The sequence below is a fragment of the Camelina sativa genome, chromosome 2, assembly GCF_030686135.1.
Source record: "Camelina sativa cultivar CO46 ecotype springtype chromosome 2, ASM3068613v1".
NCBI lineage: Eukaryota > Viridiplantae > Streptophyta > Magnoliopsida > Brassicales > Brassicaceae > Camelina > Camelina sativa.
Window position 1 is genome coordinate 13,289,658 of NC_141881.1, and position 108,276 is coordinate 13,397,933.

The following is a 108,276-nucleotide window of genomic DNA, read 5'->3' on the forward strand; positions in this document are numbered from 1 at the left end:
TGTTATATTATGCAGTATTGTTTCTGATTGGTTGAACTTGTTAAAAGTATAGACTTCTTAATCTGCGTGCTTTTCTTAAAACATCCTATATTTTGAAACGGAGGAGTATATAAAAAAAGACCTGATAACAAGTTAACAACATATGAAAGATACCAACAAGTGAACCATATTGGTATATGATATGGTTAATCTATTTGACTTTAACCGGATCTACCAATGAATTGAACCAGCCTTAAAAAATCATTATGTTTAGAGTTATTAGGTTTTATTAAATATATTTTGTACAAAAATGATATTTACAAAGTCTTTGAATATACATTATAAATAACATTATAATTATACTTTATATAAAATATTTATTTATTAATACAAAACAAATTAAAATATATAATTATATTAGTTATTAATAAAATATATGAAATCCGCACTATACATAGTTTTTCACCGATCAAACATTATTTTGTACAAACCGCACTTGTCCTGCAAATATATTTCTCCCGCACGTACCGCAGTTGAACCGTACCGCACTGTAATACCGCTTTCCCCGCACAACCAAAACCGCGGTTACCATTCGGAGGCATAATCTCAACCTTTTTTATAAAGCTTTTACTGTATTGTATTCTTATCCAATAAGAATTTCGATATACCGTAATTGTTATTGTGTTACTCGCATTGCATTTGTGTTACTCCTTTCTATTTTTACTAATAAATACTTTCGTATGTTACTTAAAAATATATATAATTATGAATGTTATTATGGATTCAGTTTCCCCATCGGCTGGAACACCCAAGACTTCCCCATCTGCAGCCAAGTCACCATCTGCAGCCAAGTCACCGGCAACTTCGCCATCTTCGGATGAGACACCGTCAATGACTGCACCGTCACTCACTTCTGGCACAAGCATCGTCTCAGTTCCTGCACTCACCATCGTTGCCGTATTAGTTTCTTCTATTGCTTACATTTCGGCTTTTTCCAATTAATCACAGCTTTTCTTTTATTTTTCTTTGTATTTTCTTCTATGAATTGAACATTGTTATGGTCGTCATTTGAATACATGATTCTTTGATGTTTTTGGATATTCAGGTTAGTTTTCGTCAATCATGCAACCGTCGTTATTTATGTTTATTTTGTTTTCCTTAAAACAAAGTGAAAACATGTGTTGGGCTGCTCAATTATATTCGATTAGGATTAGATCTTATAAAATAAGTCTACTCAGAGCCATATCTAAACCTTGAGGCCCAAGACGAATCTAAGAAATGGAATAAAATATGAGGAATGCAATAATAACTATAATTTAAATTAAAATATGAATCTAAATCTTCGTTAAACAACATTAAACACAAAAGGTTTCGTATAACATGACATCTATGCAATTGCAAGTTTGACCTAATTGTATAGCCAGTGCAGGAAAGGCTAATGGAAAGTTCGAAGACCATCGTCCATATATAAACCATCTTAGCTTGAGTAACCAATAAAATTTGTTACTTTTTTAATAGGCTACGTATTTCATTTTCTTTAAAAATGGAGAGGGTCGTAAATAGATTACAAAACTTATTTAAACTAGGTTTTTTTTTTGTTAACCTATATATATTATTACTTGTATTTTGATATTATTGGTTTAGTAGATCATTGCTTTAGTTGACGTTTAATTTGGTTAATCTTATATATGTCAATCTTATGCCATGGAACAATGATGGATGTATATACCCTCCTAACCGGCTTGATGAACAGTATCTAGCTGTCAGCTAGTCACACAAATATCCCAATCTATTTAAAAAAATGCCAATTAGGAATAAATTAAGAATATGATTTAGGTCGAGACTGATGCAGATCATATCCGATAGATTGAGATGTGATGGTTATATAAACTCTTTAAATTAGTATATTTTAGAATATTCGGACACAAAGATTCGAACTCATAGATCAAATCAAGAAACAAACTAAAATTCAATTAAATACTAAGTTGAATGTTTTATAAGCTAATAAAAATTGCAGAAATTGATGAAAAAATCAAATGAATATTCTGACAAATAAACACTTCCGACAATTTGGGTTACATAACACAATTGTTAACATAGTAAGTTGGAAGTACAATTTATTCAACATCTCATATAAAACACAAATCACGAGAGAAATAACATTCGAAAGATTGAACATAAAATAAATAAATAAAAGCCACTTTTTCCCCATTTCACCTTTGTTTGATTCAAACAAAAACTCAACAACCATGCATATATTACACATATTATCATACCATCTCAAGAAAAGAAAACAAAAGAAAAAAACCATAGTTCTTAAATCAGTTTCTCTCATATATATGCACACATACGTATATGGATGTATATATATATATGTATGAATAGACGATATTAAGCTTGCTGCTCAGCCAATTTCGGAGAACAAGCCGCGACCGCATCGCCAACACTAAGGAAGATATTTTCCTCTCCAATCTCCTCGGCGAACTTGGAAGCAAAAAGTTTCTCAGTTACCACTGGTCCCGGATTTGCTAGAATTAACTGTTCAATTTCAAGTCAATTAATCAATCAGATCGTATTAACGACTGCTAATAGTAATACCACTAATTTAGGTACATACACAACTAATTTTTTGTACTTCGGTTACTGTATATTAAGAAACCTTTTACTTTAGTAAAATCAAAATTAGTATACCGTAAAAAGAATGATATCTCAATTGGTATTCTTACAAAAACATTTATTAAATACATCTAAGGTTTTATTGCTATGACCGAGCGTTATTTAATTTAATTTTAATATAAAACTCTAAAATAAATATACAAAATATTTTTTGCTTATGTAACTAGAAACAATTTAAAATAATCGTTTTTTCAACCAATAGATTGTTACATTGATCGAAAAAAGATTAAATACCTGAATATGTTGCTTCTCGAGGCTCTTGTGAAGTTCTTCGATGGAGTGGATACCACTGGTATCGATATCAGTAACCGCTGCTCAAATATATATGTATGTATACCATCAATAAATTTGTAACTGTACCATTACTTTATGTTGTTTTAATAGTTTCACTATATTATAAGATCGTCAAGTTAGTTGAATTATTATTATTATTATTATTATTATTATTATTATTATTATTATTATTATTATTATTATTATTATTATTATTATTATTATTATTATTATTATTATTATTATTATTATTATTATTATATATTGTTATTGTTATTGTTGTTGTTGTTGTTGTTGTTGTTGTTGTTGTTAGAAAGATGATCAGTATAACTATAGAAATATTATTCTTACGTGACATCTCGATAATCACAAATTTGATTGGGGGCATGCCCTCTGCTTTAGCGTTTTCTTGCTCTTCTCGCAACCATCTTGATGCCCTGTCACCAAATTTCAATTATTAATTAGTCCATCTAATTAACTCTTACATAGATACATCAAAGTGAATTAGTCCATCTAATCCCCCACGACTAATTAAATTTTGTATACTTTAATATGAAAGGAAACGCAAATCATTTACATCCAGTTTTGGTTTTTTTATCATATTTTTTGGTCAATAATGTTTTTTATTGAGTTGGAAAAAATAAGATATTAGCATAATGAAGGATGTGTAGATATATATATATATATATATATATATATATATATATATATATACCTTTCTCGGACGTAGTTGGAGTTGGAAAAGTAGATGGCGGAGTCAACACGGATGATCAAGATTCCGGGAATCTTGGCAGCGTCCGGGTACTGTAGAGTGTTCCGATACACATTTGTATTTGGAAGCTTCCCTAGAATCGCAGTTCTTGGTCTTGTCACTTGCAGCAGTATCTTGGCAAAAGATATCGCCACCTATGTAAATAGTTTCACCAACAAACCAAAAATAAGTAAGCTTTAAATATAACAATATATTATATAAGTGAGATGCCTTACGGAGATCAAGAGGCCAATCTCAACGGAGATGAAGACGACACCAAAGAAAGCTCCCATGCAAGCCATGAAGTCGAGTTTATCAATCTTCCATATGAGAACAGCTGAGTCAATATCGATAAGACCGAGGACAGCCGATATAATGATGGCTGCGAGGATAGCATTTGGAGTGTACTTGAAGAGTGGTGTGATGAATTCTAAGGTCAGAGCTACCACTATGGCCATCACTATGTTTGAAACCGCTGTGTGGACTCCAGCCATGTAGTTCACGGCAGATCGCGAAAACGAACCTATAATTTTGTTATATGTGAGTTACTCATCGTGACCGTCTTTTATCAAAGAAGAAACGTATACAAACATCGCATGTAAAACCATCTTCAGATTTTTTCGCGGATAAGTACAAATCTTTATATATTTGTGTAGTGGAAAAAGTAAGAACACTATTAAAATACTCAAAAATGCGATTGTAAATAATAAGTAGGAAATCTGTGAAGTGGGATTTAAGTTTGAAACCTATAAACCTTAACAATTAATACTCTTAACATTTAACGTTTTCGCAACTTACCGGTGGCAATGTAACAAGAAGTAAGTGAACCGACGACGTTCATAGTCCCCAAAGCGATCATCTCTTTGTTCCCATCGATTTGATAGTCTTTCATTGCCGCAAATGTTCTTGCAATCGCTACAGCTTCCTAGAAAATATTATTTTCCGACATAATTAACTTGGCGAATTAGAATACAAAACATTAATGATCTCTTACTTATATGCATATATATGTGCATGACTTACCGTTAAGGCGACCATACCGGCAATGGCTCCAATTCGGATTCCTTCCGTAAAATATTTTCCGGAGAAGAAAATCTTATTAGCAGAAATGGGATTGATTCCTTGATCTATATGTCTCACCTTCATAGTTTAAATGATAAAATATTGTTGGTTAAACTAGGGAATGTATCAAATATTACTCATTAATGACGATTTAAAAAAAAAAAAAAACATATAGACATGCATGCATGCATGTGTAAGCTTACAATTTGGACTCCTTGTTTGTCAGCACGAGTTATGAAGACAAAGAAGGTAGAGATAATGACGGAAATAAGAGGAGCAATTGCTGGAACCCAAAAGAGTTTCTTGTTTCTCTTCCCCTGTAATCAAATTTTCATATTAGAAGTGGAGATAACAAAGATGCACACATATATATTGGAGATGAAAAGTAAAAGTGTTACGATGAATTTGGCGACGAGAAGAAATGTCAAGAAACTGGCGCCAATGACTATAGTTTGCCAATTCCACTGGAAGGATCATAAATAAATGAAAGCGAATGAGATATTATTTGAAGTATTGAGCCTAGGCTCGCATCTCGAAGCTTCTTGATTACCAAAAAAGAAAAAGACAAACAAAAAAATGTAGTGTGGAAGAGGATGAAAGAAAGTTGAGTAATCAAAAAGGTACCCCATGACGAGCAGCGGCGAATACGGATTGCATAACAGAAACAATATCAGTTTTCTTGGTAAATGTCTTGATGCCAAGAAAGCCCTTAAGCTGTTGGAGAGCGATGGTAATGGCTGCTCCTCCCATGAACCCAACCACCGCGGCATGCGACAAAAAGTCAATCAAGAATCCCAACCGCAGAAAACCAAGGCCGGCTTCGAAAATACCAGCAAAGAAAGTGGCAGTGAAGGCAAGGCGGAGATAATCAGCAGGGTTATCATTTGGGTCGATCACGGCCTGGCACAACGTTCCTAAAAGAAGAGATACCACAGCCACTGGCCCTATCGCAATATCTCTAGAACTCCCCATGCCCGCATACACAAGTGGTGGCACGAAGCTCGAGTCTGCAAAAAAAAAAAAAAACATGCATTCACATATTTGCACACAAGAGTGTACTAGAAATGATTTTTTTTTTGGTTCAAATGCCACATATATTATCAACACTCGTAATTTTTCTGATAAACAAAAAAAAAAACTTTAGTTTAAATGTAGTAAGGCTCACAAAGTCCATATTTCGGATCCAAATTCGCGAGCTTTGCATATCCGATATCCTGTCATCGATGAATCATATAAATGAGATATAGATATGGTTTGGATATGAAAGGAAGAAATGCACCAAAAAGTAGTACGTGGAGTTGAGAAAAATGGAGTCATAAATAGTAAACCTGAGGGATGCAAAGACTAGCAATGGTGAGACCGGCAATGACATCGCCTCTAAGTTTGCGAAGATTGTAATCTCTTGCCCACCCAATGATCGGGAAGACAGCCTGGATCCCGAGCAACACCTGCTTAGATTTGGTCTGGCCCTTGAAATCCCTAAGCGGTGCATCATGGAAGAAAGTTTCTTGAACCACTGACTTGAAGTCCTTGAGCAAACCCACTTTCGGAGGAGCTAGCACTCTCTGGCGAACGTGTGTTGTCTCATCATCTGATGTCTTTCTTGAACCGGACCCTCCTCCGTCCGGTGGATTAGTCCTCGCCATGATTGTTGAAAACTTAGTTGCCTGCAGAAATTGTTACCAATAAACGTTATTAAGAAATGAAGTAATGACTAGCTTTGTAATGTGTTAATGAGGACTAGTTTTAAAACCTTAGACGGGAGATATTATTATTTGGGGTACTGTAGATTTTTATTGAGGGATTGGAATGTTGCTTCGTAGTTTATATAAGTTGCGAAACATCTGAAAGTCAACTCTGGAGATCACAATTTGGATTTCATATTTCTTGTAAGAAAAAACATGTTACACTTTGATAAATTCAGCGAAAGCCAACAATACTGTAATTTATTAATAAATCAAAATATGATAATAACATTGAACAATATCTGAGGTGTTAATTGATTTGATATCGGTGGAGTGAAAGACCAAAAGGTTGACTTTGGCAATTTATGCGGTGTAGATCAGAGATACCCCAAAAAAATATTATACATTAAAATCAAGAAAATGCTAGTTCAATTTAAATTTAAAATAATTCTTTCCTTCATTGAAACAGAACATAATTAAAATGTGACATTTGATTTAAAAATATATATAATAATTACACCAACATAAGGTTTCACGGATTAATGAAAGGTTTCTCTCTCTTATCTCTCTAAAAATCTTTTAGAGAAAGAGACCACTTCCCGTCCGACATCCTCCGGCTAAGATAGCGGTAGTTGGTCGGCTTGCTTCTGGCAACGTATGGTTCCTTACCAACGTCAGCTAGCTTTGTCTCCGGCATAGGTGGCTTCCATAGCATCTGTGGTCGGCTTTGTCTCCAGCATGGGTGGTTCCTTTAACATCCTTGGTCGGCTTAGCTTCCGGCATAGGTTGGCTTCCACAGTGACTATGGCTGGCTTTGTTTTAGCTCTTTCGCCGTCCATCTCTCTGGTGTAGGTTTTTTTTCGCTTCCGGATTTTTCTCCGGCTTTGTTTTTTTTCCTTTCATCTCCGCCTTTTGGGGTTTTGGTTTCAGATCTGACGAAAATAAATCAATCGTTTGATTTTCCTGAGTTCTAACATCGTGTCGACTGACATGATTTTATCTCAGCTTTCGTTTAGTTTCTTAGATTTGAAACTGTTTGAAGAAAGCAAGCAGCCTATATTTGGTGAATTAAAAAATTCCTTGAAGGTTGAAAAGCTGCTAATTGAAGATGAAGTTAAAGAAGATTTTCAGTTTTGCATTAGTGGAATCTTAATCTCATTAAGCTAAAATTGGAATTTTGCCTTATTCTTTGGGCAAAGATTGAGATCGATCGACATAAGAATATTTCCGGCGATTTCGGCCGGACTGGAAGCTTTCCGGTGACTTAACTGCCGGTGATCGAAGATTCTAACCTCTTCCACTTCCCACGTGTCTTCCAATTTGTTTTGCAATAGCCATGTGTCTTTTGTGCTGTATCCAAGGTTTCCTTCCATCTAGGTTTCCTTACTGGGCTTTTGCTTTGTTTTATTTTATTTGGGCTTATGTTCTTAACTGTTTGTAAAATATTGGCTAGCCTTTTTGGCTTTGTAATATTGTCTGGTGAAATAAAACACAGTTGAGTAACAAAAAAAAAGGTTTCACGGATTTAAGGCGCTAGTTATTGTTGCGATCGTAGGAATTTGCAGAAGTGAGTGATTACGATTTCAAATGTTATTCTACTGGTTGAAAATAAGTGTTTTTGCAGGATATTTATAACTGATAGATCAGCAGGTACGACATCGGTTAAATGAAAAAATTATCAAAATAAATATAATATAAAGTATAAAAATATTAAAAATAAAGTTATATTTATGAAAAATAAAATAAAAATAAAGATATTTAATAATGAAAAATTATATATGAAGTACTAAATAGTTCTTCAAAAATGAAACAGAAAAAACTTAATAGTAAAACACATAAGTACATAACTATTTATGTTAGAAGATTAAAGTTATAAAATAATTAGTTTTTAACAATTAACAATATATATATATATATAACTTGATAATATATTTTTATTTTTTGTTTATGTGGTTTTTTCTTTTGTTTTTTTTATTTTAAATCATCCAATATAGCTCGTAACCGTAGACGTTTGTAGATTTTTGTCTAAAAAAATTGTAATTTTGATCAGTTTCAAAAATAAAAATGTAAGATTTATGAATAATTACGTAAAGAACCAATCAAACTTTAAAATATTTTATATCACGTTTAGAGGAGTACTCATTTGCAATGAACCTAACTCACACATTTGGCACATACGGAAAACTGCTTAAATGGACGGTAAAATACTCCACATCGCTCGGTAATTTTATATCTCACTAGAAATTTCATAAAAATGTATACTGAAACGTCTACTAAGAAACATTGGTTTTGAACCAACATTTTGAGGAAAACAATTCGTAACCCAAACACTCGAATACTAGACGTATACCTTTTAACCAGAAATTGTGACACATCGGTGACATTGGTACAAATTATTATAAGAAATAAATTGGTAAAAAAAGTTGATTGGACAAAAATTTTATCGGAGATCCATTTTCAAATTTTTTATGTCACAAATAAACCAAAATATATAACTAGATATGATAATATTATACAAATAACTGTTGTAAGGCTGAAAGTAAATGGAATAAAATAGTGTGGCATGTGATGATGTGATAATATAACACTTGATCAGTAAATAATAAATACTCCCTCTGTTCCAATATTTAAGATCTATTAGGCTTGTTTATTTGTTCTATATTATAAGATTTTTTCAAGTTTCTATGCACTTTTTAAAATTAATTTAATAATTTTTGATTATTTAAATTCTGCAAAAAAAAATTATTAGTTTTTATTTTTTTAATACATACATTTTCATTCAATTCAACAAGGGAAACCATTACAATAAGTGCCTCCTATGATGAGTAATACCTATAAAAAAACAAGGTTACAAGACTAACGAAAAACTCTAAACCAAGTAACCAAAAATATGTTAGCCGGGAGAATATTCCTTTGCTTGAGCGTTAAAATTCTGAGATGTGATCTGAGCATGTTCTTAATTTCTGAGATAAGACTCGAGGCTGATCTAGAGGTGGAAGTTTGAAGCCTCGAATTACGCTCCTTCCAAATTGTGTAGACTGAGGCTTGATACGCTAACTGGAGAACCATGAATTATTTTTATCTCTACAAGGATTCTTCAACCATTTGACCCCATCATCAAAGTTAAGTGGAGGAGAAATCTGAGCTTTGTTAGTGAAGGCATGCCACACTTCAGCAGCATAGGAACAATCAAAGAAGAGGTGCTGTCGGGACTCATCATGATTATTGCAGAGAAGACAATTAGACAGAATATATAGTCCTCAAGTTACCAAACGATCACGGGTGAGAAGCTTGTGACGAGAGTTGAACCAAGCAATGAAAGTGTGTTTGGGGATCCAACCCTTGAACCAACTGCTTCAAACCAATCCACTTTGCTTCCTAGAGGATGAAGGTGAGTCCAAGTTGCAGCCGTTGAGAATTTATTTGAAGTTGGCGCATCCCCAATCTTCCAGAGATAACAATCATCTTGAGCAATTTCCTGTAGGTTAATAACTGATGCAGAAGGGAGGCAAGCCTTAAGTAATTGAACGATGGTATTTGGAGTCCGACTATGTGCAATCCACCACTGGCCATCCCTTATAGCATCCACAACCACTGAGTTAAGTGTCAATCCTGATACTATAGGCCTTGCATCCCCTGTAATGTCTAACAAAGGCCCTAATAATGTCCAATTGTCGGTCCAAAACCTACAGGTAACTCTGGAACTCAAATCAAATACAATGTAAGGCCTTTCGAGAGATCTTAGCTTACATAGCCCTCTCTAAATCTAGCTACCTGAAGCTGAGGCGTCTAAATCCCAAAAGCACTAACTGCCAATAAGATTTCTCCATACACATGATACCCAAAGAGATCCTCCGGCAGCAAAGATTTCCCAAATGGGCTTCAAAACAAAGACTTTATTCCAATGGACTACTCTTTTTAAACCCAAGCCTCCATTCTCCTTAGGTGTGCAAACTGACTCCCAGCTGGCTGTAGCTCCTCTGGCAGAATTTGGGGCGCCCTTGCAGAGAAAGGCACTACACAAACTCTCAATCTCCTCCAAACAACTTTTAGGAAGGATGCAAATGGAGGCCCAAAATGCAATGGTATAGTAAATTACAGACTGAATCAACTGAAGCCTTCTCGCAAATGAGAGATGAATGACACTCCAAGAGCTAAACTTGGCGTGAATCTTATCCAAAAGAGGCTGGTAGACCTGCTTGCGCATTTTCTTTGTGGAAAGAGGCACCCCCAAGTATTTGACTAGAAAAGATCCCTAAATTAACCCTGCATTGTTTGCAATTACCTCATTTGCCAATTGATTACCTCAATCCAAAAACAGGGCAGTCTTATCTCTGTTAATCCCCATTTCTGATTCTTCTTTAAACTCCTCCAAAATTGCTAATATACCGTCTAAAGAAGTTTGTTGTCCATCAAAGAAAATGAGAATGTCGTCCGCAAAACTCAGATGGGTAACCAGTGGAGCCAAGCAGAGCGGATGCGACCCAAAATTATGATTGATGACCCTCTCATCTAGTTTCCTCGATCAAACATCCATGGCAAGAACAAATAGCAGCGAAAAAATAGGATCTCCCTGTCGAATGCCTTTCTTACCCAGAAAAAAATCCAATGAGTTCTCCGTTGAAGGTTATGGTAAAAGAGGCAGTAGTAAAGCACTCTTTTATCCAACAAATAAACTTAGCCGAGAGGTCCAAAGCATTAAGAACATTGAGCAGAAGCTGCCAGTTCAGGTTGTCATAAGCTTTCGCAAGGTCTACCTTAAGGCATCCTCTAGTGATGGGACATGAGGAGTGGAAATTATTGACCAATTCCGAGGCAAACAGCACATTCTCGCATAATTGTCTGCCTTAAACAAATCCTACCTGATTTCCTTGGACTGCATCAGAAATGAAAAATTTTAACTTCTGTTTGAGTAGTCTCGCAATGACCTTATAAATCGTGGAACAGTAGGATATAGACCTAAATTGGAAAATGGTATATACTTCGGGTATTTTTGGAATGAGATTTATTGTTGTAGCGTTAAAACTCCGAGGTAAATGACCCGATATAAAAAACTCTTGGACAAAATCAACAATATCCTTGCCCACTATGTCCCAGGCTTCCCTAAGAAATTCCATGGAGAAACTATCAGGTCCTGGGGCCTTAGACTTTGGCATGGTGACAATTATTCGTCTTATCTCTGCTTCCCAGGGAATTGGAGTAAGCTGTGCTGCCAAATCCGGCAAACATCAGAAGGACACGAGTTCCTTAATGTCCTGCACTAACATGGGCCTCGCTCCTTGATTCTTCGTGCCAAGTAGATTCTGGTAATAGGCAACAATTGAGTCTTTCATCTGTCTTACATTGTAAATCCTTTCCTCATCAGTACCTCTTAGGTATTTGATACTATTAATACCCTGATGAGCCAGCACAAATCTGAAAAGAAAGTTGTATAGGAATCACCCTCTGCCATCCATCTTACTCTAGATTTCTGTCTATAAAAAGATTCCAGGGCATCAGCAAAGAACCTTCACTTTCTTCGGCCAACAAACTCTTCCCTAAACAAAGAGTCTGAAGGCATGCTCAAAAGAGAAGTTTGAGTCAACTCCAAATGAGATAAAAAAATCTTTAGTTCTTTGTTGTAGGTTACCAAAGCCCTCCCTGTTCAATTGCTTGCAGGCTGACTTAACTCTCTTCAACCTTTGAGCCATCGTAAGTAACTTATATCCCACAGGAACCTCTGATCTCCAAGCTGCGTCTATAACTTCCTTATACCAAGGATGAGTAAACAAGAAGGAGAAGTACTTGAATGACATTTTACTCCTTTCAATGAGGGAAGATGTGCAAACTAGGGCCGAAGAGTGATCTGAATCTCCAAGATGATCAAAGACTGCGTGAGAATCCGGAAAAGCTTCACTCCAATTCTCATTTATCAACACCCTATCAAGCTTTCTCAAAACCAGATCCTCAGGTTGTCTATTAGTTCAAGTAAACAACGCGCATCGGCTGGCCATATCTGAAAGCTCATTATCAGTCTTACAATGCAAGATTCTGACATACCAGCCAAAGGCAGAGTATGGGGAATTACTGAGAGGTGCTCCTCGGCTAAGATGATCTGATTAAAGTCATCCATAACCATCAAAGGAGTGTCTCGAGAAGGAGAAGTTTAAGCAATGGATATGATTTCCTCCCAAAGTGCCCTTCTTTGGATCTGAGTGTTGTAACCATAGACAAAAGCTATTGCGAAGCTCTCCCTTGTAGCTGGAATGAAGACTCTGCATAGCATAAGTTGAGCAGCTTTATGTAAACAAATAACAGAGATGGAAGGATCCCAAACAACCCATGACCTACCATTCTCCGTAAACTGATAATTATACTCGGCCCTCCAGCCTGGAAAGGAAGCCTGTAATACTTGATCTGCATTCTCCTCCAAGACATGCGTCTCCAAAATACTGCCTACAACAGGCTTATTATTACCGATCCAACTTCTTAAAACCTCTGTCTAGAGAAGCTGTTTAAACTCCAAATATTCCAACAAAAAACCTTTGTCATCAATAACCCAAAAGTGAAGATAGAGCTAAGCTCTGGGGGAGAATTAACACCCCTTGACCGAGGAACTACATCGGTTAGGCTGAGAACTTACATGAGAGGCGGAGACCCTATATTTCTTCGGACACGGCTTCATAGTTTGGCGTTGGTCCTTCTCTCTCTGTATACCAAAAAGCTTCTTCAATTCTATCTTAACAAGTTTCCTAGCACTCATTACACCTACAAATGAAGGCTTCACAGTTGAAGATGAGTGAGTCTTAATATCCCTCGTACCATTACTGAGAGCTCTTTTTCCTTGAGATTTAGATCCCACCACTATTTATGGATTCTCCACATCACTATCTGCAACAGTATCAGAAGATTTAGGGGCCTTTTGTGCCTCACTATTAGTGATCCAACCCTTAACTATCTCCTGAGTATGAATAAACATGGACTCATCACTTAGGTGTATAACTACCTTCTCCCCTAGAGGAAGACTACGACTCCTCTCCTTAGTCCTTCTCCTAGACTCAGCTCTTTCAGATAAACCTTGATGGATGTTCAAAATTTTGTCACTCGACTCAGGGTTCTCGGAGACTGCTTTGGAGGTGACTGTAACAGCTTGCTCCTCCTCTACAACCTGATTAGCCTCTACTTCGGTTCCCAGAGGAGTTTTAGTAGTCACAGTGGCTACACCACCCGCAACAAAGCCTTCAATGTTAGCTAGATTTTCTTTCTTCCTCATTAGAGGTTTAGGACATCGGTTGAGAAGGTGCCCAAACCTCCCACAATTGCAACACATTGGAGACAGCATGGGGTATGAGACTTTCACCTTCACTAAGTTTAGCATTTCATCTCTAACAATGATAGTAGACAGAGGGGATTTCTCTAACGAGATTTCAACCTTCACCTTAATCTTACCCATATAATAAGGGTCGAGCTTAAAATTTTCTGTATGCAGAGGCTCACCAATCGCACTAGTGATGACATTTGTCAAGAGAATGAATACATTTACGGAGGCATATATTGACCATGTCGGTACCGTTTTGAGATCCTGCACTCCAGAGTCGCATATATTGACCAAAGAAATACATTAAAAGCACAATTTCCTGCTTGAAATACCCAGTCACGGGTTTTAACACACAGGATGAAGATGAGGCAAGACGTATCTGAGACTTGTCGAATTATAATGTTCCCATACTTCCCCCAAACCGGATTCAGATCTGAGAAAATCTTTGACGAAGGAGGAATTAAACCATGGAACTGAGCAACGATATAACCCTTCCCACTGGTCAGCTGATTTTAGTAACACTGAGGCAGGAGCTTGAACTACCGGGATTTCATCTTCCATAACCACCGGCGAGTCAACTTTGGTGAGATTCCTTTAGGAGGCCTTGAACGGCTATGCATACGAAGCGCTGCGGCAAAAGGTACTAGATGAGGAATCGAGGGCGGGATTGGAGACGATTGAGAACTCGGAGATCCGGAGGACAATTGGGGATCTAAGGATTGAGACGCCTCTTGAACAGGGGGAAATAGGGGATCGGGAGGATCAGACATCTTGCAAGCTAAAGGACCACCAGGGAGAGAAAGGAAAAGGAGGGAGAAATAAGAAGATTTTCGGTGACCGGCGTGAGGCCAACCTACAATGAATTTAACCAGAAAGATGCCAAATCACCCAAAACGCTCTCTGGCCCGCTTTCTAAGATAGACTTTCAATACCTAGAATCCTATTAGTTAAATTTGATTAAATGATACAATAATTATTATTTTTTAATGTTTGTATTTTTAGTCAAAAACTTTTATATAATGGAACAGATGGAGTATTATATCTAGTAGTATTATATAAAATACAACATGCAGTCCTGGCTCTGATCCAGTGCAAGAGGTGCATTTGCACCATGTCTAACCCAAATTTATTTTTGTTCTTTTATTTTTATCCTAGTTATTTAATAAAATCTGAACTGAACCAATAAAACTATTTAATCTTTAACCTAAATTTAAACATATTATTGCTTTTTTCTTATTTTTTTGGCAACCCATAGTTACTTTCCTATTTTTCCTCAAAATTTTGTAAGTAATTCAAATATCTAGTGGGTAAAATTTGTATTTTCCTTCTAACAATGTCTTATTTTTCTTTGTGTTTTTTTTTCTACAAAATCGGTTATATAACAATCGATGAGTTAGAATGGAAGGATTGGCTACGAAAAATTTTGATGATGCAAAAAGGTTACATTGTTTTTTGACGATGATGCAAAACATTGGCTACAAACATTGATGTAGCCATTATTGCTTGGTGTTCAAATCTTGTCGCACCGGGTGTAGCCAATGTTTAAGCCAACCCTGACAACATGCAATCATGTAAATTAATATTACATCATCATTATAAAAACAGATTACTTGTTTTAAAACCTTAACTATTTAAAGGGGCCACAGAAATTTTGTAAATGTTAAAACGTGTTAAATAACCATACTTTGTGAATTTAAGATAAATCTACCCCCACCCACATTACGTGTTAATAATCTGAATCATTTAGATGAACTTTGGACATGAAAAATAGAAAGTCAAAGGAGTCGTACTCTTTTTTTTGGACAAACAGGAGTAGTACAATTACAACTGTTTTGTCTTCTACTGGTGTCATCCCATTAAATGTACAAAACACAAGTGGTGCTCTGCTCATAGATTTGTTTCTCTCTCACTCCGTCCAGGTTCATTGTGTGTCGATTCTAGGAACATAAAACTAATTCAACGAAGTATATTAGTATTAAGTTATTAACAAACAGCTATATAAACTATACTGTATTTAAGAGCTAGATGATCTTCATTTTAAATTAGTATTTCGACGAAAATAAAAGATTGAACTTTTTTCTGTTTTACCAATTCGTAGCATTCGCGGTGACAAGTCCTGAAGTATATCTAAAAAGTAAAAAATGACTAGCATCATGTCACTATTAATTAGAAAATGAAAGAAACAAAGATATAGTTTTGATAATTCACTACAAGAAAAAGAGTTAGATTGTAATTGTATCACTTAGATAGGATCAGAAAAACTATTGATTTTAGTTTAAATTACTTTTAATACATATTATCTGGTTTCTAAAATATAATTTACAATATAAGAGGAGTTCTAAATAAGTAGACTATATTTCAGTTTTAAGAAACAACTAGCAATAGGCACTCCAAACAAAATAAATGGAAACCCATAATGATTTACAAATTTTTTATATTTTTTTAACATCAAATCAGATACAATTTATATATATATATATATATATATATATATATATACAGACTTTTTTTAGCTCTAAACTAAAATAAAATTATTATAGGGTAATATTAGTAACTACCATCAAATCCAAAAGAAATTAAGAAAATACCATTGTGTCAAAAAATTTAGGTAGCTACCATTTTTAAGAGAAGAGAAAATTCAAAATTGCCTTTAAACAAACGACAAAAGTACAACAACGTTTTGCTATTTGTGGAAAAAAAATATCAATTAATAAAAATATTAGTATATACTAAAAGAAAAAGCGTATCATTTATAAAAACAATGTGTTTTTATATTAAAAATCGTGTTTTCAAAAAAAATCACACGTGATCTTAATAAATAACATGTAACTTAAGAAAATAAATTATTAATGAGAGAGATATTATGTTATCACCTGTAATTTGATAAAGTATCGTGTTACAAAACAAAATGTCATGAATTAAATATAAAAAAAACACGACGACGGAGATTCTAACATAAATTGAAATCCAAAGAGATAAAGTGAGATATCTTCTGCAATTTGGAAAGAGAGAAACAGAAAAGAAGAAAGAAGCAGGAAAAATAAGAATTGATGTTGTTTGATGTGTTTATAACCGAAGAAATAATGATATCTCATGGTGAGAAGAGAACACCAATGAAGATGTAGGAGGAGAAGAAAGAGGGAGAGGGAGAATAAGTCAAATCTTGGTAATTTTATTACCCTTATGACAAAAACACTATAGACAAATGGTAGTTTCTTAATTATCTTTTATTCTTGTGCTATTTACTGCATATTCTCATTATTATATATGCTATGTCCAGACATAATCTAGTTATTTAATATTTTGATCATATTCTTTTAGTCAAGTTTGTCATTTTGCAGTTGTACTGTGTACAATCATGTATCTCTCATTGATATGATTTTCGCTAAATCATGTAATTATTTATTTTTATTGTTTCTTTAATAATTGAAGAAATTGTATGCATTTTTCACATCACATATATATCCTTATATGTTTCTGCAGTAAAACTTTTACAAATTAATACCTCAAAAATTAATAGTTTCTATAAATTAATTTAAAAAATTGGTCTCAAGTTGAGCCAGTGTAATTTTGAACTCAATTCGATAATATAATAAGATAGTATTATTTTTTGAAAATTCTGTGTAAATAAATATTTTGTCTCATCAAAACTATAAACAATAATTATATATAATTATCTATATATACATATACATGTAAAATAATTTAGTGAAATATGATTCTTGTGTTATTATGGTAACAAAACTTCTTGATATTCTATTCAAAACATGATAATTATTGTTTGCGTTGTAACTAATTCTAAAAATATTGTTCATAAAGATTATATCTTATTTTGAAATATATTTATTTTTAGAAAAATATCAAATTAGGTATGTTTTATAAATTAATAAATTAATAAATTAATAAATTTTTTGGTCCCAACATCATTAATTTATGGTGATTTACTGTATCTATGGGATAAATTTTATAAAATAAATTGAAATAACAGAAATGTCTAACAAAAGGATACTCCAAAATAACTTGTGTATAAAAAAGAGATTGAAGTAACAATTATCATAGTACATCCTACTATATTAATTGGGAAGTACAAATATGAAACTAACCTTAAATGTGTAAAAAATTACATTCAATTGCCATTAGAAAAACTTAATCAAAATTAATAAATTAATTAAATAAATATAACTACTTAAAAAACGAAAATCAGGGGACATATTAAATAAAATAAATTGTAGAAAAGTAAAAAAAATAATCTATTAGAATCAAAACTAATCTGTACTCAAAAAAATTTAACAGCTAAGATTTTAAAAATCTAATCAAATAAAATCTAAAACTACAAATTTTATCCTACTATATTAATTGGGAAGTACAAATATGAAACTAACCTTAAAATGTGTAAAAATGACATTCAATTGCCATTAAAAACTTAATTAAGATTAATTAATTAATGAAATAAATAAAATTAAGTAAAAATGAAAATCTGGGACACATCAAATAAAATAAATTGTAGAAAAGTAAAAAAAAATCTATTAGAATCAAAAATAATTCGTACTTAAAAAAACTAATAGGTAACATTTTAAAAACCAAATCGAATAAAATATACAGCTACAAATTTTATCAAAAAAAAATTTCACCACAGGTTAAAATTATTACAGACAAGAAAAAAAAGCTACAGAAAAAACAATGAATTTTGTTTTCAAAGAAGCTTTTTATAACTTTTACTAGCTATATTTAGTTGTTATTTTTTACATGTTAGTAAGGATTGTGTTTAGTTGACAAAGGTTTAAACAATTTTATTCACAACATTTTTCAATAAACATTTTTAAAATACAAAAATTAGAATATAAGCAAACCAAATTTTTAATCACAAACTATTATAAATAACATAATAATAAAATAAATTATTACAAATTTTTATTTTAAAAAAGTTCAGCCCGCGGTTTTCCGCGGGTTAGTACCTAGTATGTTATTATAGGCGATTCATTAGACAATATGTGAATGTATATGCAATTTTCACGTCATTCCAATTTTTTTGTTTTCTCAAGTTCCTTCCATTAAACATTCCTATTTCATGGACAAAGTTTAAAAATTATAGAAGTTTTACCAACTATATATACTTTTTTTTAAAAGAGCTTGCATACACTTGAAAAAAACTTATGTGCATTGGCAACATAAAATAGAGTTTGACTTAACTATTTGTTATATAGTATACTTACTTCCGCTATTACCATAAGATTCTGAACCAGTGAGGTTGTGAAACGTGGGTCCTAGAATCTCTGAAAAGATGGCGCCATGTCGGATAAAATGTATTTAGCCTTACTCATGTCTAGGTTCGAGTTCAATCCTTAAGGCTTTGTCCCCTTCATGGTTTCTTCAAAGGTAGTATTTAGTATACTCCTTATTTTGATGTTTAATCTGACCTTTAGCCTTATGCTTTAGCCAAGTTTTACAGAATCCAACTTCAAGATAATATATATCATACAGTTATGCGAGTAAACTTTCATTTAACTTTTTAATATATCAACTGTTACAACTACATAACTTAACAACGATATACAGTTATACATAATAAAAAATAAAATATATTATTTTATATTTTAATTCGATAGTTTTAACAAAGATAGATATCAATCACACAAAAAACATTTTTTTGAAAGGTTCATAGTACTTTACATACAGAAGATATATTCTTTACAAACAAGTTTTTTGAGTTGCAATTGCAAGAACCTGATTTTGTGCCGTTTGATATGCTTATAGCAACATTCTTCACTTGATTTCAAGAAAAGAAAGTTGTAGAGAGTTCGTTGGTACTTAATTAAGATTCTTGTAATTCAGAAAAAGCTGTAAACATGATCAAGGAATCATATGTATAGGTAGCCATATTGTGAATATAAATCATGTTAATTTGGGTAAGAGTTGAGATCGGTAAAAGTATAGGGACCCTAAAAGTATATCATCTATAGTTAAATTACGGTTTTTTTCCTTCTGATTTTGTTTTTCAAGGTTTAACTGTTACAGGCAGCCGTCCACCCGAATATCATATTTTATACGTTAACGATCGCAGCCAAGTGTGATCATTTCGAGAATTAGCGAAGAACTTGATTGAAGACATCCTCGTTGTGAATTTTAATATGTGCCAACGAATATGACTTCCTACACACTTATTTAGCCTATATAATATAAACCAAGATTTTTTTTTTTCTAATGAACCAAATACTATTTTATCGTCGTAAAGGGATATGTTCATATAGTATCTTCTTCCTAATAGCTGCAACGTGTTGGCATGACACCTTATTTTTTATGCCCACAGCCTACCAATACATAGGAATCGGACTTACATAAAAAGAAATTGATATTTTTGTTAAACTATATAGATAATTTTACCTAAAGAAATCAAGCTTGCTGGTAAAGATATATCGAGCTGCATGTTCCTCTCGCAAGATATCAAAAGAAAATTGTGAGCACATGGTCTAAGTTAATATTTCGACTGTTATCGTGGATTTCAAAGCATCTACGTTTTCTTATCGCTCGAAGAGTATAATACAAATCATAATATCCCATTCAAGCTATAAAAAAATGTGCAATAAGATTCATAATACAAATCATGTCATACCCAATTTTATATGCAAACAAAATATGGAAAAATATGCAAATTCCAAAAAAAAAAAGTTATCTTTCAAGTTTCAACTAATTATTCTCATAACATTTCATAATTCTACAAAATAAAGCTTTGAAGCAATAACTATAAAAACAAAATAGCAAGGTACTGTTAAATTTGTAGTAGTAAAACGTCTTCATCGTAAAAAAACATCGCTGCTTATAATATTTGAAAATCTTCTAGAAAAACATATATATTGTAAAGAAAAAAATTTAGAGGAAAAAAGGTTAATACAAATCCATAAAAATCAGTGATAATCTACAAAAATATCTGAAAATAATCATTGACAAATTTAGTAAATCATGGAACTTCTTAAAACCAATCAATAAGCTCTACTCATATTTAACACTAAAAAAAAAAAAAAAAAAAAATCCATCTCCCAATATATATTGTAAAGAGAAAAAATCCATCTAACTAAAGTGTTGGAAAAAATGTTGAAACATATCCATTTGTAGCACGATCAAGATCCAGGCCCAACTAAAGGCCCAAGAGTAACTGGTACTACTCATTTCGGTCTATTCAAAATTTTAGTGTCCACAAATGCTTTCACACTCTTTAAGGCAGTTCTTTGATATATCTCTTAATTCATAGGAAAAGAACTCCATCACCGAAAAATCTAAGCTTTGTCTCCTTCCTCATTGTGGGGTTGTTTTAACCTTTTGCAAACTCGATGGAGCAATTCTTGTGAATGTTCCTTGAATGGTTTGTCTTCCCTCTTTGAAAACTTTGCAGCTTAAATATTCAACGGCTTCTATGTGTTAAAACTTAAAATGTTTTTAATATCAACGCATGTATGTTTTGAATAACATATTTAGCTATCTAGAAGATCTCTTATTTCGGATTAAGTAGTTAACAGAAATTTCGATTTTTTTCACGTTAGTACATGAAAACTCAAACCCCACACAACGAGTCGTCTTACCAAAATTCAATAATAGTATAATAATATAATCTATTAGACTTACTTAACTTACAAAAAGCACACTCTTCCGATCTACATGATAAAGCAAGAATTAGGGTTCTCGTCGCTAAAGATAATGGTGTAAGAGTCATCGACGGTGGTCTCGTTGACGGAAGCCGTGTCGGGGACTTTCCGAACCATGTTTGGTGGTGCCTTCTTGTCATATGCCTGAGATATGTGAGGATTCGCCACCATTGTGTATGGAACGTATGGCCATAGCTCAACTTTCTTCTTCGTCGACTTGGCCGCTTCCAAAACCTTCTTCGGGTCCACGTATCCCATCACCGTTACCTTCTGCAGCTTCATGTCCACGTCCACTGACTTCACCCCTGCCCACACAAGTCCAATGAAATTAAATCCAATTTTCATATTATTTCTTTTTAAAAGTCACATTTTCTAACAATCAACGAGTACATATACCTTTAACGCCAGAGAGGATATGTTTGATCTTACGTTCACAACCTTCGCAGTCGATACGAGCGACTCGGAGAGCTACTGTTTGCATTTGTTTCTTCTTTTTCCTCTTCCTCTGCTTTAAGAAGTCCGATATATACTCCATCGTTCCTTCCACACCCATCTTCACTCGCACCAATCCTTTTGGAGTGTTTTCTTTTTGTTTTGTTGATGAAGAACTAATCAAGAGGAGACCAGAAATATATTTAAAGAGAATGGGGAAGTGCGGACGAAAGGCTCTTTCTTTGTACCACCATATAAAGTGGTGCATGGGTACTCTCACCTTTAGCTACATATATCTATAGTGAATGCACTGCATTTTCATATAATAAAATGGATGTGACTCATGTGACAAATGGCAGATTATTTGTTATTTGTTGAGTTATTTTTCTTTTGTTTGATTAGTAAAATAAAATAGGAGTACATTATTTGAAGGGAAAGAACAAAGACCATTTATTGCTTTTGGGCTCTCGTGGAGAGTGCAAGAAACTTCCACTGATGTCAAATGAAATCTTTGGCTTTTATACCATTATAACCATTGCAAGCTCTGGTGGTGATTTTTTTTTGTTGATATCGTACGATTTTTAAATTTGTTTTCGTGCTTAATTTGTTTATTTCTCTAAAAAAAAGACTATCTACTAATTTTTATCATATGAAAGATGATGGATTGATTTATTAAATCAAGAAAAATATTTGAAATCTTAACCAGTTTGGCATTCGTAACTAGTTTTTTTCCTAAGCACATACTTTTCTTTAACTATTTCTATATTTACGTCAAAGTTTGGTATTTCCGTCCGTTTAAATTGCATACTAACAAAAACGAGTTCTTTTAGAAGCCGGTTTTAGATTAAGTTGTTCTTAATATTATGCACTTATAAATCCCATTCCCAGGATTTCGTGTGTGGTAAGGAGTTTGTGAAGCTTTACGTGTAAGAAAAACTAAGAATCCTTTAACAAAAAAAAAAAAGAAAAACTAAGAATCCAATGAATTATACAAAGTGATATAACTCTATAAGTTTTTTTTTGCGGATAGAGAAAATGGTTAGCGATATACCAAAATATCAAAAGCTTTTTATTCAAAAGTTTCATACTATTTTTGTTAACACTTTAATTTCACTTGTTTGATTGGTAATTCTTACAGCGCTATATATATTCCATACCATATCGTTTCATGGTATGATCAATTAAAATGTAAAATATTTTTTAACAGTACGTCTGAAAACGTTTTGACATAATTCTAAAGCAACATGTAAATAATTGAGGAGGGATTTATTGACAAAAGAGAAAAATTGGAGGGCACATGGCAGTGAGTAATTGTGTCATGTTTCAATGGTACGTACTGATTCAAGTTTATGATTGGGGTCAGTTGCATTATAAAAAACTGAATAAATTGACAATATGCAAAGATAGCCAATCAAAATACAATGAAAATGACATTGAGACATCTGGCCCGAAGTTAGAAGTAGAACTGTTGATGCGATGGGGAGTTTTGGTTTTAAAATATATAAATTTAAGCACCACCTGTTACTATGTAAAACCATTGAGACTATAAAACACTAAAATATTAGCCTATGAGTATGACTATACATATCAAGATTATATTATATACGAATTAGGAGTATATATATGTCTCTGTATACTCTTTGTACATATTAATTTATAATAATGTATGTTTTTTCCTTTTTTGTTCTTTAGGAGATTATCACATTTGCAACTTGTATAATTAAAATTTAGGTGATATGAATAAAATAATTATTAAAAAATTCAGTATGTGTTATAAGTTTCTTGACAATTTTACAACCACATGTTCTATTTGGACGATCGATAAAATAAAGCAAATATTTAGAAGGAGGAGGGTTGCTTTCAAACTGTTTGCAATTAAGAGGCAACAACTCTACCACTCAAGTTTTGATATGTCTCATTCCATTACATTATGAATCACTTAATCTCGTTGCTTGAAAACGTGTCACCTTTATTTCCGTTAAATAGTATATACTGTATATAGTCATTATCGAAGAGCAATATCTATATATATATTTCAAACAATAAATGAGAGAACCCCGCTCGTCCGTAATAGCATTTTAAGGAACAAAGCCAAAGATCATTCGAGACTCTACCAATTTTAGATATTACATGTAATATCAGTGTAATCACACGATATGTAGATAAGATCTTAGACATTAGTATATTTACATATATACATATGATGGATAAACATTAACCAACTTGTGCAAAATTGGTATTTTATTTGCATATATATAAATGTTTCGAAAACACATGCATGAAAAACTTGGTATTTTACGTTGAAATCGCCATGTCACCTTTGTATTCCTACTCATAATTGATACTGACTTCGAATATGTGAAAAAAACTATTTACTATCTGTTTAATACATTCTTGCGTACATATATATATACTAGATAAGGTCCGCGTTATTACGCGGGTAAATATTAAAAAATTTATTGAAAATAGTTAAGTAGTAACATACATGTTATTAGATTTTATCTTGTAACATTTTAATATTGAATACGAACCTCTTATATTTCATTTAATACTCTCTCAATTTCATTATATAAGAGTTTTATAATATTTTCTCAAATTTCTATGTATAATTTTAATTAATATAACAATTTATGACTATTTGAATTATGCAGCATATTTCCTATTTGTAGAAGTTTTATAAATGACATTATATTTATTGTTTATTAATTTTTTTGCTTTTACCCAAAAACTCTTATAGGACAGGAAATACCATTTAAATATATATACCATCATAATAGACCATATTTTAAGTTTAATTACACATTTCATCTTAATGCATAGAACTAAATATTTTATATCAAACATAATTAATACATCATATCAAATCTATATCTTAGTAAGAACTGAAAATATAAATAAAAATTAACAAAATATAATTTGCAAAAAAAAACTCAATCAATATTATTTAAGATATATTTGTTATGTTGTTATCTCATAAGTACTAATTTTACCTCATGTCATAATCAATTTTAAAAATGAGTAAAATTTATAAAATAAAAACATATATAAAGATACAGAGAAATTCTCAATAACTAAAGATTTATTCCTATAATATATAATTTTTTCAAATTATCTTATGTTTTGACATATGCATTACATAAATACATGTGTTAAAATTATAAAATTAAACATTAAAAATTACTAATATTCTTGAATGGAATTTTTTTAAATGATACATATTAATATTTGAAAACTTTTTAATCTATTTAATCTAAAATAAATTTCATCGGTAGACATTTACTTTAGTAATCACATTTAACTATCTATTTCATCGTAAAACCATAATTCACTTCTTCATGGATTAGTTATAAAATTAATTACAAAAATAATATGAGCACATATGAGATAATATGTATATTGGTTAGTATTTTAAATTTAACAATAAAAATAATCAGTAAAAAAATCAGTTAACATCCACAAAATTTTTGAAACGAAAATATCCTAAATATTATTCTTCTATATGTCATAGTTTCATAAGTAATATTGTTTGTCAATTTTAATCAATTAACCAAAAATTCATTCATACAAACCCATTTTTCTATTTTTTCATGTTTCTCATATTACTACATGCATTAAAACTTTAAAATAAAACATGTAAAACTATACTTATACAAATCATGTATTGAATTTTTTTAATTTATTTATTCTTTTAAGGTTTTGTGTACTTAATTACAATAAAGAATTATATTACAACGATAAATACAATTTATATCCGACTAAAATTATGTTAAATAACTTATGTTATTCTTTTTAACTTTATTATTCATTATTTATTGATTAGTATACATGCTTAATAAATTAAGTTTTTGCTTACACTTGTCAAATTTATTGAGAAACCACGTATAATATAATTAGCATACAATAGAAAATATATTTATTTTGTTAGTTTTCCTTTTTGATTTAGGAAAATAAACATGTAAAATTCTGTAAATATAATTAGCTGTCCTATTACGTTTATTAAAAAAAAAATTGACATGTGTCAACATCTAATCAATATATTTGACACATGTCACAATCTTGTTAATGAGTAAATTTGACATGAAACTTTATATAATAAGTTTTGTTAGTTTTCCTTTTTGATTTAGGGAAATAAATGTTTTAAAATATAAACATGTAAAATTATGTAAATATAATTAGCTGTCTTAGACCATTTACAATGAGGGTGTTGAAAATAAAATTCAACAGTTTAACTAATGCAATGGAGGTGTTAAAAGTTGGAAAAAGATGATGTGGATTCACAAGTGTTGAATTATTTCAACGGGTTGAAAACAAAAGAGAGGGACCAATCTTTACATGTGTCATGTGTTAATTGGACCAAAAAAATCTACCAAACAAGATATAGGATAGATACATCCGAAAATAATAGAGTGTATTTATTGAGTTTTTTTTTACATCTACATTATTGAAAGATAATTATTGATATGATCTTACTTTTTTAAAAAATAAAAAATTATATCAAAATTCATCATTTTTCATACTCTATAAATAGAGTCTTGTTTCATTAGATTTGGACACAGAAAAAAAAATCATATTTTCACAATAATTTTCCATTTACCTCTCATAAATTCTTGGTTTTATTTTTTTCACTCTTCTCTGAAAAAATGGATCCAAACAACAACCCTTCTAACACCCAAAATTCTTCTAATTACCCTTTTAATTACCCAAATCCCAACAATTACCCATATCAAAATCAATACTCCAACCAACCCCCAAATATGCCAAATTATGGTTTGAGACCAGGTTTCTTCATGCCGTCAGCTGTTCCAAACTATCATCCATACTATGGTTCGGGGATGTCATATCAATCTCAACCACCCCCTTATTCTGCTACTCCGGCGGGTAATGAAATTGTTTCAGGCTCTGGAGCAACTGAATTTCCCGAATTTTCAACGCAAATGGCTCTTGGTGATACAAGTGGTGTTAATGAAGCTATTCCAAGCGTCGATCATTCAACATCTGGCCCCCGGAAAAGCCCCAAATGGACCACTGAGCAAAACTTGGTGCTACTGAGTGGGTGGATCAAATATGGAACCGACAGCATTGTTGGCAGAAACCAAAAGAGCGAATCATTTTGGGGTAAAATTGCTGAGTATTGTAATGAGTTTTGCTCATTTGATCCTCCACGTAGTGCAAGTACATGTAGAAATCGCTACAACTACGTGAATACAAAACAGGGAAAATGGATTGGCGCTTACGATAACGCTAAGCGTATGCAACAAAGCGGGTGGTCGGAGCAAGATGTAGTGGCGAAAGCGCATGAAATATATACAGATGGTGGTAACGGTAATTTCAGTTTAATGAAAGAATGGATCGTTGTTCGTGATCAACCACGCAACTGTAGTCAGGTAGGAGGAAATACTGGCTCTGGAAGCAGTGGATCTAAGAGAGCTCACGACAATGATGCTAGTGACTCCAACTCTGTAGGATCCAGTGCTCGTCCAATGGGGAGGGATGCAGCTAAGAAAACAAAAAAGAAAGGTAAAGGCGCAGTCTTGGAAGTGGTCAACGAAGAGTTTAATGTATACAAAAAACTCAAGGAGCAAGAGTTGAAACGCTTGGACAATATAGCCATGATGCAAGAGGAGGCAATTCGAAAGCAAGAGGAGTCAAACATAGTGATGAAAGAAAAGACTAGGGCTATGAATACAAAAATGTGGATGAAGCTAAGTGAAAAGAACTGTCTCAGTGACAAGGAGAAAAAGCTGATGCAGAAGTTGAGCTACGAATTATTTGGAGAATAATTGTAGCAATAAGTGGCTATCTGTATAATGTCACTCCATGCTTGTCTCTATCATGTCACTCCATGCTTTAATAATGTTTGTTTGTCGCTTTCTCCTTTAATAATGTTTGTTGTAAGTTCCTGCTTTCATAATTTCATCAATGTAATTCGTGAATTTTGGCTTTTAATGTCTGAATCTTATCCTCTATCCACTCAACTTGATTCAATAATGCTGTCGAGTGCCCATGAATTTTTCGTCAATGTAATCCGTGAATTTTGGCTTTTAATGTCTGAATCTTATCCTCCATCCACTCAACTTGATTCAATAATGCTGTCGAGTGCCCATGACTTTTTCGTCAATGTAATCCGTGATTTTTGGCTTTTAATGTCTGAATCTTATCCTCCATCCACTCAACTTGATTCAATAATGCTGTCGAGGGCCCATGACTTTTTCGTCAATGTAATCCGTGAATTTTAATGTCTGAATCTTATCCTCCATCCACTCAACTTGATTCAATAATGCTGTAGAGTGCCCGTGACTTTTTCGTCTTTTAATGCCAAAATCTTAACCTGCAGCCACTCAACTTGATTCAATAATGCTGTCGAGTGCCCGTGACTTTTTTGTCTTTTAATGCCAAAATCTTATCCTGCAGCCACTCAACTTGATTCAATAATGCTGTCGAGTGCGCGTGACTTTTTCGTCTTTTATTGCCAAAATCTTATCCTCCAGCCACTCAATCCGTTGGTTCTTTTTTCTTATAAATGGAGACTCATTCTTCCATTTATGTACCAATACCACAAATCTCATCTCACTAATTAAATCTCAATGGATCCATCAAAATTTCCTTTTGATATCGAAGCTTATAAAAGGCAATCTGAAATTGAAGATACGTATATCCTCAATTATTTTAGTGAGCGCCGAAAGAAAATAGAGGAAGACTTTCCACCTCGCACGAAGAGAAAATACTTCAAGAGAGATCATATAGCGGCAAATCAAAGACTAGTTGACGACTACTTTTCCAATCAACCTACATACGACGATGCAATGTTTCGTCGACGATTCCGAATGCGAAAACATGTTTTCCTTCGAATCGTTGGGGACCTATCAAGTACTGACGACTACTTCACCCAGCGATTTGACGCAGCCAATAAAGAAGGTATATCTCCATTAGCAAAATGTACCACGGCCATGCGAATGCTAGCATATGGTGTGGCGGCCGATGCGGTGGATGAGTACATCAAAATTGGAGGTACTACAGCTCTGGAGTGTTTGCGTAGATTCTGTAAGAGAATCATACAATTGTACGAGAAAGAGTATCTTAGAGCCCCAATTCAAGAGGACCTGCAGAGAATTTTGCATGTTAGTGAAATGCGAGGGTTCCCGGGGATGATTGGGAGTATTGATTGCATGCACTGGGAATGGAAAAATTGTCCTACAGCATGGAAAGGACAATTTACTCGGGGTGATAAGGGAACAACCACTGTTATTCTTGAAGCAGTAGCATCACATGATCTATGGATCTGGCATGCCTTGTTTGGATGTCCAGGCACATTGAACGATATAAACGTTCTAGATCGTTCACCAGTGTTTGATGATGTTGAACAGGGAAATACTCCAAGAGTTAACTTCTTGGTGAACCAACGTCCGTATAATATGGCATACTATCTAGCTGACAGTATATATCCTTCTTATCCTACTTTTGTCAAATCGATTAGGCTTCCTCAAAGTGAGCCGGACAAGTTATTTGCAGAAGTTCAAGAGGGATGCCGGAAGGACATCGAACATGCATTTGGAGTGTTGCAGGCTCGATTTAAAATAATTCGCGAACCAGCTCGCATGTGGGACATAGACGACTTGGCTATCATTATGAGGTCATGTATCATATTGCATAATATGATTGTTGAGGATGAACGTGATACATATATTCAACGATGGAACGATTATGATCACTCTGAGGCAAGTGGGTCTAGTACACCGCAGCCATTCTCGACCGAGGTGCTACCTGCATTTGCAAATCATGTACGTGCTAGATCCAAATTGCGTGATTCAAGTGTGCATCGCGAATTGCAAGCAGATCTAGTCAAACACATATGGGCAAAGTTCGGAATGTTAAATGATTTTTAAGTTTTTGAGTTGAGTCTATTGTACTAGTTATGTGTGTTTTATTGGTTGTATTGGGTGCTTCTTATTGTATTGTATTGTGTTTTTCTTATTGTATTGTATTGTGTTCTTCTTATTGTACTGTAGTGCATTTTAAAGTTTTTCGTAATTTTATTTGTTTTAATAATGACTCTCTCTATTTTCATTTTTACTATTTACATTTTCTTAATTAAGAACATAAAATTTAAATAAAATAAAATAAAAATTATTTAACTCTTAATTACGTTAATTAAAATTTAAACGATAGTCGTTATTAATACGTAATCGGAAAAACTAAAACATAACCAAGAAATTAAAATTATGAAACAAAAGTAAGTGGGGTAGGGTGTTGAATTTTATTAAACAAACCATTGTAGGATGTAAAATTTTAATGGATGTTGAATAATTAGGTGGAAGAGAGAGAAGATGATGTGGAAGAAGAATATATGATGTGGAGGGTGTTGAATCTAAAAACCATTGTTGATAGTCTTATGTTTTTAAAAAAAATTTGACATATGGCAACATCTAATCAATATATTTGACACATGTCACAATCTTGTTAATTAGTAATTTTGACATCAAACTTTATATAATAAGATATATATATCAACGTAAATGTTTTTTTTTGCGTGTTTTATATACAGTCTTTTTCCAAACTAATTATTCACTAAAAACTATATAAGAAAAATTGTATTATTATACTGACTAAACTTTAAATTTCTTAATTTAGAGTAATTTTTTTTTTGGTTATTAATTTATAGAAATTTTACTAGACATATATATAGGATATAGACCATCTTTAAACGTTTTTTATAATGTCATGAAGTTAGGTTTTAAAAAGTCCATTATATTGTCCTTTCATTGATTGAATCAAATCTTTACATACGACAAGGTTTTTTTGGCAACTTTCGCTAAGCTTTTCATTTTATTTTGACAGAAGCTGCTTTTGTCAACCTAAAACAAATTAGTAGGTGAAGAAGAACTGTAATTTTTATGCATGTGCTCCACTGATGTTCTTTTTATAAGAATGTAAATATCATTTCAGGAAATGAAAGTTTAGGATGTGAATTCTAAAATACATGGTCCCATACCAAAAAAAAAAAAAAAAAGTAAAAAACATGGAAGTATAAACATTCGAGATTCAAATCATCACTAAAACCATAAGCGGTGAAGTTTATAGCAAGACTCGATAAAGAGACTACCCTAAGAAAAAACATGGCAAGAAGCAAGAGCAATATGACAATGAGATAAATGATGATGAGAAAGCGAGGCGGAAGTCTCTTCAATGTAAGCCCGATCGAATTAAAGAAGAAGTGGAGCTACACGAGCTTAAGTCGGCATGTAATACTGTCCTCTACCAAGATCCTCTCCTACTGTCAGTAGCATGCGCTCCACTGACGTTGTATTGCTTTAAGCAATATTTGATTTCTTTATTGCACTTTCTATGCTCCTAGTCCTACGAAATGGTCGTTGTACTTACCCATATGCTTGCACTCTTTTCTAATTCTATATGGAAAAGCAAGAAAATATATATACAAGATGATCAAGATTAGCCTCTTCTTTAATTAAAAGGGACGAAGACATTCACTCCCATTCTTAAAACCTATTTTGGAGTCAGCAAGCTCACATTAGCACACTAAGAAAAAATGGAGGTTGCGGTAGGGGAGTCGAAGAGACCATGGATTCAGTATGTTATAGGGATTCTATTTCCGAAGAATGTCGCTCTCGTGAGCTTAAGGACGGTCTTCATCCTCTAATCTTTAGTATCGATTCATTTATTCAATTTTGATATGATCTTACCTGAAACTTTGATCTCCTTGAATCGAAGATTTGGTTTCGTTGGTTGAAACTCCCTTCCCTTCCGAGCAGCAGCGTAGCTTGGGTAGCGGTTCCGATGTGGCGAGACCAGGAAGCTGCGGCGAGGAAACTAAAGAATCTATGTCAAGGAAGCTAAGAAATATTAACAGAGGTGATACTTTCTCTAGTTTCTCCGGTGATGTGTGGTTTATTTCAGTTTAGGCCGGTTTGTAGTCCTAACCGGACCAGTTGAATTGATTTGGTTATGTCTTTTTTTTTCAACTATTGGGCCACAACTGGCTGGCCCATTAGTCAAATTCCTACATTCGTAGGAACCGGGACTCGATCCCGGGTGTAATGGTGCCTTCTACAATTGGACTTACCTCATGCCACTGCATTAAGGTCACTTCACGATTTGGTTTATGTTTATGTTTAAAAGAATAATAATTTGAAATAAATTGATTTTAGATTTACTTGTTCTGTAAATAAATTGATTTTATATATATTATATATTATTCAGATTAATCATTAATGATTATTTTATTTTAATTCAATTTCGGATTTAAAATTAATATTATTATTGAAAAATAAAATATTTTGTATATTATTTGTAGGGAACTCTTGGCAGAAAAATAGAAGGAAACATATAGTAGGAAAATTGTAATATAGATTTGGTAGGAAAATGGTAAGAATGCTTTTCTTACAAACATTTCGGTAGGAAAATGGTTAAAAAGTTTTTCCCATTTCTTACGAATTCTTACGAAAACCAATTTTCTTCGGGCAATTTCTTCCAAACATTTTCAAGTATTTCCTTCCATTTTCCTTCGGAATCTGCTGTAGGAAATAAGAATGTTTTCTTGTAGTGTCATGGTTCTCAAAATTTGAAACATATATATGTATCAAAATACCTAAGACTGAAATCACTTGTCATGGTTCATGTATCACGTCCAATCAGGCCCGGCTCATGGGGGTGGCGAGAGGGGCGAAGGTCAAGGGACCAACCCAAAGTTCAAAAAAATTCCTTCTACCAAAGGGGGACCAAACAAAAAAAAAAAAATTAGTGTGAAAAGAATCTAAAAAATTTAGTTCACCTAAGGTCCATAAAAATATTGAGACGAGACTGCGTCCAATATTAAAGTTGATAGCTAACCCTCACATCTCATGTATGACCCTCAAATGTTAAAATTGAAGGCAAAGACTTTGGAGGACTGGCCATTCTAGTAACTTTTAGAAAAGCCTCCTAGATGGGCAAAACTATACCAATCTTCACTTCAAACTAATAGTCACTTCCATTTTTTCCAAGAAAAAAAAAGGAAAAAACTTTACAGATTTAAACAATGGATATAGAAGAAATCACAAGATTCTGATTTGAAAATGCAAATAAATGCTTGACGCAAAACAAAAAATTTTGTCTCTATTTGTTACATGAAAAGTCATTGCTAATTAAGCATCTTCGTTGTCCACTTCCTTGTTCTTCATCTTCTCTATCACCTCTCCGTTATACTTCTATATTCCCCTCCCATGTTTACACATAAATACATTTGGAAAACAATCATTTTAAATAAATTAATAATTAGTCTGAAGCTAGTACATATATTATGAATAAATAGAAACCCTAATAAATGTTATAAGTCTTTGATAATACTGGCCAAATAAGAAAAAAAAAATACAGTTTACGGCTGAACCAACTTCATCTAGTTTTGGAAGAGCCGAATCAATATTAATGCAATTAGCGTGTCCAAGAAATATACCAAATATATACTCAGCCTTTAAAAAAAAATAGTCAAATGATTCACAGAAGCCATTGCAACTTCAAGCAATCTAGAACAGAACTAGTTGTTTCTCCAACATAATCTGAAGCTATAAATATATCCAGGTGATATGCTACTTAATTTGATCTTCTACCATTGCCACAAGGCCCACAAATGTTTTATAAATACTGACATATTATCCTATAATAGAAAGCTTAGGCTTGAAATAATTTAGGACTTCCACTTACTTTCCAATATTATAAATTAATCAAATTCAAAATTCTTTATTCGCTAAACGTGATAATTATTTCCTGATTAAACTTAGAACATCAGAAAAATGAACATCACGAACCTCACCAAGAGACAAAATCTAACAAAAAACACTAATTAAAAATAAGAGGATACCGCAGCGCATATTGATCAGTACCGTGATTAATATACATAGATGTTTAACTTCCTAACCCTATGTATAGAAAATCAATTTCTGATGGAAAATAATCCATCCAACTGACTGTTAGGCACTAGAAAATGCAATAATGAGCCAAAAACATACCCTCAATTTTTTTTTTCTCCCAATAGTAATTAATTTAGCTTCTCTATATACGTATTGTATAACTTTTCTAGCACCATGACATGAAGAAAAATCAGCCTTGAAGATTGGTTGCATTGAGACGGAACAAATTGGAGACGTCAACTACATGGTAACTGGGAGTCTCTCAATCAAAGACAGTATGTGGTACAACTATCTACGTTGGCCCGGAACCCTACTGTTGTGTGGTTTATATCCATTGTTCTCAGCTGCACCGTTTTGCTGAGAATCAAGAATTCTCACACCATCGCAAAAAAAAAAAAAAAACTAATTTTTCGAAAGCGGGACAACTACGTTAGCCCGGGAAAATGCTAAGTTTCCTCATCTTTTATTAGAGATTTTACAACAAACCCAAGAACCACTTCTTTGGGCTGTCCAAGACTCAAGCGTATCTAGCAATCATATCAGCAAAGCTTAACTTAAGGCTGAGTTGTTTGACAGAGGAATTGATGTAGAGGGACGGATTCTCCACGTTGAAAAGACTGCTTACCCTAACTCACTACACAGCTTTCAAGATGTGAAGTTTATTCTCTATACCAACATGGATAACACAAGTCAGGAACATTGTTATTCATGATATTATCATATATGATAGAAAGAATGAAAATTTACTGAATAACATAATTTATATAATGATGATTGATCATTATGTTCAAAACCATCAATGAACCTTCTGAGTCCGACTTCACAAAAAAAGAACAAGTTATTTGCTGGTACAAAAAAAGCCAAGTTATTTGCTGGTGATTCTTCTAAACCCGGTATAAGATAGATGATGAACCAGTGAAAATGATGAAGACAACAAAGAGAAGACATGTCCAAGCCATCCTCATAATCTTGCTCTCCTTATGATACAAACCTTGAACTGGCTTTTGACTCACAGGTGGAGGCTTCATCCATCTCCAACGACCCTCTCCTTCCTGATCAAATAAGCGTATATTATCAGCATGTAACAGTGGATGGTTTACCAATTTGATCATGCAGAAGAAAATTATATCTGCTTCACTTGCCAACTGTTGTAATTGGGAAAGTGATCAAGGTGTCTAAGAGGAACTTACATCAAAATCCCATGATGGACTCTCACTTCTCTCAAACAGGTCTGTGGCCCTATCAAGCTCTGCAATACTAGGCAAAGGTCTTGGACGATCTCCATGCTCATCACTGCCATGTATCACAGCATTAAACTTCAAATAGAATGTACTTTAGAAAAGGCGCTTTCAAGAAGTAGATCAAACCTGGTCCAAGGAGCTGGCTCATTGTCACATCTGACAAACAGATAACGACAGACCTTAAACGAATCCTGAAGAAAACATAAGAATAAGTCAGGACAGAACAGGTGGAATATTACGGGTTGTTAGCTATATATACTTACATGCATTCTAGCTATTTGCCAGCACTTCTCAATCCTGTAAACACCATCATATCTCACTCCTTCCTCAGGGGCATATGCAGAATTCTTCTCCCTGTACGACCTAGTTAAAAATACTGAAATTATGAGGAAGACACCAATAACTCAGAGGATAACTGCAACAAGCTTTAGCTTAACTCTCTAGTACAAATAAGCTATTCTTTATTCAATCAAGAAAACAATTTCATTGCAAAGAGAAACAATACAGAATTGAAGAAAAAGCGAGAATGTGAGAAAGATGTTGAGTGCTAACCTGACAACTCGAACAGGATAACCAAATTTGCAACTAACTCTTAAAGCTTCATTCAATTCTTCAAATTTCTGATCCTCATTAGTTCTTCCTTTACCACTGAGTGACATATTCAAGACAAACACAGATAAAGTCTGTCAACAATCTAAACACATAAGCGAAGTAAAATCTACAAGATTATGATTAGTCAAATGGACTAAAAGGTAGGAGTAAATGAAAGACAAACCTTCCTGTGAATAGAAACCACTCCCCATGGTCCTCATCATCCTTGTAACCTCCTGATATTGCTACAGATTGAGCTCCATAGTATGATTGTCCAGCAATGCTAGACACATGTGCGAAATGAACTCCCCACTGGCGACACTCTGCTCGGTCGCTCCAGCATTCTCCTACTAAAACGCCTTGGTTTCTCACAGGATCATTAGAAGCTGGTATAGGACCAAAATGATCTGATGGTGTTGTGACAAATATTCCAGTATTGGCCTTCTCGGTTTTCTTTGGGCGCTTAGCTCTAAAGACATTCTCTGGACCAGCACTTTCAGCGACTTTTGCAGATCGGATGATAGACACCAGGGACGAGTTAACACGAGGATTACTTGCCGTTTTGTTAGGAATCTGGCTACGGCATTTTGCACAACTGAGATTCCCTCGGTTAATCCACTTCTCAAAACAGCTTAAGCAAAAGTTGTGTCCACATGGTATCTGAAAAAAAAAACACATACAAGATTATTATCCATCAACCTTATAACTTCATAGTCTCATATCTTTGTCATGCTTAAAAAATGTAAACAATCATATATACAAATAATGTTTATCTTCGTTGACAAGAACACCAACAAACATGAACAAAAAGAAACAGCCCCATAAACGGCAACGAAACACCAAATAGAATACATAAACCATCAACAAAAGTGCTCACAACATTTCCAAAACACAAAACACAATCAAAATATTACAATGATAGCTCCAAACTAACTTATCCAACCAAAACAAAGTACTAACAACGTGAAAAGATTGACTTATAGATCACAAATGGTAAGCACAATAAATTCCAAATGCCGTTGTATAATAAAACAAACTGCAGAAAGAACGACTCCACTGCTGAATTTGTAACAACAAACCATCTTAATTGTGGCAGTTTTACAAGCTCAAAGTAGTAACTCAAGTGTAAGACAGCCATATACAATAAATGAGATTAGACAAATAAGGAGAAACACTAAACTAGATTCGAGATTTAACAGTTGCAACATTAAAAAAAAAAAACCCTATGATATGAAAAAAAAAAAAAAAAAAAAGACATTTAAAAGAATCCAAGAATACAAGCTAGATACAGGTACATACAACAAGCATAAGAACAAACCTAGAATCCACAAAAAGAGCAACGAGCCAGAGAGAGCAAACACATCAACATCATCAAGACTAGAACTTTTCCCTAAAAACTAAAGGTGCTCTCCGTTTTAAACATGTCACTTTTTTCTTGCTCATGCTCATGTTTTGCAAAATTCACAACACAGTCATATCTAGTAATATGATTAGACAATTACAGAGAAACACTAGAAAAAGATTCGAACTTTAACAACAACATACCCAAAAGAACACAAAAGTATACAAGAGAGAAGACGAACCGTGACGGGTCTTTCAGGCAACTGAAAACACAAAGCACAGTTCAAGCTTTCACCAAACGCAGCGACCCCAGCGAACTCATCAACATTGAGACTCTCGATTTCTCCACCCCCATCGGCTTCACCACTCAGTAACTGTTCCTTCTTCTCCTTAGCCCCATCCGCGGCATCGCCGGAGCAATCAGGAGGAGATGAAGTACAGGTCAGGCCGCAATTGAGAGATTCATCTGCCGGAGTTTTCGAGTTGTTGGATACACCGTCGCTGTCACGCGCCATTTCCGATGAGAGGCTAAAAGATCGGAGAGATAGAAAATGTGTGGTTTCACTTTAACCCTAGATTTCGAGTGATATTATAGTGGGGGAGATTCTAGAGAGAAACGAAAAGTGAATAGGCGGGTTTCTAAAAAACTTTTTGGGGGAACGAAAAATTGAAATTTTTTCAAAAGGAAACTCAAAATTAAATCGTTGACTGTACGTACATTTTGTTTTTATGGGAATATAGTTATGTTTGTATTGAACCGGAATTAACCAAAACCGGATTTCAGTATTGTGGTACCTATCCGATTTGCAGGTTTTTAAATTGATAAATTAAATTAACTTTTTTTACAAACTATCTTTAGAATTTAGATGTACTTAGTAAATATATATATACTAGGGATCGGACCCGCACGTACGTGCGAGATGTTTTTTCTAAATTTTTTTTTTCAAGATTTTGGATCTGCACAGGTGTTTTGATTCTTAACACATGAGTCTTATAGTAGCTTTATATTCTAAATTTAGTATAATATTTATAATCCAAATTTATATTGGTTTGATTTCAATCTAGTTTGCGAATGTTTGAAATAAGACTGATTTCACATGGAACTTGGACTGATATATAATGAATCCGGATGAGTTGTTAACCAGATTGACCATTTAAATTTCTATCATACTTATAAACTATGGAAAAAAAAATCGTGAAAATAAATTAAAACATCGTGAAGCAGAATAACCTAAATAGAGATATAAAAGGGATAAACCCCAACACGTTATACCGGTCGGGTTAAAAATCTTTTGACCTTATAAAAACCCGTTCCGCGAGATTTACAGAAGTAAATAGTTCCACATACTTGAATTGAAGATATGATTATAATATCGATTTTTGTTCGGACCGTAATCCGTTTTCGATTAGTTATGATTACTTTTTAAAAAAAAACAAAATACTCGAATTTAGAGTCAAAATTAGGCCTGGGCAAAATATCTGGATCCAAAAATCTGATCCGAATCCAATCTGACAAATATGATTCCAACCTGTATTCAAAATTTTAGAATATCCCAACGGGTTCCAAATCTATGAATCTGAAAAACTTGAACCCAAACCCGATCTAACCCGGAATCTAAATGGGTATCCAAATATATCTGATCCAACCCCAAAGTTAAGAAATACCCAAGCGGATCTTATATCTCTAAATCCAAAAATCCAAAATATCCGATCCGAACTCGAACAGTACCCAAATGCCCGGGCGTAGTAAAAATTAGGCTTGGACATTCAATTAATTGTTTGGTTTTGATTCACTTTTATTTGGTTTCGGTTGGTTTGGATATACCAAATATTCAGATATTTTGGAAGTTTTGGTTTGGTTTGGTTATTTAGTAGATAACCATAACTAACCAAAGTTAACCAAATATAGCAAATAAAATACTTTTCGTGTAGGTGTAATTGTTCAAACCTGTCATGTTGCACTCGTCTTGCAACAGATTTAATTTTTTTAAAACCTGCATAAAACCATCCTATAGTAGTATATAGTATATCCGCATCTACCATGCTTGACTTTATATGATTACTGACGTTTTACTAAATCATTTTCCCTTAATTTGTTTGAACAGTATCACTCTTATAATTTATAAAATATATTTAAAGCAAAAAAAACTAATATTAATAATAAATAATTTTGATAATTTATTTACATATATTGTAAACTATATAACATGTTAATACTATACACATAAGATACTTTTGTAATTAGTTGTTAAATATTTTCCAAAAAATAGAAATAACTCATAATAAATCCGTTATATTTACTAAAAACCTTCAGATTTGTGAACCATCATGATAATATCATACAAACTAAGATTGGTACCTTAACCAATCTCCTCCTCTGCCTCCGCCTCCTCTCTTCCTCCTCAGTAGCCTCAAAATTGGTACCTTAACCAATCTCCTCCTCTGATTTGTCTCATCTCATCACGAAGACTGGTTAGTCCTCTGATTCTAGTTTAATTTTAGAAAGCGATTTCTTATGGGTTTTTCAGATTACCGACCATAATTTCTTGGGTAAATTGTAAATTTATCTCTTTAAACATTTTGTTCTCTTCCATTCCTTGATTGATTTTGCATTCTTTTGTCAAAATGGTGGTGCAGAATACAAAGTCAGTTTTATCTTTTCTTGAAGAAGCAACATGTAATCAATTTTTTGGGTTTTCGTCGACTTGATCTGGTCTTTTTTTTTTTCTGACTCATCGGTTTCTTATCGTCAATAACCCTCAATCTTTTTTATATCTTTAGGTCTTGTGTTGTATTTCTCTCACCTCAAATCCCTAGATGCCTATGTCACCGATGCTTCACCTTGTTTTCCTTTATGAAAAACATTTTAGTTAAATATATTTTGTAAGATAAAATAGAAGTTGTATTATTTTGGCCACAACAAAACATTTTCTCCGTATCATGGAATAATCTATACATAAATATTATCAAACTGTATTTTAGATTTTAATGGGCCATAAGATGAAAACTTTTATTAATTGGATCGGTAGGAATTATTTAAATCCGATGTTGGCCCATTAACAATATTATCTTCGTAAAGATGTATTCGGGAAAACAAAGAGACAGCAAAATACAAACAGTCAAATGATATGCAGAGTGTTTTGTCGGTTTGAGGGAAAAAAAATTACACAGAGTTTTGTCTGATCGAGCAAATATCGAATCGAGACACCTAATCCATATCGGATATCTCTGAGGCAATGATATTCAAGATCGGAATCCCAGTTAAAGCAACATGATCGGATTTATTCTCGATTAATCTGATCAGCTGTCTTTTTGTATTTCTCTGATTTCGATTTCAAAGGACAAGTAAGGTAATAAATCGATCTGCATAAAATCATCTCTATTGTCTCACCAGTGTATGTTGTATATTGCTTACATGTATGGACGATTTTAACTCTTATCTTCCAGGTTTTTTGAAGGCTTTGAGCTCGAAAACAGGTGTAAAACCATCGGTGGCCGCTATGACTACGATTAAAAAAGGTGAATTTCTATTCTGTTTGTATGAATGTTCGATGAGTTTTATTCTTTATGGTGTATTCTATGGTTTTTATAGCAGTTGTTCTTCGTAGGTTTGGGTTAAAGGTAGAATATTCGATGCAATCAATGTAAGATATTCTGTTTTTGATTTGATTGTGGGTTTGATATAAAACTTGAGAGTAAGATTAGGGATTCGATCCAACTATTGCCGTGTTTAGTTTATAGCATATTTAATTACGAAGAACAAAAAGGCAATGAATTGTAAAGGGTTGTTGTGATTGTTATAAATGAGAATAATCGTGATTAACAGAAAATATATGCAGTTAATAATTTGATTTCATTTAGCTAATTGTTATGATACGCAAGAAGATTACAATTTATTAGAAGATTTGATCTCTTGTACAGGTTTAAGAAGAAGAGGATGTTTGGATACACGCCTAATTTAACTACGATCCGAGTGACATAATCCCAAACAGATCAGATCCGCGTCTTTTGTATAGATTGTATTACATCTTTGCCCTTAAATTTTCTTTTTCTTTTCTTGCTTTATTTCGGCGTAGGGGCAATCTGTGGAATATTTGTTAATTTTTTTTTTGGGTTTTTGCTTTTGTACTCTCCAATTAATAGTATAGATATAATCCTTTTTAGCAAAATAATTTACTCGTTTTTTAATCTTAATACACTAATTTGTATTTTTATATTTTTAATTTAATGTAACTATTATCACAATAATCCACTAAAGTTAAATTATCAATAACCAAATTTTTTGTCAAATATTCATCAATTATATTAAACGAGAAGTGAAAACGTCCCATATTCAATCTCAGCAAAATTTTACCATTATACCATTAATGAAATTGCCCTTCACATTGTAATATTTTGCCCCTGGACGTAAAATTACCTATTTTTCGCATTAAAAATAAATCAAAAATCGGATTAGAAATAATCTAATTGCATAAAAAGTTAATTGCACAAATAGAATTTGCTAAATTAATCTCTAAATTTTATGAATAAGATCTCTTTCACGCTTAATCAAAGGATACATGACATAATATAACACGCATAAATTGGGTAATTGATGGGCTTAGGTTAGATTTTTAAAAGATCAACGTAAATAAAAATTATGGGTTTATGCATGAAAAAAGCCCGATGAGAAAAGACCGTCTTTCTGTAAACCCTAAAAACCTAGAAACGCTAGAAATATAGATGCTTTACAACTATAAATACAATGATTTTCGTATGCTTTCACCATAACCCAAAAAAAGCATTCTTCTCTTGAATTTTAATAATTCTTTTATTATGTTCTCAAATTTATATTTGTATTCCGATCTTGCTGTTTTAAATGATACATCGACTGATCCCTTTTATTTTCCTGTTCGTATAGTGGTTTCTTGGAAAGCAAGATCCACAAATCATAAAGCTTTGGTTGTTGTTGGTTCATCTTCTAATCAAGGTATAAAATCGTTTTTTTTTTGTTGAGTTTTATAGATTCGTTCATATTCTCAATTTCTAATTTGTATTCTGATTTTGTTGTTTCTTATGATTCACTTTTATTTTCCTGTTCGTGTAGCTGTTTCTTGGAAAGCAAAATTTCAAATCTTACTGTTTTGTATTATTCACCTAATTTAATGTGTTTTTCTGATTTTGTAGTGGTTTCTTGGGAACCAAGATTCGAAACTCACCAAGCTTCGGTTATTGTTGGTTCACCTTTAAAAAAGGGTATAATATTTTACTATTTTGAATGATGATTTACATTAGTTTCTTTTGTCATGATCTCAAAATTATATTGGTTGCGAGCCAGAGATTATATATTACTATATTTTACTATATATTAGTTTCACTACAGATCTACAGAGTAATTGTATTAACCTGTTTGTATGGTTATTTCATATATAATAATATAATAATAATAATTTTTTGATTCAGGTATTGTGGAGGAGACTTTGATACTTAATAATATCAGGTATAATTTCTTGTAATTATAATTCTTATCATGATTGTATTTTCCTTTTAAAAATTATTTATAGTTTATAATAATAAATAGTAGTTTTGTCTAAACTTGGATTGCCATGTTTCAGGACTATTATGATCGTAGATATCCATGGATTCGATTTACGGGTATTTCGTTTTTTTAAAATCGTGTTATGTAATTTTATGTGTAACTTAAATTCTACCATGTTTTAACTATTTTTAAAACGTTATATAAACATGTTTTATTTGATAATTTTGATTTACTTTTAACTAAAATATTGAACAGGTATCACCTAGGGAATGCTACAATGAAGATGGTCCTGAGGATAATGGTATGAATCGTCCGATGGCTACGACAGCTAAATTCTCGGAATGGATTATATTCAATACACAAGTTGCTCAAGCCAAAGGAATTACTTATTCTGAAATTCCAAAACCATTTGTTTGGTGTCCTAGAGATATGATATGGAAGAGAAAATCAAGGAGAAGACAATTTCAATCGCCATACAATATTCCTATAATATTTGTTTCGTTAAATTAATTTGAAATTTCTTTAAATGTAACAGTAGTCTTAAATTTATTATATTTATCTTTCATCTTTTTGAAATTATTTCACTTTAATGAGTTTTGTATGATATACAGTCTTCTCAATACATATAAAATACTTATCGTCATAAAGCTATTATATGGAAGACAATATAAAGCTGTTATCGTCATATTTCTCATATTTTTATTTCAATAGAAATTGAGATCGTTGAAAAAATTATGGTATATGCGATTAGTAACAACTTTAATTCAAGCAACAGCAAAATTCAAACCGAGAATATGAACGAATGCATGTATGGATGCAAGTCCAAATAAAAAAGTTTTTTGTTATTTTCAAAGTCTTCGCATTGGTTAAAACAATTTCGAACTGACATTACCAAATTGACATAATTGTTTTACGTAACTTCCAATCACTCTTCCTATTCTCCTTTCTTCTTTCTAACGTGTAACCTCTCACCTTTCTTCTTTCTAAAAAATAACCAAGTACCAAACAAGGAGATGGTTGCATACATAGAAGATTTGAATCCATCAACAGATAGGTTGAGTGTTACTGTTAAAGTACTGAGGCTGTGGATACCCGAAATCATTATAATGCAGCCTACCTACATTTGTTTGATCTTGGTTGATGAGAAGGTAACAATCCATTTATATCCATCATCTCCTTAAAGTTTAAATCTGAAATTAGTTTTTTCATATAATTTAGGGAAAAAGAATTGAAGCTAAATTCAGAAGTCAGCTTTACTTTGCTGAGTACATAGACGTGTTGCAAGAAGGACGATGGTTTCTTCTTTACAAGTTCCAAGTTGTTGAAAATCAGAATATTTACAGGAATTGTAACAATTCTTTTGAAATATTGATCACTCGCCAAACTCGCATCACTCCGATCCCACCTAGATGTGGAGACAATTTTTTTCATCTAATAGATGCACTAACAGTGGAAAATGCTGCAGAAGATGAGAGTAATTGTTGTGTTGGTAAATTAATTTAAATATACTGTTTAACTTACTGTTTTTATAAAACATTATTTCCTTAGATTCATAGTTTTCTGATTTTTTCAGATTTTTGTGGAACGGTGGTAAGGGTGAGGCAAGGTCGTAAAATTGTTTTCCTAGAAAATGAAGTTGGATTCAATGGTCTGAAAGAGGTTCTTCCCTTTACTGTAATTGACATCAAGTAAGTTTATAGTTTTAAAATTTTAAAAACAAGTACTACCTCATTTGATTTATTTTTGCCAATGAAAATAGTACATAATTATTAAGACTGAAGTTGTCAATTGTTGTTTTTTTAAATGCAAAGTAACGAACAGGTTGAATGTATTGCCGTCGGTGATACATGTTCGGAATTTCGTGAAAAATGGGAACAACATGTTGCAAGTCCTTCCTATGGCAGTGAACCAATATTGTGTCTGCTTACGTTTTGGAGAATCTCTGTCTTTGGAGGTATTAAGCAATATATAAGCATTTGTTTTAGATAAGCCAATATATCAAATTAAAGATTTGGAACTTACTTATTTTTGTAAAAGGTCGGCGTTGTCTAATGTCTCAAATAAGATGTTCTAAATTTTTACTTGGCAACGAAGCAAGAGCATTCACTACAGATCCTGCACTGTAAGTTCTTAAATTTCCTATACTATGACAGATTATTAATATGGAATCTTTATTATAAGATGTTTTAGTTATTATGTTCCTTTATCTTTCGCAGTCTTTGTTTCCATGAATCATCAGACGATGAAGATTACAACGGCTCAGAAGAAGATGAGAGTGATTCTAATGATTCGATCTAATGTTAAGATTTGTTCGCCTATTCCTAAATTTCGTAAAAAACTTTCGTTTACTTACTATTGAATTAACTTAAGTTGTTTGTTGTTTTAATATTGGACCTATATTTTCGCATATTATGCGAATAACTCTTATGGGATTTTTAATTTATGTTCAAATATGTCTTTTAAAGATACTTTTGACAGAGTACCTTTCATGAATGACAGATGCATGCCATTTATATAATCAGATGAATGATATATATATCTTTATAATATGTTATATATATTTTTTTCATACGGATCATTATCTGAATGATAATAATTATTGAAAACTTAGAGTGATAAACATGAAAATAATTATATTTTGGAAATGAAATATATTAATTAGATTTTACATAATATAGAGATTATGATGCAAGTAAATATTGTCTAAATAAGTAAATAAAAATTTATAATAGATATATATGTGATATTTTTGTATATATCTATTATTAATTATAAATACACGAATCTCATAATATTTTATTTTAGTATTTAGGAAAATATACTAATTTCTAAGGTTATATATATACAGAGACGTTTGACAGATCTTAAGTACAATATCCAAAACTCTTGAATATTCCAAGGTTCTTTAAAACTTTGGACACATAATTCTTTAGTTATGTTTCAAAATCATAATTTGTATATAATAATTGATTTAGTTTATTGCAGGTTAAATTATGGCTACGAATTGTCCGACTGATCGTGTTTCACGTTTGAATCCTTCAAAATACGAATGGAAAATTCGTGTTAGGATTTTGTGTTTATGGGAAGAAAAATCTCTTCGTCTTGGTTCAACCCTAGAGATGGTCCTAAGTGATAATCAGGTTTGCTAATTGTTTAAATTGTTAGGTAATCAGGTTTTCCAAATTTTGATAGAAATTTAATTATATTTGTTTTATTTAAATAGGGTATAAAGACCAGTGTAGTTTTCGTGGTGATGTTTATGACAGATTTGTGTCCAAATTTCATCTTGGCGATTGGATTGAGCTTGAAAATTTTAAAGTTGTCGATCAATATGGGTCATGCAGAGCTACCACGCATCAATACAAGATTATTATTTTGTATAAGACCAAGATTAGTAAGACTTCGATTGTTGGAGGTGAAGAATATTTTGAATTCATCGATTATAATCGAATATTAAATGGTTCTTATTGTGATGATTACTTGATCGGTGAGTTATTTTATTTATCTACTTTATAAACTTTCATAATTGGTATCTTTATATATTATATATTATTTTGATATGAGTTTGCGTCTTATATTTTAAGATGTCATTGGAGAAGTTACCAATGTTGGTAAAATGGATACTTGGAATGATAAAAAAGACTCGATGGGTCCGAATGATGGCAAAAAGTATGAGCTTAGATCACAAAGTGAACATATTCGTAAGTTGCTAAAGATGTGCTGCCGAGATACTTTTGCAAACGATGTGGATGATTTAGATGACACTGACTCGGATGATGTCGACTCTGATGTATCCGAAAATGAATACGATGACGGAAATTGTTCTGATGAGGATTATTGTGAAGAAGAGGAAGGTAAAGAAGATGAAGGCTTTTGTGAAATTTTGTATGTAGACAAAGAAGATAGTAAAGGCGATTATGAGGATGACACAGATGATACTGAAGACGACGAATATGATTCTGAAACAAGTGAAGATGCTGAGACTGAAGAAGAAGAGTATAAGAAGCAAGTTTCTTCTCCAAAAGGGAACGAAACACTAGAGTACTCTATGAACCATAGAATTTCCTTTGACCTTAGTGACTCCAGGTATTTGGTTTTAAACATATTTTCCAATGGACACTCCTTAAATATATTAACGTTTGATATTTTAAATATTTTTATTTAGTGGTATGCTTTTGCGATGTGAGTTAACCGGAATAGTGGCTGACGATTTCTATAAGACTTACAAAGATTCTATAGGTGAGAGCCTTATATGTGTTATTCGATGGGGTGTAATTGATGTCTTCCAAGGTACATACTCTATTCATTCGTTTAGAATGTTTTAAATTATATTTGATAATACATAACTAATCAGAATTCTAAATCAAATGTGTTGTTGGAAGGAGGTATGTATCCAACACTATATGTACTCAAGTTAGACTTAACCCGGATATTCCAGAAGTTGAAATATTTAGACGATCGTATGTTACACTTTATTGTTAGTTTCTTATATTAATGTTCTGAAGATATATTTTTAATTTATGATTTGTGTTATAGGAACACCAGGAAGAGAGCACGCACAAAAAATGATTGAATTGTTGTAAGAATACCTGGAAGTCATCTCGCACCAAGAACAAAGCCAAAAAAGACATCAACATGTGTTTTTTTTTATTATGTCTACGTCTCTATGTTTTAAATTATTCACCTTTACTTTCGAATCTTCAAATTTCAATACTGGATTATTGTTACTATGGTCAAGAATGCTCATATTTTTATATTTTATATTATTTAAATTTATAAAATTATCTGTTATATTATATAGTATTTAAAAAATAAATTCCAGTGATATATTATATGACTTCATAAGGTTTGAATTCTTCCTTACGTAATTAAAAACGCACAAACAATATGTGTTAATAAACTTAAATGGGCCTAATCTCATGAGACGCCAACATGCACAGGCCTCGCGACTCTTTGGACATATATTTAAGCACTTACGTCTCTCCTATATTGTGAGTTCCAGACCTTTCGTTGTCTCTTCTTAACCAAAAAAGTCCTCTAAACTTCTTTATCCACCTATTATCATCCGTAACTTTCAGGTAAGTTATCAGAGATTTATTAAGTTTTACGTTTATTCAGATTTTAACTTGCAAACCAAATCTATTTTAAAATTTTATAGGTTCGAATTCCGCGATGGAAGGTGAAAGTTCTAGAAAACGCAAAGAACCCATGTCCGATTATCAATGGGAGGACGAAGCAATCGACATCGTTAAGAAGGCGTTTCAGAAATCTAGAGATGATTCACAGAAGGAAACGTCGAAACGATTCACTGCGATTATCGACATGGTGAAAGAGCACATGAAGAAGAAAGAAGAATCGACCGAACTCACCTGTCAACTTGAAACCGTCGATGCTCAACTGACGCTAATGAATGATATTTTGGAAGGGCGCATCGATTTGATTGAAGAGTGTAAGAGGCTGAAAGAGGTTAATGATATTCTTGAGAAAGATGTAAAAGATTGTGTTGTGCCTGAAATTCATTGGGATAAACTTCGTATTCCATTTAGTGGTTAACAATCTTTGTAATTTCAGTTTAAACATTTTTAAAATTCGAGTAAAATATTTACTTAATACAATTACCATATTTCTTTATAATAGATCTAACGAATCTGGAATAATTTACTAAACGTGTTTATATTAAAAGATATTGAGTTTTTTTGTGAAATGGAAAATAATAAAATCACGAAATTAAATTTAGAAATATAATTGAAAACGAATTTAGGTAAACAGACTTAACTAAACAAATATATGCTAAACAAATATACAAAAAGATATGATTCTCAAACAGCAAATCTAAAAATTATATTTTCACACTTAATAATTTATTTAAATATTGCATTGATATATGTTACTATAATGTTTTTAAACTAAAATTGGATAAAATACAATATAATCAATCGTTATCTCACAAGATAATATTTTAATTCTTAAAATGTTTCTAATGATAAACTCCCTATATTTTATATGTATTTTTATTTTGTATATATATATATATATATATATATATATGTGTGTTCATTAGATGATTTGAGTGCATTATAATTTCTTTTGACACGCCGAAACATGACCACTGATCCTAATTCCTGTGTTTATATTGCCGACTTACATCCTTTACTCATCCAAAGAAGGATCAAGGTAAAGGTTATCAGAAGATTTGTTTGCAGTACTGCGTTAAATAACGTTATCGAGTTTGTGCTATCCGATGAGCAGGTAATAATACAAACATCTATTCCGAATGATAAGCAATTATAATAATATTTGATATGTTAATATTTGATATGTTTTCACACTAGGGTTCAAAGATACATGGATCTTTTGAAAGGAGTTTGGTTCAACGCTTCAAACCGTTTTTTAACGAAGGGAATTGGTTGATCTTATCTAATTTTGATATAACACCCGTTGTTGGAACTTTTATGCCTACTACACATCAATTCAAAATAGTCTCAAGTGGCATGACTTCAGCGCAGCTGATACCCTCTTTGAATGAAAAAGATTATTTTTCATTCGTAACTTTCATAAATGTCCTTTCTGGCTCGATAAATCCGAATATGTGTATTGGTAAGTAGTGTATCAATTATTTTAGTTGTCTTACATATTTTTAATTCAATATTTCAAAGTGATTAGTTAGTAATTATTCTCATTTAGATTTAATTGGACGTCTTGTGCGTGTGGAAAAATCTGAATACATTTTTGCTAACAACGTGCACACCGGTCTTTTTTTTTGAACTTGAAAACGAAGAGTAAGATTTCTTAATTATTTATACAAACAATATTTTAGTCTTTCATATTCTTATTATTTTTTACTAATTTCCTGTTCCTATTAAAGTGGTATATGTTTGAGATGTCATCTGAGAAGAGGGTATTTGGAGTATTTTTACGATAGACTCCGTCAAATTGATGAAGGCATCATCATATGCATAGTCAGATTCGGTCAAATTAATAATGTTGAAGGTGAGTGAAAAATTAAACTATTATGGTAACTTTGTGAGAGTAAATACTAATGTTATGTTATGTTTTCAGGTCGTACAATGATTACTACCGCATGCACCTGTACACAGATTCTATTCAACTATCCATGTCTTGAAGTTTTGAATATGCAAACTCACTTTAAAGGTTCTGAAGATTAGTTTATGGTTTTACTTTATGATTTTAAGTTTTTTTGGTTTCTTCTTTTATTTATGAATTTTGGTTTTGAATTATTATAGTTAATTTAGATATGAGTACACTTCTTGGAACTACAATGCTTACTACACATAAATTCATAATTCTATCCAACATCATTACTTTATATCTTTATCATCTTTCATAGGTGTCCTTTCGTGCTCTATAGATTTGGATATGTGTCATTATATCAGATTTAAGTTTCTGATCAAAAGATATTTATTTTGATTTTTAGATTTGATATGTTGAAAGCTTTATTTACGTCCAACATCAACTTTATTTTGATATTGAATGAGAAGAGTGAGATTTGTATACAATACAAAAAAATACTGTTTACTTATTATATTAATAATGTAATTTATCTTAATGTTCAATTGAAATTGAGGATGGCATTGTTATGTGCGTTGTCATTATCACCATGATTATATTCAACTATCCATATTTTGAGATTCAAAAATGTAAAACCGTATGAACGGTTTATATTACATAAAATTATTAATCTTTCAAGATTAGTTTATGGTTTTATGTTATGTCTTCGTTTTATATTTATATTTGCGAAATCACCTAACTAATATTCTTAATAGAACTTTAATTCTACATTCGATGTATCTATTTTTATGTATTTTCAATGCTTTACTTAATAGATGTGACTGGAAACAACGATTCGAGTCGAAACTTTCAATGCACCCTTTAAACAACCCTAAAATGTTTAAAGACGAAATATATAACATAAAACTGAAATATTATCTTTACAACTTCCTCATCTTTTACCCTTTTCACAAAATTATCTATTTGCCATCTCTCTTCAATTTTATTTTTAAAATGGCGAATTTTCTGTTTCTTAAGAAGTTGAATCCTTCGACCATGCAGTGGATGATTTGTGCCAAGGTGTTTCGTTCGTGGAAAGTTAAAAATTGTTCCAATGATGTTTCGAAAGAACTAATCTTGGTCGACGAAGAGGTATTGTTTTCTATTTTTTTAAAAATCTTATAATAGTTACATGTTCAAAGATTATATGCGTTGTCAAAACGGATTGGCATAAAATCATGATGTATTCAAAATTTTAACTACACTTACACTGTGAATTAGGGATCTTTTGGACATGCTACGATTCCGGCAGCACTCAATGGGCTTCCGTCTTTTGTAATGACCGAGAATCAGAGTTATGTTACAGAGTGGTTCGAAGTAGAGGAGGATAAAGAGCAGATCCACAAAACTAATCTTGGTTATCGGATTCTTTTCACGGACAAGACTATCATACGTCTTGCAAGCGACCCTATAATTTGCAAACCGTTTACTAACTTTGGTTTTAAACGTATTTATGATAATGAATTTCATGGACGTTGGCCTTACTGTAAGTTTTAGTTTAGAATGTATTGTTTAAGTTAATTTTAAAATTATGCTTCTTATAATACATTTTTGTGATTTATTATGCAGTTAATTTGATCGGATGCATCACTAATATGGGGGAAATCAAGAGTTTTAAACAAGAAGACACTGGTGATCGTTGGAGTCTGATGGACCGCTACATTAGGTTCAGAATCATGTCAATTGAGTAAGTAAAAATATCATTGCATGCACGAGTAACTTTAATATAGAAGAATCTTTGGAAATTGGATGCAAGATCGTTATAAAAATTTATATGTACTTGGCATAACACGTTGAATCACCTTTTATTTTTGTCCTAGGGGATATGTACTTGACTGCTTTGCAACAGGATGTTATGCAAATCACATGTTCAAACGGTTCAAGGTGGGTAACGGGAAGAGGATTTGTCTGTTCAAAATGTGGAAAGGAATCAAATGTGGAGGTAATGACATTTGTGAATATATTGTCCGTTTAAACTTAAAGTTGTTAATTGTGATTGAGAAATTATTAACGATTTATATTCGTTTAACTATAATTGGTAACGTTAGATGATAATGTTCTCCTAACCAACGGTGATGGATGTTCGGACATAATTGAGGATCCAAAGGGTGCAGAATTTACAGAGTACATGTACATGTAAGTTAAATTCTATCGATCGTTTCCATTTTTTTTAAAAAAAAAAAGCATGTGCACATATATAAAGTTATATTTGAATTTCGAATAACGTTTAGGTACAATTTCATTGAACATGGAGAGTCAAGGATTCAGGATTTGAATGATACCGACATTCGTTTCGTTATGGACTTGAGGTGAATAAGAAATAAAACTTATCAATTTAAGTATCTAATTGATGAATAGAAATGATTATAACTAGAATAGAACTGATTATAACTTTTTATTGTCTATAGTGACACACTCGGATCCTTTATTCATCCTGCTGCTGAGGACTCTTTTGACAAGCATCGAATCCCCGTTTGATTACTCTGTTCTATTTAATGTTATTTGCTTTTGCACGAAGACATGTTTTTAGTATTTTTTTCTTTGGGATCAAAAGACATGAACTTAAATATTAGTTTTAATTTTACTTAAGAAATATTTCTAAATAACAGTTGTTATTTTATGGTTTCAGTCGTTATTTTTTGTTTTATTTTAAAAAGACATATTTTTATTTGAATGTTGATTGCAAATGTTTATGCATTAACTCAATGAATTAAACTAATAAAGGTCGGCATCCAAGCAGAAGATTCCAAACATATTGCCTCGATATAAACATCATATTTTCAACACACCAATTACAGAAATCTTGAAAACCAACAAAATATTGTTCATTCTTATCAATCAGTAACGCATGCAGCTTTCCCTGTGTAATACACAAGACTTAATTCAAGCCACACAAATTTAAAAATATAATACTATCAGCTTCTTTTGTTTTTGAATAAATATATGAAATATGAAAATTTCTTAACCATTTCCTTTCCTTTCTCTGTTGTATCTCTAATTCTTCAAAAGAAACAATGGCCGTGTACGTAAGAGATTTGAATCCTACAGTACGTAATCCGAGTGTTGCTGTCAAAATACTTAGAAAATGGCTACCGGATTTAAATGATGGGCAACGTTTTTATGAATGTTTAATTCTGGTAGACGAGAAGGTATCTTTCTAACTCTTTTCATATATAACAATAATTAAATTATTACATGAAATAATGTTAAATTTAATTTTAGGGAGCAAGGATTGATGCCAAAATAGAAGTTTCTCTATATATAAAAAAGTTTCTTGGTAAGATTAAGGAAGGAGACTGGTATGTGCTATCAGATGTTAGAGTAATTAAAGGCCAACAATCACTTAGAAACTCTAACCATCCGTTTCAAATCAAGTTCATGAACCAAACAGACATGGTTCCAATACCTCCAAGAAGCAGTGACAATTTCTACCGTCTTATTGATTCATCAATGATGCAGAATTTTTCACCAGAAGAGAAGAACTCTTGTGTTGGTAAGTTCTTATATGCAAGTAATCTTTTATAAGTCTTCAGTATATTATTAGATTCTAAATTTAAGATGATTGCATAACATTTTATTTTTTACAATGAATCCTTTTTATGTTAGATTTTTGTGGAAAGGTATTGCATGTAAATGAGCCTCAGAAGATCGATTTCATCGATCGTCAAAATGGGTACACGTCCATTAATCAAGTTGTGAAATTTACCGTTCTTGACACAATGTAAGTTAATATGTTAAACTATCAAGAGTACTTATAGTATTCTTTCTTAATTTATTAAAGTGTTGTCTAACAATTACATTATTGTTTAAATTTAAAAAAAAAAAAAAAAAAAAAAAAGTGGGCAAGAGATCAAATGTGTTGCAGTTGGCGGAGCTTCGGTTGAATTTATAAAGGAATGGGAGAAAATTGTTTTCTCTCCAACCTATTGTAATGAACCAGTGCTATGTACACTTTTGTTTTGGAGGATCTCTGTATTCGAAGGTAGTGTATAATATCTTCCTAATCATGAAATTATCATTTTATTATTAACTTAATTTATTCTTTGCTAGGAATCGAATGTCTGATGTCTCAAATACGATGTTCAACGGTTTTACTTGAAGATGAAATTGCTGGAATAAGAACGGGCGATCTACTGTAATAATTTTAATTTATAACTTCTTAAATTTACTGAAACCGATTAATATATGAGTTCTAAAACCTAATTCTATTATTTATTTCAGTCACTGGCCTGATGATGAATCGTCTGATGAAGATTATTCAGAGGAAGCATGTTTTTCAACCAACCAGAAGTGATAATATCCAGATGTTTTCTACTGTTTTTTGATGTCTATGTTTGTTTTTTTTATATTTTGTTGATGTTAATTTGGACATGCGTATTTTTATTTTGTTATGACTTGAATTTGAACTTAAGTTTAAACTTAATATTTAATTAAACAAAGTATTTTATAGTTTTATGTATATTATTAATATTGATATATATATATATATATATATATATATATATATATTACACTACTACCAAAATGTAGTTTAGGGACAATCGATATTCTGTTTTCGTTGTTAGATAGATTTGGACATATATAAAATATTAACTTTCATTCAAAATATATACGGTGATAATAGAATTGTAAATTTTAACAGAAAAAAAACATAAAGGATATTTAAAATATATCAAAATCCCAAAAAGTAAGGAATAAATAGAAGAATATGTTTATTGAATAACATAAAAAATATCATTGCAGGAATAAACGGAGAGATATAATAATCGAATCCCCATAAAATGGTAAAAATACCATTAAAGTATTAACGATGATATAATTTTCATACTTATTGACATTATCTTATGATGAAAATTTCCAAAAACAAATAAAAAATAAATCTATATTTTTATATTTATAGACCTTATAATACATGCTAAGCTCTATACATAAATAATAATTACTTTAATAACGTACAATTTTATGTTTCGTCTCAAACCAGTTTATGCTATCATGGCTAATCTACTTTCCAATGCTATAAAGAATAGAATCGGGAAAAAGACCATTTTTTTGATTTGAGCAACTTGAACCCTTTCATTCATGAGTGGAAAATTAGGGTAAAGATTCTAAGAAAATTTGAGTGTATTCATCCTCTCTATAATTCGTCTGATCTGATTTTGGTTGATGAAAAGGTATTTCCTACGTTATATTTTCCTAAATTAACATGTTCTTTACATATATTAATTAATCAATAATTTTGGCAGGGGCAAAAAATACACGCTTTGATGGGTCCTAGATTTCGTGACGTTTTCCTGAACGATTTGAACGAAGGAGATTGGATCATGTTGGCAAGTTTCTCACTATGTAAAGTTACCGGGAATTTTAGACCAACTGATCATCGTTTTATGATACATTGGAGAACCATAACATGGTTTAGAAAGATTACTGCTTTGTCTTCAGATCAATTCTTCTCTTTTGTATCATTTAATGATATTAAGAGTGGTTATTTAGACTGTGCTTATTGTGTTGGTAAGGGAAACGATAACTTTATATATATTTATAATTTTAAAACAATAATTAATTGTAACTTTATACATTTTGTAGATATCATCGGAAGAGTATTGCGGTTGGAAATCGCTTCGAGGAAGGTCCTCCCGACAAAGAATGGAATGAGTTGTTTGTTGTTTTGGAAAATATCGAGTATGTTATTAAAATTTAATATATTAAACTTAGATTATGTTTTCACACTTTGACTAAATTTTAAAAATTTTAATGTAGGGGTGATCGATTGTCATGCCGATTACCAAAACCTTATGCGAACGATTTCTTTAATGATTGGATACATTGTGTTGGTGATATCATATGTGTCGTACGCTTTGCAAGAATTGAAAGAAATCAAGGTTTAGAATCATTTTATAACTATATATATTTAGTTATAGTTTAATCAGTTTTAATAGTTTAATATAAAAAATTACATTTTGCTTCTTATAGATTCAATCATGGTGACAACGGCGCATAATTGTACAAGAGTGATGATAAATCCACCATGTCCGCAGGTTACGCAGATGAGAGATGCCTTTGATGATATGGAATCTTGATTTTTATAGTTTTGAAGTTGAAGAACTTTTAATTGACGTGGAATCTTGAATTATATAATTTAAAGTTTTTTTCTTTTTGGATTTGATATGCAATCATTCAATAATTTGAGCTTTATGGTTTTCAGTTTGAAATAAGATTTACAAATATTAATTATACATTTTAAGACCACATATTTGTTTATACATATAAGTTCTATATTTACAATTTGTATTATATATATAAAAATTATATTATTCGTAAATAGTTATTATAACATTCTTAAATATATATTCGAATAATTTAATCATAACGCAAGAATGACAATAAGTCTATTATATAGTTAGAGAATATGTATTTATTAAATTTGTAAAATATTTTAAATATTCTTTGAGCGAATTTAGTTATAATATATTTACACGATTATTAAAGGATACTGTAAAGGTAATTTTGAAGAGTTTGATTATTACTTATATTTAAATTTCTAAAATCATATTGATTCGAGACTGATTCTTTCATTATTATCATGATATAGTTACAAAATTGTTAATTAAATATTATTACCATTATCTATAAGTAAACTATCCTTAAATTTATATTCTTATCATCTAAAAATGTTATATTAACAAAATTTAAATATAATAATTATTAAATTATTCTGAAAAGGAAGATAAATTCAAATTTTAATATTATCCTATCAATTAAAAATGTAAAAATCATTAATTGCGTTCTCTATATATAGTGATACACATTGAAACATTGTGTAAACTTCAGCGATTCTTTAAAAAAACAAATTATTCATTATGGCCTCCAAACAAACCATTATCTCTCCCTATGTTAACATTAACGAGATCAATCCTGCTCTAGATCACTACAAGATTAGGGTTCGTGTGATAAAACTTTGGAAAGCATTCAAATCCTTGCAGATGGTTTTAGTCGATGATGAGGTTTGTTTCGGTTTTATAATTTCACTTCCGATATACTTAAAAACTTTGTTAACAAATACGTATTAACGACTGCTTTAAATTTTAGGGAACAAGAATTCACGCGTCTATTGAGGATGCATTGGTGAAGAAATTTCATAACCAGATCAATATTGGTGACTCAAAAATAATCGATACTTTCAGTTTGGTCGATTATGACGGTGACTATAGGACAAGTGCTTTGGGATTTAAGATGGTGTTCTATAGAACCACCACAGTTAAACCATGTGATGATTTTCCAGCACGAGTTCCTGAAAAATACTTTCAAGAATTTTCAACTATCTTGGCTGGAAAGATAGATAAACAAGTATTGTTTGGTAAGTTGTAAAACATATATATATATATATATATATATATTCGGATGTTGATTTGTAACTAATATTGTTATGTTTTAGATGTGGTGGGCCAAATTGCTGGTGTTGGTTCTCTTGATAACATAAAAACTAAAGGAAAAGACAATGTGAAGATAACTTTTGACTTGCAAGATTTAAGGTATGTGTTTTATTAAAAAAAGGAAAAAAAAGCATATTACAAATATTTTATAGCGGGTCTAAACTTTATTTTTTACAGTGGTGACCGATTAAGTTGTACAATATGGGGTGATCTTGCTAGAACTTTTGAAGCTTCTATAAAAGAACACAAAGACTCGGTTGTAGTGTGTGTGATTAGATTTGCATGTTTGAAAGAGTGGAAAGGTATTGTTAATGTTATTTAGTCCTTTACTGTCCTCTGATTTAATTTGTTTAATTATCATCTTCTTAATAAATTTTAAAATTAATTCGCAGGGAATTACAGTGTATCAAATGCATTCAACACCACAGATATTCACTTAAATCCGTCAATTCCCGCAGTCGAAAAATTCCGACAAATGTAATTAGTTTTCGAGATCATCAGTTATATGCTATACATAACTAAATGTATTCTCATTTTTATCTTTCATCTTTAAAAGGATGCCAAACACTAGCGTTGTTGAGTTGGTTCACAATGAGGAGAATATACAGCCAAAGGTAACTTTGTATGAGGAGTTTTTCATGAAAAATGAAAAGATGACTATCGACGACATCCTATATTCATTAGAGGTATTGTTAATCTAAATACAGTGTTCAAAATAATAACAATTACAAAATATTAATCATGATTGTGTATATTTAGGTTCGTACATGTGTGACAATTGGAACGATCTGTTCGGTTGAGACAGTGCCTAAGTGGTATTACATTGCATGCAAAGAATGTAGAAAGAAGGTTCAACCATATCCACTAGAATCTGACAAGGGGAAAAAACGTCTTTATAGTTGTGGTGTTTGCGATGACGATGTCAAAGAAGTTGATTACAAGTATGTGTTACTTAATATATTTATAATTGAATTCATGCGAATATGTTGACCATTTGAATTCTTTTATGTATTTTCAGGTATAAACTCATACTACACGTTTCGTATGGAAATTCTCCAAAGATTAAGCTGCTTTTTTTTGATGGTCTAGCCCAACTATTCGTAGGTAAAAAGGCTGATGAATTAGTTTCTCAAATTGCCGAGGTACGTTCTAACAGGATAAACATTGTACTTTTTATCAGAATATAAATTTCAAAGAATCTATAGTAACACACACTTTTCTTGCAAATTTGGAACAATGCTCAGGACAATCAAAACATTATGCCCGTTTGTCTTTCTGCTCTAATCGGGAAGACAATGCTCTTTAAAATTTCTGTCACAATTGATAACTTGAAGAGTGACAAGGCTTCTTATGTTGTTGAAAAGTTTTGGGAAAAAGAAGATATGGTCAATCAGTTTGTCAGGGTAACATATTAAATTAATAGTGTATTCTAAAAGATTATTAGATTAATTTTTGTAATTCCATTATGTGCTTATTCTTTAAAAATTTTGTAGGAAACTTACAGAAAGGCTAATGATAATTATCAAGAACTAGAATCAGATGAACAAATTCTAGAACTTACGTCGGAGGAATCAACATCTCTTTCGTCAAAGAGGGAGCTGTCTGGAATCAATGAAGAAGTCGTACAAGGTCATAGCATGACAACTAGGAAGAGGATCAAGATTGAAAAGCAAACTTAGTATTATGATTATGTTATGATTATTTTAAAAACAATATATGATTTGGAAATTTTTTTTATAAAATAAATTACAGGCCTTTTTTTGTGTTGATAAGAGTATGATTTTTTATTATTTATAAATTTTGAAATTATAAAACTCTAAAATTTTGTGAGTCACTAATATAAACGAGACGCTGTTGCTTCTGAATCATACCATTTAATAAATTAAAATATGATAATGAGGTTTAATCATGTTCCAGTAAATATCATTTTGTATAGATACGACATAATCTAATAAAATCGAAAATTTTGTGATAATTTCTCATAGATTAAATTTTTATTATGTGAATATATGTTTAGATAATTGAATAAATGCTAATCTTTCATTTTTATGGTATTGACATTATTATGTGATATTGTTATCGGTTTGTTAAAATATGTAATAAAATTATAGTAGTTAGAAGATTATACCTACTGATCGTAATATAAATAAAAAAAATTATAGAACGGAATAATAAGGAAAAAAAAATATGATGTCATTTTATTATTATGTGAATTTATGTAAAGATAATTGAATAAATGCTAATTTGACATTTTTGATATATTGATATCATGTGATTTTTTGAGATATTGATATTATGTGATACTATTATCTGTTTGTGGAAATATTTACAGAAATTATAGTAATGAGAAGATTATACCTTATGATTATCATATAAATAAAGAATATTATAGACCTAATCTTATATATTTCTAAAGAACGCAGAACGTTTCGACTGTATGCATACGATGAGACCTGCAAAATTACCAATACGGAGAAAGAAGGATCAGATTCATGTCGTGAAAGCACAAGGTAAATAATATTCAGTTTCTGGTATATCAAAATAGGTTTTGATTTTAAATTAATGTTCAAACGTATGAACTTATTTTCAGAAGTGATCTCAAAACATGCAAGGGTGAAAAGAATGAAAATTCTTAAATAAAAAAAAGTTCGACAACGCAATGAAGGTCGTTTCTACCCATATGTTATAGTATATACTAAATATTTTTATTAAAACATATTTTTGTGTTCAAATATGTAGTTCCTACGATGTTGCCTCTGATGCATGAAGATTTTGCATGTTTTATTGTTTCTGACTCTGAGTCAAATAACGATAGTGATTCTGATAGCTCAAATGATGAATCTGATTCTGAGTATCGTACTACCCATAGTGTAACAAATGAATTCACACCCGTAACATCTGGCTTACAAATAAATGGTATTTTTAAAAACTAATCTTAATTTTTGAAATAATTTAAAATATATATATCCAGGTTAAATAATTTTGTATTACTAATGTTATCAGGTTATTATGATGAAGGAGATCCTTCGTATTTATGTGAAAATTGTGGAGCATATTTATGGTTTGGAGAACGGTTAAACAAGCGAGTAAAGAAGGCGAAACCAATTTTTTCAATGTGCTGTAAAAAAGGGAGAGTCCAACTTCCCAAGCTGAAAACTCCACCGAATACATTATCGGCGTTGTTATATAATCGCGATGATAGAAGTGACAACTTCCGTGAAAATATAAGAGCATACAATATGATGTTTTCCTTCACGTCATTAGGTGGGAAAATAAACCATTCTATTAATAATGGTAGAGGGCCGTACGTGTTCCAGATGTGTGGGGAAAACTATCACCGTATTGGAGATATTTTACCTGAACCTGGAGAAAAACTGACGTTCTTACAACTTTATATACATGACGTAGAGAATGAAGTACCTAACAGGATAAACACATTCGGGTCAGTTTCATAGCTTATAAATATAAGATTATATTGATGTGTGTTGCTAATGTTTTGAAATTTTATTTGCCCTTGCAAGAACATTTGGATCTACCGAGAAAATAAGACAAACAACTGTAGAACTTCTAAAAAGGATGCTTGATAATCATAATCCGCATGTACAGGCGTTTAGGTCGGCTCGAGAAAGATTTGATTTAACAAATACTGTGACAAATTTGAGGTTAAGAATTCCCGCAGAAAGGATTGCTGATGCAAGGACTCATAATCTACCTACATGCAATGAGGTAGCTGGATTAATACCAGGTGATTTCAGTACTGGAGTATTTAAGCGCGACATTGTTATAGAAAGTCGTTCCGGCGGCCTCCAGAGAATTAGTGAACTCCATCCAGCTTACTTGCCACTTCAATATCCATTATTGTTTCCATATGGAGAGGATGGTTACAGGTTAGGTATTGACATTGGTTTTGTAGATACGGCTGGACGAAAAAGGAAAACAGTTTCGATGAGAGAATTTTATGCTTTCCGTATATTTGACAGATATCAAGAATCTTCAGCGATTGTGATGTCGGGAAAATTATATCAGCAATTTTTGGTAGATGCGTTCACAACTATAGAATCCAACAGACTGAAATATATTTCCATGAACCAGAGCAAGCTACGGACGGAAAGAATCGATAAGATAGTTGAAGCTGTTAATCAAGGAAACGAAGATCTTGCAGAACACGGTAAAAGGATCTACATTCCTTCATCGTTTACAGGTGGAAAACGTTATATGATGCAACATTATTTAGACGCGATGGCTACTTGCAAGTTCTATGGTTTCCCCGATATTTTCATAACAATTACTTGCAATCCCAAATGGCCTGAAGTTGTTCGATATCTAACAAGGCATAATCTTAAGCAAGAAGATAGACCAGATATTTGCTGCCGGGTCTTTAAGATGAAGCTTGATAGACTAATGGAACAAGTGACTAAAGAAAAAACTTTCGGTGTTATAAACTCTGGTATGTTTCATATTATTAATCAATCGACTTTATATACGTTTTAGTATTAAAACCCAAAATTATTAACAATGGCTTTCTGGTGTGTGTGTGTGCAGCTATGTATACAATAGAATTCCAGAAGAGAGGACTTCCTCATGCACACATTATTTTATTCTTGCATCGAGACTATAAAATGCGTACACCAGAAGACATTGATAAATTCATAAGCGCTGAGATTCCTGACAAAGAACTGGACAAGTACTTATATGAAGTTGTCTCTGATGTTATGATTCATGGACCTTGTGGTATTCATAACAGAGGAAGTGTTTGCATGAGAAATGGTACGTGCACTAAATTTTTTCCAAAACCATTCATAGAAAATACTATGGTCGACGATGCTGGTTATCCAATATACAAACGGAGGAAAAATGGGAGATTCGTGCATAAAAAAGGTTTTGATTGTGATAACAGCTTTGTTATTCCGTATAACCGGGAATTGTCTATCCGTTATCGTGCTCATATTAATGTTGAGTGGTGTAATCAGTCACGTTCAGTGAAATATCTTTTCAAGTACATTACCAAAGGGCCAGATTATATTAGAGCTAATGTAGGAGACGAAGACGATCAGAATGAAATCAAGAAATACTATAACTGCAGGTATGCCTATTTATTTAACACATATGTTTAATTGAAAATATGTGTAAACCCTAATAATTTAATATTTATTAATATTATTATTCTTTATTAGATATGTCTCCGCATGTGAAGCAGCTTGGCGAATATTGGCTTTTCCGATTTGCTATCGTACTACTCCCGTTGAGAAACTTCCGTTTCATCTTCCTGGACAGGAATTGGTAGTTTACAATGAAGATGATCCTATTGCAGATGTAATGAAGCGTTCAGCCAGAAGATCTAAATTGTTGGCCTGGATGGAATGCAATAAAAAACATCCGGAAGGTAGAAGTCTCACTTATGCTGAATTTCCAAATATGTTTGTGTGGATTAATAGTAAAAAAATCTGGCAACGAAGATCTGAAAGAAGAAAAAGTTTTGCAATAGGTAGAATTACATATGTACCACCTTCGATAGGCCCAGCGTACTACTTGAGAGTTTTACTTAATACAGTTCCAGGTGCCACAAGTTTTGATTTTTAAAAAAAAAACTGTATAAAGAATTTAAAGATGCATGCTTTGCATTGGGATTATTGGATGACGACAAAGAATATATTCTAGCTATAAAAGAGGCAAGTGTGTGGTGTTTTGGGCCGTTTCTAAGGAAGTTGTTTGTCATACTATTGCTTTCGAAAAGTGTTTCGGTGCCTCTCGATCTCTGGCTCGCTACAAAAGACATATTGTGCGAAGATATTTTGTATTTGCAAAGGAACCGTACGAATAACCACAGTAAGAATTTAGTTTAAAAAATATAAATAAATATAATAGTATAGTATTTCTAAAATTTACTGATCTACACTAACGTATGCGATTATTATTCTGATCATAAATATGTCAACTAAAAAAAATTATCCCTAATGCAGGTCTAATGTTAAGTCAGGAACAGATAACAAACTTATGCTTAGCTGAGATTGAAAGAATTATGCGGTCCAACGGAAGCTCTCTGTCAACTATTGTGAATATGCCTAAACCAGACCAATCTGTGATGGATAATAATGAGAATAGGCTACTAATAGATGAGAGAAACTACAGCCGTGATGAACAAAGAGAGAATTTAGACAAGTGGTTACGTATGTCGACCGAAGAGCAACAAAGTGTCTACCTAGAAATTATTGAAGCTGTGAATTGTAACAAGGGAGGTATGTTTTTTGTTCATGGATTTGGTGGTACCGGAAAAACATTCTTGTGGAGTATTCTTGGCGCTGATATTCGATCTAGGGGTGATATTGTTCTTAATGTTGCATCGAGTGGTATAGCTGCTTTACTTATGGAAGGTGGTAGGACAGCTCATTCCAGATTTGGTATACCCATCCATGTGGACGAATTTACAATATGTTCGATAGATGGTAAATCACATGTTGCCGAGTTAATTAGAGAAGCAAAGCTCATTATATGGGATGAGGCTCCAATGATGAACAAATATTGTTTCGAAACCTTGGATAGGAGTATGCGAGATATTATGAAGTGTGATCAGATTTTTGGAGGTAAAGTTTTTGTTTTAGGGGGTGATTTTAGACAAATTTTACCGGTTGTGCCAGAGGCTGGGAGAGTTGGAACAGTTTTAGCCTCTATAAACTCATCATTGCTTTGGGATAGTTGTAAAGTACTTCGGCTTACACAAAACATGAGGCTTCGCAAGGCGAAAAATAGTCAAGATGCAGATGCCCTCTCCACATTTTCAAAATGGCTACTCGATATTGGGGATGGCAAGATCAACGAGCCTAACAATGGTGAGGTAGAAATAGAAATACCCGAGGATTTATTGATTGTTGCATGTGATAATCCTATAGAAGCAATTGTTAAACAGATATACGGTCCATCATTTGCAACAAGGACCGATGCAAATTTTTTTTGCGAAAGAGCTATTTTTAGTCCAAGAAATGATGATGTCGATAAAATAAATCAATATATGCTCTCTCAACTTCCAGGTAAATTAAGAGTGCAACTTTTTTAAAAATATTTTTTTTGCAAACAAAATTCAATATAAACAGTTACTTATTTGAATTTTATTATATCCAGGGGAAGAACGACAGTATTTGAGTTCAGACAGCATCGAGACTTCCGATACAAGTGCATACGAGGATATGATCTACACTCAGGAATTCTTAAACAGTATTCACGTTTCTGGATTACCTAACCATGTTCTGACGCTAAAAAAAGGAGCACCTATCATGTTGCTTAGGAATATTGATCCTAAGGGAGGTTTATGCAATGGTACGAGATTGATTGTCACACAAATGGCGAATCATGTTATTGAAGCAAGGATTGTAACAGGTAAAAGAAACGTCAACGACAAAGTTCTTATCCCTAGGATGTTTGTGTCGCCACCGGATGCAAAGTTTCCCTTTCGTATGAGGCGTCGTCAGTTTCCCGTTGCTCTTGCATTTGCGATCACTATAAACAAAAGCCAAGGACAGACGTTGGAACATGTTGGATTGTATCTACCCAAGCCCGTATTTACACATGGACAACTATACGTTGCATTTTCCAGAGTTACAAGCAGAAAAGGATTGAAGATTTTGATTACAGATGAGGAAGGTAAATGTCAGAACAAAACCCTTAATATAGTTTTCAAAGAAGTCTTTGAAAATATATGATTTTCTTTTAAGCATCTAATATCTACTATAACGTTACATTCCATAATATTGTCATCTGATTCTCAGTTTTTTTCACCTTAATGATATTACCTTTTAAAATATCAATATACAAGTGTTAAGTTTTTAAAAATGAGTACGGTAAAACATATTAATATCCAAGTATTAATTTTTGAAAATTAAGTACGTATAAACATCTTAAACACGTTAACATAAATTATATTTTCTACATAAAAAATGTGATGAACCTTATATTAAAACTGTGTTTATTTATATAATATTATAATTTAAAATAATCAGACTAAAGCGAGAAACTAAAAAGATTGAGACGCAACGTTTAGTCGTGACTCTTTGTATTCTTACAAATCAAAAATCCCCTTTTTGTTTTCGTTAACATTGAAGAATCAAGCAAAACCTAATTTGAGGGAATCATGAAATTCGATTATATTGCTGATCTAGTTCGAGAAAGAACTAATTGGTGTATCAATGTCAAGGTCTTACACTCTTGGACGGTCACAGAGTTCTTCAAAAAACGAGTTCTGCTGCTTGTGGATCAAAAGGTTAGAGTCATTATCTGAATGATATTTACTTAAATTTTGAGTTCTAACAGTTGTTTTATAAAAGACTTCTTACAAATTTTTTGTTAAACTGTGAAGGGTGACACTATTGAAGCTCCTTATTTGAACGATACACTCGCTAACCTCCCGAAATATATATACGATGGTGAGTGGTACAATATTAGAAATTTCAAAGTGATCTATCCAACCCTGGAGGATAGGAATACTCATCACCCCTATCAGATTAAATTTACGGGTCAAACCACAATGACGCTGCTCGAATCATTGAGTCCTAAGAATTACTTTAGGTTCGAGGATTTGGATGACATAAAACATGGAAGAATATATCATTCCATAACTTTCGGTAAGTATTTCTTAAATTGATTATATTAGTTTGAAACAATCCGTCTATATAGTTAATTGGTATCTTTGTGTTTGAAAAGTAGATTCTTAATTTTAGGATTTATGAAACTTTGTGTATTGGTTCTTCACATAAAAAAGGAATAATAACACTTTAACAAATAGATTAGCAACACTTTGAAAACCTATATTCTCTATTTTCCCAAATTAGATGTTTGTGTGTGTATAATGGATGTTGAAGATAGAAGACGGCCTGAGAGTATCATTGATATTAATGAAGTTGTTCTCACATTGTTTAATGGCAGGTACTAGATATTTAATTTCCCTTTATGATTGTTACAATTCAAATTAGTTTCTGTCAACATTTTAATTGAGTTGATAAACATGTAGGTGTGACACTGTGAAGTGTCGTCTCAAAGACAACTACGCTACTGAATTCAGGACCATATGGCAATCAAGCGGGTGCCATCTCATATACAAATCCGAACCTGTATTCTGTGTAATGCGGTTTATGAGGGTTGGAGAATATGAAGGTATGTAACGTAAGTTTTAATTATCATAAGGTAATCAATAAAATTACCTAAAATTCTAAATGTCCTATAGATTCACCATGTCTTGAAAATACCTTAAACTCTTCGAAGATCTTCATAAAACCAGAGTACGAAGGACTGGAGCATCATCAGGCTATGTAAGATGTAATTATTTTTATGAAATCAAGTTCTGTATGATGTTAAAGTCAAATTTCTTAAAACAATTTATATATTTGCAGGACTGAATTTGCTGGGATGAACCAACAAGGTTAAAGCTCAGTAACTCAAATGTAAAGAATGGGATGTTGGCTGTCTCTTTTTCTTCTATTTGAAGGACTCTATATTTTAGTTTTTGTATTAACCGCTACTCAAATCCAACTTTCCGTTACTCTAAACTTTATTTTGTAATTTAGATAATACATTCTAATATCGAACTTTTGGAAATTGCTTACGCTCTTACAAAATTTGGTATTACTTATTGAATCTCAATAGCTGTTTACTACAGTTTACAAGTTTATTTAAAAGACTCAATTAGTAATTCACATTTTGAAAATTATTTCTTTAGTTAAATAAGTCTTTTACTATATATGCAAATACAAAAATGTATTTATAATCCAATAAAATATTATAAAGTTTTAAAAAATTAGTTTAGAAAAATAACATATCATAAAGTAACAAAACAATTATTATTAAAATCTTAATACCGCGCTTTAGGCGCGGGTACCTCCCTAGTTAGTATTGTTATAATTGCTAAATAAAAAAAAAAAAAAAACGTGAATTCACAATCTCACCTAAAATATGATTCTACAAATTATTTTATAAAATGTTTTAGATGCAAACTACCAGTTAAACCATCATCTTATTTACATCTATGTATAATTTATCATATGTTTTACCATTTTTTTTTTGTCAACCATTTGGGCCACAACTGGCCGGCCCATTAGCCAAATTTCTACATACATAGGAGCCGGGACTCGATCCCGGATGTGATGGTGCCTTCTACAAATGGACTTACCTCCTGCCACTGCACTAAGATCACTTCACATATGTTTTACCATTATAAATATGTTTTATTGATAAAATATGTTGTTTATCCACCACTTATAACATGACGCTATGTTAAGCCAATTTTACGATTCTTTACTTTCAGTTTGATATAGTTTCTTTAACTATACTAAAAGAAATTTGAAAAATATATCACATAACAATAATTAATGACATATTTATATGAAAAACTAATTAAGATAAAAAAAAACGATTGCAATGAGTTATGACAGACCAATAAAAGTTGAGAAATTAAAAGACAGTTAACTTGACATAATTAATAAATTATAAAACTTATAAGCATGATGATATATGAGCATAGATAATTTGAAGATACATGCAAAATAAAAATTAAAATAAATAATCTAAAAATATAACAACAGAACTAAATTAAAATAAAGATCCAACATAGTCATTACTGAAAAATGTAAAAATGTACTCCCTTATAGATATAAAATTTTAAATATTACGAAACCACAAATATATACATAAATTAAGATTAAGATCTTTAAAACATCATTTACGAAATTATGTGAGACCATCTCTACACATGAATAACAACTATGTTAGAAGAAAATATATATACGATTTAATGAAAACATAATTAAAAATAGCAGTTATCAAATTAAATTTCTTAATAAATTCAAATATTCATTAAATCACTATTTTATCTCTCAAGAAACATTAAATCTCTATATTTTACATTAGCCGTAATGAATAAGAAATGTCAATAAGTAATTAGGGCATTGATGTTGAGTGCTAGAAATTACATCACTTTGTTGATAGTCATATAGTATAATTTTTTTTGTATAGTGTAGTTTTGTTAATTTCTTACGACTTAGACTAATATGTTTTAGCTTCTCTCACATTATTAGTGCATAATATGCACAAAACATGTAGAAAATACTATATTAGTTGTTTTGCCACGAATAATTTTATCACCACCTCACTCAAAGCATCTTTTTAAACTTCAAAGATATCAATTCCCAATCAGAGTATGCTATGCAATGACAGTTAATAAAAGACTTTTTATTTTTAATATAATAATTAATTAGTGATCTCGTACTCACTAATAATTTAACAAAAATCAATTCAAACATAAACCTCTTTAAGAAGCTCACCTTTTAAGAGAAATTACCCATCGAATTGATCTTCGACTGAAATCTTAACACTCTTGGAATCTTCACCCACCGGCTTCTGGACCAATATTGAACTTGTTGACGACAGATCCGTCAATGGCTTAACCCTAGCCACAACTCGGACCACTTTCATCTCCCACTTCACACCAATTGAGTGTTTACCATCATGAAGCTCAACTAACTTCCATGTCTCACTCTTCTCTACGGATGCATTATTTTGTATCACATTATATAAGATATTCATATCCCTATATTTAATATGATTCATCCATATCTCTTTTATGAATCACACACATGTATAAATACTTTGGTTCTATCATTGAAATACATAAAGCAATACATTATAGTTCTTGGTATCATAACATAAAATTCTGTGACCTATTTTTTTTTTCTACTCTAAAGCTGCCGCCGCCGCAAGCTTCTACTTCTTCTTAAATTTTGACATTTGTGTATGATAACTCTTGATTTTGTTTGTTTTACAACGATTTATGTCAAGTCTTTTAACAACCAAACCGCATTCGCTTATGATTCCTTAGATGTAAAAAGCTTCATGCCTGGTGTACTATGAACAACAATTTTTTGTGTATGACTATATTCTCTCCCAGTTCAACGACGCAGTCATGTTCAACATAGTTGTGTGATTGAACTTCAACAAGCTAACCATTATCACCCACACGTCAACTCCACACCACTACCAAGCCTCTAAAGGTCTCTGGTTGAGCTAGATTAAGGTATAGAGAGAGAGAGGGGGGGGGGGGACTTTCTTCTTCATTGTTTGTGCCACCGCCGTGAATAATGGAATTAGGCGAGGTCGAGAAAGGTCAAAGGCAGTGAACGACAAGGTGGAAAAACTACTCGGTGCAGGATCTATTGTGGAGGTCAAGTACCCAGACTGGCTGGCTAATCCAATCAGCCATAAATTTAAAAATATGAGCATAATATTTGTAATATAATATTTTAAATACTCAAAAATATCATGTAGCTCAACTAACTTCCATGTCTCACTCTCCTCTGCGGATGCATTGCTTTGTACCACTCTGTTTTCTCTGCAACCTCTCGTAGGGATCTGAATATTTTAGAGAAAATAGTAGTGAGTCGTGATGTTGTCTTTAGTGAGACAAAAATGCTGGAATTTGTATCAGAGTTAGAGGGGCTAACATGTAATTTTACATGGTGAAAGTATAGGAGTAGCAAAAAGTAAGTGTATTTGTTATTAAAATTGGGAAAAGTGGGTGTATATGCTATTTTCTCTAATTTTATTTACAAAATCTATTATACTTTATAGATAAACATCTTATTTGGAATCTAAAATTTGGTTGTGTAGTGTATAATTTTTAGTTTTATTTGAATAGGTGTAAAAAAATTAAGATTTAACCGTATAAACTATTATAATATCAATTTTATATTATCACATCATATCGTTAAAGATTTTATGAAAATGTAATTAATGGTTACAATTTTGGGTGTTATTGGCTTTTGTGAAAAACAAAGTGGTATGTAAATATAATATTTTAAAAAATAGAAGGCACAATAAAAATTAGTGACTCGAGCTCTCTAACGACGACACGTCAGCTCTTATTAGAGAATGTTATCTTTTGATATATAAGTGATGGGAATTCAACTTAGGACACACATGACACCACATATTACTAAAGTGTGAACAAGTAAATATTATATATTCTTTTTCTTACAAACATATATATTGGGTAATTTATATGTAAATTGTTATTTTCAAATTTTATCATCTTAACTAGAAAGAAACTAAATAAAGTAGTTGATATTTTAATTATAAAATAAGAAGACATGAGATGTTGTTAAAAAAAAAAGTCTTCATAGTACTGTATGTGTTCATACTCTAAAAATCTAAATGTATGAATTGTATGAGTTAGTGGTATATATGGATCGGTCATTAGATAAACAACCAACTGTGGTGAAAAAATATAATACATAAAAGAACAAATTGAAGTTTAGGAACCCATCATCATAAACAAAGTTAAAAAAAAAATTAAATAAATATATAGCCACAGGCACAAAGATGTTTAAACATCTGCAGAGGAAACCCTTGGACTAGTCTGGAGGGTCTTCTTCGAATTCTTTGTTTTCAAGATTTTACTCTTCTTCTCTTCAACGTTGTCCTTATTCTCTTCCTTTACTTTTGTCTCTGCAAGCTTCATCTTCATCTTTTCCTTATAAATCTTCCTCATCGCGTAAGCCTCTGCGAAACTTGCTGTACTCGATCCACCGACACCGTACATCTTCCCAAATATAATTTATCTAAGAATCTACCCGAAACTTTTAAAATCAAGATTGGTTGAAAATTATATGAGAATTGGGTTTAAAGGATAAGAGAGAGTTTGGTGATGTATTTATAGGGTTGGTTGGTAGGAAAGGTAGATACATGGAATTTTGCCATGGGCGGCCAAATTTGATTTTTCTTTCTTTTGTTTTCTTGTTTCCTCATTTGGGTTTTTCTTCATTTCGTGGAAATATCATAGAAAACGTAGAAAATTGGAAAAGTAAAAGTATACTTGCTTGGGAGCCAAGGGATTGATTCTCTACCATACAATCGACCAAAACAATCCCTATCACTGACAAAAACACTACTGACAGGTCCACTTTAATAGGAGCGTCTTTCCATCCAATGTCAACTTAACAAGGAAAACTATTCATTAAATAACAATTTTGACCCAGATTTATTTTGTAACGCTACTAATATGTTGATTAGGTTAATCTAAAAGTGACATATTACACTGATCATACCTAAGGAAACAGTGTAAACCATTCATATAAGAGTAAAAGAGAAATTAAATATAATTGTTGAGTGTTGATTTGTGTAATAAATAGATGTGCTTTTAAAAGAATTAGTTTATGAGACCGATTAAGTAGGTGAGCATAGAAGCCAAATCAGATGCATTAGAATATGACTATGACAAAATATCTGGATATGACAAATTGTTTAATTTTAAAATGTAAATTTTAAAAGAAAGGACAATCGTTCCCGTAGCATTTTCTCTCTTCTCTCTCTTCAAATTTTTCTCAGATCTAGCTTTTTCTTCTCTTCTTTTTTTGCTTTTTGGTCCAGATCTTCATAGTTTGGTCTGAAATTCAAACCGCTACAGGAGTGAGGTAAGCTCTCTTCTCTGACATCGGAGCGGTGTGGTTTTTCTGGCAAGCGTTGCGGTTGTGGCCCCTTCCCGGCGGACAAAAGGCTCCGATCTGGTTCCTCTTGGTTTGAAGATGCCGCTGGAGATGCAGAGGAGTCTTTCACGGCTCAACCGTATGGATGGAGGCTGCGACGGCGGCGGAAGACGCTTGTGGATTGGTGGGTTTTTCTGATGGTTGTTTGGTGGTTAACGGCAGATCCTTTTCAGGATCTTAGAAGGCTGACACAGATTTCTGGCGATTGAGAGGTTGTCGAGCCTCCTCCTCTCTCTAGCTACCATGTTTTTGTTTCCACCAAACCAGATCTGAAGTTTGCTTTACTTCCGGAAAACTTTCGTTTCACGGCTTCGGAGAGCAAGGGCTTGGATCTGAGTATGTCGTTTTGCTAGGTAGGGGATTCGACATTCATTGGGTGGCGGAGTGTCGCAGAGTTGTTCTACTCCGGAAGGCTTGTGGCGGGTCAGGCTTGTCGTTGGTGACGGTTCGGAGACCGAATCCGAATACTCCGGTCAAAGAACCTATTCGGCGACGTAGTCGCAAAGTTGTGGGCCTTGTATTCGCCGGAACTAGTAGATCTGACTCTCTGCCTCCGCTTAACCGCCTGGCTTCAACCTTGTAATCTGTTTCCGTTCACCGGAATTTGTTTTCCGTTTTGTAACTGTAGCAGTTTGTATTTACAAGCCTTAAGCCCGTTTTGGGATGAGGCCCATTATAAATATAAATGTTTTTAAAAAAAAAAAAATCTGGATATGACAAATTAGATGCAGAGACAAAGGGCTTGATTGGAACAACATATGCTAGAGCATTAGCATTATGCAGCATAAGCATTAAGGTGCATAAGCTGTATGCTCTGATTAATATAACACATTTAGTTGATTGGTATAGCAGTGGTGTATTAGATATTATATTTATATTTAATATATGACATTTATTAAAATATATAATTTAAATGTGTTTTATTAAAAAAAATTAATTATCACTCATTGCTATATATATATATATATATATTAGAAATATATTTTACATTTAATGAATTTTATAAATTGTTATATATATAAATGTGTAATTTAATAATTTTAATTATATATATTTATAATGTAATACATTAATTAAAAATAATTAATATATATTATAATTTTTTATACAAGTTTATTTCTATATTTACATTTTTAATTTCAATAACTTTTTCAAATATATATAACACATTAAACTAAAATAAAACAATAATATATATTATAAACAGTATATCCACATTAATATTTTAATGTATTAAATAAATTATTATATTATTTCAAATAATAACATTAAGTAGTTTATCATATATATTATATTATAACAAATAAATTTATCTTTTATGAAATCATAATTTTCTATTTTTACAAAATAAATTAATTATTTAATATTATTTTAATATATATTAATATTTAGAGTCAAATGCTTGGGAAATGCTTTAATTGAGAGCATACAGGAAGAGAGCATATGAGAGCATCTGCAGCTTCTAAATGCTCCCTTATATGTTCTCCTAATAAATGTTGATTGGATAATAAAAACTTCTTTATATGCTCTTCCAATCAAGGCCAAAGTGATTCTCTTAAGGAACCAGAATTTTGCGGATGATGATTGATGAGTATGGATGTTTTTGAATTATCCGATTATGTAAATAATTTTCCTGGCAAAACTAGTTAAAAAAGGAAAAAAAAAAAAAACAGAATATTAACTGAAGTAAATACCAAATCAGCTATTTGATGGTGTCATGCATGACGATAGGTCCGAATAAACTCTTTTAGTCAATTTGCTTATGTCATGCATGACGATAAGACCACCAAGATGACATTTTTAAGGATATAGCATATACTCCATCCGTTTCAAAATATAAAATGTTTTGGAGAAGTTTGTTGTTTCATAATATAGGATGTTTTCAAATTTCAATGTAACTTTTAGATTAGTTTAGTATTTTATATTATACAATATTGTTTCTGATTGGTTGAACTTGTTAAAAGTAAAAACTTCTTAATCTGGGCGCTTTGCTTAAACATCATATATTTTGAAACGGAGGGAGTACTAATTACATGTAGCATTAATAACCTTGTTCCCTTTTTAGCCATTGAATGGTAGCTATTGTGCTGTAGCAGAAATGGTGTGGATACTATTTGTTGTTATAGATTTCTCTTCTGAAACTGTAACATGCCATGTTGTTATTTAGAGAGTTTCATGAGACACTTACCATAGAGAAAACTAGACACAGAAAATTTCCAGCAACAAAGTTGAGTTTGTATTCTAAAACCCTCAAGCCATATAGAGATTTTTTTTTCACAAAAAAATGTTCCATCAATTGAACCAAAGTTATAAAATTATGTTGTTGTAACGATATAGCTCAAAGTAAAGCGGCATGAGTCCCACAAGTTGCAGATACATAAGTCTTTTTAGTTGTTAAGCCCCCAGTCATATCGTTGGTACTTAACTTCAAACTGAGTATCAACTAGACAATCAAGCAAAGCTTCTGAAAGTTGTGGCTCCAAGAAGGTTGATGCATGCTTCAGTACCTCCTCTTTGCTCTTTCCAAAATCCACTCCATACCTGTACAATCAGACGGGGTTTTACGTGTTTTAGTAAATCGACATAACCATGTAATTAGAATAAGATATGTCTGAGACCATACCAATTAAAGATTTGGCTGATGTATGCAACTTTCTCATTGAGATCAACAATGAGCCCACCTCCTCTTAAGAAATCGCGAGCTGCTTCCATGAGTTCTTTATCGATCTCTCCAGGCGTGAAACATCGAAGAGGTGGTCCAGACCGGGTTCCACAAACCAGAGCAAAATGAGTCAGAGGCTCTGCATAAGGCAGAGCAACCTAAAGACAGGAAACATATCAATCAGCCATATGAGACTTGACTCAACATACTAAGCACTAACATATATTTACCTTGGAACGTTTATCCTTTACACCAAAGGGTTTTATAGGATTAAAAATCGGTCGCTGGTTACCCCTTAGAATCCCATTTTGTATAGCCGAGAGTGAGTAAGTGTTGCCACCAATCACATACTTGAAGTCCATAAACATCTTTGTTCGATCAAAAGTGCCTGCCGGATGACCACATACTAGTATTGAATGTATAGCCATCATGTTATAAAGGTTTATGAAGAATGCAAGCTTTTCTTCTCTCTGCATATCTTCAAGCTCTACTCTATGAAGCTCCTGGATTATTCTTAGGTACCTTTAAGAATCAAATAAAACTTAACTCAAGTCAGTGATAAACACACAGAAAAAATAAAAATAAAGAAGACCATTATAATTAACCATACCTTGCAAACTCTTCACTCCCATGGATGCTTCTGTAGTCGACATGTTTTCCATCTGGAGAAGTGTAAGCTTCAAGAATTGCTCGATATACAAGTCTGAGCCTGGACTCGATTTCCGCGATTGGCCTTGGCTTCAACTCAATTATTCCTCTAGGGATGTTGTGGCATTGAGATGAAACTAAAGGGTCGTCGTCTAGAAACCGATACAAGTGATTCCCATCCTCAAACTGATTCTCCCTGGTTGAAAAGAATTGCAAAATAAGAAGCATGCACAAACTAAAGAAGAACCATTGGTGTTTGTTCTAAAAAAGGCTTACTCTAGAACATGTTGAAAGAAGAGTTGGCTTGCAAGCTTTCGAGCAACTTCAACTGCCTATACAACAAGATTGGATTATAACCCATCGACTCTTAAAAACATCACAGTACTGGTCATATATATATATATATATATATATATATATGTATGACTTACCGCTTCTCTTTCTAGACTTTGATCCTCGCATAAGAAATCCACAGCTTCGGAGCCTAAGAAAGAGTTTTTGAACCTTCGCATTTTATAAAACCGATCCTTAACAATGCAAGGCTTCATCCTAAGAACTATTAAAGCTAGTTCATCTACAGGACCTTTACTCGATGCATCATCTTCCCCTGAGAAAGGTGGCAGAGGAGCTTCCCGAGGCGGTGCTTCTTCTATAAGATGTCTGATCTTCTCCTCAAGCTCTCCTGATTCCTCCAATACCTTAAGCTCCTTAAAACTCCCAACTAACTCTTGATTAAAGAATACCTTAGGAACATCATTATCTCCTCCTCCACAGATCTTTTCAAGCTCAAGCTTTCTTGTCGGGTAGATATCGATGTTAATCTCGACATATCTTAGCCTCTTCTCATGTAAAAACAACCTACATTCTCTGCACTCCTCACACCCTAATCTTGTATACAATATAATCCTACCTTTCATCACTACAGACTCCAAGACCGCCTCTTCTTCTCTATCAACCGACTCATCGTCGTCGTTCTGCATCATCTTCAAATAGCTTAAAGGATTCCACATAGACTTACCTTCTGATTTTGGAGATTCCATTGATTTCACCTCATCATCTCTAGTACCACCATGAGCTGCAGCATTGTCAACACTTAGTTTCCCCGAAAGGCGGCGGATCAGTGTATGTACCGCAACTTCGCTCTTCACTCTAACGAAGTTCTTGATCGCTGCTGCTTTCTCTGTCCAAGCAGAAGAAGTTGATGATGAATTAGCATCTGGTGATGATGATGAATGGTGAGAATTGCTTTGTTCCTCAACCGTTTCTTCCCGAGCTTTCGATGTTCCATCATCATCTTCATGTTTTGAATCAACCGAACTCTCACTACTATCATCATCACTATCTAAAGACTCAATCTCATCCATAGAAGAAACTGTCTTGTCTCCTTCCACTTCATGGATATCTATAGACTCCATCTCTTCATCCTCCTCCTCCTCCTTCTCTACCATCATCTCCTTGATATTTTCGATAACCGGTTCACGACAAACCTCTTCGATATCAACAGATTTCACCTCTTCTTCTTCTTCTTCTTCTTCTTCTTTCTTCTCCTCACTTTCTTCCACATTGTGTTTAGGAGACACTTCTTTAGCAATGATCTCAGCAGATTTCATCTCCTCTGATTGTTCCACATTGTGTTTAGGAGAACTCTCCATATCCATCGACGACGACGCTACAACAACAGATTCCGAAACAATCAAACAAGAGACAAAACAAAAACCACAATTACTGTCACAAATCCTCAGAACATTAATTTAGCTTTCAGTTATCAAAAAAAAAAAAAATTACCAGAGACTGATTCTTAAATCAATTTAACATAGCAATAAGAATGAATCCCAAAAAAAAAAAAAAAAAAAAAAATGTATAAAGAAACTTACAGATCCGGAGAGAATAAGAGGGCAACGGATTCACAGAATACTACGATATAAATGTTACAGAGAAATGAAAATTAAATGATATTGTAGATGGCAATCGAATTGGAAGAAGAAGGTGAGCGATGTTCAGACAGAGGCAAGAGCGAAGCAAAGGAGCCGACCGAGAGAAGCGGGAATCTCATGGGTTGGGGGGTCGATTTGTAATAACTCCAATTTTTTGGGTTTTTTTATTTTTATTGTTTCCTTGAACCTTTTTAGAGCAACTCCATATATATATATATTTCATTATTATATTCTTATTATTTATACTATAAAGTACTTACTATTTTTTTTTTTTTGGTCAAAAAAGTACTTACTATTATTATAGTAAGTTTATGAGTAGATTTAACTGTTGAAATGAGTAATAAATTAAAATTATTGGATAAACAATTAATACAAACATTTTGGGAAAGAAAATGAAGATAGAGAAATTAAATATTAACAAAAGAAGTTTTGAGTCAACTTCTTATTGAAATTAAGATAATATTTTGGAAATAAAAAAATACAAAATTAGAGTCAGATATTTTATTTTGTAAAAGCCAAAATTAGTGTAATGAATCATATGTGTAACAAGGATTTAATGTTTGTTTATTTATTATAAGGTTGACTTTAGTAAATAATTAAGAAAAAAGGGAGATGAAACATGTATAAGCTTATTTTTATCTATGAGAATATTTATTTTAACAAATTTGCAATTTATCTAAAAGTAAATTACTAATATTTAGCATATATATATATATATATATATATATATATTAAAGTGTTGGGACTGACCTTTGTATGAGCCCATTGAACTTCAAAAGATCACAGGCAAATTGGACCGTGACGTATGAATCTCTCACTGAATTTCGTAAAATCATGGCATTAATGTGAAATAATACTAGCACTTGCTAGAAATTCTAACTAGGTTAATAAAAAAACAACGTAGGAGTTCTAACTACTGAAACTAAAATCTCTACCTCTGATGAATAGAATTAGTGGTACAATATTTACTTAAATTTGTAATTATTAAAAACCTCAAATTTAGAAATTGAAATAGTGAAACTAACAACAAAATACTAAGATTCGTCTGGTCTTGTTCAGTTGTTAAACGCAAGACGAAAAAGAGAATCTACCGACGATCTGTGTTTCTGTACATTGTAAGACATATATACCAAAGTATTCGCTTCACTCAACAAGCAAGAATCAACCGTTCATTTCTTCTTAGCATCGATAAACATAGCACGAGTCCAGTGTTCAACATCCTCAGACTGTGAAGGTGGTGGCGAGTACTTGGGATGCTCCACCAAATCCCATCCGTTCATATCGTTGTTCTTCCGGGTTGATGATGGAGTTGCAGAGAGATAACTGGCTCCTGAGTTTGGATCCTGGTTATAACTTGCATTCCTCTGCTCGAAAATATTTAAAGAGTAAGAGGTGTCGTTAGAAAGAGACCGTGAGGCAACAAAACATATAACTGCTTATGCAAAACCAAACACCAATCAATCGAAGTGCCCATTTCATCCAAGTAAATGTCAACATCTACAAAGTTTCGCCATTTGTAAAGGATTTGGATGAAAGATCTAATGTGTTACGACATATCTGGAAGTTATATCAAAATTTTAAATCGTTTAATGGGTCCTTAAGCTGTTTTGATCATGTTTGGGGGTTTCCTACAAAAAAAAAATAAAAAGGGAGAAAGAGCAATTAGCATATACCGGAAGATGGGCACTTTCAAGTAAGGAGCTTGAGATGACAGAGTTAGCGTTCCAAATGGATTTGTTGAGTTGTTGAGCCTGCTTGCATGATCTGCATCAGCATAACACATAAATGTATCAGCAAATTATACACTTATATAAAGATTTAAATACAAAAGGAGAAAAAAGAAACTACATGTGAAGAGGATATCCGAAAGATGTGCGTCAAACATGAGATTGGTTTACCTTGAAGAAGCCATTTTCAGGGAGAAAACAGACCGAACCTCCTTTGATGACGAAAGTGTGGCCAATAACTTGGCAAATGCTTCAAAAGTCGAAGCCTCGGGAGGTACTTCGAGGAAAAGTGAATTGTAACAGTACGCTGTCAAGCACGCAACACTTTTCTTGAGAAGAGCTATTCCTTTCTGCAGATCTCTGTGTGACTCAATCGAATGAGGAGACGCAGCGGAGTATTTAAAGCTGTTGTTTCCAGTAGAGTCCAGACGGGATTCTTTTCTATCGGATTCCATGGAAGCTACACCAAAGTTGCTGGAGTTTTTATCTGTCCATGAGTTTTCAACGCTGGTTGAGCAATAATTTCGGCGGGGTATGAAGAGAGGATACTCGTTGCTGCAACAGAACAAATGACTGGTTTAGTTTCGTTTATTTTTACCATCTTTCAAAGCACATATATGTAGAATGATGACTCCAAAAAGGTGAAAAAGGATTGTACCTTCGAGTAGGAGGACTTGCGTCCCAATAGGAATTTCGTTGCCATATACGGGAGCAAGAGCCCTGTGTGGTGAAAAACCAACAGACATGGACGAGTTTAAAAGAGGAGAAAGTGAATTATAATCTTTTGCTGCTAGATGATTACTTGAAATGCAAATGTATTGAAGACAAAACAATCATACCGCAAAACCTGAGCTATGTAGTGCAGGAGCGGCTAAGTTGTGAACAACAAGGTTCAGAAGTTGGATCATATACCTGCTCCACATGTCAAAATATGGTCTTACAAAACCGGATATATACCATGGAATAGGAAAGGTCAAAACCCAAATGCATAGCCTTGAAAAAGGGAGAATAGAACATTACCCCAAAGAGACAGCAAGCTCCTCTGATGGGATGGAATGAGGGTCCAAACCACTTGGTAGACGTGAATTGCAAATTAGATTATATTGACGACTTGAACCGTTCTGACTCTCTCCGTCAAGACTAACCTAAATACAGCACAGAGCAACTAGTGTAAAACACTACTCCAACAAGATAAACATAAACAATTTTATACGTATTTACAGTACAGAGAAACTAGTGTAAAACACTAGTCCAGAAAGATAAACAGAAACAATTTATCAAGTAATATATGTACCCGGCGTAGAGGGAACAATTTGCATATTTGCTTCACAACCACTGACTGCTTATGAAGACGCTCAGATGAAATAGCCATCTGCAATCAAGAAAACTCAACTCTTGACATCAGAAAATACATGACCGGATAACCCAATTAAGAGCTAAGCTTACTTACATGACCAAGGCTCTGTGTACATATTAAATTAGGAAAATACTTGTCTACTTGTTCAACTCTAATTTTCTCAAGCTGCAAAAAAAAAAACAGAGTTATCAACAAACTCGAATCTTTCACATATTCATCATAATAGCATCGAACTTTTCCGTACCGTGGAACGAGCTGAATCAAGAACACCATATCTAACTTTAAGATCACAAGAACCTCTTTCAATCTTAACCTTCCCTTGATTCACTAATTCCTTACTACTCTTAAGTCTACTCTTCAACTTTGAAAGCTTCTCGTTTTGAATCAATCTCCAATTCTTCTGATCATCAGCTTTACCCTAAAATAAACGAATCCAAAACATAAATCAAATAGAACAGAACAAAAGAGATTATGATACTTGAACAATCTCAAAAACCAAACCTTAGATTCTAATAGCTCACTCAATCTTGAATGTAAAGTATCTCTTCGAGTCTTGAGTGACTTGAACAAAGTGTTATACTCAATCAATCTGTAGATAATTAAAAAGAAAAAACAAAACTATGAGAATTCTGAAAAAAAAAAAAAAAATCGAGAACGAAGCTTTGGAGAAATCGATGTAAACCTATGATTAACGCAAGCACTACAGATACAAGCACGATTAGTATTATCGCAAATAGCGCAGTTGCTGGATCGTTTTATCATCGTTTTATTCCAGAAACATATTCTCCGGCGATTTAAGGTCGGAGATAGAGAGGGTCGGCGACAAATTGGGAAATTAAACAGTTGGGTGTGTGTGTGAAGGGGTAAACGTCGTAGCGTGAGAGATGCGGATATTTTCTTAGGCTTTGATTTTGTAAACCGTAAATCGGTATCGCTTCGGTATGAAATTTAATTGGTTTGGATAACCAATGTACCAAAATCCAAAATAAGTTAATTTTTTTTAGGGTAAGTGTTAACACGTGGTACATACCGGGATATTTTTTTCAATAATTATTAAGAAAAATATTGTATATTGTATTTTGTATGTTTGTTTTAATGAATTGAGAAGTTTTATTGATTTTGGTTAATTGGGTAGATTTATATAGTTAAGGTGGAATTGGATAAAATTTAAATTGTATAGGTGGCATTTGATATTGCCAAAAAAAAATAGGAAATTTTATTAAATCTACCACATTGGATATAATTTTTTTTCAGATTTACCACATTACAAAAACCTTTTTCAATCTACCAAAAATGATTGTACTAAATGACGTTAATAACCCTCTTTTCTTCCCTTGAAATTTGGCGGCGATGCAGTACAACATTTGATGGACCATTAATTACGGTGGCATACCGTACAAAAGTGTTGTTTGTGTTGTTCATTTTTATATGCACAAAATAAAAATAAAAACGAAGGGAACATGCAGACAAAATATAAGTTGTATATATAATAGTTAACTTATATATGAGTCAACTTATATATAATAGACAAAATATAAGTTGTGGACAATATTTATCCTGCAAACAATAATTATATTTGACTTAAGTTTGTCCATTACCCTTAAGTTAGTGCGTTGTAGTCTTGTAGACTAATAAACATAAACGATAGACATTACTTATAAGTTGTCCATTAAAACATATGCATATACATTTGTAATATTTTAAAATGATAAAAATGCATTGTAAAAAATAATATTTAAAGTAGAGGAAATATATATTTCTTGTAGAAAAGATTCTAGATAGTAGACAAAAATATTATAGTGGACAATAAATGTTATGGACTAAATAAAATAATGTTAATCAATTAATATGATGGACAAAAAGTAAAAATTTAAATTTGTCCACAGACGAAGCTAATAGAATAAAAAGTATGAGACAAATGTGACTGAGAAAGCTTTTTCTCATTCATAGTGGAATCTTCTTTACATAAAATTTAAAAATAAAAGCAAATTAGCGAAAGATTTTAATTTAAATGAGAACTTCACCTACCTCATTCACGTGAAGACCAGACCAAATATATTATTTTTCTGACCAGTGACCAAAACATGAAAAGACAGGACATACACGCTGAGCTATACAAAATTTAATTTTGTTTTTTTTTTCAGAAAACCTTCGATTAATATTAAGGATTATATGCGTCTTTGCACTTCTAAGTTGTGGTATAGCTCAAAAAGACTAAGTCAATGTGGTAGAACCCACAACTTTAGTTTCAGAATGTGGCACATTTGTTAAAAAACTCAAAAAAAACAAAAATGTGGAATTTGATATATGTGAAGGTACAGTAGGAACCTAGTTGAAAAGGGAGACTAGTACATGCAGACCATTCTAACCATATTTTATGAAGATAGTGTTAGCAGGTTTTAATTACTATTTCTAGAGTCTAGACTTATAGTGTTAGCAGTTTCTAGGAATTGAACATTGGTAAACGAATCTGAGTGTTATAGAATATATACCCTTTTAATCATAAACAAGGTATTAACTCGCGGAAAACCGCAGGCTGAACTTTTCTTTTGATGAAAATTTGTAATAATGTTTTATTGACAGGTTTTCAATAAACATTTTTAAAATACAAAAATTATAATATAAGCAAACCAAATTTTTAATCACAAACCATTATAAATAACATAATAACAAAATAAATTATTACAAATTTTCATCAGAAAAAGTTCAGCCCGCGGTTTTCCGCGGGTTAGTACCTAGTATAGATTTTATTCGATTAGATTTTTATAATCTTAGATGTTAATTTTTTTTAAGGACGAATTAGTTTTGATTCTAATAGATATATATTTTTTTACTTTCTACAATCTATATATACATTTTTGAAGTACATTTTGGGTTCTACCCTTTTAGTTTTGCTTATTTACAAAATTAATCCCTAAAAGATTTCCAAAAATAACATTAATTCAGATTTTGTTTTCTAAATAATTTACATTCTATAAAATAACATCAATCAATATAGAAACATAAATTATGATATATTTAATCACACTTTCTATTGTGTTTTGAAGATATTCTATCTCTGAATCATGTACAAACAAACAACAAAATTTGATTCTCATTTTGTTTTCTAAAACCTGTGAGCTTTAATTCTTAACGTAAGAAAAACGTGATTGACATTTATTTAAATATTATAATTAACATATATAAAATTAATAAATTTTTAAATATTACGAATATGTAAAATTAAAATTTTTAAAATACTATATAATGTGATTATATAAAAGATGATTTATAAAGAGGACATGTTGAAATTAATAAAATATTATTAAATTTATGCTAACACGGGTTAAATCCTTATTTTATTATTTGTCAACACTACTAATATTAGAGTATTTGACATATAAGATCAAGTTGATTTAACTAAGAATGTGTTAAATAATTAAATCATTAAGAATAGTGTGACTTAATCACAGCGTGTAAATTACTTATTATGCATTTGGATCCCTTATTTTTTGTTATAATAGATTAAAAATCAAAATATAATCTCAAACACTAAACAAAACAAACTAAATATAACAAACAAATGGTCATGAAGTGTATTACGGGTGAAAAAAAATAATATAAACATTTAACCGCACAAAGACCAAAATTTTAGTTATTCCTCTATTTACATAACATCTAATATTTAACAAATAAATACAACATAAAATAAAAATTATATTCCCGCAGTGTACCGCATGTTAAAATTTAGTTTATTTTATTTTATGTGTCCCCAATTTTCGTTTTAATTAATTAATTAATCTTAATTAAGTTTTTCTAATGACAATTGAATGTAATTTTTTATACATTTTAAGATTAGTTTCATATTTGTACATTTCAATTAATATAGTAGGATGCCAAGTAACTAGTCTTGTATAAACTCCAGTTCAAGAAGAGGCAGAGTTTGAGAACTTGTTTCTAACATGTTCAAACCTTGGCTTCATACAAGTTTTACACAGATGCAGAGACCAAAGAAACCCCACTTCTATTGTGTAAATTACAAAGTCAAGAAGAACAAGCCTAAAACAAAATATATAGAATCCCACATTAGATATAAAGATGACAAACAAGCTCCCGATAAATGACTGCGATTGATTTCATTAAAGAAGTAGATGCCAATGTGTTAAGGAACTTTATGCATCTAGAAAACTACAATCTAATTTTCAAATTGTCATCTCCCATCAGAAGATACAATATCATTGATTGGTATAGTAACATGAATCAAATCAAGTCAGACTGCCACCAATATCTTGATTTGATTCATGTTACTATATCTAGGCATGAACATCAGTTGAACTGCGGACTGCCACCAATATCACTTAGCCACTCCTACCAGGCTATCATAATTGTTGTGGCGGTGGCCCAATGTTGTTCTTTTTTTTTTCTTTTTTTTTTTTTTAATTTCTAGTCAGTAACTAATAATTTACACAGTATATATGTTAAGAATTTTACCTTATTTTATATTTAGGGAAAATTATAAATAAAAGAGTTTTTTTCAAAAATTTGGCCATATACGCTTTTTTTTCAAGATTGTCAATTGTGACGAAAATGCCCCTACTAATAAAAATAGTGAAGTTTTGAAAAATTTGAACCAATAAACAAACAGAAAACCCATGTTAGTATACAACTGTTAAAAAAAAAATTGAAAAAAAAATGTTTTGAGTGTCAAAAATCAGTTTGTAAATTGCTGATTTCTGGTCTAAATTGTTTAGGATAGACTTTCTACGATTTTTTCTCTTTCTGAAACATTTAGATTGTTCATTCTACAGTTTGTACATGTTCTAAGAAGTTTAGACAGAAATTTGTTCTAAAAATTTCAGAACCTGAATTTTGTATGTTCTACAAAATTAAGAATATGTATTCTACGTTTTTCTTCATTCTACATCAATTCAGAATTTGTTTTCTACGTTTTACCCTATATACTAAAAGAAGTAGAAGATATATCATAGAAATTTTTAGAATTTGTAATCTGTAAACCTTAGAATATCCTAAAATAGAAAGAAAATAAATTAAATAAGAAAAGTGAATAATTTTAAATATTTTTTAAATATTCTTAATTTATGGTTAAGATTTCGTAATTATTGTTTAGATTTGTTCTAATACATTTTAGAATGCGTATTCTAAATTATTTAGAAGATAAACAAATTAAGAAAAATCGACATTATACCTTAACGTGATCGATCACCATCTCTTCCACCTTCCACAAAAGCTTTCACTTACCTGTTCATGATGCAAATCTATGTTACTTGTGGTGTATGGACACTGGATGCCAAGAAGGAGTGGAGGTTTATTGATGATGAAGAAAAACGTGCTAGATTACTGACTTTGCAACCCACTACATCTCTTGAAGAGTTGAAGGTTATGGTTTCAGAAGACTATGAAATAGAGCAAAATATGTTTGATGTGGAATTCAGTTATCTACCCACAGAGGTTAAAGTTGATTGTCCTCCTGTTGTTGTGACAAATGATAGAGGTATGAAAAATTTTCTTGCATATCTGAAAAAGATAAACATGATTCGGCTGTGTGTTACTTTCAAAAGAGTAGTTGATGAAGGTGATAGGAGTAAAGTCCAGTTCGATCTGAATAAGTTCCCAGTTGATAGTAGCGATGGTTGTAATGTGGAAGTTGATGTGGGAAAATCAGTAGGTGTTATTTCAAGGAATTCACCAAAGCCGACTAATGATGTATTAGAAAAGCGTACTGATGCTAATCTTGTTGATGCTGCTGGTTTTAAGTTGGAAGATTCAATGGTAAAAAAGGGTGAATATTATAGCAGTAAGGAAGCTTTACAGGCTACTATGGAAATGTATGCAATGAAATATAACTGCGACTACAGGATTACAAAATCTGATAAGAGATGGTGGTGTATACGCTGCATTGATAGTGTTTGTAACTAGCGTCTCCGGGCTGAGTGTTTACAAGCATCTACATATTTAAAAATCAACAAGTTTGTGGGTAACCATACATGTGCCCCTTCAAAAAAAAACTCATTTTGTAGGACTCCATCTTCAAGAACAATTGGACATCTCATTAAGCAAAGCTATGAGGGTGTGAAGGAAGGTCCTAAACCGAATGATATAGTTAATATTATTCGTTCAAGGTACGGCTGCGAGCTAACATATCACCAAGCTTGGGAGTCTTGGGAGTATGCAGTTAACGAAGTTAGAGGAATTCCTGAGAAAAGTTATGCTAAGATTCCAAAATACTTGCACATGCTACAAGAAGCGAATCCTGGTACGTTCACGAATTATGAAATTGACTTTGAGGGAAGATTTAAATATCTATTTATTTCTTTTGGTCAATCAACAAGAGGGTTCTACAAGTCAATGCGAAAAGTGATAGTAGTTGATGGTACATTTTTGAAGAATAAATACAAAGGGGTTCTCCTAGTTGCTACAGCTGTAGATGGTAACTCCAATTTGTATCCAATCGCATTTGGAATTGCTGATTCTGAGAATGATTGTTCATGGGAGTGGTTTTTTATGCAACTTAAGATGGTTATAGCTGATGAAGAAGGTTTATCATTTGTGTCAGATAGAACTACATCGATTGCTAAATCAACTGGAAACATCTATCCATTGGCTAAACATGGTATTTGCATCCACCACTTGATTAGTAATGTGATAACATATCATAAGGGCAGAGGTGTCGCTGGTAAGGTTGCAAAAGCATCAAAAGCTTATAGAGTTGTTGAGTTTGAGAAAGAGTTTGGGCGAATTGATAATATTAGTCCTGCTATTGGAAGTTATCTAGAGGAAGCCGATGTGACAAAATGGGCTTGCTGTCATTTTCGGGGTTATAGGTATGATATTAACACCAACAATGCAGCTGAATCAATCAATGCTGCTTTGAGGACACCCATAGAGTATCCAATAATTCCTTTGTTAGACAGCATCAGAGAAATGATGACACGTTGGTTTTATGAGAGTAGAGAGTTAAGTGCAAAGCATAAAGATCCTTTAACTGTTGAGGTGGAGAAAAAGATTTCAAGAAGAATAGTGAAAGGTAAATTCATGAACGGTTATTTGATGAGCAGATTGCAGATCCAGGTTAAAGGTAATGGGGTAGACTACATTGTTGACCTAGAAAGAAGGACTTGTTCATGTGGAAAGTTCAGCATCCAAAAACTCCCTTGTAGACATGCTATAAAAGGAGCTTTTAATATAGGCAAGGATCTATATCCTTATGCTGATGATGTGTATACCACTACTGCATGGATCACCCTTCACAATCTCATACTCTTCTGGTAATGCCTTCTTGATTTTGTGTAAGATTGACATTCGACAAGTGTTATTTATCTGCCCAACTTGTGGCTCGCTTCCATCTTCCATAAGCCGTTTAGGGTACTTCTTTACCATTCCTGCCGAAAAAAGTAAAAAATGAATTAGTATATATTAGCCAAAACTGAAATAAATCAACAAAGATATGAGACTTCAATTTTGCAAAACAAAAAAAACAGATTACTAAAAGTATGAATTATAAGTCCATAGAACCAATAGAGTCAATCCATAAGCGCAATAGAACCAATAGAGTCAAATACTAAAGATTACTAAAGCTAAGATTTAAGAAGAAAAAAAATCTGTTTATGTTTATTAATCATTTAGATGCAACATATGCAAAAAAGGAAGCAAACCGTGAGATGATGCTTACTCAATTTCTTGAGATAATGTATTTTTGTAAATATAATGCTTATAAGGTCAACAAACAAGATATAATTCCTACCAAACAAGCATTTAGTTTAAGAAAATACAGATTACTAAAGCTATGATTTAAGAACAAAAAAACTTTGTTTATTAATCATTTAGATGCAACACATGATTTTAAAAACAATAACATATGCAAAATGGAACCAAACCGTGATTCCAGATATAGAAAACCCAAAAAATAATTCACAGTTGAATAAAATGATTCACAAGTAACATACGCAAACCTTTTAAGTGCAAAGCATAAATGAAAACTAAGACTACTAATCATTTAGATGCAAACAGGAACTTGAAAAAAAAAAAAGAACAAACGAGATACGATTTTAAAAAAAAAATCACGGTTCTTACTTGTATCAGAATCTGATGGTGCTTTTGTTGAGGACATTGACAAAAGCTCCTTATGATCCAATTCTGCTCTCAGCCAAGGTCAATCTTTGACAAATATAATTGACTGCAAAGAGAATATAAAGAGGGTCATGACTGATATAGAGAAGCAGTCAATAAATCCATATGATTAATGCAAACTTTCTCAAACACGGCTAAAATCAAGAGATGTATGCAAACTTTTTAACTAAATGATGATAAAAACAAAACAACGTTACAATTTATTGCTGCTACAAGTGTGGATACGCTTCAATCAATATCGTAATCACTCATATCTAAGCTCATATCACCCTACTTAGAATCAAACAAACTAAGAAAAAGAAGAAACGAAGAACTTTATATGAAAAAGAGATTTATGCAAACTTTTTCACTAACCTTATTGTTCAAAAAAAGTGTTTACAAATGTTTCGATCATCACTCTTGTTCTTGTTAACTAGCTTTATCGATCTTGTTTCATCAACCCTGGTACACAATTTTAACTTTAAAGTCAATAGAAAACAAAAAATAATAATCCACATGCAAAAAAAAATCAAGAATTATATGGTCAATATGCTAAACGGATCTAAAACTATGATGTTCTATAAAAAACTTTGATGTTCATTTGAATTCTGGATTGAAATAGAGATTACAAAAGAATAAAAGTTAAAAATTACCAAAAAAATTCCACAATTAAACATACCAAATTCGATAAACATGGAGTCATGATTAAGAGAAATCCAAACTGAAAATTTGATAATTTACTTATCATTAGACAATTCTAGATTGAAATCGAGATTAAACAAGGACAAAATTTAAACATGCAAAAAAAAAACACAAATTAACTTACCCAATTCGATCGACAAGGAGCAATGGAGAAGAGAAATTCAACCGGATTGACCTTGAGATAGTGAAGAGGAGACCACCAAAACGACTAAGAAGCAGATGGATAGAAGGCGGAAGACAGTGAAGATGGATAGACGGCAGAAGACGGTAAAGAAATCAAATCGGCGGAAGATGGTGAAGATGGAGAGAGATGGTGACGATGGAGAAAGACGACGGTGAGATGGTCAAGATGGAGAGAGACGACGGTGAGATGGTGACGATGGTGAGAGACGACGGTGAGCTGGTGACGACGAGATGGTGACGATGGTGAGATACGGCGGAAGGGTTTGTCGCGATTAGCCCTTTTGGGAAAAAATGTTAACCTTAATTGGTTTCCAATCGATCAATTTCCCTTACTTTGTCAAAACTCAAAACAACAATTTAGGCCCACTCGATGAAGCCCCAAAAACCGATTAATTGATGTTTTCTTAATTTCAGGAGACAAAATTTATCTGAAAAAACAATTAAGGGCATAATTGGGTAATTTTATATCATAAAACCTATTTAACCAAACTTTTGAAAAAAAAGTATAGATGGCCAAATTTTTGGAAAAATATCCTTTATTTATAATTTTCCCTTATATTTATCGAATCTCCATCATATTTTTAATACCTTTTCTTTTGAATTTTTAACAATTTTCTTTTTTAATATTGCAGTTATTTTCTATAAATAAATTCAAGTTTCCTTTAAATTTGCTCCAACTATATTTAAGTTTCTCATGTATCTTAAATATAAACTTGTTCACCAAGTTCGAATTTATTAGTTAAATCTATTAGGGCTTTCCTCGGTACGTCCTTTACAAATACGCTTGAATTATAATTCTTTTGTTTCAGCAGTTTTTGAATAACAAGTTAAGAAACGAGAGATTATATAACTCAAGACAAGACTAATTAGTAACTTGTCTTGTAGAAGCTTTGCTACGCTCAGGATTCATGCCTCTACCAAAAGGTGACGTTCCAGTCAATGAGAACGACGAGATAAGACAGTCTGCTACAGAATTAGAGTTACAAGTTCAAAATCTTACGGCAACAATTCAAGAGATGATTGCACAACAAGATAGAGATGGTTCAAGGACTAACAAGATAAAGGCTAAATATTTTTCCTTTGGGTTTATTTCGGTTGTAGCAGCTGTAACTTCACTCGCCATCGAGATAATTTATAAGGAATAGTATCGATGTTTTAAGTTTGTTATCGGTACAACAAGATTACTATCAATTATGGAACGGTGCTGGAGTTTTTTCTTTCTTCATATTCCTTTTTTATATATAAAATATGCTGTAGTGGATGTTTGAAAGGATCTAGTATTGAATCAATCTCCATTAAATGTTTTTTCTGATCGTCAGCTTTACCCAAAAACAAACTTAAAGTGAATGAGTTATGTAGGAGATTCTCTAGATTAGTGGTTAAATGAGCTAATTAAGGTAGATAGAAATATAGAAAATCAAACTGAAATGTAAAGAAGAAGATGGATCTTTAGCTTAATTGTCACCAAGAATAAATTAGTAACTTTAGAGATTAATCTTAATAAATGGGTTAAGAGGGAAGTTGCTCCCAGTAGCAACTGTCTAGGTTAACTTACATTGATGTTTTAAAGACAAATTTATATGAATCTTTGCTTGCTAAAACCTTAATGACATGAGCTGATGGACTTCTCATTGGACACTCACTATTTTGGGCTTCTTATGGATCCACTTATACTCTCTCACAAACTGGTGTGGGGTGAAGCAACACAACAAGTTTAAATCTCAAATGAAGATGACTTTGACATGAGTATGCGTCGTTGAAGCAAGATCGTTGTGATGTAGTGCTTTGAGTGTTTTTTTTTTTTTTCCTTCGTGGGAGTGAGCGAGCTAGCGATACTCATATGTGAGCAATGATGAATCATCAGATGGGAGTGAGCAGGGATACTCAAAGCCACTTTGTTCTTTGATTGTTGCTTTCTAAATAGTGAACTGTTGCCATTGAGTTGAGTAGCACTGTTGAATTTGTTCTATGTTATACCCGCCTTGTTTGATTGCAGGGACACTTACTTAAGCCCAAGTTAGGTAGCTTCATGGTGGGACGTGCTTTACAGATAGAAGAAAGAAGCTTGTGTAGAGTACATGAAAGAAGAATCCACATGATACATGCATAAACATTTTAAAGCAAATCAAGTACAAATTTAAACCCAAAGATATCTTAAGAGTTAGAGAACATTCTTCTACTTCTGCGTCTGAAAATCATTGATCTCGCTGCTACAAGAATACTGAATCACAATTTGACGATCACTAAGACTCTGTTTAATTATCATTTATATATGATTGCACGCGTTAAAGTGGTAATTTTATATATAGTACACGAGAACTTAATTAGCGAAATTATTTTCAAAATTCATGAAGCTTGCCACTTGCATGCGGTCGGTAATTAGAATGTCCGAAAGAAATTACCTAATTCACAACACGTCCTTGACTAGCCTGAGTGCATCGAGGTTCCTAATATAATATCTTTATCATCCAATCCAATCTCAGGTTGTGTTACGAAACGAGGTGATCCACAAAAGTACACTGAAGGCTCTTTTGATTTCAACTAGCTCTCTTGTACTAGGTGAACCAAAATCAAACCTACTGTCTCTATTTGAATATTTTGTATAATGGTGCTACTTTTTTGGTTTTCTCATGCCAATTCCTTCAAAAAACATGTATTCAATTACATAAATTCCCTTCTTACTTGTTTGAAAATCCTGCAACACCAGACGTCTCCTGCTAACTGAGACTGATTATGAACACAATAGGAGACAAATACTAGAAGTTCCAACCAATTTGCTGCAGGTTCAACCTGAGAGAGAGAGAGAGAGAGAGAATAAGAAAGTAGGGTATGAGAGTTTCAACATAGTACATAGCATGCTGAGCCGTCAGAGCCACAAGAAACAAATTAAAGGACAAAATAATGAGTTCAGAGGTAAAAGTAACAAATTATATACACAGCTGCAACCTTACTAGATTATAGAAAGATGTTACATGATCCATGTTTACTCTGACAGAAAGTGAAGAAAAGAGCTTCAATGTGATTAGTCTGAGAATATTCAGACAGCAAAAGCAGAGTTTCCATTCATATTCTTATGAAACCCTTGAGTCTTACCACCCTGTCTCAGTCTTACACCACCAATGCTATTGTTTCGGTTTGGTTCAACATCCATTTTTTTTTTGTAACAGAGACAGAGACAGAGACGGTCGTCGTCACTCAAACAAAAAAAAAAATAACAAATAATATACCAAAGTTATTATCAGAGCATATGCTTGATTAATACAGACTTATGTATTAGTCTCTAAATCTAATTTCATCTTTTTGTAGAAGCTTAGCTAAGATGAAGAAGAAGAAGAATAAGAACAACTGGATTCTCTGTAGTTGGAAACTTTTTCCATATATCAATCATATGTGCTGTTCCAACACATCTTTATATAATTTCGATAAACTTATGTTCTAACACTGCTAGTTAAAAACATATGCTTATTTGTTCGGGAACATGAACAGAGTACATTATGGTGACCAAAAAAAAAATGAAGTACATTGATCGCTATAACTAATTTTCTTGTGACTTCATCTTCGCTTCAGACCTTAATACTGCAGCAAAAAATATTATTCCAAATCAGAAAAGTTAAGTCCTAGATAATTATTTTCTTTAGGAGAATTATTGGGCAATATCTTGTAAATATCAGTAAAATATTATTAGTTTTATCTTCCAAAAATATCATTTAAATATATTTATTCCAAAAAATCAAAAAAATAAAGCCTGCGGATAACATTTTCGTGTATGGGGTGGTCGTTCATTTGTTTTTTTTTTTGTCAACAATACGTTGGTTTAATAATAGAGAGAGAATCGTCGCGCGTGGCCGACACTCGCGGCGATTTTTTCTCCCAAACTCTTTCTTCTTCTGACCGCAACCTCTTGCACCGTCGATGGGGGTTCTTCGTCGATTCCGGCGACGAAGAGAGTCCCAAGGCCCATGGTTCTTCATCCGTAAACTGCAGCATCAACAAAGTAAAGCTTCAGATCGAAATCAAGGGAGCAGCAGAGAGGAGAAGCTTCCGCGACATACTGACGGTAAAGAGCTCTATCGGCGGTGATGCGACGCGGAGTAGAAGAGGGAGATTCACGGCAAAGATCGAGAGAGGTAGGTGGTTAGATCCGAAGACCGGAGATTTTGGAGGCTTTCACGGTCGTTGTTCGATGGGGGAGGTCGTCTCCGGCTAGGAGGAGCTAAGCCACCGTCGAAGGTTCTCAGATCTACTCCCTACCGCCTGTCTTCTCTCACATATGAGCCTGAATCTCGTCGACATGCAAAGCTCGGATCTCTTTCTTGCTCCTCAAAGCTGCTCTACGGTGGCGGGATGACAACAGATCTTGGATCACTATCTCCGTTTGACTCGCGTCGCCCAGGCTCACCGGAGGTCCTGATCCGATGAGCATCCGCAATCTCATGGACGGTGGCTCAACCTGTGTTCTACAGCTTGGGATTAGGGTTACAGACGACCGGTTTGATTCCGGTTCGTCATTAATTAAACCCGAGTCAATTTTAATTTTTGGTTTTACTTGGTTTGTTGTATATGGTTTAGGCCCTAAGGGGATATTGTAAATGGGCCTAAATCCGGAAATAGCTCATTGGACATTTATTTATAAAATTGAATATCCTTTAACAAAAAAAAAAAAAAAAAAAAAAAAAAAAAAAACTATACGTTGGTTTATTAATCGTTTTTCAAATGGTATAAATTTCATGTACTTTTTTAATAGAACTATTATGTTATTTTATCTAGTGACATTTTGTTTTATGTAATATCATATTTTCCTTAAAAATATATATATATGAAAACCCTACATACCTTGCACAATCCGTTTTGGGGTCAAAAGGCACAGCGTTAGGAATGTCACATTTTTCAGGCATACCAATAAGTTTTGTAAATTGAGACAGCTTTACGACTTCTTGGAAACATTTGCAAAGCCATATACGAGCTGCTTGTGTCTCTGCTTGTCTGTTTACGTCGTTTATAGCATAGCAACAATCCGCATGTTGTAGTCCGTTGACTAGTTGCAAGCATGCACTTATCACTTGGCCTTGCGCCATCGCACAATGTCTATCACCATTTGGGTAACTCACCATTTTAGCATGTAGAGTCGGGGTCAGAACAACCAATAAACTGATACAGACAACAAAGACTGATTTGCTCATGTTTGCTTGATTTTGATTAGGATTTTTAGGGTGTAATTTGGTTTATTTATAAGAAGACATTCAACATGTATTATGTATGCCTAGATTTTTTTTTTTTAAGAAAATGAAAGCATTCCATTTAATGAATGTTGATTTTGTTTAAGAAAATATTACCAAAAATGCCAATATTCCATTTAATAAGAAAAAAAATCTACTAGATCACCAATGCAACTAATGATTAAGAGATTGAGAAAATCTAACTCATTATTCTTAACCAAAACTGAATTTCTATAAATTAACTCTATTAAATATTAATTTTGACTTTCTTTAGTAGACTTAACTTTGTTTGTATTACTAATCATGGAGTGGCTTTCTAATAAATGTTTTGGGAAAAAAAAAAGGTATTAATAATGACTATCTTTTTTAGTTAGTAACAAAATTGTAAGGGCATCTTTATAGGCATAACTTTGTTTTGTGTTCTTAGATTAAATATATTAGAAAAATAATCTAAGATCAGTAGTTAAGATCTTTGGCTAAAAAGTTAGTTATAGGGAGAACATGTTTAAGATCTTTAAGATTTAATAATATAATATTCTTAAACATATTACAATTATAAAATCTAATAAATTTGGTATATAATATTACAATTAAACTTATTACAATTATATAATATTCTTAAACTTATAAACTTATAAATTATAAAAATTATAAAAGAACATTTAAATTTCAAACTTATAAAACTTTTACTAAAATTCAAAATACAATACCAAATTTTTATATGAAACAATAAAACATTGTAAATAATTTTTTTTTAAAAAAACAAACAAACATATTACTTAATTAATTAAAACACACAAACATTATATTTAATTAATACATAGATTAAAGTCCAAATTTATTTCATCTCCTTTAAACTTGTGCTTGTATTAAAACTCTTCTTTGCTTCAAAGCTATTACTAAGTTCAAGGTTCAAATTTATTATAACCTTTCTGCCATTTATGGCTTAAGTATAAGTTCAATGATAAGTGTACATCTATTGGATTGTTAAAAACTTTAAAAATTAACATTTATGAAACAAGAAAAACATTGCAGCACATTTCTTCTCGTATGACATTCACCCTGTTTTAATGAGCACTACGTCCGCTCTTTTGCAAGGTGTGTCCATAACACTCACCTATTAGCACATGGTTTTGCCTCTATTGACTTGATCGTTTGTGAATTTGGCAGACCAAGACCCTCCCATTCAAATAGAGCTTCCCCTGCAGTTTCTACCACTTCAAACTTCAAAGTGAATGTGACAGTGAGTTCTTGATTCGTCATGTTCAACAACTTCAAAGTCTCCCTGTGCTACTTCAATGTCCCACCATTATATATATACAGAGAGAGAACACTTAGTTTCTCATCTCAAAACAAAACCAAATCATAATCAACAATTTAGAACTAGGACCGTAATTTCCCTGATCCATCTGCAGAAACTTTGACAGAGAAATGACACGGATGCGACGTCTTTTGGCTGCAAAGAATATTCTAACAAACAAAAGCAGCTTTGACACCAAAAGAAATTCTAGGGGAGAGCAAGAAGAAGAGATATATGGAGCGGGTTTCATTCTTGAACCAGCCATCATTCGAAGCTCTGTTGAGTAAGGCCAAATAAGAGTTCCGGTGTATGATCATCCCATGGGTAACTTGACAATCCCTTGTCCTGAAGGTACTTTCGTCGCTATAGCTTCTTGTTCCCAAGGACTTGTAAAGGACTTACAAGAGCTGCAACACGAATATCTAGCCCTCTCTTGTTCAGCAATGTCTTCCCCAGCCTGCATTAGTAAGATAAACGTGTCATGAACTTGAGCCAGCAATGTTGATTACCCAAACTTAACTCCAAAAGCTAGAAAATGAATCCCATTGTTATGATGATTATACATATGAGTTTATCCAACTATTAACTTAAAAAAAGTGGAGCAGTGAGTATAGCAAAAAGATTAGCATTCAACACAATCAAGAAAAACTGGAGCAGTGAATCAAACCCCAATTGATCAAAACTATAAAAGAAGAAAGAGTTGTACTTTTCACTTTGTTCGATCAGAACAACCACCTGCTCAATCGGTTCACCCAGTGGAAATAGTAATCCATACGCACGATCGATTAGTCAATAGCGAAAATTAACTGAATTAAACCAACAAAATCGACATCAACATCGCCCAAAATCAATCCAGAGAAACCCAATTCGCCAAAATCAACAATCGAAGTAAAAAATAAGAACAGAAGGAGAGAAACAAGAAAACCTAGATGCGATTTCGAACAGAAGAAGAAACAAAAACAAAAGCTAGCTCGACAATATCGAAGAAAATGAAATGAGATTTGATCTCTCGTTTGCCAAAAGAAAAATTTCCAATAACAATCAGCCACGTCACACAAGAACAACCTAAAAAACAGTTCTCAAATAAGATCAGTTTTTTTGTGATCTAAACCCAGTTTCTAATTTTTTCCAAATATAAAAAGCCCAAGAACACCACAAAAGATATGGCGATAAAGATGGCCTAAGAGATGACAAGGAGAAAAAGGAAATCTAACACAACAACACTATTGTTGGGATAATTTCCTGGGAGCCAGAATGAACGTGATTGGATCGCGCATTTCCCAGCTTTCTTAACAATTCGTAAATGGATTCCCATATCTTCTGTTTAATATAGTTTCCTAAATAGTTGCATCTGCATTCTATGTTGGCAATCAAATAACTAATTTCTTCGAGCATTTTTAAAACAAGGCTTAAACTGTTAAACCACAACACTTGATATCTACTCTCATAGTCATAGATTTGTAAAACATTTGATTCTATGGAGGTATAATTCAGTAACTTAAAAAGCATCCTAGAATGATTACAACAGATCATTTCTAATTTTCTTCGCAAACAAGAACTTGAGAGGATCCAGCACCAATATTTTATTATTTCAATGGCGGCAACAGAAACATATTCATATTTATGCGAAAGAGGGTCTACAAGGAACATTGAACATCGATTCAATGATTCTCCATAAAACTCAAAAAAACAGAAATCATTTTGCTTAGTGTGATTGCTCAGATATTTTTTTATAAGAAACATAAACTCAGAAATCACTAGTGCATATGTTGATCCTCAGCTTTAAAAATAGTTCCGCAAGAACACCATCATATAGAGAGAATACAAGGGGAATAATATATCTAAATTGCACGAAAGAAAAAAATCGTAAAAAAACAAAGTCATAAAGATAGTTAAGACAATAGGGGATTGAATTCTAATGAACGGCAACCATTTCAGATATGGTTACAAGGGCTCATGAATATACCATTTCGCTCCCAAGATGAAAAACTCATGTAAGAAGACTTCTTGCAAGGTGTTCCCGAGCTGTTGCCAATGCTTGAGTTAATGTCTACAATTCAAAAAGCACGAAATGGTCAAATGCATAATCGCTGTAAAGACTGTCGCTTTGGTCAAAGGTTGTGTAGTTTAGTTAGTAATCATATTGCATCTCACCTGTTCAGAGAGTGAACCACTTGCTTCTGCGCTTTGCATTGCTACCTTTCCAGCAATAACATTGGCATCTGTTTCAAGTACCATCCTGAACATGTTTCCATAAGACAACACAACCATAAGTAATAAAGTGATAGGGATTCAAACCCATTATATTATTCATATAATTCACCAAATAATTACAATTTACAAGAGACTCCATTAACGAGGGAAGTCTCTAAACTCTCAACAATTCCAAAACGCCCCAACGAATTTCCTGGGCTATCCTTCTAAACCTTCAGTTCTCAACTAATATCGACTAACCAACGTAAAAGGTATGTTGCTGAGCTCGCAAATCTACAATTTCCCGGCACCCCCCTGAGATAGTAAGATAGTGACAATAGTCCTGCATTAAACTCTACAAGAACAACTTACTACACTGCCTGAAGTTGTTCACCAATTATCAAACAGTAAGTTCTCTCAGCCCCTAAACACCAGATATCACTATGTATGTAATGTAACTCAACTCCATCAGCATATAATGGACCTAATTGCTAAGATTTCGATGGCAAGCTGAAGTCAGCAATCTTTTTACTTCTACCCGCCTATGTTTAAGAGTTGCATATGAGTATAACTATTGCAATGTTAGATCTCCGAAATTAACATAGTCGGAAAATTGTAGAATAGTATCTGAGAGCATATGTAGCATACCCTTGGTCAACCATCTCATCAAGGCACAAAAAGATGAGATCCAAGTTTTCAAGGGCTTCCATCTTTTCAACATTATTCCTGTACGGAGAAAGGATGCTCAACGTTGATTTTGTATATAGCTGACCATAAAAAGGCACATAGTCATCTGTTAAGGTGGGCTAAATACCTCAGAAGTAATGCAACAGCATCAAAAAAGCCTTGAAGAACAGATGATAAGATGAGCTCGTTTTCATTTTCACCTCCCGTAACAAAGAAATGCAGGTCCTGGGCAAACTTATAGACTACAATATTATTCTCCAACAGTGTGATCTCCGCTGCAATAAGTAACATTAAGAGGAAAAAATTATACACACGTACAAGTGAGTTAAGACAGAGAATATGGAGATACCGAATCAGGAAACCCAGAAGACAGCCAACAAGCAAAAAAATCATGTAGCTTTCACATTCATATATGATACAACTTACAAAGAACTACATATAATAACTGCATGTGTGGAATTCAATTTGGTCTTACCTTCTGAGCGAGCATTGGTCTTGGAAGTCTTTGAGAAGACATACTTTTCAAAAGCTAACTTGGCAGCATTAGTAGTCCAGTCATCTGAGTAATACTTGACAGCCACACGCTTTCCTTCAGAATCCAGAAGAAGAATATTCTTTACCAAAGGACAAGAATCCTGTTCATTGTAGATCAGACAGTCAGCATCCAAGTATTAAAAAAGAGAAGCAGACGTGAGAATCCATGAAACGATCATGTAAGGTTGAACTTCTACAACAGCAAGGCAAATAAGATATCCAGTCAAGCCACCACCAATCATATAGATAATCACACAGGGTCCAAACTCCAAAGCCTAAGTTCCTTAAGTATTTGCAGCGGCCAATCAAATAAAATGGTATAAGTTACTCAACATCTATGGCTTGACTAAATAGGCCATTACAACAAACCCATGGAGCTATTTGGTGAAGCCAAAAATGATGAATAACTGATAAAGCTTTTTTAAACATAAATCAAAGAGTCTATCACCAAGAAACATACATGACCGGCTTCTCAACTTAAGAAAACTATCAAAATTTTCATTATATCACAACACAACGAATTGCATAAGAGTAGCAAACCGAAAAGCATCACAAGACTAGGTTTCCTTATGAATACCGGCAAGTATGATCCCAACAGTATTCAATTAGCTAAGAGATATACTTACATTAGTCCCTGCCATTGTTGTTGATTCTATTCTAGATATACCTGAAACAGTGATAAATTAAGTGTTATAACCACTAAAAACACACACACAAAATCAGACTTTGGTCTCAGAAACAAGATCAGCACTAAACACACCAAGATCTTGATTCCTGTGAACAGATACACTAAGATCTATTTAAAGAATCATAGGCCATCAAGGCCGGTCCTGAAATTACGATTTCTACACAACTGCCACCATATCGACTCCATAACTAAGTTATACTTCCTTAAAACCAATTTATAATTCAATTTTCCCAATCCAAAACTTCACGATCAGATCCCTTCAAAGTTATGAAAATAATAGATCATAACATCAAAATCTAACATCGTTGGACCAACACTGCACCATATTTTAACGATTCAAAGCCGTAAAAAAAAAAAAAAAAAAAAAAAATCTCATCAAAACTGTGAAACGGGTACAAAATTTTCATCCAGATCTCTAGAGAATTGCAATGAATACTTCCATCGGATCTGATGAAATCAGAACGTAAAGCGAGCGAATCTAACATTGGAATAAGAGGAACGAAGAAGCAGGAACCAAAAGGAGAAGGAAGATCTCGACGATATTTTACCTTTGAGGTGGTTTCAGAGCTGAAGATGAGTGATGTGCTTGCGACGACGATGGAATTGGAACTGTTGAAGAAGAAAACGCGAAGGGGTCTGATTTTATTTCAGAATTTTGCACAATGAGTAGTCGAGATTCGAGAATATTGTAAATTAAACCCCAAATATTTAATTTTGAAAAAAAAACAAATGTATGAAATAGGCATCTCTAAATTTTTTTTTTCATTTCATCTTAAGGGTGTGAATGGTTGCAGCGGTTGAGACGGGCAAATCCATTTGCGTATTAAATCACTTTTTATGTATCATTCATTAAGTGTAGTCCGCAGTGGTACGGTGCAAATAAAACAGAGACAAAACTGCAGCGCACCAATTGCGGACCGCTTTTGCTTACAAATAGAGTTGGACCGCAGCGGTTCGTTATCCAAACTTCAAGCAAAGCGGTCTGATCTGCAGACGAATTTGTCCGTCCCGACTGATGTTACCAATCAGGCCCTAAGTATTAGGCCACCACAGATTCGTCCAACAACTCAATTCTCATTTTTTTTTCTTTATTTCATCATAAATATTAGGTCACCACGAATAGGCCCAACAACCCAATACCGCACGCTACAGGAAAACCATAAACATTTTACATATAAACTCTTTTTAAGGTTTGTTTTCCGTTTCCGAAACATGTTGAAAATGGAAAATCGTGGAAACACATAAACAAGTCACTAAACATGATTCCTAGAATTTTCTGTTTGGAAACACGATGGAAGCGCGACGGAAACTTCTTTTTTTAGTTTGGAAACTTATAAATAAATAATTTAGAATATAAGAATTCATGATACATATTATATATAAATATGTAATAGGGGAATAGTCACAAATACCATGGTTTTGTGTTTTTAGGCCAAAAATACCACAAGGTCCTCAAATTTCCGTTTGTGAAATTTGCTACTAACACAATTGACTAAAATAACCTTACTCAACATACTTTTGTTTCTTGCCTCTCAGACAAGTCTCAGAAACTTTGATCTCCTCGGCTTGCCTCTCGACTCGCCTCACGAACTTCGATCTCCTTGCCATTGCAGTGTTTGCCTCACCTTGTTTTGTCGCCAATATGCCATCTCCTCATGGTGTACTTCGTTTGCTTGTAAGGATCGAAATTGTGGTTACCTCAAACACTCGTTGTTTCACGGTCATCTCCTCGCCTTCCCTTACCTGAAGAGATCTGATATAGAGATTGCTTAGATTCTTGTCCCCTCGCCAATCTCTCGTCGTCAGTCTAACGTCATCGGTCTATCATCGTCGTCGGTCTGTCTTTATGGTTCTCCTTCTTTCTCAATCCCTCTTTCCCACATGACGCTTTATCATCGTGTCTTCCTAAGTAAGGGTTGTATCTATTTTCACTTGCTATTCTCGTTACATTGTAGTAATTTTAAGTTTTATGTGTGTGTGATTTTCACTTTTCTAATTTTCAAAACCCTAAACCAATTGGGTGCAAATTATAATAGATTCTTATGGGTTCTACTAAAATTTCAGTAAATTTTAATAGCTTCTATTTTGTGGATTGTATTCTCTATGTAATGATTTGGTTTTCCTAAACTAGTACACTATTTGCGGATTTTGTTCTCCGTAAAACAATGGTGATGCTAGTTTAGTTGGATACAATGGTGATGGTAGCTTTGCTAGTTTTGTTGGATCTAATGGTGATGTTATAGTTATGATAGAATATGGTTGATTTTTGCTACCGTAATTGTTGATGTCAGACCATGTTATTAACCTTTGTTGCTTGTGTATTGATTTGTTTTTAGCCACTAGTAGTCTTATACCACATTATCACCTTTATTGCTTGTTGCTTGTGTATTGCTTATTGTTTATTGATTGTTGCTTGTTGCTTGTGTATTGATGTGTTTACGAATCACATTTGAAATTTAGGAAGCATTGTTGATAATTCAGGAAGCCTTGTTGAGAATCCCGGAAGACTTTCGTCAATAGATTTTGACTTCAACTTTTATCGCATACATGGGAGATTTTTTTTCTTACAAATGTCGCACTGCCTAAGCTCCATTTCAGAATTGAAGAGGAACCAAATTGTACTTGAGAAGCACAGATTGTATAAGTCCCCTACAAAAATAACAAGATACCCCATGATGTTGATATGTTTGTTAATTATTGTATTAAGATATTATGGTAGGTAGCTATGTTTTCACCACAATCCCATAATTTTTTTGAATCAAATATATAAGAAGGTTACAAAACCAAGGCTTCCATAAACGGTTGGTTTAATAATTCATTACAGAATAGATATGAATTAAACATTAAGAAATGATTTTTTTGAGATTTATGAAGACTTCTTTAAATTTCAGGATGACCTTCATAAAACAAAACAAAAAAAAAACTAAAAACATCAACTAAGACACAAAATCAAACCATTTACCTTAACTGGTGGATCAATCTGTAATACATTGAGGCAAAAACAGAAAATAAAGAGATTAACACATTTTTTTAACTTAAAAAAGATTCCATAATGTTTATGAAAGATATCTTAACATTTAAGATGACTTCCATTAATTCAGGATGACCTTCACAAATTTAGGATGACTTTACTAAGCTTAAGCGATTCCTTAAGCACCAAAATTACTAAGCTCATCATGAAACTGAATAACCAGCTGAGTTATATCCACCTTCCACAACTTCACAAACAACCTTGAGCACAAGCGTACCTATCCTTCGACATGTTACCATTTCTGAACACAATCTCTAATCTTTTGCAAAAGCCTCACACTCACTTTCCATTGGTCCCTGAGAACAAGCGTTAATATCCTTAGTATATTCATCACCTCAAGTCTCTCTCACTGTTACACACAAACGATTTAACTCAAGTTCTTCTTGAATCTTTATGAAAAATGTATATATGACGACATTCCGCACATACACTGGTGTAGAATCTTCTACCATCCTCTTCATCCTTGGAGATAGACAATAGCTATGTTTGATATAATTGACTAAACAATCAAGTACGAAATCTTCAATTACCTTATCAGCTAAAACCTTATATGTGTATTCTCATCTAGTTCTTCCTCTCGAAACAATTGCAAAATCTCAGTCTTCTTCATCATTGTGTTTCCACTCTCCACAAACTGAGTACAACTCAACCATATACACAAAAATGTAAACATTCACAACGAGATACACAAATGTAACCTAAACCAAATATATAGGATTGATAAACACTAATCAAATTTGAAATCACCTTACAAATCCAAAGCAACATCTCTTTACGACTGAGAAGAATCTGAAATTGCAAGGAGAAATCTGATATTGGCAACGTCGGCAACGTCAAAGCTAGACGGAGCCATCATATATAGTCAGAGACGACAGAGCATAACAGCTAATTAAACACAATACATTGAGCATAATCGAATCACTTTTCCAAATAATAAATCTCAAGATAACTAAGATACAAGAGTAATGCAGAAGAGATCAAATAGAAAACTAAAATGACGACATCAAAAAGAGACGAAGACGAATGACGTTGTAGCTAGATCGCAAAAGCTTCTTTAGATCTCGCCGGAGATAATAGAAAACAACGACGAATACCATAAAAAGGTCGAAAACGACGAAATCACAAAAGCTTCGTCAGATCTTGCCGAAGACCACAAAGAACGATGTCATAGCTAGATCGTAAAAGATTAGTCAGATATCGCCAGAGACCAAGACGCATACCGTAGAGAACCCGAGAACGACGAAATCGCAAAACTTTTACTCATTTTTGGTGTATAATACAGGGGAAAAAATAGTCTTTCTATTGAATAAATAATTGTATTAATGGAAAATTAAGGAATGCGTAATTAGGAACTAAAACTATGTTTGATGGTATTTTGGAGCATTTCTCTATATAATATTATTAGTATTTTAATTCAACTATTTAATATTTATGTTTTGACTTTGTGCTGTTTCATATATTCCTTTAAATATGATTTTTAAGTTTGATGTTTTATTATATATACATATACATACGTTTTCAAAATGTTTCATTTCCTCATTTAAGGAAAATTCTCGTTTTCAAAACGTTTGCCTTCTGCATATCTGTTTGTATTTCCATGCAACCTAGCTAGTTTTCAACTTAACAATTTGTTACCTTAATAGAGATTAAACATATCATCACAAAATTATACCATATGGATAAAACTGGAAATATAGTTTGTCATCTTTGCGTTAAATGTTATAATTACCATACCTTTTTTTTTGTCAACCACACATTAATTAAATTATTACTCTATGATTGATAGCGCAATAAGGAAAAAAAATAGTTTTCAAAAATAACTTTCGAAACAAAAAAATTTGGAAGAACAAGGTAAACAATCTGTTTTATAATTACAAGGCTGAAAGATCTTTAATAAGAAAAACAAAGGAAAAGAGACACAAACCAACCTAAAATCAGATAGGAGGTTGGAGAAAGCTAGTCACTCTTTAAGAGATTGCAGCATCGCGACCAGCTCTACACATTATGAGCCAAAAACCTGACAATTATAGAAAGAATTACTCAAATGTTATCCAAAAGTTGGTTTATTACTCAAATCTATAAATCTTTTGAAAATTACTAGAATGTTTAGTGTCCTGGGTGTAATTACAATTTACCCCTTGGGTTTTGTTTTCCGAATTTGAGTAAAAAAAAAAAAAAAAATACACATCAACAAATTAAAATACACATTAGATATGAATTAACATGTCATTAAGCAGTTTTTTTAAGATCCACAGTTTTGTTTTCTCTCGTTTATATCAAAGAGAGGGAAAGTGAATAGTTTTAACTATTCACAAACCGCGAGAAAAAAAAATTATCGAAACTCTCGTCTCTCGTCGCCGGCGATACTGTCATTGTCGACTCTCTTGCCGTCAATCTCCCGCCGTCATCTCTCGCCGTCATCTCTCACTGTCATCTCTCACCGTCTTTTTTCGTCGTCGCACTCTCTTTCTTCAATTGGCTCTCTCTCTCTCTTCGTCTTCTTCGTCTTCTTCGTCTTCGTCTATCCGGTATGTGTCGACTGTTTAGTTTCGAGTTTTCCGGCTGAATGTGGGTTTTTCGATGATTTACCGCTGATTGTCGCCGTTGTTAATGACGGCTGATTTGTTAGATCTATTCGATTCGATGGCTGATTTACTTTTTGTTTTATGCTGCGGCTCAGTTATTTTAGGGTTTATGGCTGATTTGTTAGATTTATTCGATTCGATTGCTGATTTACTGTTTGTTTTATTTTGCTGACGGATGAGTTGTGACTGAGATATTTTGTGCTTTAGATCTGAGTTATGTGTTTGTGGCTGAGTTATGTTATGCTTTGTGTATGAGTTTGTTTTATGTTATGGCTGATTCATTTTATGATTTACTTATGAACTATAACAGATGTCGATGGTGATTATTTCTTCTGAAGAACAAGCAAGGGATTACCCCCCAAGACTATACGCTAAAATAGAGTCTAGAGATATAAACACAAATTTCAGGATGAAAGAATTCCCTCAGATTAGGGAATCAATAGGACTGGATACGTGGGAAGAAACGAAGAAAGTACCTATTGGAATAATCTCTAAGCTAGTTGATAGCCAATTCGTCTGGTCTGGTAAGGTTGTTCATTTCCTACTATGTAACCAGTTAAGGGTACATAAGAAGGAGCTTTGGTTTGTGGTCGGCGGTCAACCTATCAGGTTTGGGTTGAATGAGTTTCATTTTCTGACGGGGTTAAACATAGACCCAATGCCTACTGAACGGTTTGAACTTGAAGAGGAACACAAATATTTCTTCAGACTTTTGAAAGTGCCTGGTGGGGTAGGTCCAACGCTACTTGAACTCAGGGAAGCATTAAGAGTGTGCCGGGGATGGGTTAACCTTGATCATCGTAAATGGTTGGGGCTGTTGCTTCTTCAACACATTGGACTTTATGGTTTGCATCATAACTCTAGAATTCCATATGAAAGTGCCAAAAGAGTTTTTGATGATGAAGCAATGAAGACGTATCCGTGGGGTCGGTCAGCATTTGAAGCTCTTGTTGCTTCCATAAAGATGTTGAACCCTACGGGAAAGTCGTACACCCTCAGTGGGTTTACACCCATGTTACAGGCTTGGGCATATGAGTCCATCAAATGCTTTGGAGAACGGTTTGGGAATGCATCAGCTAATGATGGTGGCATACCGATGCTTCAATGGGGTGGAAACCGTACACGTTCATCGCTGGAAACCGCAATTGCTGAAGAGATCAAAGCGCTTGGTGAGGTAAGGTTTATATCTGGTTGAGTGATTGTTTAGTAATGGATGAGTTATGATGTAGTTATGGCTGAGTTATTGTTTAGTAACGGCTGAGTTATGTTTTAGTAATGGATGATTTATGCTTTAGTGTTGGCTGAGTTATGTTTAGTAATGACTGATTTATGCTTTCATTAGTAATGACTGAGTTAAAACTTACTGATGGGTTTCATAATCTCTTATGTTACAGCTGCGTGTGATTAATATGGTTATGAAGGAAAATGGCTGCGAGCTATTTCAATCGTGGCCAGAAGAAGAAGACGACCCAGCAATCGATCGCCTGATCGAAGACATACATCTGAATACGTTTGTTAAAGGTTTTTGGGATGTTAAGGGGAGTGATAAGAAGAAAAAGAAAAAGAAAGCTGAAGCAGTTGTTGAGTCTGAATCTCCTCCCGCAAAGAAGCGGAAAGTTCAGAAGATGAAAGTTTCCAACAGTCAGGAAACTAGTGAAGGAGTTGCACAGGAGAGGAAGAAGAAAGGAAAAAAGGTAAGTGAGGAGGAAGATGCTGGGGAAGATGATCTCTACGAATTGATCTCTAAGTTATACACAAGGTTTGACACCGTTGATAGGAACATTGAAAATGTATCGGCAAATCTGGAGAAGAAGATGGATGAAAGGATTGAAACCAGGCTTGGATCTTTTGAGACGGACCTCAAACAGATGAAAGAGCTCGTGCTTTCAAAGAGCACGACTGACCAGACTTTAAAAATGGGACAGGAACTAAATAACCTGGGACATGGACAGGAACTTCAGACATCAAAAGGTCCACCAAAAGTTCCGGTAATGTCTAGTTTATCTTTGTTTTATGGCTGATTTTTCAGAATGTTTAGGCTGAGTTATTATAATTTCAATTGTCTTCGCTATGATATACAGGAAAAGAACTCTTTGACTTCTCCTAAGAAGTCTCCAGATGCTAAGAAACCAGCTGATACGAAAACAGGGCCTTCCACGAGGAGAAATGCCAAAGAGTTAGAGGCGTCAGAGAAGGCCAAAGAGTTAGAGGTGGGAGAGCCGGTAATGTCTGGTTTATCTTTGTTTTATGGCTGATGTTTCAGAATGTTTAGGCTGAGTTATTATAATTTTAATTGTCTTCGCTATGATATACAGGAAAAGAACTCTTTGACTTCTCCTAAGAAGTCTCCAGCTGCTAAGAAACCAGCTGATACGAAAACAGGGCCTTCCACGAGGAGAAATGCCAAAGAGTTAGAGGCGTCAGAGAAGGCCAAAGAGTTAGAGGCGGGAGAGAAGGTAATGTCTGATTCATCTTTGTTTTATGGCTGATTTTTCAGAATATTTAGGCTGAGTTATTATAATTTTAATATACAGGAAAAGAACTATTTGACTTCTCCAGATGCTAAGAAGTCTCCAGCTACTAAGAGACCAGCTGATACGAAAAGACGGCCTTCCACGAGGAGAAATGTTAAAGAGTTAGAGGCGGCAGAGGAGGCCAAAGAGTTAGAGGCGGCAGAGAAGGCCAAAGAAGTAGCTGCGTTAAAGAAGCCCAAAGAAGTAGCTGCGGCAAAGCAGGCTAAAGAAGTAGCTGCGGCTGGAGGTAGAGGTGGAGGTAGAGGTAGAGGTAGAGGTAGAGGTAGAGGTAGAGGTACAGGTAGAGGTACAGGTAGAGGTAGAGGTAGAGGTAGGGCGCCTACAAATCCTACTGCTGCTGTTGTGGCTGCTGGTGTTAAGCCGTTGAAATTTGTACTACCTGGAGGTTCAGAAGCTGGTGCAGAAGATATTACAGACGAGTATTTTGCTGAAGCCGACTCACTTGAACCTGAATCTGAGGATGATGAGGAGGAAAAGATTAGGCTTGATAGAATTAAAGCTTTAAGGCTGGAGAGTGTTAAGCTGTCAGCGGATGGGAGTGCATTGAATACACAACAAGATCATCCAAGCTGGATTTTCCCTAATATTGGAGACAACGGACTGACGTGCATGAGGAAGAACTGTTCACCTGGACCTGGAATATATGATCCTCTGGCACCTGTTGATCCGGTGAAGTTGCAGAAACTTTTGGAGTACCTAAAGAAAGCCGAGTATGACCCTTTAGACCCTTTTGCTTAACAAGTTAATAACAGCTTGTTAACATTATATTAACTTGTGTTTATTTGTTTG

At 32.9% G+C, this 108,276-nt stretch overlaps 12 protein-coding genes, 6 long non-coding RNA genes and 1 pseudogene across 20 annotated transcripts; 9 read left to right on the top strand and 10 right to left on the bottom strand.

The window, feature by feature from the left end:
* Positions 1 to 2,166: 2,166 nt before the first annotated feature.
* On the bottom strand, positions 2,167 to 6,540 carry LOC104773748 (sulfate transporter 1.1-like). The gene is made up of 13 exons (XM_087476998.1): positions 6,495 to 6,540; positions 6,070 to 6,408; positions 5,907 to 5,955; positions 5,366 to 5,748; positions 5,140 to 5,205; positions 4,945 to 5,058; positions 4,703 to 4,819; positions 4,478 to 4,604; positions 3,916 to 4,202; positions 3,644 to 3,834; positions 3,280 to 3,365; positions 2,890 to 2,966; positions 2,167 to 2,517 (listed from the first exon to the last, which is right to left on the bottom strand). The coding sequence occupies exons 2-13, from the start codon at positions 6,385 to 6,387 to the stop codon at positions 2,371 to 2,373; spliced, it is 1,962 nt and encodes a 653-aa protein (XP_087333124.1). The 5' UTR covers positions 6,388 to 6,408; positions 6,495 to 6,540; the 3' UTR covers positions 2,167 to 2,370.
* A 389-nt stretch (positions 6,541 to 6,929) lies between these two features.
* On the top strand, positions 6,930 to 7,939 carry LOC104773749 (uncharacterized). The gene is made up of 2 exons (XR_765162.3): positions 6,930 to 7,274; positions 7,432 to 7,939. It is a non-coding gene; the product is annotated as an uncharacterized LOC104773749 (long non-coding RNA).
* Positions 7,940 to 21,188: 13,249 nt separating this feature from the next.
* LOC104773750 (heavy metal-associated isoprenylated plant protein 24-like) lies at positions 21,189 to 22,261 on the bottom strand. The gene is made up of 2 exons (XM_010498402.3): positions 21,757 to 22,261; positions 21,189 to 21,665 (listed from the first exon to the last, which is right to left on the bottom strand). The coding sequence occupies exons 1-2, from the start codon at positions 22,058 to 22,060 to the stop codon at positions 21,370 to 21,372; spliced, it is 600 nt and encodes a 199-aa protein (XP_010496704.1). The 5' UTR covers positions 22,061 to 22,261; the 3' UTR covers positions 21,189 to 21,369.
* A 4,099-nt stretch (positions 22,262 to 26,360) lies between these two features.
* On the top strand, positions 26,361 to 29,832 carry LOC104773752 (uncharacterized). The gene is made up of 2 exons (XM_010498404.2): positions 26,361 to 27,548; positions 28,407 to 29,832. Exons 1-2 carry the CDS (start codon positions 26,433 to 26,435, stop codon positions 29,673 to 29,675), a joined length of 2,385 nt encoding a protein of 794 aa, XP_010496706.2. The 5' UTR covers positions 26,361 to 26,432; the 3' UTR covers positions 29,676 to 29,832.
* Positions 29,833 to 34,434: 4,602 nt separating this feature from the next.
* Positions 34,435 to 37,557, bottom strand: LOC104773753 (E3 ubiquitin-protein ligase ORTHRUS-LIKE 1-like). 2 transcript variants are annotated; one of them, XM_010498405.3, is made up of 7 exons: positions 37,108 to 37,557; positions 35,709 to 36,184; positions 35,486 to 35,581; positions 35,197 to 35,296; positions 35,060 to 35,124; positions 34,883 to 34,985; positions 34,435 to 34,744 (listed from the first exon to the last, which is right to left on the bottom strand). In XM_010498405.3, exons 1-7 carry the CDS (start codon positions 37,378 to 37,380, stop codon positions 34,577 to 34,579), a joined length of 1,281 nt encoding a protein of 426 aa, XP_010496707.1. In that variant the 5' UTR covers positions 37,381 to 37,557; the 3' UTR covers positions 34,435 to 34,576. The 2 variants fall into 2 exon arrangements, with proteins under 2 accessions (XP_010496707.1, XP_087338868.1); XM_087482742.1 differs by having other exon boundaries at positions 35,197 to 35,287; positions 37,108 to 37,485.
* A 2,045-nt stretch (positions 37,558 to 39,602) lies between these two features.
* LOC104773755 (uncharacterized) lies at positions 39,603 to 41,034 on the top strand. The gene is made up of 3 exons (XR_765163.3): positions 39,603 to 40,215; positions 40,313 to 40,384; positions 40,787 to 41,034. It is a non-coding gene; the product is annotated as an uncharacterized LOC104773755 (long non-coding RNA).
* A 3,188-nt stretch (positions 41,035 to 44,222) lies between these two features.
* LOC147948545 (uncharacterized) lies at positions 44,223 to 44,792 on the top strand. The gene is made up of 3 exons (XR_015574726.1): positions 44,223 to 44,337; positions 44,421 to 44,505; positions 44,600 to 44,792. It is a non-coding gene; the product is annotated as an uncharacterized LOC147948545 (long non-coding RNA).
* Positions 44,793 to 52,361: 7,569 nt separating this feature from the next.
* On the top strand, positions 52,362 to 53,890 carry LOC147948546 (uncharacterized). Its single transcript, XM_087477003.1, has 6 exons — positions 52,362 to 52,600; positions 52,674 to 52,944; positions 53,058 to 53,172; positions 53,291 to 53,433; positions 53,502 to 53,586; positions 53,673 to 53,890. The coding sequence occupies exons 1-6, from the start codon at positions 52,466 to 52,468 to the stop codon at positions 53,743 to 53,745; spliced, it is 822 nt and encodes a 273-aa protein (XP_087333129.1). The 5' UTR covers positions 52,362 to 52,465; the 3' UTR covers positions 53,746 to 53,890.
* Positions 53,891 to 56,308: 2,418 nt separating this feature from the next.
* LOC147948547 (uncharacterized) lies at positions 56,309 to 58,560 on the top strand (annotated as a pseudogene).
* Positions 58,561 to 60,457: 1,897 nt separating this feature from the next.
* On the top strand, positions 60,458 to 62,366 carry LOC147948548 (uncharacterized). Its single transcript, XM_087467519.1, has 4 exons — positions 60,458 to 61,328; positions 61,424 to 61,964; positions 62,056 to 62,264; positions 62,317 to 62,366. Exons 1-4 carry the CDS (start codon positions 60,458 to 60,460, stop codon positions 62,364 to 62,366), a joined length of 1,671 nt encoding a protein of 556 aa, XP_087323645.1.
* A 489-nt stretch (positions 62,367 to 62,855) lies between these two features.
* LOC104749400 (uncharacterized) lies at positions 62,856 to 63,932 on the top strand. Its single transcript, XM_087467521.1, has one exon. The coding sequence runs from the start codon at positions 62,901 to 62,903 to the stop codon at positions 63,930 to 63,932; it is 1,032 nt and encodes a 343-aa protein (XP_087323647.1). The 5' UTR covers positions 62,856 to 62,900.
* A 130-nt stretch (positions 63,933 to 64,062) lies between these two features.
* Positions 64,063 to 64,575, top strand: LOC147948549 (uncharacterized). Its single transcript, XM_087478736.1, has one exon. It carries the CDS (start codon positions 64,063 to 64,065, stop codon positions 64,573 to 64,575), a length of 513 nt encoding a protein of 170 aa, XP_087334862.1.
* A 5,499-nt stretch (positions 64,576 to 70,074) lies between these two features.
* On the bottom strand, positions 70,075 to 70,630 carry LOC109127235 (uncharacterized). Its single transcript, XM_019231775.2, has one exon. The coding sequence runs from the start codon at positions 70,455 to 70,457 to the stop codon at positions 70,242 to 70,244; it is 216 nt and encodes a 71-aa protein (XP_019087320.1). The 5' UTR covers positions 70,458 to 70,630; the 3' UTR covers positions 70,075 to 70,241.
* A 2,983-nt stretch (positions 70,631 to 73,613) lies between these two features.
* Positions 73,614 to 76,827, bottom strand: LOC104749393 (uncharacterized). The gene is made up of 7 exons (XM_087477011.1): positions 76,585 to 76,827; positions 75,142 to 76,379; positions 74,987 to 75,042; positions 74,673 to 74,906; positions 74,293 to 74,584; positions 74,024 to 74,220; positions 73,614 to 73,941 (listed from the first exon to the last, which is right to left on the bottom strand). Exons 2-7 carry the CDS (start codon positions 76,366 to 76,368, stop codon positions 73,788 to 73,790), a joined length of 2,160 nt encoding a protein of 719 aa, XP_087333137.1. The 5' UTR covers positions 76,369 to 76,379; positions 76,585 to 76,827; the 3' UTR covers positions 73,614 to 73,787.
* Positions 76,828 to 77,608: 781 nt separating this feature from the next.
* LOC104719506 (uncharacterized) lies at positions 77,609 to 80,665 on the bottom strand. Its single transcript, XM_010437440.3, has 11 exons — positions 80,411 to 80,665; positions 80,230 to 80,317; positions 79,973 to 80,146; positions 79,822 to 79,893; positions 79,666 to 79,743; positions 79,392 to 79,516; positions 79,211 to 79,283; positions 79,030 to 79,091; positions 78,543 to 78,926; positions 78,318 to 78,408; positions 77,609 to 78,008 (listed from the first exon to the last, which is right to left on the bottom strand). The coding sequence occupies exons 1-11, from the start codon at positions 80,488 to 80,490 to the stop codon at positions 77,814 to 77,816; spliced, it is 1,422 nt and encodes a 473-aa protein (XP_010435742.1). The 5' UTR covers positions 80,491 to 80,665; the 3' UTR covers positions 77,609 to 77,813.
* Positions 80,666 to 86,713: 6,048 nt separating this feature from the next.
* Positions 86,714 to 89,003, bottom strand: LOC109127617 (uncharacterized). The gene is made up of 4 exons (XR_002034165.2): positions 88,661 to 89,003; positions 88,210 to 88,296; positions 87,799 to 87,901; positions 86,714 to 87,107 (listed from the first exon to the last, which is right to left on the bottom strand). It is a non-coding gene; the product is annotated as an uncharacterized LOC109127617 (long non-coding RNA).
* A 3,502-nt stretch (positions 89,004 to 92,505) lies between these two features.
* On the bottom strand, positions 92,506 to 93,541 carry LOC147948550 (uncharacterized). Its single transcript, XR_015578848.1, has 2 exons — positions 92,772 to 93,541; positions 92,506 to 92,697 (listed from the first exon to the last, which is right to left on the bottom strand). It is a non-coding gene; the product is annotated as an uncharacterized LOC147948550 (long non-coding RNA).
* Positions 93,542 to 94,831: 1,290 nt separating this feature from the next.
* LOC109128208 (uncharacterized) lies at positions 94,832 to 96,624 on the bottom strand. Of its 2 annotated transcripts, none has more exons than XR_002034749.2 (2): positions 95,942 to 96,624; positions 94,832 to 95,692 (listed from the first exon to the last, which is right to left on the bottom strand). It is a non-coding gene; the product is annotated as an uncharacterized LOC109128208 (long non-coding RNA). The 2 variants fall into 2 exon arrangements; XR_015578856.1 differs by having other exon boundaries at positions 95,971 to 96,615.
* Positions 96,625 to 96,800: 176 nt separating this feature from the next.
* Positions 96,801 to 100,047, bottom strand: LOC104719487 (coatomer subunit zeta-3). Its single transcript, XM_019234268.2, has 7 exons — positions 99,886 to 100,047; positions 99,276 to 99,316; positions 98,591 to 98,750; positions 98,243 to 98,390; positions 98,077 to 98,154; positions 97,390 to 97,474; positions 96,801 to 97,285 (listed from the first exon to the last, which is right to left on the bottom strand). The coding sequence occupies exons 2-7, from the start codon at positions 99,288 to 99,290 to the stop codon at positions 97,226 to 97,228; spliced, it is 546 nt and encodes a 181-aa protein (XP_019089813.1). The 5' UTR covers positions 99,291 to 99,316; positions 99,886 to 100,047; the 3' UTR covers positions 96,801 to 97,225.
* Between the last annotated feature and the right edge of the window lie 8,229 nt (positions 100,048 to 108,276).

What these genes read in the sequence shown, in the direction of transcription:
- LOC147948549 (XM_087478736.1), top strand. Translation starts at nt 64,063, where the DNA reads ATGATCTACACTCAGGAATTCTTAAACAGTATTCACGTTTCTGGATTA.
- LOC104719487 (XM_019234268.2), bottom strand. An exon ending in GACCAATGCTCGCTCAGAAG is followed by an intron (nt 98,391 to 98,590) that starts GTAAGACCAAAT and finishes TACTTATTGCAG; the next exon opens with CGGAGATCACACTGTTGGAG. An exon ending in GTGGTTCACTCTCTGAACAG is followed by an intron (nt 97,286 to 97,389) that starts GTGAGATGCAAT and finishes TTTGAATTGTAG; the next exon opens with ACATTAACTCAAGCATTGGC.
- LOC104749400 (XM_087467521.1), top strand. Translation starts at nt 62,901, where the DNA reads ATGCGGTCCAACGGAAGCTCTCTGTCAACTATTGTGAATATGCCTAAA.
- LOC109127235 (XM_019231775.2), bottom strand. Translation starts at nt 70,457, where the DNA reads ATGTACGGTGTCGGTGGATCGAGTACAGCAAGTTTCGCAGAGGCTTAC.
- LOC147948546 (XM_087477003.1), top strand. Translation starts at nt 52,466, where the DNA reads ATGGCCGTGTACGTAAGAGATTTGAATCCTACAGTACGTAATCCGAGT. An exon ending in TAATTCTGGTAGACGAGAAG is followed by an intron (nt 52,601 to 52,673) that starts GTATCTTTCTAA and finishes ATTTAATTTTAG; the next exon opens with GGAGCAAGGATTGATGCCAA. An exon ending in AGAGAAGAACTCTTGTGTTG is followed by an intron (nt 52,945 to 53,057) that starts GTAAGTTCTTAT and finishes TTTTTATGTTAG; the next exon opens with ATTTTTGTGGAAAGGTATTG.
- LOC104773752 (XM_010498404.2), top strand. Translation starts at nt 26,433, where the DNA reads ATGGATCCAAACAACAACCCTTCTAACACCCAAAATTCTTCTAATTAC. An exon ending in AAAAGCTGATGCAGAAGTTG is followed by an intron (nt 27,549 to 28,406) that starts AGCTACGAATTA and finishes CCTTTTGATATC; the next exon opens with GAAGCTTATAAAAGGCAATC.
- LOC104719506 (XM_010437440.3), bottom strand. Translation starts at nt 80,490, where the DNA reads ATGATAAAACGATCCAGCAACTGCGCTATTTGCGATAATACTAATCGT. An exon ending in AGTGCTTGCGTTAATCATAG is followed by an intron (nt 80,318 to 80,410) that starts GTTTACATCGAT and finishes AATTATCTACAG; the next exon opens with ATTGATTGAGTATAACACTT. An exon ending in GCAAGTCCTCCTACTCGAAG is followed by an intron (nt 78,927 to 79,029) that starts GTACAATCCTTT and finishes GTTCTGTTGCAG; the next exon opens with CAACGAGTATCCTCTCTTCA.
- LOC104773753 (XM_010498405.3), bottom strand. Translation starts at nt 37,380, where the DNA reads ATGGCGCGTGACAGCGACGGTGTATCCAACAACTCGAAAACTCCGGCA. An exon ending in TGCCTGAAAGACCCGTCACG is followed by an intron (nt 36,185 to 37,107) that starts GTTCGTCTTCTC and finishes TTTTTTTTTCAG; the next exon opens with ATACCATGTGGACACAACTT. An exon ending in GGCAAATAGCTAGAATGCAT is followed by an intron (nt 35,125 to 35,196) that starts GTAAGTATATAT and finishes TGTTTTCTTCAG; the next exon opens with GATTCGTTTAAGGTCTGTCG.
- LOC104773748 (XM_087476998.1), bottom strand. Translation starts at nt 6,387, where the DNA reads ATGGCGAGGACTAATCCACCGGACGGAGGAGGGTCCGGTTCAAGAAAG. An exon ending in GGATCCGAAATATGGACTTT is followed by an intron (nt 5,749 to 5,906) that starts GTGAGCCTTACT and finishes TTTTTTTTGCAG; the next exon opens with ACTCGAGCTTCGTGCCACCA. An exon ending in TTCTTGTTACATTGCCACCG is followed by an intron (nt 4,203 to 4,477) that starts GTAAGTTGCGAA and finishes ACAAAATTATAG; the next exon opens with GTTCGTTTTCGCGATCTGCC.
- LOC104773750 (XM_010498402.3), bottom strand. Translation starts at nt 22,060, where the DNA reads ATGCACCACTTTATATGGTGGTACAAAGAAAGAGCCTTTCGTCCGCAC. An exon ending in TATCCTCTCTGGCGTTAAAG is followed by an intron (nt 21,666 to 21,756) that starts GTATATGTACTC and finishes TTGTGTGGGCAG; the next exon opens with GGGTGAAGTCAGTGGACGTG.
- LOC147948548 (XM_087467519.1), top strand. Translation starts at nt 60,458, where the DNA reads ATGCTTGATAATCATAATCCGCATGTACAGGCGTTTAGGTCGGCTCGA. An exon ending in TTTCGGTGTTATAAACTCTG is followed by an intron (nt 61,329 to 61,423) that starts GTATGTTTCATA and finishes GTGTGTGTGCAG; the next exon opens with CTATGTATACAATAGAATTC. An exon ending in AAGAAATACTATAACTGCAG is followed by an intron (nt 61,965 to 62,055) that starts GTATGCCTATTT and finishes ATTCTTTATTAG; the next exon opens with ATATGTCTCCGCATGTGAAG.
- LOC104749393 (XM_087477011.1), bottom strand. Translation starts at nt 76,368, where the DNA reads ATGGATATGGAGAGTTCTCCTAAACACAATGTGGAACAATCAGAGGAG. An exon ending in AAAGTCTAGAAAGAGAAGCG is followed by an intron (nt 75,043 to 75,141) that starts GTAAGTCATACA and finishes CTTGTTGTATAG; the next exon opens with GCAGTTGAAGTTGCTCGAAA. An exon ending in TTCTTTCAACATGTTCTAGA is followed by an intron (nt 74,907 to 74,986) that starts GTAAGCCTTTTT and finishes CTTTTCAACCAG; the next exon opens with GGAGAATCAGTTTGAGGATG.